Genomic DNA, 144,179 nt, shown 5'->3' with positions numbered 1-144,179 from the left:
AAAGAGAACCTCATATTAAGTGCATCCCCCCAAGGACCATTTTGGCAGATTATTCAGTGCTCCCCGGGTCCCATATGGGTGATGAAGCCAACTGCGGTCTGAACCTAATGCTCTGGCTGTTAAGGACTGCTTTAGATCTCGATTCCTCCTTTCCACGACCAAATTTCCCTCGGGATGGTATGGTGAGGAGTAATGGAGTTCAACACCCTTGTCCCCATGGTGTCCCTGAATGCCTTTGAGGCAAAGACAGGGCCCTGGTCAGAGTGGAATGCTGCAACAGCATATGTACAGATAAAGATCAGCAAGTCTTTTATAACAGTTTGAGCATCAGCCAACTGCTGGGGCCCTACCCACAGGAATTTAGAACCAGAATCTACAGTGACTAAGATGTATTTGTATGCACCGCCTTGTTGGAGGGGACCGTAATGGTCCAGGTACGCACATTGTAGTAGCCTGTTGGACACTAAGAGGGATGTCTGCAGTGGGCGTTTGACATTGGAGCCCTTAATTTGCTGGCAAATGTCACAACAAAGGAAGTATTGCTTTGTCGGTTTGTATAGACTACATGGACACAAGGTAGCTTATCCTTGAGATCAGCCACCTTCCCCCACAGAGTTCTGTGTTTTATGGTGTTCCCTTTGGAATCTCTAAACCCATTCAACCATTGCAACTTCCAATGATTAAGATAATCATTGTAGGACTAAACGCAGTAGTGTGAGTCACAGACAATCAGAGTGAGTAGTCCTGGCTGTGTGTTCTAGCACTAGTATAAGGGCTTTGAGTTCAGCCAGCTGGGCTGTGCAGTCCCCTAGGGTCTGCGTTTAGGTATTATGAGGGTGGAATACACCATCCTTAATCACTCCGCTCACGGCTGCGCAAACAGCTAAGTATTGATGTTTGATACCTACAGCTGGTTGTGTTGAACCATCAGTGTAAATGACGGCATTGTATCCGTCAAGTGGCAAAATATCCAGAGGTGTGGGGTACTCCTGTTCGTATTGGAAAAATTCTTGTGTCTAAAGTTTTAGATCAAAGATGTAATCTACATAGGTGGCAGTCAGGGAGGTTGCCCACTGAATCCAGTGTGGATGTGATGCTTTAGCATTAGGTACACTTGCTTTGGTGACAAGCTCTAAGGCCAGCACCGGGGTAACAACAATAATGCACTTCCCTTGGGCAAGTGACCTCTCCTTGATGACAGCCATCTGTACAGCTGTGAATTTTTTTTCTGTGGGTGCGAAACCTTGTTCTGCATTGGAGTATAAATTAGATTTATATGCTATTGGCACTGTGTCGCCCTCGTTAAAGGTGACATAAGTGAATCCGATGGCACCGGCAATTATTCTGATGACCACATTTGTTTTGTTGCCACGGGTGTGTAACTGTTTTGCCTCTAGCATGTCCTGTTTCGATTCCCTAAGGATGTGTGTGTTCAACTGTCCAGTGTCTGCTAGAAAAATCAGGGTGTACTAAGTCATGAAGTGGCTTGATACGTTGTACATAGTCAGGAATGTATGTTAGGCCAAAGTTAAAGAAACCAAGTAAGGACTGTAGTTTCTTAATTGTATTTGGTGGCTGGAGCTGAGCACACCTCTAAAAAGTGTGGGGCCAGGCTCTTGCCCTCGTTTGATAGCTCATATCCCAGGAATAATACACTGAGAAAGGCTATTTTGGTTTTCCTAAAGTTACATTTGTACCCCAGGGCTGTGTATCCTAAAACAATCCGATCGACCCAGGCAAGATGAATGTTGAGGTCGTCATCTGTGAGATAGATGTCATCCATGTGAGACAACGCCTCAGGTTCAATATCATGCAATATTGATGTTACACAGGCTGAGAACAGCCCTGGGCTGTTCTTATGCCGTTGGGGAAAATGGCAAAAGCATTTTTGTGAACCAAATTAGAATGCACCCAGGTCCCGACTTTTGTGTGCTAAGTTTTGGCAGAAAAAAACATTGGAGATATCCAACGTTGTTTTGGATTTTTTACGCACTATGTTGTTTATTAGTACTGTGCTATGTGAATTTTGTATAGGGAATAGGGTATGTGTGTGTATGTCTGTAATCTAAGACTATTCTGTATGAATGGTTGGGTTTTGCGACAGGGAATAACGGGTTATTCATTGCAGAGATGCAGGGCTCAATTACACCCTGGTACTTGAGCTGACTGAGATTATCCCTCAATTGAGCTTTTGCTTCGTGTTCAACAGGACATTGTGGCTGAGGCTGGGGTGTAGACCTGACAGGTATTACATGACAAGGAGAATCCTTGTCCCAACCTACATGGTTGCAGTATAACACCTGCGCTAAAGCCCAGTTGACAGCGTAGGCTTGTTTTACCGCTTCTGGAACAAGATCAGAGAAAGAAGGCAAAATTACATCTTCCCCATGTGGGAGCTTGGGATTTGCTCAGGTTGCCAGTCCCTTTTTGCCAGTAGGATATCACAACTAAGTTCATCCCAGAATACCACACTAACAGGCCCTCTCTCTTGCTACGTCTATCCGGTGTATCCTGAAAGGAACAAGAGGGACGTAAATCAGTATATCTGTCAGGAGCCTTTATATTTTCTCTATTTCTAAGATTATATCTCCTATCGCAGTTCTCTGGGTGTGGAGAATCTGCTCTCTGACTTTGGCGGTCATTCTGACCGTGGCGGGCGGCGGTCGCCGCCCGCCGCCCGCCATGCGGTCACCGCCAAATGGCCGCTCCGCGGTCAGGAGACCGCGGATGCCATTCTGGCTTTCCCGCTGGGCCGGCGGGCGACCGCCGGCCCAGCGGGAAAGGCCCTGCAACGAGGAAGCCGGCTCCGAATGGAGCCGGCGGAGTTGCAGGGGTGCGACGGGTGCAGTTGCACCCGTCGCGATTTTCACTGTCTACAAAGCAGACAGTGGAAATCTTCATGGGGCCCTGTTAGGGGGCCCCTGCACTGCCCATGCCAGTGGCATGGGCAGTGCAGGGGCCCCCAGGGGCCCCACGACACCCGTTCCTGCCATCCTGTTCCTGGCGGTAAGAACCGCCAGAAACAGGGTGGCAGGAAAGGGGTCGGAATCCCCATGGCGGTGCTGCAAGCAGCGCCGCCATGGAGGATTCCCTGGGCCAGGGGAAAACCGGCGGGAAACCGCCGGTTCCCCTTTTCTGACCGCGGCTTTACCGCCGCGGTCAGAATGGCCCTGGAAGCACCGCCAGCCTGTTGGCGGTGCTTCCGTGGTCCCCGGCCCTGGCGGTCATGGACCGCCAGGGTCGAATGACCCCCTTTGTCTTTAAATTGTTTTTGTTTATCCCAGCACTTTTTAGAACCCTCCTGTGCTTGTTTAGTACCTTCCTAAGGGGTGGTACTTTGTATTTCAGGCTTTTTCGGCTTGGCTCCCAAACTGTCCCGTCCTATACTGGTATAGGTGTTGGAAATAATTTTTGTCAGTAGCTCTTTCCCCTGGTCCAACTGTGGAACTTCCCAGAGCCTCCGGCGTATAGTCAATGCTACTGCTTCTCCTTTAATGTTACTGAGTATTATTGAGGAGACTGCGTCGAAGTTACGTATTAGTTCCATCCCCAAATCTAGGGCTGGTGGGGCCCTGTGCTCATTCTGTATTTGTTTTAACACTTCCGGTAAATTGGCAAGTGCCGGGGTACCATGTATATTGCAGCGAAGACTGTGCTCCATGTGGCACAGTCATCCACTGAGGGAACCATCCAGAAGGGCAAGCACATAGTGAGAGTTCTGTTTTTCCTGTGGTCCAGTATGGGGAAACACAGCTTCCAGCTGATTTGTTTTCAGGACTATCCAGAACAGGATTTTCTCTTGTTCTGTGGGTACTTTACCCATGATAGAATGTACTGTTTGTGGATTAATCCCAGTTGTAGTCAATTGATATCCAGCAGGTGCTGGTAGTGCTGAACGCGCTGGTGTGGTGTTCAGAGTTCACTACAGGTTTGGAGAGTAGTGCGATGAGCATAGCCCCAGAGCCCACTGCCATAGGAGGCTGCAGATATACATTTGGCTCTATAAATTACAACCATTTCCCTAATTGGTTTACAACAAACCTTCAAGGCAAACCTAAAAGTACCCTCACAGGCCTGCACCATCTTTAGCCTGTGGTTTTCAATGTTACTTATCCAGGAACCACTAGCAGTGAAGAGAATACCCAGGTAGGAGAATGATGCAATCCTTATGATCTGTGTATCGTTAATCTGTAATGCCTAGTTTTGATGAAACCTCAATCATATCTCTCACCATGCTTCCTATGCTCTTTATCTTGCTCTTAAAGATTTTTTCCATCTCCCTGTTCTCACAAGTCACTTTTTCCCATCTTTCTCTTCATCATCCCTTTTTCATTCTTTCTCTCTCTCTTAGACGTGGCATCCTTGGCATGGTCTCCCCTGTTTTTTTGCCTCTGCTTACCATGCTTTGACTGTGTGCTGGACTCTGTTTTTGCTGTTTTTGGTACTATGGGCACTTTACCACTGTTGACCAGTGCAAGTTTTCCTGTGTAAATTATATGTGTTATTGGCTTTTCCATGATTGGCATATTTGATTTACTAGTAAGTCCCTAGTAAAGTGCACTAGAGATGCCCAGGGTCTGTAAATCAAATGCTACTAGTGGGCCTGTAGCACTGGTTGTGCCACCCACATTAGTAGCCCTGTGAACATGGCTCAGACCTGCCACTGCAGTGCCTCTGTGTGCAGTTTAAACTGTCAATTTGACTTGGCAAGTGTACCTAATTGCCAAGCCTAAACCTTCCTTTTTTATACATGTAAGGCACCCCTAAGGTAGGCCCTATGTAGACCCATGGGCAGGGTGCAGTGTATGTTAAAGGTGGGACATGTACTGATGTGTTTTACATGTCCTAACACTGAAACACTGCCAAATTCGGTTTTCACTGTTGCAAGGCCTATCTCTCTCATAGGTTAACATAGGTGCTCCATTTAAATATCCTTTAAGTTCAGATTCCCTTTGAGAGCAGATAGAAATGTGGAGTTTGGTGTCTCTGAAGTCACAATTTGAAAATAATCATTTAGTGAAGTTGGTTTTTTAAGATTTTTAGTTTGAAAATGCCACTTTTAGAAAGTAGGCATTTTCTTGCAGTAACCATTCTGTGACTCTGCCTGTTTGTGGATTCCCTGTCTGTGTCAGACTGACAGTTAGGCTGCTTGTGAATCTCTTCTAGACAGTGACACAAATGGAGCTGGGGTGTAGCCTGCATATCTTGATGAGCCATCTAAGCTAGAGTGGAGGGAGGAGTGGTCACTTGCACCTGAATGGGCTGTGTGTGCACTCACACAATGTAGTCTCCAACCCCCTGGTGGGTGTCTGGGGCATGGCCTGGGCAAGGCAGGATCCGGTGAACAACAGAGACTTTCCTTTGAAGTTTACCTACTTCAAATCAATTCAAATCAAATCATTAACATTTATAAAGCGCGCTACTCACCCATGCGGGTTTCAAGGCGCTAGGGGAAAAAGGGGGGGTTATCGCTGTTCGAACAGCCAGGTCTTTAGGAGTCTCCGGAAAGCGGAGTGGTCCTGGGTGGTCCTGAGGCTGGTGGGAAGGTAGTTCCATGTCTTGGCCGCCAGGAAGGAGAAAGATCTCCCACCCGCCGTGGAGCGGCGGATGCGAGGGACAGCAGCGAGTGCGAGGCCAGAGGAGCGGAGGAGGCGGGTGGGGACGTAGAAGCGGAGGCGTCTGTTGAGGTATTCCGGTCCCTTGTCGTAGAGGGCTTTGTGTGCGTGGGTGAGAAGTCGGAAGGTGATCCTTTTGCTGACAGGGAGCCAATGCAGGTGTCTCAGGTGTGCGGAGATGTGGCTGCTGCGGGGTATGTCGAGGATGAGGCGGGCCGAGGCGTTTTGAATGCGTTGCAGGCGATTTTGGAGTTTGGCTGTGGTCCCGGCGTAGAGGGTGTTGTCGTAGTCCAGGCGGCTCGTGACGAGGGCGTGGGTCACGGTTTTTCTGGTGTCGGCGGGGATCCAGCTGAAGATCTTGCGGAGCATGCGGAGGGTGAGGAAGCAGGCGGAGGACACGGCGTTGACTTGCTTTGTCATGGTGAGAAGAGGGTCCAAGATGAAGCCGAGGTTGCGGGCGTGGTCTGTGGGGGTCGGTGCGGTGCCGAGGGCCGTGGGCCACCAGGAGTCGTCCCAGGCGGACGGGGTGTTGCCGAGGATGAGGACTTCCGTTTTTTCAGAGTTCAGCTTTAGGCGGCTGAGCCTCATCCAATCTGCGACGTCCTTCATACCCTCTTGTAGGTTGGTCTTGGCGCTGGCGGGGTCCTTGGTGAGGGAGAGTATAAGTTGGGTGTCGTCGGCGTAGGAGGTGATGATGATGTCGTGCTTGCGTACGATGTTGGCGAGGGGGCTCATGTAGACATTGAAGAGTGTCGGGCTGAGTGATGAGCCTTGGGGTACGCCACAGATGATCTCGGTGGGTTCTGAGCAAAACGGAGGGAGGTAAACTCTTTGGGAACGGTTTGAGAGGAAGGAGGCGATCCAGTCCAGGGCCTGGCCTTGGATCCCGGTGGAGCGGAGGCGGGTGATTAGGGTGCGGTGACAGACGGTGTCAAAGGCAGCCGAGAGGTCAAGCAGAATGAGGGCGACTGTTTCACCATTGTCCATCAGGGTTCTGATGTCGTCAGTGACTGAGATGAGGGCGGTTTCAGTGCTGTGGTTGGTTCGGAATCCGGTTTGTGAGTGGTCGAGCAGGTTGTTGTCTTCCAGGAAGGTGGTCAGCTGTTTGTTGACGGTCTTCTCTATTACTTTGGCTGGGAAAGGCAGAAGAGAGATGGGGCGGAAGTTTTTTAGGTCGCTCCGGTCAGCCGTAGGTTCCTTTAGTAGGGCGTTGACTTCGGCGTGTTTCCAGCATTCGGGGAAGGTAGCAGAAGAAAAAGAAGAGTTGATGACGGTCTGGAGGTGCGGGGCGATGATGTCGTCGGCTTTGTTAAAGATGAAGTGCGGGCAGGGGTCCGAAGGGGCGCCGGAGTGGATAGGGTTCATGATGGATTTGGTTTCTTCCGTGTTGATGTGGGATCAGTTGTTGAGGGTGATGGCCGTGGATGCCGGTTCGGTGGTGTATGGTTGGGTCTGGTGTCCGAAGCTGTCGTGGAGGTCGCTAATCTTGCGATGGAAGAAAGTGGCGAGGGATTCGCACAGATCCTGTGAGGGCGTGACGGCGTTGGCGTTGGCGCTGGGGTTGGAGAACTCCTTGACGATGCTGAAGAGTTCTCTGCTGTTGTGTCTGTTTTTGTCCAGTCTGTCGGTGAAAAAGTTCCTTTTGGCAGCGCGGATCAGGTGGTGGTGTTCGCGGGTAGCGTTCTTGAGGGCGGTCATGTTGTCAGCGGTGCGGTCCTTGCGCCAGGCTTTCTCAAGGGTGCGACAAGTTTTCTTTGATTCTTTGAGGGTGTCAGAGAACCAGAGAGGTTTTTTGGTGTTGGTCTGTCGATGCGTGCGTTTGAGGGGAGCAAGGATGTCTGCGCAGTTGGAGATCCAGTTTGTGAGGTTGAGGGCTGCGTCGTTGGGGTTGGTGGTGAGGGTGGGTTGGTTGGCGGCGAGTGCAGAGAAGAGTTGCTCTTCGGGGATCTTGTTCCACTGTCGACGAGGGATGGGTTGGGTGCGGAGGTGGCGGGTCTCGCATCGGAATGTGAAGTGGACGCAGCTGTGGTCGGTCCAGTGTAGGGCGGAGGCGTGGCTGAAGAAGACGTGTTTGCTGGCGGAGAAGATGGGGTCAAGCGTGTGCCCGGCGATGTGGGTGGCGGTGTTCACCAGTTGTTTGAGGCCGAGGTTGGCGAGGTTGTCGAGCAGGGTGGTGGTGTTGGGGTCGTTGTTTTGTTCCAGATGGAAGTTGAGGTCACCTAGGAGGATGTAGTCCGGCGAGGCAAGGGCGTGCGGGGAGATGAAGTCGGTGATGGCGTCGCTGAAAGGGGCGCGTGGCCCGGGAGGACGGTAGACGAGGGATCCTCTGAGGGTGGTCCTCGGATCGGTGCGAATCTGAAAATGCAGGTGTTCAGCGGCGAGAGGGGTGTCTTCGGTGGAGGTGGTGACGCTGATGGAGTCTTTGAAGACGATGGCGATACCTCCTCCTACCTGGTTGGTGCGGTCTTTTCTGGAGATCTTGTAGCCTTCGGGGATGGCAGTGGCGATGTCAGGGGCCGAGGAGGCGTTCATCCAGGTCTCCGTGATGAAGGCGACGTCCGGTGCTATGGAGTCCAGGAGGTCCCAGAGTTCAATGGTGTGTTTGTGGACGGAGCGAGCGTTGACTAGGATGCACTTGAGGTGGTTGATGGCGCGTGGGCTTGTGGTCGTGGTTGTTGCGTGGTGGAAGTTGCGTTTGCAGGAGTTGCAGGCGAAGGGTCCATGGGTGCGTTTGGGGTGAGCTTGGAAGCAGGTGTTGGAGCGTCCTGGGTTGAGGGCGTGGAGGGTGGTGGGGTCGTAGCGGGTCAGCGGGGCTTGGGAGAGCTGGGGACCAGGGGTCGTGGCGCTGGGCGCGGGCCAGGCGCGGACGGGCGCAGACGGGCTTGCCTCTGGCGCGCCCGCTGCGCACGCCCGGTGTGCAGTCGCGCAGCGGCCGCCATATGAGGTAGGAGGGGGGGAGGGGTCAGGTGGGGGCGAATGGGAGCTGGGGGGCGGGGGCGTGCAGGAGGTCACGGCGGGAAAGCGCGAGGGAGGGTGGGACAGGTAGAGTGAGAAGAGCTGGGGAGGGGGGTTTAAGGGTGGAGGGGGGTTAGTGTTAGGAGGTTTAGGAGATAAGGGAGAAAGATAGGAGTAGGGTTGAGAAGATAGGGGAGGGGGGGTTGTAGAGGTGGGTGAGGAGTGAGAGGATAGGAAGATAGGTAATAGAGGGGGTGGGGGAGGGGGGAGAGATAGAGAAATAGATAGAGAAAATAGATAGGGAAATCGATAGATAGGGAAAAAGATAGAGAGATAGGAAGATAGGAGGAGGTGGAGAGTGAGGGAGTTAGATAGTGGGATAGAGAGATAGGTAGATAGGAGGAGTGAGGGAGGTAGATAGTGAACGGGTTAGATAGGAGAGATAGAGGGGGGGATGCAAGTGGGGGAGGGGGATGAGGCAGGAGCAGGAGGGCAGGCGTGGGGAGAAGAGGACGGAGGAGGCAGAAGAGCCGAAGACAAGAAGAACAGAAGACAAGAAGAACAGAAGACAAGAAGAACAGAAGAACAGAAGAAAGGAAGATCAGAAGACCGGAAGGAGAGAAGAAAGGAAGACCGGAAGAACACAGAAGAACATAGAAGAACACAGAAGAACACAGAAGAACACAGAAGAAGATACAGAAAAACGAAGAACAGAGGGCAGAAGACCACAGAAGAAGATGAGGAAGAAGAGAAGAAGAGTGAAGACGGGGGAAAGAAGAGTACATAAGAAGATTACAGACGAGGAGCGAGGAGGAAGAACAGAAGAACAGAGAAGAAGAAAAGAAGAAAAGAAGCAGGAGCAGGAGAGAGGGAGAGTAGCGCTGGGCAGAGCGAGGGGCTGGGAGGGGGGGGGTACTTACTGTGAGGTGGGTCTCAGGAACTCAGGAACCTGGAGGAGCTGCAGCGGCAGGGGGAGCGACCTACCCTTGGGTCAAGGGTCGCTACCACTGTCGCGCAGCGGCCGCCATATGAGGTAGGAGGGGGGGGAGGGGTCAGATGGGGGCGAATGGGAGCTGGGGGGCGGGGGCGTGCAGGAGGTCGCGGCGGGAAAGCGCGAGGGAGGGGGGTACAGGTAGAGTGAGAAGAGCTGGGGGAAGGGGGTTTAAGGGTGGAGGGGGGTGAGTGTTAGGAGGTTTAGGAGATAAGGGAGAAAGATAGGAGTAGGGTTGAGAAGATAGGGGAGGGGGGGTTGTAGAGGTGGGTGAGGGTGAGAGGTAGAGTGAGAGGATAGGAAGATAGGTAATAGAGGGGGTGAGGGAGGGGGGAGAGATAGAGAAATAGATAGAGAAAATAGATAGGGAAATCGATAGATAGGGAAATAGATAGAGAGATAGGAAGATAGGAGGAGGTGGAGAGTGAGGGAGTTAGATAGTGGGATAGAGAGATAGAGAGATAGGTAGATAGGAGGAGTGAGGGAGGTAGATAGTGAACGGGTTAGATAGGAGAGATAGAGAGGGGGATGCGAGTGGGGGAGGGGGATGAGGCAGGAGGGCAGGCGCGGGGAGAAGAGGACGGAGGAGGCAGAAGAGCCGAAGACAAGAAGAACAGAAGACAAGAAGAACAGAAGAACAGAAGAACAGAAGAACAGAAGACAAGAAGAACAGAAGAACAGAAGAACAGAAGACCGGAAGGAGAGAAGAAAGGAAGATCAGAAGACCGGAAGGAGAGAAGAAAGGAAGACCGGAAGAACACAGAAGAACATAGAAGAACACAGAAGAACACAGAAGAACACAGAAGAAGATACAGAAAAACGAAGAACAGAGGGCAGAAGACCACAGAAGAAGATGAGGAAGAAGAGAAGAAGAGTGAAGACGGGGGAAAGAAGAGTACAGAAGAAGATTACAGACGAGGAGCGAGGAGGAAGAACAGAAGAACAGAGAAGAAGAAAAGAAGAAAAGAAGCAGGAGCAGGAGAGAGGGTGAGTAGCGCAGGGCAGAGCGAGGGGCTGGGAGGGGGGGGGGTACTTACTGTGAGGTGGGTCTCAGGAACTCAGGAACCTGGAGGAGCTGCAGCGGCAGGGGGAGCGACCTACCCAAAGGCAGAAAGGGGTATAAGTAGTGGACCCAGAACCCCAAACTTTTAGATCACCTCTGGAATCAAGAGGAACCTCTGCCAAGGAGAAGAGCTGTAGAGCTGAGAAGTGCGGCCCCTGCTTTTAATTGTACTTTGTTGGGATATCCTGCAGTTGCTGATTCTGCCTGTGAAAGGGGACCAAGACTGGACTTTGTTGTGCACTGCTACTTGAGAGGTATCTCTAAGGGCTTGGAGTAGAGCTTGCCTTTCTGTTTTGAAGCCTCAGGGACAGCAAGCGCTTCACCATCGAGTTCTGAGTGTGCATGATGTGGATTCTAGCTTGCCAGAGGGTGCCATTCCAGTTCCTGGGCCCCTGGAAGAGTATTTCTGGAGAGAACCTGTCTAACAACGCCAGACGACACCGTGTGACTTCGCTAAGGACGTCGCTGCACGGAAACTGCGATGCTGCCTGCCATGGCCATGGACCTCGCAGAAGCGCAACAACCCCAACGATGCCGCAGGCCACCTGTTGCTGCAGTCGCTGATCCCGCACGACCTCGCTGAGGTTAGAGTGTCGTAAGTCCAAGGTCCGTGACATCCGACGCCATTGCAGTGCCTATGGTCCTGTGATGTCATTGCGATCCTGTGAGGTCGTCTGCAGGATTGTGACTTCGCCGGACTTTGTCTCTGCCGGAACCAAGGGACCTACACCTCGCAACCAACACCGCCTCACCTCCACCGTTCTGCAGTAAGGACCAGGTGCTGCTTCGCAGCGCCTCCGCTCTTCTTCCCCACAGCACTAGAACCGACGCAGCATCGGATCCAGCGATGCCTTGCACCCCCGACTCTGTGCACCGGTCTATTTTCTACTTGTTTACAAAGCTATTGTACCTAGGGGTCCATACGACTCTGTAACTGGCACCAGTGGTGTCGCATTGTGGGAAACTACTCCGTCATGAAGCGGCTTAGTACCAACTTGCAGCATTTGTGCCTAAAGTCATATTTTTAATTGTGTATTATGGATTTTTATCGTATTTGGTCTTGTTTATTTAGATAAAATATTTACTATTTTTCTAAACCTGTGTTGTGTCCTCTTGTAGTGGTGCATTGTATTACTGTGTGTCTTGGTACAAATACTTTACACATTGCTTCTGGGTTAAGCCTTTCTGCTCATGCCAAGCTACCAAGGGGGTGAGCAGTGGTTAACCAGGTGTGTTTCTCCTTTGCCCTGACTCAAGTGAGGTTCCTTACTTGGACACGGTGTAACCTGACTGACAACCAGAGACCCCATTTATAACATTGGTGATCAGCGATGAGGATTGGACTTGTATTTGTACTTGACTTACAGTGAATAAGTGCACACTACTATTTCCAGTGCAGACCACATACTACTTGTTTTTGCTTTTTCTCTTTTTGGACTCCATCTGCTTCCATTACTTTTGATTTGTGAACTTCTCATTGGGAACTCTTTGTTGCCTTGGAACTTGGCATTTTTTTTATTTGAATGTCTCAATCAGGAGACGCACCAGTTGGAGCTGTTTATGAGTTGGAGAAGCTGGAGAGTTATACATTTGCTCAACTGAAGCAGTTCAGTAAGGATCCTGCCTGTCCCATTAGGAGCTCCGCCAGGAAGGAGGAGCTGCAAAAGGCACTGAGGGCCTGGGTAACAGCCAAGGAGGCTGGGGGGCACCCAGGGGGGGAGGACGAGGGTAAGTAGGTGCAGAGTGTCCATAATGTGGTAGTGGATGCACCTGTTATGCCTGGGGGGGTCTCCGGGGCAGGTAGCAGTGTGTCATCCAAGGGTCTGACTCCTGAAGAGTTACAGGACAAACAGGCAGAAAGAGATCAGCAGTTGGAGTTAGAGAAGTTGTGGATGAAAATGGAGAGGGAAATGGAGGAGAGGAGGCTGACCATAGAAGAGAATAAGCTGCTCCTGGCTCATGAGCTTAGTTTGAGGGAACTAGATCTGAGGAGCTAGACTAGTAGAGATGGTGGCAGCAGTGCCACAGTGCAGCCTGAGAGGAGGGTGCACATTCCCAAAGACCTAGCTAAGGATTACAAGAGGAAGGATGGCATATACTTGTGGTTCAAAGGGTATGAGCCTGCTCTCCACATGAACTTGGCCCGGGAGCACGTTGGGGGGCGGGTCTGTGGAAGCACTTTGAGGTCGAGGGGAGGGATACTCTGACATCCTTAGGCGATCCTCAGGTGCTCTGTTAGAAATGGGGTATTTGGTTGGCAGTCAGGATACCCCCTGTCCAAGCAAGGACCCTCACTCTAGTCAGAGTATGCCACACACAATCCAAATTATCCTGTGCCCACCCTCTGGTAGCTTGGCACTGAGCAGTCAGGCTTAACTTAGAAGGCAATGTGTAAAATATCTGTGCATTAAATCATACAATAACACAATATAGCACCACAAAAATACACCACACACTGTTTAGAAAAATATATAATATTTCTCTGGATATTTGCAGGTCAAAATGATCAAAGATGCACTAAGTAAATGTAGAGATATCACTGAAAAGTGATATAAAATGTCTTAAGTCTTTTTAAAGCAAAGTCTCTTTTAAGCACAAAGTACCTGGTTTGCGTGAAAAATCTCTGCAATGGGCCACAGAGGAGGAGAAGTGTGGAAACACAGGGGGTGTGTGCCGATTTCTCGGGCCCCACACGGTGATGCGTCGTTTAATTTCCACACAGGGATGGCTGTGCGTCGATTTACGGTGCTCGGTCGTGGATCCTCTTCGGGTTGCGGGGTTTTCAGACACCCCGGGGTCTGTGCGTGGAATCCTGGGCTTGTGGAGCGAAGTCACAAGCGATGTGTCATTCCGGTGGGCGTTGCGTGGAAGTTTCTTCTGCATGGCAGGCGCTGCATCGATTTTCCCTCTGGAAGTCGGGCTGCGTCATCCCAGGTCGGCCGTGTGTCGATCCGGTGGGCCGTGCGTCGAAGTTCCGGCCGCAACGCAGGTGCCGCGTCGATCTTCTCCTTGCAAAATTGGTCTGCGTCGTTCTGGTCCAGCATGCAGTGAATTTCTCACCGCGGGGCAGCCTGTGTGTCGGTTTTAGCAAGTGGTGCATCAAATTTTCACTGCACATGGAGTCCAGTTGCAAGAAAGAAGTCTTTTTGGTCCTGAGACTTCAGGGAACAGGAGGCAAGCTCTATCCAAGCCCTTGGAGAGTACTTCTTCGCCACAGCCAGGGAGCAGCAAGGCAGCAGGGCAACAGCAAGGCAGCACTCCTTCACAGAAAGCAGTCAGGTGAGTCCTTTGGGTAGCCAGGCAGTTTTTCTTGGCAGGATGCAGGTTCTGGTTACAAGTTTCTTCTCCAGGAAGTGTCTGAGTTGGAAGGGGCAGAGGCCCTGTTTATATACCCAAATGTGCCTTTGAAGTGGGGGAGACTTCACAGACTGGCTTAGAAGTGCACCAGGTCCCATTTCAGTTCAATCCTGTCTGCCAGGGTCCCAGTAGGGGGTGTGGCAGTCCTTTGTGTGAGAGCAGGCCCTCCAACCTCCCAGCCCAGGAAGACCCATTCAAAATGCAGATGTATGCAAGTGAGGCTGAGTATCTTGTGTTTGGGGTTTGTCTGAGTGAATGCACAAGGAGCTGTCAACTGAACCCAGCCAGACGTGGATTGTAAGGCACAGAAGGATTTAAGTGCAGAGCAATCCTCACTTTCTAAAAGTGGCATTTCTAAAATAGTAATATTAAATCCAACTTCACCAGTCAGCAGGGTTTTATATCACTATTCAGGCCATACTACATTTGACCTTCCTACTCCTTTCAGATCAGCAGCTACCACTCAAACACTGTATGGGGGCAGCCCCAATGTTAGACTATGAAAGAAGCAGGCCTCACAGCAGTGTAAAAATGAATTTAGGAGTTTTACACTACCAGGACATGTAACTACATGGTACATGTCCTGCCTTTTGTCTACACAGCACCCTGTCCTTTGGGTTACCTAGGGCATACCTTAGGGGTTTCTTATATGTAGAAAAAGGGGAGTTTTAGGCTTGGCAAGTACTTGTAAATGCCAAGTCGAATTGGCAGTGAAACTGCACACACAGGCCTTGCAATGGCAGGCCTGAGACAAGGTTAAGGGGCTACTTAAGTGGGTGGCATAACCAGTGCTGCAGGCCCACTAGTAGCATTTAATCTACAGGCCCTGGGCACATATAGTGCACACTACTAGGGACTTATTAGTAAATTAAATAGTCTAAGTGGGTATGATCCAATTTTACCATGTTTAAAGGGAGAGAGAATATGCACTTTAGCACTGGTTGGCAGTGGTAAAGTGCACAAAGTCTAAAAACCAGCAAAAACTGTGTCCAAAAAGTGGAGGGAGGTAGGCAAAAAGTTAGGGGTGACCATCCTAAGGCTGTCAGGTCTAACAGGCTCACTTACTCTATCATGAAGGATGCCCTACTCACAAGGTATGGTATCATCCCTGAGCAGTATAAGTCAAAAATCCCAAACTTGACTAGAATGTGTCGATTCTTTCTGCAGGTCACTGGATGGTTGGGTGAAGGGCAGTAAGGTAACAACTTATGGGGGGCTTTACAACTTAATTGCTTGGAAGCACTTGTACAGTCTTTGCTATCCAGAGCTTTGCCAGCACCTGATTGACAGCAAACTGACTGACCCCAGGAAGCTTGCACAGGAAGTAGACCGTTGGGAGAGCACCAGGGTCCAGAAGAGGTATGGGGAGACCACGCCAAGGGCGGGCAGGGTCCCTCTCAGAAGAAGTGGGGGGTAAGGGTAAACAGGGGGAGTTCTCTGAAGGGCTCCAACCTAATTACCAGGGTAAGGATTCCCAGCCCCCAGTTGAGAAGAAGCCCTGGTTTTCTAAAGAGAAACCTGCTGAAGGGGGTCCCCGCAAGTGTTATGCTTGGGACCAGGTGGGTCATGTGAGGGGGGGATCCCAAATGTCCCTAGGGGGACACATACACCCGCTGGTGCTCAAGCACAGGGTTTGGCTAGTGTAGCACCTGCGGAGGCGTTGGTTCCAGGTGGGTGGGAGCCAGCTGAGATGACCCTTGTCTCACTGGGGGACAGTGAGGTGGTCCAGAGAACCCTTGTGCCTGAGTACACTAAGAAGTACAAGCAGTAGGTGACCATCAATGGACAGAGGGGGGAGGCTCTGAGAGACACAGTAGCCAGTCTAACTACTGTGAGATGTCACCTGGTGCCTGAAGAGCAGTTAGATCCCCATGTACTTCACCAAGTAGTTGCAGGGGACAACTCGGAGCATCTGTGCAGAGTGGTGCAGGTTACCTTAGAATGGGGGGTCTCAGGTGCCTTGAGAGTAGATGTGAGTCCACCCATGCCTGTATATTGTCTGCTTGCTGGAGGATTCACCTTGGAGGGAGGTGGAGCACAGGTCTCACTTGGATATATTGAGTTTGCCTGGGTGTGTGTGTCCACCTGGTAGATGGCAGCCCATCAGGGTGACCAGGAGAACCTGGAGCCTGAAGGAGTGGCCTAGGTGTCTGCCAGAAGGAGGAATGGTAAGGGGCACAGGAAACCCACTCCAGAAGTTCCCAAGGTCCAGGAGGAGGTTGCATGAGGGGGAAGCCCTGGATCCTACACGGGAATAAGTGGCTGAACTGGGGGAGGTCCCTGAGCTGAGTCAGTGGCAGCAGGAAGGGTGACCCACCAGAGAGGCATTCTGTGAGGCACAGAAGACATGCCCTACTCTGGAGGGTTTGCGGCAGCAGGCTGCAGATCAGACGTCTGGCAAAGAGTCTGGATCACACTTGATCTACTGGGAGGATGGCCTCCTATATAGCGAGCCTAATGTTGCGGAGCCTGGGTCAGCCTGTGTGCTGGTGGTACCCCAGTGCTTCAGAACCTTCCTACTGGGTCTGGCTCATGATGTGCTTTGCCTTTAGCTGGACATTTGAGGTGGGACAAGACGTTTGAACGGCTTGTCACCCATTTCTACTGGCCCCAAATGCACAAGCACTCAGATGCACACTGTTGGTCTTACTAAACTTGTCAGGCAAGTGGAAAGAGTGGGGGAAATGTAAGGCTTCCCTCCAACCTTTTCCCGTGGTCAGCAACCCCCTTTGGGAGGGTAGGTATTGACATTGTGGGGCCTCTGGATCCCAAGACAGCCATGGGCAACAAGTTCATCCTGGTCTTGGTGGCCCATGCCACCCGGTACCCAGAAGCCATTCCTTTGTGGTTAATCACCTCCCCTGTGGTGGGGCGTGCTTTGATGTTTTTTTTTTCCCGTATGGGGTTGCCCAAGGAAGTGGTATCTGATAGGGATACCATCTTCATATCAACTTATATGAAGTCTCTGTGGAAGGAGTGTGGGGTGACATAAGTTCACCACTCCTTACCACCCCCAAAGTAACGGCCTGGTTGAGCGATTCAACTGCACTTTGAAAGGCATGATCATGGGCCTGTCAGAGCCCTAGAGGTGTAAGTGGGACATCCTCTTGCTATGCCTTCTGTTCGCCTACAGGAGGGTGCCTCAAAAGGGTCTTGGATTTAGCCCCTATAAGTTACTGTATGGCCACCTGTCAGGGGTCCTTTGATTCTGGTTAGAGAAGGCTTGGAGAAGGCCTCCAGTAGCCTCCCCCCAGGATGTATTCAGTTACATGCTGACTTTTAGGAACCAGACAGCTCACTTCAGAAAGCTTGCCCAGGAGAACCTAGAGGCAAGCCAAGAAGATATGAAGCTCTGGTACGACCAGAAAGCCACTCTGGTTGAGTTCCAGCCTGGCCAAAAGGTTTGGGTGACGGCCCCAGTGGAGCCTAGGGCTCTCCAAGATAAGTGGACTGGGCCATTTGAAATAGTGGAGTGCAAGAGTGATGTCACATGTCTGGTGAACTTGCGGACTCCCATGAACCCCTTGAGTTACTACATGTCAATCTCCCCAAGCCTCATTTTGAGAGGACAACAATGCTCCTTGCAACAGATGATGGGGCAGAGGAAGAGAGTGAGAGTGAGCCTCTTCCTGACCTCCTGTCTGCTAAGGAGAAGGATTCATCTGTGGAGGGTGTGAACCTCTCCCACTCACTGACCCCAGAGCAATAGAGGGACTGTCGCCAAGTCTTGGGACAGTTTGCCCCTCTATTTTCCTTGATCCCAGGGGTCACTCATCTGTGTACACATAATGTGGACACCGGGGACAGTCCTCCTGTTTTACATAAGGTTTACAGAGTGACTGACAAGGTTAGGGCCAACATAAAGGAGGAGGTATCCAAAATGTTAGCCCTTGGGGTAATTGAGTTCTTCAGTAGCCATTGGGCCAGCCCTGTGATCTTGGTCCCAAAAGCTGCTGCTCCAGGTGCCATCCAGCACTCAGGTTCTGTGTGGATTACCGTGGACTCAATGCGGTCACTCAGACTGACGTGCACCCCATCTCCTGAGCTGATGAGCTCATTGACCGGTTAGGGGCTGCCAAATATCTAAGTACTTTTGACTTAACCTCTGGATAGTGGCAGATTGCTCTAACTGAGAGGGCTAAAGAGAGGTCTGCATTTTCCACCCCTGATGGGCACTGACAATTTAGGGTGATGCCCTTTGGGGTGAAGAATGCCCCTGCCACCTTTCAGAGGTTGGTTAACCAGGTGTTGGCTGGACTGTATGATTTCAGCGCAGCCTACCTGGATGACATTGCTGTGTTCAGCTCCACTTGGGAGGAACACTTGCAGCACCTCTGCAAAGGGTTAGAGGCCCTGCAGAAGGCAGCGCTCACTAATAAGGCAAGCAAGTGCCAAATAGTGCAGGGTTGCGTGGTGTACTTGGGACACAAGGTGGGGAGTGGCCAGGTGGCACCCCTACAGCCAACAATTGACACCATTGTGGCTTGGGAGCCTCCCCCCAAGACTCAGACTGAGGTGACAGCCTTTTTAGGTCTCTCAGGATACTATTGGAGTTTGTTAACGGATATGACACCATTGTTGCTCCCTTATTAAAATAAACTTTGAAGAAGCAGCTCAGAAAAGTGATCCAGACTGATTTTTGCCAGACGTCTTTTGATGCCCTGAAGGCAGCCATGCACCTGAGCTGAAGGCACCTGACTTTTCCAAGGAGTTTGTCGTGCAGACTGATGCTTCAGAGCATGGTGTAGGAGCAGTGCTATCACAGCTAAATGGACAGGGCCACTTGCCTGTAGCCTTCATTAGTAGGAGGTCACTCCCCTGAGCATGTAGGTGGAGTGCAATTGAGCATGAAGCTTTTGCTGTGGTCTGGCCACTGAAGAAGCTAGGAGCCTACTTGCTTGGGGCTCACTTCCGGCTTCAGACAGACCACAGGCCCCTCAGATGGTTAATACAGGTGAGGGGTGAGAATCCAAAACAGTTGAGGTGGTTAATTTCTCTACAGGAGATGGACTTTACAGTGGAACACCGCCCTGGAACAGAACACGCCGATGCTCTGTCCAGATACTTCCACCTTAGTGATTAGAACTCCCATGAGGTAGGGTAGTTCTCCTTACTTTGAGCTGGGGGGACACGTGTTAGACCTGGCATCCTTGGTGTGGTCTTCCCTGTCTTTTTCTCCTATTCTTCCCATATTTTGACTGTGCGCTGAACTGTTTTTGCTGTTTTTGGTACTCTGGCCACTTTACCACTGCTGACCAGTGCTAAAGTGCAAGTGCTCCTGTGTAAATTATATGTGTAATTGACATTTCCATGATTGTCATATTTGATTTACTAGTAAGTCCCTAGTAAAGTGCACTAGAGGTGCCCAGGGCCTGTACATCAAATGCTACTAGTGGGCCTGCAGCACTGGTTGTACCACCCACATTAGTAGCCCCGTAAACATTGCTCAGACCTGCCACACTAGTGTCTGCGTGTGCAGTTTTAAACTGCCAATTCTACTTGGCAAGTGTGCCCACTTGCCAGGACTAAGCCTTCCCTTTTTACACATGTAAGGCACCCCTTAGGCAGGCCCTATGTAGCTCCATGGACAGGGTGCAGTGTATTTAAAAGTTGGGACATGTCCCATGATGTATTTTACATGTCCTAACACTGAAAGACTGCCAAATTCAGTTTTCACTGTTGCAAGGTCTATCTCTCTAATAGGTTAACATGGGGCCTGCCTTTAAATATCATTTAAGTGCAGATTCCCTTTGAGAGCAGATAGAAATGTGGAGTTTGGTGTCTCTGAACTCACAATTTAAAAATAAATATTTTAGTGAAGTTCTTTTTTAAATTGTTAGTTAGAAAATGGCACTTTTAGAAAGTAGGCATTTTCTTGCTGGAGCCATTCTGTGACTCCACCTGTTTTTGGATTCCATGTCTGGGTCAGTTGTGAATCTCCTCTAGACAGTGACACAAAGGGAGCTGGGGTGTAGCATATCCTGATGTGCCATCTGAGCTAGAGTGGAGGGAGGAGTGGTCACTTACACCTGAAGGGGCTGTGCCTGCCCTCACACAATGAGGCCCCCAACCCCTTGGTGTGTGTCTGGGGTCTGGCCTGGGCAAGGCAGGATCTGGTGAACAACAGAGCCTTTCCTTTGAAGTTTGCCTACTTCAAAGGCAGAAAGGGGTATAAGTAGTGGACCCAAAACCCCAAACCTTTAGATCACTTCTGGAATCAAAAGGAACCTCTGCCAAGGAGAAGTACTGTAGAGCTGAGAAGTGCTGCCCCGCTTGTGATTGTGCTTTGTTGGGCTATCCTGTGGTTGCTACTTCTGCCTGTGAAAGGGGACAAAGACTGGCTTGAGTGGTATCTCCAAGGGCTTGGAGTAGGGCTTGCCTCCTGTTTTGAAGATTCAGGGACAGCAAAGGCTTCACCATCCAGTTTCGAGTCTGCATGCTGTGGATTCTAGCTTGCTAGAGGGTGCCATTCCAGTTCCTGAGCCCCTGGAAATGAATTTCTGAAGAAAACCTGTGTAACGACACCTGATGACGCTGTGCAACTTTCGCTAAGGACACCACTGCATGGAAACCGCAACGCCGCCTGCCCCGAAGCCGTGGACCTCGCGGAAGTGCAATGACCACAACAACCCTGCAGGCCTTGCATCGCCACAGACGCTGATCACGCACGACCTCGCTGAGGTTGGAGTGTCGAAAGTCTTATGTCCGTGACATCTGACGCCTTTGCAGTGCCTGCGGTCCTGTGACGTCATCGCAACCCCATGAGGTCGCCCCACAGCATTGTGACTTTGCCAGACTTTGTCTCTGCTGGAACTAAGGGACCGACACCTTGCAACTGCTGCCGCCTCACCTCCACCGATCTGCAGTAAGGACCCGATGCCTCTTCGCGAAACCTCTGCTCTTCTGACCAGTAGCACCAGAACCAATGCCACATCAGATCTAGTGACGCTTCGCTCCCCGTCTCCATGCACGGACGTGTTTTCTACTTGTTTACAAAGGTTCTGTACATGGGGGTGCATACTACGCAACAGCACCAGTGGCATTGCATTGTGAAAAACTACTCCGTCTCGATGCCGCTTAATACCAACTTGCAACATTTGTGCCTCTAGGCACTACTTTTGTATTTTTAAGTGCTAAAATCATATTTTTAATTGTGTATTGTGGATTTTTATAGTATTTGGTCTTGTTTATTTATATAAAATATTGACTATTTTTCTAAACCTGTGCTGTGTCCTTTTGTAGTGGTGCACTGTATTACTGTGTGGCTTGGTACAAATATTTTACACATTGCTTCTAGGTTAAGCCTTTCTGCTCATGCCAAGCTACCAAGGGAGTGAGCGGCGGTTAACCAGGTATGTTTCTTCTTTGCCCTGACTAGAGCGAGGGACCTTGCTTGGACTGCCAACCAAAGGCCTAATTTCTGACACTTTCTCTTTTTCACTTTTTCTCACTCTTACTCTTACTCTTACTCTACTCTGGGTCAAAACATGATGATGAAAAATGTCTCAGTCCACAAAAAAGAGTGTTTGTGCGCCTCTGGCATGTATCGGAGCAAATTAAGCACTGGGTCGAACAGTATTAATGATTTGGATTTCCGCAGACTGGTTACTCCATCACAATGGTGACGGATATGCTATCCACCGAAATATAAATCCCATACGAAATAATGGGATTTATATTTCAGCAGACAGGATATCTTTCACATTTGTGACATAGAAACCTATCTGCGGAAATCTAAATCAGCCCTAAAATGGATATGATATGGGTAAAGAAGGCAAAATTAAGAGTCAGGTGTACCGTGATTCTCATTGCATTGCAAAAAGCATTACAATCTGAAATCAGTCTTTGTGAGGATCACAAAGTAAGGAATCAGAAAGGGTCGCAGTCCAACCTACATAATTTATATTTTTTAAACAAACTGAGACTCACTTCGATTGGCCAATTTCAAAGGGATCGTGGCCTGCAAGGGTCATCAGACCACCATCACTATGATTGCTTTTAAAACAAGCATTTGCAATGCAACAGGCCTTCGATTACGTCGAGTTAGAGCTATTAGCATTGTAAACTCCTAACCAAACTTTTTTGCCACATTAAATGAAAAACAAACAGCGCAATTGTGCTGTGAAATAAAGAGAAAAAGTAGTCCAGAAACCATACAGAAAAGATGGAGCCTTGTATGTTTCTAGTAGTTTACCGGTGCGCTCGAGGAGGGCTAAACACGGGAAAAGGCATGACATATGCGTGCCCTTCACAAATGAAAACAAGCTGATTTCAAAAGGTAAAGCCCACGAACCATTTGAAGTGACTGACGTAACATGGGCGTGGTTAAAATCCCCCTAAAGAGAGATTAGAAGAGGGACGGAGTGCTTTGCACTTGCCCCTAAAAAGAAAAAAAACAAATTGGCAGCCTGATTTCCTTACAGGAAATGGGGCTGGTTAAACAAAACGTTCTCTTTTGATCACTGCCCCCTCCCCTGAAAGGAAACAGTGGATGTTGTACAGGGCCAAACATTGTTTTGCATTTTTGGCCACAAAAACATTTTGTAAATCTGTTCCTCAGATTTACTGGAGAAGTAAGACTTAACTGCTGCTTTAGTTTGCGGGAACAGGCACAGTGAAATATTATTCCCAGAATAAATGCTGCTTTCACACCAACACTCGAAAACACGTGTATAGCAACCTCCCCTATTTTTATTTAAAAAGAGCTTAACGCCATTTGTCTTGTATCTAGGCATGCACATGGTAAAGGCATGCAGTCACCTATGATATGTCATCAGTATCTTATTTATTTATATATTTATTCAGTATATGTATAGCGAGCACAGTTTAGAAAAGAGCCCTGGAGCTAAGCTATGGGTAGGGCAGAATCCAAAGACAGTTGTAGTTTTCAAAACCAGGCTTTTCATTTTCCCCAAAATTCGAAAAAGGTCATCATTGCAAGTCCATAGGGAGAATAAAACATTTTAATTGAAAATTCTTTACGCGTAAGCTAGAATTTTTTTTATTCTATATCAGGACCGGAGGCTCGGATTATGCTAGTTCAAAGCTGACCCATAACAACAGAGGCTACATCTATCACAGGCTTAAAATAAAACTTACGAAAAGTGATCTCAGACGACCAGTCTGCTGTTTTCATAATGTCCACCAGACTTGAACCCAAAGCAAATGATTTTGACGCCATGGCTCCTCTAACTGAATGTGCACCAAAATGACTGGTATCAATACCTGCTTCATTAATTAACCACTTTATCCATCTCGCAAGAGTGGCTGAGGAAACTGGTTTAAATGGTTTTTGTAAGGCAATTAAGACTTGCCCATCCATGTTTTGTCTAAATTCCTCTGTAACAACTTCATAATCCTTAAGACACTGTACCACACATAATTTAGAATTCCCTGGAAACCAAGGGTAGGATACTGACCTGCAATTAGTCTTAGTTCTCCTGGAAACATTAAAGGTAACGCCCTCCGGAGAGTAGATCCTGCCAGATAAATCTAAAGTTCTGACATCTGATACCCTCTTACAAGAGACTAAACAAAGCAACATAGTCAGTTTAGCTGAAAGCTGTTTGCGAGAAAAATATTTATTACTGGGCCAAGAGTCTAAAAATCTTAAAACAATGTTCACATCCCAAAGAGTAGAATACTTGGCCTGAGGAGGGTTCGAAAAACGGATACCTCTCAATAGTTTACACACTAAAGGATGTTCACCTACCTTCAATGTGAACGTGACCTGAGGAAATAGCTGATCTAAAATTATTAATCGTCCTATGGGCTAGGCCTAAAGATGCTAATTCTGCCAAAAAATGTATAATTAAATCAATACTTGATTCCAAGGGATTAATACCCCTTTATTGCACCAACTATCCCATCTACGCCATGCAGAAGCATATCTCTTGTGGGTACTAGTTGCCCAGGCCTGCTTGATATAGTTCTCAGCTTGTTGCGAAAGGCCTGGGGTATTCCATCTTGACCTGACACCTTCCATGCCATCAGTGTTAGAGTCTTTGATACCATCAATGGATGTTGAAGGCCCTCCGGGCTCAGCAACAGGTTCTGACCAGGAGGAATGAGCAATGGCAGTGCACACGCTAATTGAAGTGCAATAGGGAACCAAGGTTGAGACCTCCATAGCGAAGTCACCAGGATCAGATCTGCCTTCTGCCTCCGAACTTGAGACAGTACTCTGGGTATCAAGAGGAAAGGAGGAAAAGCATAATTCAGAGCAGGATACCAATTCTGTAAGAAGGCATCAGTCGCTAAAGCCTGAGGGTCCGGCCTCCAGCTGTAAAATTTCTGAGTCTGAGTGTTGAGGCGAGAAGCAAACAGATCTATCTCGCAACAACCCCATTCCTGGACTATCTGTTGGTAAATCATTGGATCCAATATCCAATCGCTGGGATCCGTCAGATATCTGGAGTTCCAATCTGCTATTGTGTTCTGATCTCCCGCGAGATAATCTGCTAGAACCACTAACCTGTGACTCAGACAATAATGCCAAAATTCTTTGGCTATCTCCACCAGAATTCTGGATTTTGTTCCCCCCAGCTTGTTGACATATCGTACTGCTGAAATATTGTCCATTCTCAGAAGAATGCAGCAGTCTGTCTTGAGCGGGGATAGACTCTTTATCGCAAAGGACCCCGCTAAGAGTTCCAAGCAATTGATGTGAAGTTCTTGTTCGTTCGTTGACCAATGGCCCCCTGTCACAGTTGAGCCGCAACGGGCTCCCCAACCCCACTGGGTGGCGTCTGATTCTATGACAACTTCTGGATGCAAACCGAAAATGCCTCTGCCATTCCATGCTTCCATGTAGTGAAGCCACCACTGAATTTCCTCTTTGACCTCTGGAGTCAGAGGAATTAGAGCCGAGTAACTCAGACCTTGTCTCAAGTATTGGATCTTCAGTCTCTGCAGAGCTCGATAATGCAGGGGGGCAGGAAAAATTGCCTGAATGGAGGAGGCCAACAGGCCCACCAGGCGAGCAATGTTCCTTAGAGAAATTGTCGGGCTGATTAATGCTGATCTCAACTCCCTCTTGATGTTGCGAATTTTCAGCGCAGGAAGAATCAGTTGGGAGTGGATCGAATCTATCTTGAAACCCAAAAATTCTATCACCTGGGATGGATTCAACAATGACTTCTGCGCATTGATAAGGAAACCTAAATCTTGTAATAGACTGATTGTCCAATTCAAATGCGTCAATAAAGTCGGGGAGTCTTGAGCCATCAAGAGGATGTCGTCCAGATATATGATAAGGCGTACACCCTTGGTTCTCAACCATTCCACCACTGGCCTCAACAATTTTGTGAAGCACTATGGGGCCGAGGACAGGCCGAACGGGAGAGCCGTGAACTCCATACAATGACCCTTCCATAGAAACTGAAGGAATCTCCTGTGAGGAGTAAAAATCGGAATGGAGAGGTAGGCATCCTTTAGATCTAGCCGAACCATCCAGTCCCCTTCTAAAAGGATGTCCCTCAACATGTGAATCCCTTCCATTTTGAAATGTCTGTACACTATCCAGGAATTGAAGTCTTTTAAGTTCAACACTAGACGATGACCTCCTCCCTTCTTGTCTACTACGAAGATGGGGTTGCAAAACCCGGAGGGGTGAGGGGTTGAAAAAACGACTGCTCCTTTGTTTAATAAAGCTTGTACCTCTAAATCTATAAAATTCAGATTTTCTTGGGAAAAACTCATAGTTACAGGAAGGGATAACTGGGATGGGGTGCTGATAAATTCCAGGAGAAAGCCTGTTAGAGTCTGAATAACCCAAGGATCCCCCGAAATCTCTTTCCATTTGTTCACAAACAGTCTCACTCTTCCTCCAAGCATAACTTGTGAATGATGAATAATGCTTACCGGTAAAGGAGGAGTCTTGAATCGCTCCCTGTTGGCCTCTGCGGTGTCCCCTGCGAAATCTGGACCTCCCTCCACGAGGACGAGAGGGGTAGAAAGTGGTTTCTGTTTGGTCTCCGGACCAGTTACCCCTACCTCTCGGGTAATAGTTTTGGGGACTGACAAAGCTACCTCGGCCGGGCATTCATCCGCCATAACGCCCAGCCCTGATAAAAAGACCTCTCCTGAAAACCTTTTTGAGGGACAATTGGGCTTTATCAAGGGTGGAGAATGTAGAGCAAAATTTTGCCAGTTCCTTAATGAAGGAAGAACCGAAAAGGAGACTTTCGGCCGCAGGCCCCGCCTCTGAAGATGACAAATCAACTAATTTAGGGTCCATTCGCATAAGTATCGACTTTCTGCGCTCTGTGGAAATAGCACAGTTAGTGTTACCCAGCATACACACCGCTCTCTGAGCCCAGCCTAAGAGGACGTCTGTGTTAACAGGAGTGTCAGACTCCTTAGAAGCAACAGCTAAATCAAGTATTTTTGTTAGTGGACCAGACATATCAAGCAGTTTGTCTTGACAGAGGCGCCAGGATCTGTCCAGACCTTTTTTGGGGTCTTTTGCGTATTTCTTCAAAAAAGTTATCATAGTTGGGTCAATTTCTGGAGTGTCTGCCACATTATTGTCTAGATCTGGTCTAGGGCATTCCGCCCTGAGCCGAGAGCGAACCTCCTTATCAAAACCCCTTCTTAAGTTTGCGTGCACATATTGAGCAACCTCTGTGGAAGGAACCCAGTTCGAGGACCTAGGGTGCATAATATCTGAAGGGTCAAAGTCTAAAAAGTGCAGGTCCGTAGCCTGTCTTCTGGCTTTTTTAGTGGGGGCTGGTTCATTTAAGTCATCTGAATCAGGATTGTCAGAATCTCCGGAAGAGGAGGAATCCTGTTGAGTGCTGTAATTATCCTCTGCACTCCGTTTCTACCGTAATTTATCAAACATCTCTGCGTGTAAATCCCCAGGCGGATCATCTCTCCCCAGGTTTTTGGATTTAGCCTTGGCTTTAGTGGGAACCTTAGGGGATGACTCATCCGAGAGAGAGGTGGTGTTGCCAGTCATCCAGCCCTGAGATTCGGCATATTCTAATAATTGCCCAGAGAAAGGGCCAAGCGCTCTTATCAAGGCGTCATTAGCTGGCTGTTGCACTCTGGAATCTAGTGCCTCTACCAAATTTACCTCCAATTGGTTGTCAGTGTCGTCAGGGTAGTACCCTGCGTCCTGGTCACTCCACTGAGCCATCAGTATTATTAAGACTCACAATCAAAAAACAAAGGGGGAGTGAAAAAAACCCTCACAGGCAAAATTACAAATTATTATATAAATACAAATATCTTCTTAAGAAATTAATATCAGTATAACTATAAATATATATTTGCAAAAGTATGCTAAATGTGGAGGAAGCTGCCTGTACAATTCACTCTAGGCAAAGCCTTGTATTTAATTTTACCACCCAGCAAGGATTTTAGCTGGGCGTCAAGGAAATGCAAAATTTCTCTGTTAACTTATGGCAAAACTCCGATGCCCAGCGCGCAGCTTTCAAACAACGAACCGATCTCCCCGAAGCACGCAGGGAAAGGAGATCGGCTCGTTGAGATCGCGCGCGCACGGCAACTCTAGTTGCCAGTGAAAACAGACTACGCGCTCGACGCGTAGAGCATTCCCGCTTCACTCCACCAGTGCCGGGGTCATAAAACTCGGTCAAATCTCGGCAAAAAGCCGTAAAAACAATCAAACAAAACACCACTTGAAGATAAAAGCGAGCAGAATCGCTTCGCTTACAATATTTAGTTAATCCACTAAAATCAAGTCAAATGCATATAAAATACGGCATAAAGAGAGGAAATGTTACTTATCTGCTGCGAAGCAGCAAAGAAAGAGGATATGACGTTCGAGGTCAAGGCTTATAAGGACTAAGGTCACGTTAAGTGATTGCTACATGTGATGCATGGACTTAAGCATCTTGGGATATGTAGATTTTTGTTTACTGTGTTTTCATTGGCTGCTGTGAATATTCAGTAAAGAAAGAGAAAGCATAATCCGAGCCTCCGGTCCTGATATAGAATTCCAGGCTTTTGCTGCTTGATCAGAAAACATTCTGCCACTGTGATTTCATTTTCTGTTCTTAGACACCTGTAATAGAAGTCAGCAGAAGAACACAGTGTGCATGCAAGTGCGTTCTTAGAGAACTTGGGTGCTGTATATACAGAAGGCCTTCATTGTGTATGGCTTTAAAGCAAATGCAAAGACGTTTGAAGGGTGTGCTCTTGACGACTGGGCCCCAATGTAAGCTTATAAAATGATCCAACATGGAATAGTGACGGGGCAGTGTAAGAATCAAGAATACTGGCGCTTTATGCATAGTTGAAGTTGACAATGCGAAAAGCCACGTCTCCTGGAATGACAGGGTACCATGGGCGTCATTTACTGGTCCCTGACCTGCCTCTAATGATTACTAGACCTCCGCTTGCGACCCCTGGCCTCAAAGGAAGCAGAGGTGCATGCAGAACACATGCACCTCTGCTTCCTGACATGCAGAAGGAAAACAGGGATCGCAGCCTTATTCAGAGCCAGCTCTGGGATGGACCTGTGACGACTGGGATTACCGTGAAGTGAACGCTGCCCCCCACCTTTGCTACAAATGGACATTGGAGTTTGCAGTTTGTTTCCTGTTCGAAAGGGATGAAAGTTTGCAACTGAACTTAAAATAGTAAAGCGTCAGTTCTGGCCCCATTCAGTATTTAATTTGGAATGCCTTGCACGCAGAAACCACATCCCTTTTCCCTCTCCAGGTGCATTTGTTACAAAACTGTAACAATTAGGAAGGCTCTCTGAAGGCATGTGAGGGCTCGTATAATCCAGTTTAATGAGTGAAGACCCACCCAGGTTAAAGGCTCTGTACAATGTCTCTGTACAGCCCAGTAAGAGATTTATGGACAAGAGAATCAATGAAAGTCTGAAAGCAATCATTCTCCATTATGTCAAGTGCCTTCCCAGTATACCTGCAGCTGCTGCCCAGTGAGAGTGATCACCATTTTGTACTAGAACTTCATGGTAAATAAAGGGGGGTATCAGAAGGGTAAAGTCTCCGACCTAGCACCATTGTGTGGTTTAGAAGCATTGTGTTTTAAAGTGTATGCTCTGAATATGCAACACACCTGGTGCAAGACTGAGAGAGTGACTGAACTAGTATTTTTCTCCGGCTTTTAAGGCTCTACAACTAAGTTTACCCACACCAGACACTAGGATTGGTGTTTTTATTATTATTATTGTATTTAATGGAATTCCATCCTATTAAGCCAGTGGGAAACACCAGGATGAGACAAATAAAAATACAGGAAGTGCTTTGGACGAAAACATGCTTTACAAGAAGAGATGCATTACTGTAGAGGGGTATTTTTTACATGAAGGGGGTACATCATAGAAAAATTTGCTTTACGGTGGGTAGTGAATTACAGGAGAGAGGTATATTGCAGGAGACATGCTTTACGGGAAGACAGATGTAGGCTCTTTCAAAAACATGAACTCAGCAGGGAGAAGTACATTACGAGAAATCTGATATACTTGGCAGAGGTTCTTTGTAGGAGATAGGTGGTTTGTAGGTGAGGGGTGTTTTAGATAACAGATGCTTTACAGGATAGAAGTATTTTGCACAGCATATGTTTTTACCAGCCAGATGTCCAATACAGGAGGGGGTGCTCAACAAGAAAGTGTTCTTTTCTGGAAAAGATTGCTGTATAAAAGACAAGTGCTTTACCATATAGATTTTTGTTTTTACAATATCGGTGTGCTTTACACAAGCGCAGTGTACTTTACAGGTGTGAGAAGCCATACAGGAGAGTGAGGCATCAGAGGCGAGGAAGCTGTATTGGACATGGTGCCTCAAGGGAGAGGTGCTTTAAAGAGAGGGGTACTTCACAGAAGAGGAGTGCTCCAAGCAGAGGGAGGAACTTTAGGGGAGAGGGGTACTTTAGAGAACATAGATTATTTACCAGAAAGAGATAGTTTAGTTGACAGAGGTGCTTGAATGCTCTACAGAAGAGAGATTCTTTACAGGAGGGTGATTGGGTGCTTGACTTCTCCAAGTGCTGTAGTGCTTACCATGCGCTTGAGGACAAGGACACCTTTGGTGGGCGATGCCTCTGTACCCTTTCCTGACCGCAAACTATTATGCAGGGTTCCACCACAACATGTGTAAGGGTACTGTAGATGCCTGGATACTCCTGATGGAATTTCTGGTGGTTGGGGGGATGCTGGCCACAGAGGTGTGGGTCGGTGCACTATTTTGTTTCCTTGATGCGACTTGTGAGGCGGATGCTTAGTTTTGCTACTGATATTGCTTTTATATTTTCTTTTCTGTTCTTTAGTTCATTTCTGTTTTGTGACTCCAACTGTACAATAGGTACCACAAGCACTGATAGTTGGGAGCTTGTTGTAGAAGACTGGGCGACAGTCAGTTTGGATTGTATGATTGCTATTATTTTCTACTTCTGTGATACATTTTTGTCTTGTTCTCATCTGCTGTGGATAAGTACTGTGGGGTGATCCTCTACGGTATCATATGTGTGCTTGATAAAAACCAATAAAGAATGTTTACCGAAGAAGGGTTCCATGTTGTACCTGTTTTGTGAGAGAGAGGCAGGCACTGATGCTTTCTAGGCTATACCAGTGTTATGAAAAAATATTTTCAATAAATGTTGCCAACACTGCATCTTTCTGCACAAAAGGAGCTGTCACTAGTGCTTCCTGAGTTGCGCATTTTCATTTTTTGAAAGAAACATGCTCACGTGCTGCTTGTATAGCACCTTCTTGGGTTTGGATATCTTACAATGCTGGTTTGTGTTTGGTGTCGAGGAAAGCTGCAATGCTGCTGCTGAATCTGCTCTGTATAGTGAACATTTGCACTTCCACAGCCAGTACAGTACCTGCACTGAGTTTAAGAGGACATCTTACATTACTGTTGCACGCGGGTGACCTGAATTTTGCCAAGGACAATCCTGCACACCTCCCTATGGTGTGCCAATTTGTGTATGTATGAAAATTGGATCACTAATTGTGCAGTAACTGTTGTAAAGTTCTTACTGCTGTTGCATATATCATATTTATTTTGTAAGTGGGAAACCTCCTGTGTTTAAAAGTTATATCTGCTCTCACGTTTAGGATCACACATAATGTGGAAGAGAGACTGAGCCTTCAAGGCTGAGGTTCCAGATACTGAATGTCAGCAAAAGACTCACCAAGATGGCAGCGAATGTGGGAAATGAGGAATGATGAGGCAAAGGAAGAAAGGGGAGTATAGAATAAAGAACAGTAGAGAAGAGGGAACACATGAAGGGGAGGGGAAAAGGTGAGAGTGAAAAGAAAATGTGAGTGAAAGGGGAAGAAAAAATAGAGTAAGAAAATGAAAAGTAAGGGAAGATCTAGGAGAAAAGGCAGGAGATTAAACAAACAGATGGTGTAAAAGCAAGTTAGAAAGAGAGTTGGGGAGGGCAAGAATTTAAAAATAGATATTTTTGTATGGATGTATTAGTGTATAATGCAAATCAATATCGACTTGTTCTGCGTGTTTTGGTACTGTAATTCCAGGGTGCAATGCAAGGTCCACTCTGAGAACTCTAATGAAATCGAATTACTTTACTACATATGTATATTGTGGCCATGGCAGAGCTGTGAGAAAATTTGGAGTCCAAGGCAAAAAGCTAACCTGGAAATTGCAATAGTTTTGTAGATGTATTTGCACTGGTGAACTAATCCTGTATGTCAGGATTGAGGTGCCTTGTGATAAATCTCAATGGCTGTATCCTAAAATAACTGTGCAACACTTTCTGAATGTTTCAATAATGTGAATGCAATGCATGATGTAAGCCCAAGTGAGATGATTTTGTCTCCGCATACAATAGTTGTGCCAGGGAATTTGATGTTTTTCTGGATATTATTGTGACTGGCTGGCATTTGGAGATATAAATTGAACATGCTTGCGGGTCTTAGGCTGTAGTTGGGTACTTGATGGTTAATCGCAGACTTTTGAGATTCCACTTGGACATGCCAGATTCAAATAGGCACTTATATTTTTATGTGGACATATGATCTCTTTCTAGAATTTTATATCTGGACCTAGCTTGGTTATTAATGTACTCCTACTGTATCTACGAGGCTCTGTAATGTTTGAGCAGCAACTAAACAACTCTTGTCTGATTTCGGTATTTTTTTATTTAATATTTAAATGATCTTGCAGTATTGTAGGTTTTCATCAGGGACGTCGTTTCTGTTATATTATCAGGGACAAAAGTCATGTGATGTCATCACCTGAAAGGATGTGTGATGTCACTTACTGTGATGTCATTGGTTCAAAGGCATGTAATGTCACTTCTGCTTACCCTGGCATTTTGCTGAATTGAAGTGTATGCAGGGTACTGCATCTCTTTATTCACTTTATATAGGAAAGGCAAAATTTCCTTAACACTTTAAGATTGAAGACACAGTTTTGAAAGAGAGACAATCATCAAACAGAACACCAAGACTATTCACAGGTCTTGAGGGAAAAGGGCATTGGCATGGGCCACCAGCTAGAAGTCTGCATGGAAGGTGATCCAAGTAGCACCATAACCTCTGTTTTATCTGAGCTACGTTTGAGCAACCAGGCTGCCACTGCCTTGAGACCAGAATGGACGTCTAAGCAATACTCTTCAATATTATCATCAAGCATGATTCTCAATTAAGTGTCAATGGCATCACACATGCACGTCACGTGGTACCTACTCATGAGGCTGGCCAAAATCAATTTCAATGTGAGATATGTTCCTGTCAGCACAGTTGCTTTGATTCCTTGCAAAGAACTTTCAGATACACGGAACAATAGAAATGATCTTTTTGTGGCCGGAAACGTGCATGCACATGGGATATCTTATGCACCTGATGATATTTATATCATTCAAACCTAGAGGAGAAGCAATGCACATTGTAGTGCTGCAAATCCCAAATCATTGCAAGTAAAGTGTGTGGTAATTGTAATCCTGCAAATATAATGGGCATGATATAGGACAAAGTGGGTTACTCTGATGAGACATTGTCTCAGCGTGACGTCTTCAGGTGGATAGGACAGCCAGATGCAGCAATGTGAAGCTGTCTCGAATCCGACATCATTTGTGGAAATGTTAACTGTCTCTGGGCATGAAACAACTTGTGATGTCTTTATAAGTCTAGTGTCTGGTGTGAGTAGATCAACATTGCCTTCAAGTATTTGTGTTTTAACTTTTCTCAACATAAATGGCACAGTTAAGATGGAAACCCAGCAAACTCTGTACTGGCCTCTCTATTTCAGATGCTCGTGCCCCACAACTTCATGTTTCGTATCCATCCCCAAACTGCAGTCACTACCATAGGCTATTTAAAAATGTCCATGGACACCTTTGTGTAAAGTGTGGGTAGATTTGTGCAGTGGCAGTGCAGTTTACTGCACGGATTGACTAACTGTGCTGCATGTTCATATCCATTTTGGGGTTAATTCATCACCGCCTTCTTGGAGTGAGATTATGTTTATGGTTTAATTGACTCGTGTAGAGAACACACCAGGTAGCAATAATTTGTAAAAGAAAAGGCCAGGACTTGAAGTGATATAACAGTCCTAAATTAAATATTTGATGATAGTTAATGACCACCGAAACAGCCCTCCTTTCGAAAGAAGCCAACAGTGTGTGGAACAGGCGTGCGGTGGTTCCTTGCCCTGAAATCCAGTGTGCAGCCATAATCATGGTCAGTGTTTCTGAAGGGAATGTTGAAATTGTGGCACCCTCACCTCCTCCTCTCCGCTTCCTCCTGTCCTGACCCCCCTTTCCTCGTCACCCCTCTCCTCCCTCCCTTCAGAGAAATGCACACAGCCCCAGCCTGAGAGAGGGCAACCTGCTGCAGCCGGAGGGAGAGAGAGGTAAAATCAATGGGTGCGTGGAGGGGGAGGCCGGCTGCGGGGGGTGCAGTCTGTGCATGCACGCAGGGGAGGGATGCTGCAGGCAGCTCGGGCTCCGTTGCAGCTGCTGACAGATGCCCGGAGAAGGGGCCGCAGCCGGCTGCAAGCTCGTAAAGGGTTTAGGGGAAAATTAGGCAGATCGCAGCCTCCGTTTATGTCGCGTTCGAGATCAAGCTATTTTTTGTCGCGGTTTAAAGCATGTCGGCATAGCAGAGATTATTTTCAAGACCCGAAAAATCGCAAGAGAAAGAGAGCATTTATCTATCTAGCTTGCCATTTATCTCTCCCCTCTCTCGTTCTATTCACACACATGTAACAGATTAAATACACCGATATATAACATGTATGTAGAGCTATATATGTGTAGAAAATATACAAATACATTATCTATCTATCTATCTATCTATCTATCTATCTATCTATCTATCTATCTATCTATCTATCTATCTATCTATCTATCGATCCGCCTATCTAAATGTGTGCTGGTCTTTCTACCGCTACATAATACGAGTAAACTATTTATCTACCTTCATACGTGTTTCCATCTGTGCAGTATCTGCTTGCCTTTCTGTGAGTCTATCTAGCTGTCTGACACCCGCACACAGAATTCCACACCTTCGCATTTCCATTTACCTCCTTCAGGGTTGCGATATGTAAAGCTGGTGCACGGCTTGCCTATACATAAAATCACAATACTGGGTAAAGTCCAGTGCCCTGCGATGAATTATGAAAGTGATACCCCGGCTTCTTGCACACGACTGGGAGTCGGTGCACGTGAAGGCACAGTGGCAAGGATGGCATGGGCCCTACTACAAGCAAGGAAATGGGGTCACTTGCCGAAATAATGGGTAGTGAGCGATAGCCAAAATTATAATGCAGTGTCTCCCTTGCATTTCCAGGTCCCAGTGCCACTGCACCTGCTGCACTTATGATAGCTACGCCTTGCATATGCACGACTAAGTGCAGTACAATGTGACAAGTTATATATTTGCCTGCAAATCTTATACAGTATGTCGCCAGCCTCCTCTGGCTTTGATGGTGGGTGGATGCTCACGCAAGGGTAGGCCGTGACTACATTCATGCAAGAGAAGAGAAACCACCCCTAAGGAGTCAAGGGGATTAACAGTCAGTAACGTCACCCCTAGAGTGGGTAGTGGCAGGTGCCTCGGGGGGAACATCCATGCAAACATACCAATGCAGGGCATTCAGCGGGTTCTTCAGAGGCTTGTTGGCTCATAATGGATGCATGTGGATGAAGGAAGGGATTCCATCATTTACAAATGGCTATGACACTTATAAAATATGTTCTGCATGACACAAGTGGCCTTGGGTGACCTTCCTTAATAGAATCCTGCAACCCCTACAGGACAGTCAACACTACAGGAAAACAGCTGCTGCACATTCTAGGTATGGAGGGTTGTTGCTTAAATAATTCAGCTTATGAAAGCCTAACACTTGCTCTTGGCTTGTGTATAAAATCTCTGGTAAAATCCCATAATGTGACTCCGTCAGCCTAAAGATTGATGTTGGTTTCTGTAAGGCGACTTCTGTAGGCTTGAAGATTGCTAATGGTTTGTGTGTGAAATCTCCGGGAGAACATGCCTAAATATTGATGTTGGTTTGTGTAATGTGTCTTCTTTAGGTTTAAAGACTGGTGTTGGTTTGTTAAATGCAGCTCCCATAGGTTTGGTGTTGGTGTTGGCTGTATAATTTCTTATTGAAGAATTGTATCAGGGTTTTCCTCATCATGCTGTGAGTGCCAAAACGCCTGTGTGAGGCACGCATAAGAAAGCTACAGTCAAATATGGGTTGGGAGATATAACCCACATCATTCAGTTGCCAATCCTTCACTGTCGTTGACTTCAGAAAACTTTAAGTGTGGATGACTCGGGTTTAGGGAGTTTCCTGAACCATGTGTTCTTACCTAATTACAGGGTCAGCACGTTCGTAGGCTTTAGGCGATGGATTCTAGGGGATCTACTGCCATGTTTCAGGTGCCTGTAAGTCAATTGATTGATCCTGTGTGCAGTTGTAAAACATTGATTCCATACAGTTTCAGTTGCAATCTACAACATTTAGCCTAGTAGGCTTTGTGCACAAAAGTGTTTAAACGTAATGCTTGAGACAACTGGTAGACAGGAAAGTGAGTTCAGGGAAGGGATTGTGTTTTGCTGTACTTGAAAGTTGATGCACAATCTTAGTGGCTTGGTTTTGCAGTTTTTCTTGTGGGTTAATGAGTTTCTTTGGTGGCCTTCTATAGATGATACTACATTAGTCAAGTGGTCCGAGGTTTGATGTCCAATGGTCTCTCCATGAAGAAGTGGGATGGCTATTTGAACTATGCAGAGCTGCATTTTGACACACACAACCATTGTGATGAATTTGGAGGGAAACTACTGAACTGAGTAGAGTAGATGGGGCAATCTCAGGTCCTGGGTACTGTCAAAAAGCCATGAGCATGGCTCTATTCCTAGCACATGGATCTCAGTCTTGGCTGTATTCGTACAGAGAAAAACTCTTTTATTTAGTGGAACACATAGACTAGACATGGGGTGTTGTTAGCTTGGGTCCTATGTTTGTTGAAAAGCTGGGAATGGATTTGGGTGTCTTTGGCATGGAAATTGACCTGATATTATTGTAAAAGTTATGCAGAGGAGCGCACACACTTGTTTAACAGTAGTTAGGAGGAAGAGTTATGACCCGTGAGGTACACTAGCTCAAACGTGCTAGCAAAACGATAATGCATTGATACCTATTTGAACTGTTAACTGAAGACTGATCACAAATTCAGTTGTGGGGGTAGTAAGACACTACTTCAACAAGTTATTCGTTCACATGTGCTGCTGTAGGGAGATTAGAAGGAGTTCTTAAACTAGTAATGCTCTGACATCTACATTCATGGAAAATGAACAATACTTTGTACTTTACAGCTTTATTTCGGTAAAACAATACCATAAAAGCATACTGACAAGATTCTTACATTTCTAGAAGAAACAAAGACACTTTTTTAAAAGAAAAAAGACAAAGAAACACTAAAAACTGATCGAGACCAAAGCTCCCTCAGGGCCATACAATACAAATAGGCGAGTTATGGGTATAAATGTTATTAAAAAATCAACAATTAATCACTAAAACACTATAAAATATACAGTACACATCATCATGCAGATCGCCATATAAATATTATAAAATTTTATAAAATACCCCTAAAGTATAAGCCTTAATACAAAAACAGTTAAAATTGCTATCTTGCTAGTAGTATCATTAGCTATAGACTAGCTTTTTTAACCATTATGAAAGTAGGATATATGCTTTTGAATGATTATTTGCCTCCAGTAGGTTCAAGTTGCCTCTACAATCTTAGCAATATAGATACCATCATCACGTGAGGGGTTATTTGACTAATTTTTAGAAAGTGATTAACAATCCCTAGGGCCCAACGATTCCTTTCTTTCTTACGTGCCTATATTGCTTAGAGGTCATATACGATCGAATGATGCAAAAAGGCACATTGTTCTAGCAGCAGCAAATATTCACTTATCTACTAGAAACAAGTTATCTGATATTGGTCTTAAAAACAGTAGGTAAAATCGATTACAGTATTTCATTTGTAAAACCCATAAAATATACCTCCCGTGCCATCAGGCACTTGTTTGCCTAACTAGGAGGAGATTTTTTGGGATAAAAAATAAATAAATATCAGAATCCAGGAACAAGTTTCATAGGTGACAATGACCATTCTAGGTAACTTAATCAACCTCCCAGTAGCTACGGTACTCCCGGGCATAGACAGTGTCCCCTGAGCTAGATATATCCTTGGCCGATTATAGGTCCCAAGGCCATTGAATTGCAGAGGGTGACTCCCAGTTATCGATTTCAGGACCCATAGGTTGACTTTGGGAGTTTTGCCTGAATTAAAGCGCCTACAACCTCAGGCCCGCCTTGTCTCTGATGAATGAAATTGCTATTAAGAACCGGCTTAGACCAAAAACAACATATGGTATCGAGCTGGATCTCAAAAATCTGGCAGCTTCATTGTAGTTCCTGATTCCAACGTTCCTGCAGATGGGTCGGATCCATTTCTTCCTTAGTTTATCGTAGGCAATGCAATTTAAAAGGACATGATCCGTCGTTTCTGGAGTCTCCATATTACATAGCTCGCAGGTCGCCTCATGATTACTCCCATTCAGGAGACCCCATTTGAAGGTAAAAGCCTTGACCTGGAGAATCCCATATCGATACTTCATAAATAAAGCTTTTGCTCGTCTAGGTTGAATGGTATCAATCCATTCCTCAGCGCTCGGTAGTGGTTTAAAATCCAGAAAACTTAAGGTTAGTCTACCTGAATCCTTGCTATGAAGAGGGCTATTAAAGATGAAGTCCCAGAATACTTGCTTTAGTCGGATCTTTGATTGGGTTGTGATTATATGCGGTTCATCCCAGTAGATTTTCAGCCCTAAATTGTAAAAGCTTTGCCTGATATAATAAAGCCACGGGAGGGAAATAGTCTTGTCCAAGCCCATGATCTCAATTAAGGCTTGCCTGTATTGGATCAGTTCAGGGGTTGTCCAAAGTCTACACCAGTAGAGCAGGGGCCTCAGGGCTGCCAATTTGCCTATTTGTTTCATATTAGTGTCATGGGCTAAGGGAATCAGCGGAGTCGATGGAGGGAGGTCCAATATCCCCCTCATAAAATTATTTTCCTGAGTGGCCAATGGAGTTAGTTTTGTGAATCCCCAGAGTTCTGCGCCATACAGAGCAGCGGCCTGTGCTTTGCACCTGTAGATCTCGAATACTGGTGACACAGTACTCGACCTTGAACATTTGTAATTTTTACTGATTGCCATAGAGCTATGAGTTAAGGAGATAGCAGCTTTGTTGATGTGCGGCGCCCATGACAATTTGGCATCAAGCAGTATCCCTAGGTAGTTGAAATTTTTAACTCGTTCCAGTGCCTGCCCTCTAATACAAATGTTTCTCTTGAGTGCTTTGTGAGGGTTAACAGGTAAGTATTTAGTCTTGTTTGCATTTATTTCTAACCCCTTCAAGCTGCAATACTCACTGAATTTATCTAGTAGAGTTTGCAGGCCCATTGGAGTTTGAGACAATAGGATGGTGTCATCTGCAAAAAGGAGGGCGGGGACTGGATCATCATTCAATCTTGGTGAGTCGTGGTTACTTTGCTTCAGATGATGAACCAGATCATTGATGTAGAAAGAGAAAAGAGTTGGGGCGAGCACACAGCCCTGTCTCACCCCCCTCTTGATAGGTATTGGGTCTGTCAACTCTCCTTTGGCCCCCACCGTACCTTTGCAAATGTATTTTCATGTAGCCTCTCCAGCTGGCCCAGGAGGTTCCCCGGCATGCCCTGTTTTCCTAATGCTGCCCATAAGGAGTCTCTCGGCACCAGATCAAAGGCTGCGCGCAGGTCCACAAACGCGATATACAGGTGGCCTTTCTTTAGTCTAGTGTATTTCCACATTATTGTCAATAGCCTAAAGGCCTGGTCAACTGTACTGGTCTGTTGTCTAAAGCCTGCTTGGTATATAGACATTATGCTGTTCTCTTCTAACCAGATATTGATTCTATTCAGGATCTGTCTAGCATACATTTTTTGTGTGACGTCTATGAGGCTAATTGGTCTATAGTTCCCTGGGTCTTCCCTGGATCCTTTTTTGTGGATTGGGATTATTTCTGCCCCTGTCCATGTCTCGGGCATTGGGCCTCCCCTTGCTATAGCATTACTTAAAAGGTTTAGATAAGGTGCCCAGATTTCTATGCTATGTTTGAATAGATCCCCCGGGATCTTATCCAAACCGGGGGCTTTTCCTGGCTTGATTGCTTCAATGGCAATCACCGTCTCCTCCAGACTAAACTGTAACTCGGGTAAAATACCCCAAGCCACTGGGGTTTTGTGTCTTGAGGGATAGAGATCGAAGGTGGGAGGGTCAGAGTAAAGATATGTAAAATAGTTAACCCATGTTTCGGGGTCTATGTGATGGTCTGTAGTAAATATCCCATCTTTGCTACCATGGGTAACTATTTTCCAAAAGGTTCTTGCATCATTGCTTTTCGCTGCTACCAGCAGGTCTTGCCATTTTTGGTCCTCCCAGTTGCGTTGGGCAATAGCCAGCGTTTTCTTATAACTGGCCCTTGCCTGCTGTATGGCTAATTGATGTTTTTGCTTTAGTGCCTCTACCAGTACTCTTTTCCTCTCTCTACATTTGATAGTATACCATGGACTGTTAGGGGTGGTTTGGGCCTTCTCCTTTATGTGCTTATTCTGTAACTGTTTAGTCAGGACAGGTCTTAACATAGTGCTCAATGACTGGTGGATGGCCGTAATAGGAATGTCACTAGGTTTATTTTCTGCATAAGGCTCCAAGAGATCAGAAAATATGTTGTAAATGTTTATCAAAGTGACCTGATTGCCAAGTATTACTGGCCATTTTACAACCCTTCTGTTGTTACTGAGGGTGGGTTGTAACTTCACTTTATCATGTTCTATATATTTCGAGTCCAAATCTAAGAAGTGTGCCTTGAATTCAATTATTAGCGGGAAGTGATCGCTATCCCTTCTTTTATCAATTTTAAAGGTCGCTAGTCTTTCCCATGTGCTTATACTATGCAGAATGTAATCTATTTTTGAAGTTGAGTTGCCTCTCTGGAAAGTAACCAGATTAAGGCCGACTTCACCCACTCTGCCATTGCATGCCCTCAGTCCATGGTTTAATGTAAGGCTCATGATTTGCAGTGCGGCCACTGTGCCTGGGACAGTTTTTCCTATTGTTAGGTAAGGAATTGTTCTCATTCGGTCTTCCTCTTCTGCTAAATGTTCGAATCCAGTTATAGGTTCATAGTTACAATTAAGGTCACCCCCTATCATAATTGTCTCACCTATTGGAATTTTTTTGAGCAGCTCGTCTAGTAGAGTTATTTCAGGAGACTCCACGGTTGACTTTCTAGGTCTTATATATACATTAAACAAGTGGGTTATTATCTTATTTTTTTTTCCCATTGTCAACCATAGAATGTCCTCCGACTCAGTGGCTTGCATGCGTATCTCAACATTTAATGAGATCTTCGCCCATACAACCAACCCCCCAGACGGTCTCCCTCTGGCAGCTGAGGTTGCACTGATAAAGTAGGTTTTATATCCTACTTTATACGGTGGATCTTTAAGCCACGTCTCCTGGAAGAGACAGACATGGTGTCGATCAATATAGTCCTGCCATTCGGGGTCTATAAGCTTGTTTTTTAAGCCAGCTACATTCCATGAAATCATGGTGATAGGACCCCTTCCGTTTAGGCTTGTGGCATTGAGAGTATGGCTCGGGTGGGTTGTTAAATTTCTCCTACCATACAAAGGCTCCACTGCGCACCCTGCCCCTATAGCATGGAGATCAATCCCTTCATGGGGCTCCCCTACTATTTGGTCCCCATTGGGTTCCACTTGTGCCTGATCTATCTGGATTAGTCAATCTACTCTCTCAAGGTTTGAATCATAGTTTCTCTTTTGCAGTCCCTCATTGTGGTTAGGTTTATGCCTTTGTGCTCGAAGTTTGGTAGTTAATGGATCCAAGCTAAACCTCATGGCATTGGAATTAGGGGCGGGGTTCTCTGTTCCATGTCAATCAAACCTCTGATTAATCTTCCATCCTTGAGTGTTAATGCAATAACGTCAGGTTTCCCCCTCTCTCCAGGGATTCTTTCTGCCCCCCTAATATCTGATCGAATTATGGATAAACAGTGTCTTTTAGCCCTGATCCAATGTATAAGCTTATTTTTTAAGGAGTCCTCATCTTCTCTGCTATTTAAGGGTAATTTTGGAACATTTAACAGATGAACAACATTGAACCTAGTAGGAGACCTATCCTCCTCAGAGTATGGGTTCCATATGGTGTTTTTGTTATAATCATTAGATGCTTGGGGATAGGAGTTCAAAGTAAGTTCCAAAATTCCTTTTTGGGGTCCTTTTACCAAGCGGGGATCTCTTTGTGGTTTCCCTGTTCCTTGGCATAAGTTGCTATAATTTCTTCTCTGGGAATTGTGTGAACCAATATGTTCCACATTGACCCCTATCGTGCATCCCTGTGGTTGTTGTACAATTTTGGCTGTAGCTGGGGTAAGGTTAGGGTTAGTAATCGAATTTTGAGGATATGTGGATCTACCTTGTAGATGGGGTGATATGGGGGGGGACTCCCTTTCGCATTGGCCTCTATTGGTGCCCCTACCCCCCTCCTTTTCCACAATATCTGTTAAGGTTCTGACTTCAAGTTTCAAATCCCTAACTTCCTGGATTAATCCGGTGATTAGATCATAAAGATCTGCTATAGATCTTGTTTTATTTTTTAGAGGGTTCCCTGGTTCTGAATTGAAAGGAGTGATCCTTTCACTATCTAGCTGTACAGTTGGGATATATGGGTGTAATTCATCCACGGGTTCCCCCTCTTGTGCATTCTGTATGTTACTACTATCAAGTTCTGCCAAGACTGTATATTTATTGGAGCACCTAACTTCGCACTCCTGGATATGGCTCTTCTTCCTACCATTATCAATGGTGCATAGGTGCAAGGGTCTAGTTGCAGCAACCCTAGGGCTAACAGTCCTGACATCAGATGGTGCCTCCCCCTCTTGCTGGGAAACGATCTCTATCGCTTTATCTTCCACTGGTTTGATTTTCTTCGCGTAATAGGAGGTAATCTTTTTGTCGGGGCCCTCCCGAATAGTGGTCCTACTGCATAGTAGTGACTCTACCTCCTCAATAAGATCGTCTATTTCAGCTATCGTGCAGTTCTCACCCGCATTCCTAAGTTTTTTTACAGAATTCATCTTTCCCCTTGGGGGTTCTGATGCCTTGCGTTTTCCCATGGATTAAGCTGCCACTATAGATCTGAGCAGACCTATTGCCAGTTAGAGAAAGAGAAAAAGAAAAAAAAAAGGCAGAGGCCCAGCCTGTCCCCACTCCAGTATTTATCGGGTAATGGAAAGAGCGTCGCAACAATAGGTGGAGAATACGGTCCAAAGGCCCTCTATAAAAGGACCTATTTAGGAGTAAGTATCAACACAGTACCTTCAGGCAGCCATACGTGTAGATTGGCATGTCCATGCAACTTTGGATGAATGTCAGGGGGGTGGCCCTGCCCTGCCTCTTCCTGGCACGGACGGGCAAGGACGGGCCCGCCCTTGGCCCGGGCTTTGCCCGGGCGCGTCCCGCGCGGCGGGAGCGCGATTAGAAATTTAAAGGGCTCCTGCCCTCGACACGCCTCCAGTGACCTCCTTGCGCTTCCCGCGACGGCGGGAGCGCGATTAGAAATTTAAAGGGCTCCTGCCCTCGACACGCCTCCAGTGACCTCCTTGCGCTTCCCGCGACGGCGGGAGCGCGATTAGAAATTTAAAGGGCTCCTGCCCTCGACACGCCTCCAGTGACCTCCTTGCGCTTGAACAATACAGTATCCAACACAGACTAACATGACTACTGTGTTTAGGGCCACGGAGAAGAGAAGTTTTCGTTAGTAGGTTTGTACTTATTTTTGTGATTTCATACTAGCTAAACACTTTGCCCGGGTCTACACTAAACATCTACGATATCTTCAGCAGTTCATTACACAACAAAATTTAGAACACCTAACCACTGGTACTTCTGACTCCTTTACTTACAATAACAATCAGATTCTTGATTGTTTTAAATTGGTTTATGTGAACATTACATTTGATATAATGCTTGGTTGATATGATAATCCATCAGACATGGCAGATATCCTGTCCACTGTATTACAAGTGCAATAGGCTTTACTGCACTTGTAAGAAATTTAAATGATCATAAAGTAAATATTGACCAATTACATTTTGTAAAATGTTGGTTTTCCTGCCATGTGCAGTATGTTTGATAACTTTGAATTGGTTTAAGCTGGAAACAATTTTGTTTTGTTGAAATCTGAAAATTATTCAGTAAATGAATGCAGACTGTTTGGCAAAATCGTTGAAGAAAATGCCTCAACCACAGAATAGCGTGATTTCCCTAACCTAACCATACCATACCATACCATACCATACCATACCATACCATATCTACCCTAACCTATGTTAACCTAACCTAACCTAGCCTAGCCTAGCCTTGCCTAACCAAACCTGACCTGACCTGACCTAACCTAACCTAGTCCAACCCAACCTGACCTAACCAGGCATTGGATAATATGGGGATGTATCCACATATTGCATGATTCAGTAAATGGCACATCACAACTTAAAAGTCATATTTTAATCATTACTTCTTAAAGTTTAATTCGCAAACCTTTTTTGCACTTGTCAATCAGGCTGACTTGTGCTAGTGGTGCAGGAGTATGGAATAAGAAGATTCTCATTCAAAGAATGAGGAGCTTGCACTATAATGTGCTGAGATTACATTTTCAATTGTGATCAGTCTTCCATGATTTATCAATATTCATATGTGTAGAATGGGGTGAAAAAATTGGATTGTCATGAGAGAGGCCAATGCAAATGGGAGAATTTCCCACAGGGCCATAACTTTGTCATTATTCACAAACACATGCAAACTTTTTCCCACTCTCATTACACTTTTTAATTTGCACCATTACAAATAGTGTTTGTGGTATAGTAAATGAGGGAAAGGCTCTCAACAGTCCCGTTATCAATTAATGTAGTGTGTAACACAATATTTTTCATGCCAAGAAAATAAAAGATGTGCAGATTACATTTCCCCAACCATGTGCATTGCCCCACTCTGCCAACTATCTGGAAGAACTTTGAAAGAGTCAATTTAGTTGGCTACTGTGCATAAGCCATCTGCATTAAATGGGGGTCTGGCACAGTGAATAAAAGAAATGCGACAAACAAGGCAGAAAATAGGTGTATGCGGAAGCCTGCGCATCCTTATTTTTGTGAATCAGGCAAATTGTTTAAAATGCGCCTCTGTTTATATTACAAGAATTATTGGCATCCTCTTTATTCTTTCCCATGACTCTTCATCTCTAGTTCAAGGATATTCTTAGGGTTTCCTCACATTTTCCACCTCTCTGAGATGTATCCACATACAGATTTATAAAGTAAGCCACTATTCTGAGATTGCTATTGTTCTGATTCTCATAGTTAGTTCCATGGCAGAGTTTCCAATTATTTCTTGTTGGTTTGATGTGTTAGGCTATTGTCACTTTTAGTTTATGGATGTCTCTCTCTATATATCTCAGGTAACAGGTTCATTATGATTTACACACCACAAAATGGTTTAAGTATATAAATCTATTAATTACATGTTCATTTTGGATTTTTTGCAGCAAATTGATTGACAACTTTTCCTTAATTTGAATCCATATGTACAACCTTAGGGTTTAGACAGAAGCCATTGGTTCTCTCATTTTCACACAGCGCCTCCAAAAAAATGTCATTCAGCTTCCTTGATCTTCTATATTGTCTTATAGGAGACATGCCAAGAGGCTCCACTAAACCTTTATCGATTCTCAGAATGTCCTGGTATTTATGGATGGCAGATCCTATTTGTGTCACCTGGGTTTGTACTTATATAGCTGAGTTTGCTGCAGTCTTGTGTGTTTCCTTGAGGCAGTAAATAGGTATTCTCTCTCAATTAGATCCTTTTAAGTTGTCTTATCCTATGAGTTTGAGAGAACTTTTATGTATAAACCTCTCTAATAAAATCTATTTATCATTCTGATACTCCTCCATCCATTTGCAATTCCTCAATTGTTTTTTTTTTGGGGGGGGGATTGCTACCATTAAAATGTGAATGGAAAAAATGTTTGTTGAAGAATGAGCATTGGCCTAACGTACAACAGTCAACTCTTAAACAAACGTTGAAAAAATATTTTTTTTAAACACAGCCCTGTTTCCTTTAAGAAAATCGTGCTGTGTTTTAAAAAGTTTGCTTAATTTAAAAACAATCACAGACACAGCGGTCTGCTATGCTATGCTATTGCAACCAGTATTTTGGGAGCAGTAAATAGTACATCTGTCCATAATTCTGTATTCCTAGTAGTTGGCTTATTGTACCCTGCTGAAACTAGTACATTATCTGTTTCAACCAGCTATATATAATGAATTGTATTGTTTGTTTAAATGTTAATTTCAAATAATCAATTCGGCAATCATTTAGGTTAATGTAATTGTATCCATTTATATACTAAGTATCATGTATCACTGACAGAGAAACAGTTTTGTAAAGTTATTCAATCTTTTTGTCCACCATTACTGTGGTTTTGCACCATCCCAGTTTTTGCCAGGGACAATCCTACTGCCCTTTCTGTGAGAGTTTATTGTATAAATCCATGGAAAAATGCCTTTGTGTACATAAAGGGAAATGTGTTGATTCCAGCCATGTAGATTAATTAATGATTGTTTAAATTGGGATTGAAATACAGTTTGATGTATTTGGACATCACACTGTTTGTTATGGACACTGTTCACGTCCTTTATTTATTTAGTAGTTTTATATAATGCTGTGCTTTATAGGATATTAGCATGTTCTAGAATAGGAAAGGAAAAGACAACAGTAAACCAGCAGAATAATGGCTGTATGGATCAGAATCAGGGATAAGCATGGTCATTCAGGTTGAATACAGAGGAGGTACGTGTTTAGTCATTTCCTCAAATAAAAGATTGTTGGTTTATTGGTCTTATGTCCCAACAGATCTTGAATTTTTTTTAAACGTGCATCATTAGGGACCCAGTGCAGTTTCCTAAGAATGGGCGAGATGTGGTTGCACTTTCTAGTGGATGATAGAAGTTTGTGCATTGACTGGATCGACTACCTGGAATGTGGGGAGTGAAGAATGAGGGATCTAAGCAAAGACAGCATTGACAAAATCCAGTTAAATGATAACAAAAGCATGCAGAGTATTTTACAGGGGTGAGGGAAAGAGAAAGTGTTTGATCTTTTTGACGTTGTGTACTTGAAAGTTGGTGCATTGGTGATTCGGTCAATGTGAGGGATAAGAAACAGTGAGGAACTGACTGTTACTCTTCCAGATGTTGCAGATGTTGAGAACAAGAGAGCAAAGCAATCCACTTTGAGTTTATCCATTAGTGGTGGGGCAAATTTATGTTTCTGTTTATGAGATAACAGAAGGAATTCATGCGACATTTAGGTAAAGAGACAAGCTATTTAAGAAATAGTTCTGGAAACAACATTGCCACTTTACCATCAATGATCTAGTGTTTCCATATTACAACTTCAGTGATTGGATTAAATTATTTTTATAGCTGTGCATACAGCATTACTCAAAGAGCAGCTTTAGGGATCTTTAATCTTTAAAGACAGCAAGAATAAACATAGCTGCACAGATCTATGTATGAGAAAACTTGTTAGTGGCCTTTTTAGAGCTTGGGATAATTGCAGTTGAATTGTAACATTAGGTAATGGATTTAAACTGTTGTATGAATAACACTCACAGGGCCTTCTAAGAGTTTGACAGAATGTATTGTCTAGCAGACCATGGCAGATGTAACTTCAACCATATTTAGAATACCAGTGACACCAATGCACTCCTAATACGGTACACAGGACAACCAATACTTTTTGACAGATGCCTAACTCTACATAAGGTCCCTAGTCTCTTGATTTTGACGAGGATGGTAATGCAGAAGATTCCTTGCAGCAACCCTGCTGTCTTGCTGTGTGGAGGGTAGAACCTGCTGATTGTACAGCGTGCCCTAGTTCGGTCAATCTGTCCAACAAGGGGTGGAGCAAATGCATTCAGAAATGACAAGGGTTCATGGGTAGTGACCCTAGTACATTTTATTTAATTAGTGTGTAAAGTGAGTCCTTTAGCACAATCAAAGAAATCAGTGCATTGGCCATTCAGAAGCCAGTGCAGCAACTTCAGAGTTAGTGACACACTATTGTGTTTACTTCAGGTCACAAGACAGACACACCAGATAACTGTATACCTTTGGGGTTCAAATAAGCCATATTGCCTTGATCTTCTTAGCAGAATAAGTAACCACACAATAAGTAACCACCACCAGTGAAGGAGATCACCGGCGAGAGGCTGGGCCGGACCCTTCTATACTTTTAGCGAGTAGTGAAGCCACCGAGAGGGGGGCCCTCTGGGGCATTGAATGGCCGGGTGTGTCGGAGTGCTGAAGTGTGGGGGAGACAGAGATGGTGACCGTAAGTTAAACGTGGCCCCTGCACAGGTCCCCCAGGGTAATATGGGACCCACCTGGGGGGCATGCTGATCCAGACCCTACAAAAAACCACAATGCCATTGAGACCCGATGAGGGCCATGACGCTGTTCCCCCGGGGAATTAGGTGGAGCGGCCAACATTGGTGGTATGAGGCTGTGTCTGCCTTCCGCTCTCCTGGGCGACGTCCTGAAGGGGAGTGAGTGGAACAATGGGGAAGAGAGCCGGCGGTGACTGTGCGCCCCATGATGCCAGACTCCCCCGTTGAAAAGCCCCGTATGATGGGGAGGAGAGTGACTTTAACAAAGCTGCAGGGACTCCTACCAGACCCCCTTTGACATTGCCACTTGCCACACCGAATGACTTCTAAAAGCCAGAATAGAGCTAAGTCACAGGAGCAGTGCCAAGTAAGTGACATGGCTCAAGAGGACATGGCAAACCTTGTCCCAAGCTCCTTGCAGGCTACACCCGACAATATTTTGGGAGCCATAGAGGAATCCAAAACAACGCTTCAGTGAGAACTAGGCCAGGTGTCTGTGGAACTGGGCCTGCTGAGAGCTGACCACCAGAAGTTAGCAGACAGAGTCCAGTGCACTGAAACCACACTCACGGACCTAGCTCCAGCCCACCGGGAGATAAAAGCTACCGTCTTACAGCGGACCGAACGTATCTACCAGTTGGAACGACGGGTGGAGGATGCAGAAGATTGGAATCGGAGGAATAGTGTTCGGGTCATTGGCCTCCCAGAGGGCGTTGAGGGAGTTGATATGGTGGCCTTTCTGGAGAGATGGTTGAGGACAGAGGTAGCCACAGAGCAACTCACCCCCTTTTTCACATTGGAGAGGGCGCATCAGGTGCAGTCGAGACCACTTGCCCCTGGCCGGCCCCCACTTGAAGTAGTGGCTAAGTTATTGCATTACAGGGACAGAGACATACTGCTGCAACGGGCCAGAGAAGTTGGGCCCTTCAAGGTGGAAAATGGGGCAGTAACCCTCTTCCCAAACTTCACGGCGGAGGTGCAGGCCAGGCGGGCCTCCTATGCTGCGGTGAAGCGGGCGCTGCGTGAGAAGGGCATCCAGTACTCGCTCCTGTTCCCGGCCTGGCTGCGGGTGATAACGGAGGGGCACACCACCTTCTTACAAACACCGGAGGAAGCATGGACGTGGCTGGAGTTGCACAAACTGGATGGAAATGCTCACACCAAAATGGGAAGGACAACACAGTGTGGATGCAGGAAAATGAGGAAACAGCGAAATAGGTCCCGATCGAGACCCGGATTGACTCCTGCGCAGAATGCAATAGACAGAAAGACAGCCCTAAAAGCAGTGATGTCACTACAGCACGCGGACTTGGCTGGCAACACTAGCAGAGGAGAATCGGACCGGCGTACACATACAATGGACTCAGACTTGCACCACACTGATGCGACCCCAAGAGTGACCACCCAAACCGCAGATGACCTGGGATGATCTTGGCCACATGTCACCGACCTCACAATGAGGGTTTCCGATAGAACATGGGGCCACGGTGGCCATGGACACCCCCAGCTTCTTGATCGTTACTTCATGTATGGCGAGAACACTATACAACTTGATGCTATTGTTATGTTTACTTCACATTTATTGGGCAACCAATGGTTGCGGTATTGCCCTGGGGACTGGGGGTTGGGGATTGTTGATGAATGTTTTTGCTGCACGTAGGAGGTTAGATATTGCTGACTTGAAGCAGATACTGGTGGTTTGGGACCGAGAGGAGGAGAAGATGGGTTGCTGTTTTTGGGGAGAATGGGTGTCCCTCCCTGATTCTGACTCCCCCGATGGCGGACTACAAGCTTGTAACTTGGAATATCTGAGGGATGGGGACTATTACTAAGTGCCACAAGATCCTGGCATATTTAAAAAGAAGGGGGTGCACATAGCATTACTTCAAGAAACACACATTACTACACAAGAGGTGGACAGGCTGCGACGCAGATGGAGAGGGCAGATATTTGCTACCACATACTCAGTGTTTGCACGGGGTGCACTGATATGGATGAGGGCTAGGGTCTCGTTTGAGGTCATGGCCATAGATACAGATCAGGAAGGTTGATACGTACTAGTGGAGGGCAGGTTGTACGGTCGACATGTCACACTGGGCTAAGTGCATGCCCCCCACCAGGAGCGGATCCCTTTTTTGCGGACCCTCGCGGAACGCCTGGCTAGATTTTCGGGGGTACAGCTATTAAATGGAGGGGATTTCAACTGTGTACTGGTTACTGCAATGGACCACTCCCTCCCCTCATTGCCTGGGGCGGCAGCACATAAGACGACAAAGGGACTGAACAAGTGGGTAACACACTGAGGGCTGGAGGACGTCTAGCGGGCTCAGCATCTCATGATAAAGACTACTCATACTACTCAGGCCTCCACCAACTGCACACCAAAATTGACCATATGTTATGCACTGGGACCATTAGCCCTGAGATCGTCCATTCCGAATACTTACTCCGTATATCTAACCTCCATCGTCCATTCCGAATACTTACTCCGTCAGACCACAGTCCGTTATTGCTTACCTGACGCTGCACCAGAGTTAGGACCCCCATTCTGACACAGAGACTCCAGCCGATGGCACTACAGGACTTGGCTTATAGAGACGTTCGTAGGTCCCACTTACTAGAACACATTAGCATTAACAAGGGATCTACTGCAGCACGATACACAGAGTGGGAGACCTAAAAAGTAGAGACACGGGGACACTGTATGGGGCAATCGGTAGGGATCAGACCAACCCTTGAGCTTTAACTAAACCAGCTAGAGAAGGAAATACATGATGGAGACAATGAACAAGGCGTGGATCAGGAGGCACGACAACGACTCCTTAAAGCAAAAGAGTCATATAATCAGACTCAGGAAAGGCTGAGCTGTCATAATTATCAGAAGTACCTGACGTCATTGCATGCAGAAGAGGGTAAATCTGGCAGAATGCTAGCATGGCTGCTATTCCCCGGAGGGGAGAGCACCCTGATCACACGCATCCAGGGGGCAGATGGGGGGATATGCATGAACCGTCAGATATAAACAAGGCATTTAAAACATACTATATGACCCTTTATAGACAGCCCAAGGATGACTTGCCACAGTCACTGAGGCACCACTTACAGTCACTCCTACTGAGGACTCTTTCACAGACAGACAGGGTCCCCCTGGGTGAGCCAATAACTCTGGAAGAGGTAAAGACTCCTATTACACAATTGGCAGCGGGCAAAAAGGCGGTCCTGGACGGACTCCCTATGGAATTTTATAAAACAGATGCAGATATCCTTGCACTCCTATTGGTAGAGCTCTACACGGAAGCATACAACAGGGGCATACTCCATGAGACATTGAGGGAGGCACTAGTGGTCCCCTTGCCCAAAATCAAATCGCACAAGGCCTCAGTGACTGACTTTCGACCCCTGTCTATGTTGAATTGCGATTTCAAGATCCTGAGTAAGGCTATGGCTAACCGACTGCTTCCGCATGTCCTCCTCCTCATACATGAGGACCAGAATGGTTTTATACCTGTGCGCAATACATCTCTAAACCTTAGATGGCTATTTTCACTCTTGCACATACCTCACGACGAGCAACACCCCGGTGCCGTGCTCCTGTCAGTGGACCTCGAGAAGGCATTTGATTAATTGAGATAGGATTACCTGCGCGCGGTAATGATACGGATGGGCTTGGAGGAGAGGTGGGTGCGATGGGTAGAACTATTGTACTGCCTCCCAATGGCGAGGGTGTGGACTGGCAGGACAGTATCGGACGCCTATCCCATATTTCAGGGCACCAGACATGGATGCCCTCTCTCTCCCTTATTGTTCGCACTCGCCATCGAGCCTCCAGCGGCTCGTTCTGTTTGGAAGGGTGCGGTGGGGGGGTGCAATGGGACTCTGTGGCTCATGTAATCTCACTGCATGCGGATGACCTACTAATTTATCTGCGGATTGGAGCACCTGGGATCCCTTGGGTGCTAAGTTTACTTAAGGAATTCAGGGGCCCATCGGGCCCCAGGGTGAACAGGAAAAAGACATGTGTCTTCCCACCAGTCGTGGGTGCGGACCGCCCTTTCTCCTGCACTCCCGATATCCCATGGTCCCCCCATACGTTGAAATACTTGGTAATACAAGTATTCCATGACATGCAAGACCTCCAAAATGGCAACCTGGGTAAAACGCTTTAGTCCTTATGATCATGCGTGGCGTTCTGGCCCTCTCTTAGGCTTTCCATGGTGGCTCGAGTACCATTATCCAAAATGATTATGCTGCCCCATCTTCTGTACTACTTCACTCATCTCCCAGTGAATATACCAGTCAGCTGGTTTAAAGAATTAGATGCGCTCCTCAGGGAGCTCCTCTGGGCCGGGGACCGACAGTGAACATCGCTTTGAACTCTCCGCTGCCCCACGGATGGAGGTGGATTGGGGGTACCGGACTTTGAATTATACTACCTGTCGAGTCAGCTTCAGTGGGTAGCTAGATGGCTTGCGGGCGGGAATCAGTTGGACTTGACTACATCCTGGGGCGATGTCGGAAGAGATCTGTTGCTAGTGCGGATGCTCAGACCACCTTGCTGGCATGAAATGTCATGCTGGCGGTGGTCCTGTCTTGCTGTAGACGGTGCCTGAGACGTACGGGCGTGACTGTTGTCTATTCCCCCGAAATTCAACTGACGGGGATACCCTTGGGGACACCGACTCACACATTCTCGAGGAACCAAATGAGCACTTGGACCAGGGCAGGGGGGACAACAGTGGGGGATTGTTTTCGGGAAGGGGTCCTACTGCCATTTATGGAAGTGGTTGAGGAGAGTGGAGCATCGGGTGGGTGATTTCTTCTATACCAGACGCTGACCCACGCCATAAGGGGACTATAGCTCATGGTGAACGCAGAACCAGAGGTGCACAAAGTACTCCAACTCTTAATGACAATGGGGGAGGGTCCCCACTTGGTTACCAGGCTCAATAGAGCCCATAGCGATTTGACTCTGAGGTCTTTGCAAGCGTTAAGAGTGAAAGAGGAAGGGATGTTGGGTAACGAGATGATGGACACAGAGTGGCGGAAGGTGCTCACACAACCCCGTAGGGTATCGCCTAACACACTTCACCATTATATCCAATATAATTATATACATAGAACATATCTCACCCCACATAGACTAAGGATAATATATGGCGGCAAACCTAAGGAATGCCCCAGGTGCAATGCTTTGGATTCAGATTACGACCACATGACATGGGGGTGCCCCAAGATACAGCGGTACTGGCAGGGGGCATTGAGAGCTTTGGGGAGAGTCCTGGATGGGCAGCTGGAGCTGGATCCTTACCTCTGCCCACTGGGGCACACTCCAGACCTGCCTCTAAGGCGTTGGCAGCAGGTTCTTGGACCTAGCCCTGGTACTGCTCAGGCATCGGATCACCATGGCCTGGAAATCACCTACGGGCCCGGCCATGGTGGACTGGAGATGAGATGTATCGATATGGACACAGGCTGAACTACATGCACTGTGGAGAGAAGAGACTCCTGGAGTGTGTGCATTTCCTATTGCTCCCTTGTGGACCGAGGTGCTGGAGACATAGGAGACACAGAGACGGGGTGTAGGTGGGGAACTGGAAGGAGGATATGCCCCGCTAGGAGTGGGCCCCATCCCTGAATTGATGGAATATTGGGGAAGTGGTGTGACTCATGTCATGCAGCAGAGACCACTCGGAGTGTTCATTACCGGAGGTAGATGGGCAGGGGCCACTGCCATGATGCCACTACACCTATAATGCCTCAACCGGCAAACCCTAGACAACACCTATAGCCAGCCGGGGGGGAACCCTGCTCAACTACAGGAGAGGAAGAGCGGCCACGGTAATGCTAATGATCTCCCAACTCAGATAACCCGGCTAGTCTTGAATACCTCTTTTATTCCACAGTATGGAACTGTTCCTCCAGCGCATTGTTTACTGTTCCCTTTAGTTATGTTAATGGTTTGAATGGTAATATTACGGATGATAGAGAATGTTTATTGGCCGATGTGGGGTAGTTGTTGAAGGACTATGCGAATGCAGACTTATTTATTGAATATATTGGATGCTATCAGTAAACCCAGAAGGGTTGTGATACAACCGTAACATCGATCAGGAGCCCACTGAAATGTCAGACCTTCCGTATGTACCATGCAGCAGGGCATATCACTCCTGTCTAAGAACTGTACTTCATTTGAAAAATACCAAAAAACAAAGTAAAAATAAAATACAGTCTAGATCTAACATTTTAAGGATTCAGCAGTCATGTAGATGTAGACGTACTTTCCAGATTCCATAACAAGTTTCCATTTGGTCTCTTAGTCTATTCATCACTTGTTCAATTTGGGTTAGGTCTACCAAACCTAAGTCTATTCTAAAATGTCAGGTTAATGTCTTGATTCCAAATAACTGAAAACAGTTCTGTTCACTGTTATTACACCTCGGAAAACCCATATATTTTGACACTTTGATAACAACGCAAGACCTCTATCATCACAGAGTAGGATAAGTTTATCTATCATCTGGCGTTGTAGTGTTGCTTAGAAAATCTGCCACTTCTTTCTAACAATCCAGTATACCAAGCTAGTCTTCGAACATTAGTTTGAAACATGACCTGCAGTAGTAGCTCATCCAGCACTCATCATTCAAAATTTGTCAATTGTATATAGAATCCAATAAACTCTAAAATCATTTTCTTTTTTGCCACAACATTATGGAGATTTTCACGGAGTTTCTTATTGACTGAAATAATTTGACTAAACATTTTCATTCTGGTGAAGTTAGTATCAGGTTACCAGTATAGTTAATTTTTGTCTCTAAGTAAGCATTACCACTGATAAGATGTTTAAAGTTTTGGAAGCTACTATACAAAAGACATGTCTGATTGAGGTTAATTCAGTTGCTTTTAGGAACGCAAAATATTTGGTTCAACAGTTCTGTGCAAAATCGGCCTGAAACAGTTGGTTAATCAATGGTAGTTCTAGGGTACACAATTTGCTCTCTCAATCCTCTAATCTATATTTCGCCATCTTTCACTATCATTTGTTGAATAGAATTTCTTTGTGGCCAATCCAAACTTACCATATTATAGAATTCTCCTTTGTACCATAAAGTTATATTAGATTGGTGCTTTAGAAAGAGGTGTTAAATTTAAATAATTTCATAACGCTGTTAAACAAGGTTTATATAAATTTCATACTGTTGAAAAAAAGTTTTGGATTTTGTTCAGCTATGTGAAAAGCTAATATGAAAAATGCTTGTTCCTAATGGCCCACAATTTAGTTATAAATGTATCAGCATATATATATATATATATATATATATATATATGTGTATATATATATATATATATATATATATATATATATATATATATATATATATATATATATATATATACATCAAACGTTTCCTTATCCAAATAGAAGAAAACAGTCGAGACACCTTCGGCAAGTTGCAAATATATTGGAAATGACACAAAGTTGTTCCTCCCGATGTGTTTCAGCCGTAGCCTTGATCACGGATAGGGGAGTCAAAGTACAAGCCCAATAAATATCAAAATACACCAACATAGAAAATGGACTAAAAATACAATACAAACAAACTACTCAAAAAGGTGGTCGCCATCTTGGAATGTTGAATATTTTCAGTTATCTCAAGGTAAATTTGAAACCCTTTGAATTACCCAAAGAGGGTTACATGGTGGAAACTAAAATTATCCTAAATATATATAATTAATTAAGCCTAGTAATAATAAAATAATGTCTTATATATTCATTATTTATACAAATATAGTATTACTACATATGCTAATCAGAGTATAGTTAGTCTCACACAAATCCAATGTACATAATTCTACAAATTTCTAATTTCCCTATACTGTTACATTATGGCACTTCCTCCCTTAGTCTATGTTTAAAAATTATTATTACCTAACACCCAACATAAACAAACCATATACCTATTTACATCCATATCATGTAGAAGCTTGACTAACATTATTTCTTTCATTCCTATTATACACAAGTCTACCTCCCAAGATGTATGCTAATTTCTTCACTTGAATTCAACCCAAGAGGGGAAAGAGTCATAAAGTTAATAATATACTTTGATTCCAAAATTCGTAAAAGTTTTTGTCTATCACCCCAACGTGAATTCAATCTTATCTGTTCACATACCAAATAGCTGAGCAATTTTTCATCTCCCTGATGCACTTGAAGTATCGTGCCACAGGATAATTACGATCACAGTTACGGATGGCTCTTATATGCACCAACACTCTCTTTTTTGCTTTGTGTATAATGCTTCCCACATAGATTTTGTCACATGGGCATCTCAAACAGTATACGCAAAAATCAGTGTTGCACGTAAAATGTCCCTTGATCTCATAATCATTTTGTCCATTGCCCAATCTGACATTCGTACAGTTGATACTATATTTACATGCCCTACATTGTTTGCAGCAGTAAAATCCCATCAATTTTGATCTATCATTATCGCAGTTACTAGAACTGACCACCATGTTATGACTAAGATTGTCCCGTAGTGACCTTCCCTTACGGAAGGTAACCAAGGGTGCATTACAAACATATGTCGCTAAGTGTGGATCTGTCTGTAAAATGTGCAAACTTTTAGTGAGTATGCGTCTTATATTGAAAGCCTGGTTTGAGTAAGTTGTAATAAATCTTATTTTTTCTTCATACGTATTTCGTTTCTGTACCTGATATAATAAATCTGATCTGGAACAGTTCTCTACTTTTTTTATACTGTCATTGGTCAAATGTACATGACAGCATTGCACTCTTTCACAAGGAGCACATCCACACCAACAGTAGTTTCCTTCAGTGCCAGGGACTAGTATGGCAATGTGTGCTTTTTGAGTCCAAAAATATTTTCTATTATAAGCAATGTTTTATATTGTGAGGACTTGTCAGCTCCTATAACTGTAAGGTTTTACAAAAACCATGATGAAACAAAACTAGCATTGACAATACCAATAGTCAATTGGCTTTGCCACCGTTACTCATGATGACAGTGGTCTAATTTCAGTGACCTTTTCTTGCTATACGATTTTTTTAAACAATCCAAATTTTGAGTGAAGGTAGCCGTGAACCTGTCTAAATGAAAAATGCTTTTGTTTTGGGTCTTCCTTTGTATACGTGTAAGTAACTCATATGAATTTCGAGACTAACAGCCTTTGTGATTTCTCGTACCATGTTTCCCACCGGGAAAAAATACATTTTTCAGAAAATGACGTCTTATTTTGACAAATTGAAAATTCACAAATACCTATTAGGTGTCTGGCCACTTCTTGGATTACCATGGAGGCGATTCACAAAGCTTTTTCCTGGATGTAAAGATTTATATGTTAGGAATACATAATGAAGCGTTTTAGACTTGTTCCTCTCTGACTGGTAATCCCCAAACATTGTTGCCTTCACTTTCCTGTTTTCTCAGTCTGTTTTTGTTGGGTTTTAGGACTCTGTGCACTTTACCACTGCATGCCCGTACCAACATGCTTGTGCTTTCCCCCTTAAACATGGTGAAATTGGCTTACACCCAATTGACACATTTAATTTACTATAAGTCCCCAGTAAGGTGGCACTACAGGTACCCAAGGTCTGTACATTAAATGCTACTAGTTGGCCTGCAGCACTGATTGTGCCTCCCACTTAAGTAACCCTTTAAACATGTCACAGGCCTGTCAGTGCAGCCTGTGTGTGCAGTTTAAACTGCCATTTTGACCTGACAAAATAAACCTCTTGGTAGACCTAAATTTTCTTTTTTGATACATATATGTCACCCCAAGGGTAGGCCCCAAACAGTCCATAGGGCAGGGTGCCGTGTGTTTAAAAATTTGGGCATGTAAGTTTCATTTTTACATGTCTTGGTAGCCAAAAAATCTTACATCCATTTTACTACTGCAAGGTCTACCTCTCCTACCTGACTGGGCTACCTTATACCATTTAATAAGTGACAACTTTCAATTAGGAGCAAGTAAGGAACTTGAGTTTGGTGTCTCAAAAATTGTAATTTGAAGGTAAAATTGGATTTTAAGTCACAGTTCTGAAAGTGCCACTTTCAGAATGTTGGCATTTTCTTGTTCTAACCATTTGGTTCCTGCATCCTGTATCCTGGGTCACATGACTAGGTGTAGCTGCCAGTTGCTCTTTATGTAATACTCACAGACAATGAGACCAAGGGGGAATAGATGAGGATAGGCCATCTCTGTCAGGATGAGGGGGAGGAGCTGTCTCCTACCACACTTGCACATCACAAACAATCTCACAATAGGTTTCACACTGGTCCTTTGTGCCAGAACAGGGAGGAAGGAAACTTCAGACACTTCTGTAGGGGGAGGACTCTTATAAGTTTCTCCCAATTCCAGGTCGGCACCAGGTATAAGTAGTGGACCCTCAGGCATAACTCCTCAGTACACGTCTGGCCCTGTGGAAGACTCTGAAGAAGGACTGCTGTGCTACTCTGCTTCAAGAGGGACTGCCTACTGCCCTGCAACTCTGCTGCCCTGTTGGATGAGTGAGAAGTACTCACCTGTATCGTGAACCCACGGCCACCAGAGTGACTCCAAGGGCTAGTTTGCTTGCCTCCTGATCAGTTCCTCAGGGACAGAAATGGCTCCAACCATCCTGACCTCTGCACCTGGAATCTGCCTGCTGTGAGTCCCAACCCCTCATGGTGCCCTTGCAGTCCTGCACCCTTGGGATTGGGGCTAAAGGTGCTCTGCCAGTCCAGCCGTGGTTTCTACCAGAAGTGACGCAACAAAATGCAAAACGCAGTTCTTTGCAGCACCTCACTGGAGGCCACGCAGCATGACGCACCCATGATGCACACCTCTATCATTGCCATCGCTGCTCATTTGATCCACTGATCAAATGATCCTTGACGTCGACCTTGCAGCTCCTCATCAGAATCAATGCAGTACAACACAGTCTCAATGCAAGCATGCATCGCAACCGTCACAACTGTTTGGAACCACTGGTGTGTGATGCATCCTTGATTCTGATCTTGCATCACTCCTCGGGACCGCAGTTGCATGGTGCTACGCTCCGCAACCAAGATTTAAGGTACATTTTTTAGATGGACTAACTTGGTCCCTGTATTTGGCCAGCGCTCCTTCACTGTTTGAATTTTTGACTTTATACTGGTCTGGCGCAACCAGATAACCATAGCTGGAGTTGTGCTTTTAAGTGCTATTTTTACATAAACCTTTAAAACTGCATATCTCCATTTCCACTCTTTTTTGTTGTTTTGGTGTCAAATAATTTATTACATTTTACTCTGTTTTTTCTAAATTGGTATGGGATTTTTCTTGTGTTGTGTTTTTACTTTATTGCTGTTCGTGTGCTGTATAAATTCTTTACGTATTATCTCAGAGTTAAGTCTGACTGCTTTTGTGCCAAGCTACCAGATGGTTAAGAACATGTACATTTGGGGTTTGCTTGTGTTTCACCCTGACAAGAATTGTAGTTGCTGCTTGAGCAGGGTTACAACCCTCTCAACCAGTGAGACAATTTCCTACAAAGCAGTTATATGTAAATTACACATTTACAAAGACAGTTTTCAATTTAGGTAAATAAATGTGCGCTACATGTGATGAATGCATGCAATGTTTGCATACATTAAGCATGGCTGAATGACAAATGGATTCGATAAGGCGTAGATCTCACAGATAGTCTGGTGTTTTACACAATCAAGGGGGATATGGTCTAGTGGCTAAATTGCAGACTTTGGAACATAGGAAACTTGATTTGGGTCTTGTTTGTAAGCCTGCCACTTGAGATGATTGAACATGCTATGATGCAGGCCAAATCAATGTATCTCCCTGTGCCTAAAAAATCAAATATATTATATGCGACTGTAAATATGTGTAATGTAATTCAAAGATGTAAATCCCAAACACTCCATAAAATATTCTGCCCCTTTGTACTCAGCTAGGTTTGCGTTACATAAATAGCAATGTATGCCTACAAAAGGAACGGATCACACACGTCTAAAGGCTAGTGTAAGGTACAGAGTTGCACAATTAATTAACATACAGCAAACGATGCACTTTTGCTGCTTCCATGGTAGCCTGACAAAGGAAGAGTAAAATGATTGAGAAAGTATTTAAGGCAAGAGGCTCTCTTCCTGACGTGAGGGGAGAAGAAGTGGTTGAAAGATAGCACCCCTCCCCAATTATTTTCCTTGAAATAAGGTATAAGAGGGTGAGTTTACCCACTATGTGTCTGCTGCTGTGCCATTCTTTCTCATGTTAAAGTACTTACTTGGAAGCTTTTCGTGGCCTCTAGCTCGTTTCAGAGAAATAGTAGGATCACAGCTGGTATTTTGTAGGCTAGCCAGCTCCATGCCTGCACCAGGTGCTGTGGTACATGCATACTATATTAAGTGTTCTCTTAGGTAGACTTCGAATTTTGTCATTGCTTATTAAGCAGGGCACCACATTCCTTTGCAGGTTGAATTTATTTACAGCAGACTGCAGTCCACCACCAAGCCACAGTCAGTCATGGACAGAGAACCATTAGCCCACCAATTCTATGCAGTCACCCATTTCTCATTGTGTGTTTGCACACTGAAATGCACACGTTGGGGAACGGCCAAAGTGTAGTACGAAGTACTATAGAAAAATAAATTTGATTAACTTTACAACCTCCATTAACCATCTGCAGTGTCTAGACAGAATATCAGAAACATAATTATAGTGGACAAAATATGGTGCCTAGAATGTTGAGGACAAAAATATTGTGAACGTAAGTTTCTATAGGCAGACACAGTTTTACTATATATAACTCCACATACATGTACCATGACGAGATATATATATATATATATATATATATATAAACACTTCGTTTGGCGCTTCTCTCTCTGCACCTAATCGCCGATGGTGCTTGGACTTAGACGCACGCCACCTCGTCTTTTACTTGAAATACACTTCCTTAAGTAAACATTAAGGCTCCAGCACTCCACGAAGGTTTGAAAGGTTTATTGTAACAAAGCAGGAACGCGTTTCGGCGTGACCGCCTTCTTCAACCTGCGGGCCGCCATTTTGGCCCCCTTTAAATATCCTTTGTAGTAACATTGATTTAAAGCAATACACTCCCTTTAAAAATGAAATAACCACTACATTATACTCCATTTGAGAAAAAAAATTATGAATTATATGCAAAATAAAACTAGTGCCCAAATGTGATAATAAACATGACAAAATGAACAAGTACACACATAAAAATATTAAAGAAACAATGATGAATCTTTACACATCTTAGTAAATCTTAATGAATGAAATAAGATATTTGTCTCTGGGAAACTGCTGTGTGTGTTCATCTGGAGAAAATATGTATGAGAAATCCACCAGGTCCAATCACATTGATATAAATATTAAGTAGGGCATTGTTTGTAGGGACAATTATTAAAATGAAAAAGATTCCCATATAATCATTCACCATCTCAAAGAATAGTTAACACGTTATAATAAACTTATTCATATCATTAATAAAGAGTAATCCATAATTAAATTAACAATGTTAACCTAAATGTATATATAACTCTTCACTCGAGTTAAGCCCCACTGGTTCTCTTGAATCGAATGCCAATATATATCTAGACTCTAATCTCCTCAGCTGTTTTTCCCTATCTCCTCCACGGATATCCTTCCTGATTCCATCTATTACACTGTATTTAACTTCTTCCATGCGACCTCCATGAAATTCATGGATGTGTCGGGCAACCGGGTAAGACTCATCTCTATTAGCTATGGCCCTTAAATGTTGTAAAATTCTTTTGTGCACTTGAAGTTTTGTGCTACCTACATATAGCTTGGGGCAACTACATTTTAAAATATAAACTACATGGTCACTTTTGTAGTCATATCTGCCTTTGATGGTATGTGTAGTTCTGTGGGTTAATTGAATGGTTTTGATGTTTTCCCCATTTTTACATGCCTTACACTTGGTGCATTTGAAAAATCCATCTGGTGCCTTTAACCAACTCTTAATCAAAGGTTTCTCTTGTCTCACATCATTTTTGACCAACAAATCTTTCATCGATTTTCCCTTTCTATAAGTTATGGTGGGCCTATTGCTTATTAGTGTGCCTATAACTGGATCACTTTGGAGCATATGCCAATGTTGTTGCAGTAACTTTCTTACGGAGTCATGTGCAGTATTAAATGTAGTAATAAATCTCACGATCCCCGTATCTTTATGTTTTTTGTCATATATATTCAAGGTACGTAGATGTGGAGGTGTGGAGTAAGAATAGTAAATCAATACTTATCTATTTAAACTTACCTTCTTGATATATTGGTCCTCAATATTTTTGACACAGTATTATGTCCTCATGATATTTCTTTTTCCGATATTGTGTCAGTGATTTCCATCTGCTTTGCAGGAAGTATGCCAGCTGTTACGCGATTCATGCATATACATCCCTATGTTTGCCCATTTTCCTTGTGCTTGAATGGTGGTTAGTTTGTGTTCCTGAGTGACAGGCTAGTGGTTAGGATACCAACATAATTGCTAACTGTGCATTATCTAACATAATTGCCTTGATCACCTCTACATGTAGCATGTATAAAAATATGTTTCCTCTTACACTGTAATTATTGAAATATGTGTGCTGAGATGCCTAGAGGTAGATGAAAAACACTGCATGAAAGTTAAACCCATCCATTAACATAAAGTTGATGGTGCGTAACCGGTATAACCATGTCCACAGATGGACATCTGCATACTACCACTACTATCAGCAAAGACAGAATGTCACACACGTATCTAAGAAGGGGTTAATTTAATCCACTTTTGGAATTTGAATGAGCCTGTACCCCTGCCCTGAGTCACCCAACGTCAAGTGGATCTATTATTCTGACTTTCCTTTGGCACAGCACATGTGAAGTCCTGCATGCCCGCTGGAGGCTAGGCCTGAAACTGGCCTTGAGCCTCACAGCCTGGTATGAGGTGTAGGAGGGACGCCAAGAGGATACTGTCTTGTTGACACAAGACATCATATGTGTCTCTGAGGAATGTAAAGTGAGTGATGGCGACAGCATGCTTGCTTGCCAGTTTTTTTACTTGTTCTTTTTAAGACAGCAAAGCTTGCAGGATGGCTTCTGTAAGGTTCCCCTTGCATGTCATGTTTAGACTCTATGCAGACACCCTGTGTGTATGTAGGGTGCATGTTGTGTGTATTGTGCCAGCTAGCAGGAATCTAACTTGGTTGTGAGCAGGAGCATACAGTAGCCAGTGAGATCCATTACAGATTGCCCCTGGACCCTTTGTGAGCATCCCAGTAGAGCTATCTAGTAGTGTATGCCATTTTGGTGTGATTAAAGTTCTACTGTGGTCCCCAGACCAGGTTCTGAAGGTTTCACAATGGTTTTATGTGAGTAATCTTATATACTAACCTCAATCCTGGGCAACATCCATGCCCACTTGTATAACCACTATCACTGGCATGCTAGAGAGACTGTGTGATCACTCGTTCCACAGGTTTGTTTGTTGCCATTGCATACTTGGGTAAATGATGGAAAATAATTGTGTCTTAAAGGTCAGATCATGACACCTAAGATACATTCAACAATACCTTCAGCGAGTTATGATTGCTCTCACAAACATTTTGACATGACTACATGTGTCTCAAATGACATGCGTATCATCCCTACTCATGTATGTTGGAATGTACATCTGATGTGTATAGAAGTGTCTTTTGTAAAGTACAATGTTGTTGTCTTTCGTATGAATGCTACCAGGTCTTTGTGTTGTGTGCCATGCAATTGATGATGATTAACCATCTTAAGTGTCATGTGCGAAGGTTAATTTAAATATTGCAGTGCATGCATGTCCTCTGCACTGTGTACCCATTTTTGCATTTGAAAGTGTTACGATGTGAACAGATCGATGTGTACAGTGAAGGCAACAATTTTGATACTGCCAGTCATTTTTGCATAGAGCCATCACTGCACCCTTTCATACTGCAGAGAGGGCACATGCAGCTATCACCAGGAGAGAGACTACAGGACACCGATGGCCTTGAATTAGGTCAGCAGTCAAGAAGAGCATCACCTACAAGTAACACACAGTAGACATTATGACATGTGAAGTGTAGCTGGTAAATTGCTGAAGTGGGAATACAGTAAGTAGTGTGACATCACTGTGGGATTACTTTGTCTCTGTGGTAAACCCACCCCATTTCTCAAATGGTAAGCTTGGTGCTGTCACACTATAATGTAAACAGGAGAAGGCTTCCCATTTCCCATTAAAGTGCTGATCATTGACCTGAAATCTTAACATGCTGCACATGGCAATAGAGTGTAATGGGTAACTGAATACAGTGCACACATTTAAAGGTGTATAACTTTGACCCATCCTGGCTATCCATGTTTACCTTAAACTAATGTCTTTTATATGAGCCTCCACGTCGCCTCTAATTACACCTGAACAGGAACTGGCCAAGTTGCTTTGTAAATTCCCCATTATACCCCTCCCACAGAGCCCTTCAAACTTTGTGTATTTCGGTCTGAAATGTTCTTCAGAACCCGATGTAGGACTTTAGTTACTTGCGCATATTTTGTTAGGCAGGCCCCAATGGGCACTTCACTGAGATCCAGAAAGGTACTCCATTCATGGCCCTTATCATTTTAAATACATTAACAATAACTTAAGAGCCTGGTGGAAAGTGCATTTACACCTTCCGGCAACTTGTAGGGTCATTGTATTATCCCCAGACAGTCTTTGCCATGATCAGGGTCCAGATAGCAATGGGAATGGTTACACTGGTTCATTATATGGTTCCTACATGAGGGTCTCCTCCAGGGACATCTTACCTAACTGGGGCCATTGAACATGTAATATCATCATGAGAATGTTTATCATCAAGCCCTCTCATTTAGTCCAGCCTGAATTAGAATGTATTCCCTCCACCTGGAATGGACCAGAAATCCATTAAACACCAGCAAAATACCTCACTGTGTTTCAATGAGTAGATCCTTTTCACCTTTCACAGACCCTTTGAGGGTCTATTCGCATACAACCTCTTAAACCCCACTAAGACCTCTGCCCTCGGATCTGGCACTCCACTTTCTGAATTTGGCCTGCAGCCCCTATGCAGCTAACCATCACCATGTGCGTCTGGAGGGGCAAAATCAGCTGACGTGGCAGACAGGACCACAACGTTTCTGGCAGGGTTGGGGAGGGCTCTCATCACAAGGTGTGCTGACTGGAGGTAAGACTGTATACGATATTTGGGCTATGGGCTGAAGGTTCAAAGAGGCACATCTGCTTTCTTGACTAAGTCAGCTACGTCCATAGCACTACAACTGTGAGTTCTACCTGATGTGATCCTTTTTAGTAGTGTTACCTGTTTGATGGTGAGGTCTAAATGAACCATTATCAAATCAGACAAATATCTTCTCAGTGCCGGGCAGAGTCGCACAGTTCCACTTTTGAACAACTTGATTGTTAGACTTGCCAATTGCTGTAGCATAGCTAGCTTTCTTTGAATACTGTCCTAGCCCGCATGTGTGGATTTTGAACCCTCTTGTTATTCAGCTTTTCCAAGGATTTTCCTTTTTTCACTCAATCCATATTTACCATGTCTTCATAGATTTTGTTATTGGCTGGCTGTGTTCAATGGTTTGGGTATTTTTTTATGAGCGATTTAGGTCTTGAGATAGAGTTTGGGAGACGGATTACTCCGTCACAAACATGACGAATAGCCTGTCTGCTTATTACAAGTACATTGTATCCTACGACAATTTCTTGTGCTCTTCCAAAATAAGCAGTATGAACAATTTGTGTGTTTGCTTGTCTCTAGGACTACAGTCATTTGAAACTACATTCATGAACATTGCAGTTACCACTCCTGCTGTTGTAGCCAGGCAGAAAACGGTAGTGGATGTACCATTCTCTTCCTTATCAGTTACACAGCGATCTGTATCATCCTGTATTATCCTACGGAGAAGGGTTAGGAAAGCAGGCAGGTCTCACAGTTGAAGGAGGACAGTCGTAAGTCAGTGGTTGCAGCCTCCTCATAAAAGACCTAGGAAGAGCTAGTGGTGGTTTGGTTTAGTGAGGATGTATGCAGATTACCATTGCTATTACAACACCTTTGCTAACTGCCACCAGCTTCCTTGCAGTGGCCAGGCACATGTGGTAATTGTTGGAGCTGGCCTAACTCTGGACCAGGTCCCTATTCCTGAAAACTAGGTCAGCTGCAACTTTGGTGTTCTTTGTGCTGATCAGCAAGGTCAATTGTGCAGTGTTCTCAACACAGATGCAATATTCTAGGTCACATACACAATACTCAGGATCTTCTTGACTCCATCGATTTAAACCTACCACCTCTCCCAGAACAATATGTCTGTAAATTGTCACAGTATTTCTCCACCCCCGGCATTACAGAAACTGAGGCCATTAGTAACTCCAGGGAGAGACGTGGGAGAGAGCTGTTGAAAAAACCTACAGGATCACAAGTTGATCCCTGGTGGGTGGGTGTACCATGAGAAATGAGGAATTATAACATGGATTGGGAGTATCTGATTCCTCAAGTAATTTCTCAGTTTGCTCTGCAGTATCACCCTCAAATATTTGCAGTCTTTAGCAGTAGAAATCTCCCAGTAAAACACAATGGATCATTGGTGTTCACATGGGTCATTCAATTCCAAAGGGGGTGATAAATGCAGTTACAGAATTATATGGGCACTTTAAATGAAGGCCAGAATAATGTACTCATTCTGAAACAAGAGATATGGGTGGTCCTTACAACCCTGGCGGACGGTGTTAAAGCGGCGGTAAGACCGCCAACAGGCCGGCGGTAAAAAAATAGCAATTACGACCGTGGCGGAAACCGCCAACAAAGACAGCCACTTTAACACTCCGACCGCCACGGCGGTACAAACAAACAGCGCGGCGGTCACCGCCAACAGACAGGCGATCTGAGGGAGACAATGTACCGGCCACACTATTATGACAGGCCAATTCGCCACCTTTTCCGGGGCAGATTCACCGCGGATAAAAACACGGCGGAAACAGGAATCCCGAAGGAAAAACTCTCACCTCTACATACCCCACGAGGAACGAGGACACCATGGAACCGGAACTCCAAACTCTACCTGCGATAGTCTTCCTGCTCCTCTACCAGGAGCACGAACGCCGGTGGCGAAGACCACGGTGAGTACTGCACCTACGACACAGGGGAGGCAAAAAACAGGGACACACACACGCAACACCACCACCCACTACAACACACACTAATACATGTTGATACATTACAGTTACACCCCCCAAGCCCCCTGGAAGAATGCAAAGACAAAAGGAAATGATTGTAACGATTGTAATCTATTAAAATCCAGTACTCCAAAATATATATACACCATAAACCAATATATACACCAATAATACAAGTCCAGGTATTGCACCATCTATAGTCCGTGGACCACTGGGCCCAAAATGCATGGGCGAGGCCCACACTCTATACCCAATCAAAACAGAGAGAACAGTGCAGGGGCATCAGATAGAAATACAACAGGCACCTCAGGGGGAAGGGAAGGGGGGGCACCTCAGCCGGATGAGTGTACGACGCCAAATCCACGAGGGGGCTCAATGCCCACTGTTCAATCCTGGGGAGTGCAAAGCCACAGTCTCTCAAGTCTCTACAGTGGGTGGGTTGCCCACTGTTCAATCCTGGGGAGTGCAAAGCCACAGTCTCTCAAGTCTCTACAGTGGGTGGGTTGCCCACTGCCATATCCTGGGGAGTGCAAAGCCACAGTCTCTCAAGTGGATAACAGTCTCCACTGGTTCTGGAGGGGGACTGGTGCCCAGAGTGCTTCATCCTGCCAAGGACTGAGGTAGTGGATGGATGTCTCCACTGGTTCTGGAGGGGGACTGGTGCCCAGAGTGCTTCATCCTGTGAAGGACAGAGGTAGTGGATGGATCTCTCTACTGGTTCTGGAGGGGGACTGGTGCCCAGAGTGCTTCATCCTGTGAAGGAAGGAGGTAGTGAATGGATCTCTCCACTGGTTCTGGAGGGGGACTGGTGCCCAGAGTGCTTCATCCTGTGAAGGACAGAGGTAGTGGATGGATCTCTCCACTGGTTCTGGAGGGGGACTGGTGCCCAGAGTGCTTCATCCTGTGAAGGACAGAGGTAGTGGATGGATCTCTCCACTGGTTCTGGAGGGGGACTGGTGCCCAGAGTGCTTAATACTGTGAAGGACAGAGGTAGTGGATGGATGTCTCCACTGGTTCTGGAGGGGGACTGGTGCCCAGAGTGCATCACTCACCCCGTGACAGACCCAGTTGCGTCAGTGCCCCTGCGCTCATAGGCTAGCGGTGCTTGAGTTGGCGGTCCTTCATGGCCCAGCGGTGCTTGTGCTGGAGGTCCTTCATGGCCCAGTTGGGCTTGTGCTGGCGGTGCCCTGTTCAGCGGTGCTTGTGCTGGCGGTGCCCTGTTCAGCGGTGCTTGAGTTGGCGGTCCTTCATGGCCCAGCGGTGCATGTTCTGGCGGTCCTTCATGGCCCAGCGGTGCTTGAGTTGGCGGTCCTTCATGGCCCAGCGGTGCTTGTGCTGGCAGTCCTTCATGGCCCAGCGGGGCTTGTGCTGGCGGTGCCCTGTTCAGCGGTGCTTGTGCTGGTGGTGCTCTGTTCAGCGGTGCTTGTGCTGGCGGTGCCCTGTTTAGCGGTGCTTGAGTTGGCAGTCCTTCATGGCCCAACGGTGCATGTGCTGGCGGTCCTTCATGGCCCAGCGGTGCTTGAGTTGGCGGTCCTTCATGGCCCAGCGGTGCTTGTGATGGCGGTCCTTCATGGCCCAGCGGGGCTTGTGCTGGCGGTGCCCTGTTCAGCGGTGCTTGTGCTGGCAGTGCCCTGTTCAGCGGTGCTTGAGTTGGCGGTCCTTCATGGCCCAGCGGTGCATGTGCTGGCGGTCCTTCATGGCCCAGCGGTGCTTGAGTTAGCGATCATTCATGGCCCAGCGGTGCTTGTGCTGGCGGTCCTTCATGGCCCACCGGGGCTTGTGCTGGCGGTGCCCTGTTCAGCGGGGCTTGTGCTGGCGGTGCCCTGTTCAGCGGTGCTTGTGCTGGCGGTGCCCTGTTCAGCGGTGCTTGAGTTGGCGGTCGTTCATGGCCCAGCGGTGCATGTGCTGGCGGTCCTTCATGGCCCAGCGGTGCTTGAGTTGGCGGTCCTTCATGGCCCAGCGGTGCTTGTGCTGGCAGTCCTTCATGGCCCAGCGGGGCTTGTGCTGGCGGTGCCCTGTTCAGCGGTGCTTGTGCTGGCGATGCTCTGTTCAGCGGTGCTTGTACTGGCGGTGCCCTGTTCAGCGGTGCTTGAGTTGGCGGTCGTTCATGGCCCAGCGGTGCATGTGCTGGCGGTCCTTCATGGCCCAGCGGTGCTTGAGTTGGCGGTCCTTCATGGCCCAGCGGTGCTTGTGCTGGCAGTCCTTCATGGCCCAGCGGGGCTTGTGCTGGCGGTGCCCTGTTCAGCGGTGCTTGTGCTGGCGATGCTCTGTTCAGCGGTGCTTGTACTGGCGGTGCCCTGTTCAGCGGTGCTTGAGTTGGCGGTCGTTCATGGCCCAGCGGTGCATGTGCTGGCGGTCCTTCATGGCCCAGCGGTGCTTGAGTTGGCGGTCCTTCATGGCCCAGCGGTGCTTGTGCTGGCGGTCCTTCATGGCCCAGCGGGGCTTGTGCTGGCGGTGCCCTGTTCAGCGGTGCTTGTGCTGGCGATGCTCTGTTCAGCGGTGCTTGTACTGGCGGTGCCCTGTTCAGCGGTGCTTGAGTTGGCGGTCGTTCATGGCCCAGCGGTGCATGTGCTGGCGGTCCTTCATGGCCCAGCGGTGCTTGAGTTGGCGGTCCTTCATGGCCCAGCGGTGCTTGTGCTGGCGGTCCTTCATGGCCCAGCGGGGCTTGTGCTGGCGGTGCCCTGTTCAGCGGTGCTTGTGCTGGCGGTGCCCTGTTCAGCGGTGCTTGAGTTGGCGGTCCTTCATGGCCCAGCGGTGCATGTGCTGGCGGTCCTTCATGGCCCAGCGGTGCTTGAGTTAGCGATCATTCATGGCCCAACGGTGCTTGTGCTGGCGGTCCTTCATGGCCCAGCGGGGCTTGTGCTGGCGGTGCCCTGTTCAGCGGGGCTTGTGCTGGCGGTGCCCTGTTCAGCGGTGCTTGTGCTGGCGGTGCCCTGTTCAGCGGTGCTTGAGTTGGCGGTCCTTCATGGCCAGCGGGGCTTGTGCTGGCGGTCCTTCACGGATCAGCTGGGCTGGGGCTGGCGGTGCCCTCCTGGGCAGGTGGGCTGGGGCTGGCGGTGGCCTCCTGGGCAGCTGGGCTGGGGCTGGCGATGCCCTCCTGGGCAGCTGGGCTGGGGCTGGCGGTGCCCTCCTGGGCAGCTGGGCTGGGGCTGGCGGTGCCCTCCTGGGCAGCTGGGCTGGGGCTGGCTGTGGCCTCCTGGGCAGCGGGCTGGGGCTGGCAGTGGCCTCCTGGGCAACTGGGCTGGGGCTGGCGGTGGCCTCCTGGGCAGCTGGGCTGGGGTTGGCAGTGGCCTCCTGGGCAGCTGGGCTGGACTGGCCAACTTCTGATGCTTCACAGGTGGGGGACTGGCTGTGCTGTGGCTCCGTGCCACACTGGCTGTCCTGGTGGCCGGTGCACTCCACATACCGGTGACTACAGGCACCACTGGTCCCAGAGATGTTGTGGCTGAGGTGCTACTTCGGGACCTATGAGATGGACGGGGTGGGGGAGGTGTGGGAAAGAGGTCAAGGGTGGACAGGAAGAGTTTCTTGGACACACTGGGACGGGTAGCTGGAGGGGGTTTGGGAGTGGAGGAAGAGGTGGTGGTAGTAGGAGGTGTCCATTTGGTGACTTTGGGTGCAGGTGCATGCGCTGGAGGCTGTCGTGAGCTGGATGGCTGTTGGGTGGCTCTGTGGCTGCATTTGTGTACCTTGGGAGGGGGCGTCACAGACACACTGGGAGAGGACACAGGGGATGTGTGAATGGTAGTGGGGGTGGTGACTGCACGTGAGCAGGGTGTGCTGGTGGGTGTGCTGGTGAGGGACGTAGTGGCTGTAGAGGTAGTGCATGCAGGTGTGAGTGTAGACGAGACTGGGAGGGAGGAGGGAGACGACGAGGAGGGGGACACAGTGGAGGCAGCGGATGTTGGTGTGTCTGCATGTGTGTGTTGCTTGCATGAGTGCCTGTGGGATGTGTGGTGCTTATGTTTGCCTGAGCTTCCCTTGTGTGGTGAGGTGTGTGCAGGCTGGTCTGATGGTGTGCTTGGGATAGGCAGAGGTACAGGGGATTGGGTCTGGGTGGAGGAAGATGGAAGGGGGAGGCTAGAGACGGGGACAATGGCTGCCATCAGTGCTGAGGCCAGAGTTTGAAAAACTTGGTTAAGGGCTACCTGACCAGAATGAATGCCCTCCAGGAATGCATTAGTTTGTTGCAACTGCCTTTCTACAGCCTGATGGCATTCAAAATGGTAGACTGCCCAACAGTGAGGGACCTGAGGAGGTCAATGGCCTCCTCACTGAGGGCAGCAGGGGTGACAGGGGCTGAGGTGCCTGGGGCGAAGGTGATGCCCACCCTCCTGGGTGAGCGGGCACGGGGCGAAGGCAGAGGGGCTGCTGGGAGGGCAGAGCTGGTAGGGAGGGTGGCGGCTGTACCTGTAGATGCGGGGGGCACAGATGTTGCAGCCACCACAAGGGAGCTCCCATCAGAGGACGTGTCCGTGTCGCTGGTGTCAGCTCCTGTCCCCGCTGTGAAGCTCCCCTCGCCCTCCGTCCCACTGGTGAATTCCAAGTCCGTAGTCTCGCCCTCCAGGGCCATGTGGGATGCAGCTCCCTTGTGCTCCGGTGCCACTGCTCCTCCGCCTGATGATGCTAATGCACACAAGAACAGGGAGAACACAAAAAGGGGGGGGATGACAGAAGAAAGACATGTTGAGTGCATGGATTACCGCTACCGTTGGCGGACAAGACAGACACAGAAGCCCCCTGCACTACGCCGCCCTCTTGGGCTCCACTGTTCAATTACTGGGAAATGGCCTACAAGCCTATGGACGACATCTGCACACATAGATGACACAGGGGCATGAATAGCTGTACTTGGCACTCTACAGAGGTTTGTTGGGGTGCCACATGGCCTGCCTTACGGAGGGGCCATGCCTACGGAACTCGCCCTGGCCTAGGGAAACCCACAGCCCTCCTCCCCCACCCAGACAACTCCACTGCGCGCTATTCAGCAGAATGAGAGTGTACTCACCCCCTTGTGTCTGCTGTGATGCCCTCAAGCGCCCATCCAACTTCGAGTAGGCCACCGCCAGGATCCTGAACATCAGGGGGGGTCATGGTGCGACGGGCACCCCTCCCACGTTGGGAGGCCATCCCCAGCTGAGCCTCCGCCGTCTTCTTGCTCCAGCGGCGAATGTCCTCCCATCTTTTCCGGCAGTGGGTGCTCCGTCTGTGGTAGACCCCCAGGGTCCAGACGTCCTTGGCGATGGCATGCCATATATCTTTCTTCTTCATTACCAACTGCACCGTCAAAGTGATTGGCCCCATCCCTACCCTTGCCATGTGGCACATGCATTCACCGTCTTTCATGCACGCAGCACTCTGCCCCATTCCTTCTTACATCCAGCCCTCTCCACACAGGCATAGCCCATACAACATGCTCCCTGTGTACTTACCTGTTTGTCTGTAGGACCATAGAGTAGCGTGTACTGGGGGAGGACCCCATCCACGAGCTTCTCCAACTCCTCCGATGTGAAGGCAGGGGCCCTTTCCCCAGAAGCACAAGCCATAGTCTCTTCCAGACCGAGGTCACAGCAGCACTTGCAGTGTAGGTCCTCTCCTGTCGAAGATCAGGTATCGAGTGAGTGAACAGAGAGAAAATGGCAGTCACATCCGCAGCGGTCACGTCCGCGGGGGTGCGTACCATCACCGCCGGCGTACATCGTCATTGGCTCCTGGGACCCATAGGGTCCAATGTTAGCCAATGCAGCATTGCGCCGCAGTCTCCGACCGCCTACTGCAACGGTGTAAACGCCAGCGCAGTTACCTCACATCCCATTGTCCCACTTTAGAGGTCAGACAGCCGCCATTTCAGGGGCCCACATGGCCTCATTTTCAACTGCATCACACATACCTAGGCCTAGTCTCAACACACATACAGGCCACCTTTTGTGTATGATTGGTGGTCTGTGTAAACTGTGGGTACGTACCTCTGAGTTGTTTGACTCTGTGCTCGCTGTTGTCCTTCATAGGCACCGTCCGCTGGGACATGTGAGGAGATGGCGGCATCCTCCGGTGTACCGACCGTTGGTGGACCTGTCGACAATGGAGGAGCGACATTTGATAATCACCTACAGGTTTGACCAGGCCACAATCCAGGAACTGTGTACCCAGTTGGAGCCAGACCTGATGTCAGCAATCCGCCATCCCACAGGAATCCCCCCTTAAGTGCAGGTGCTGTCAGTGCTCCATTTCCTTGCAAGTGGGTCTTTTCAAACAACTGTGGCCATGGCATCAGGGATGTCCCAGCCTATGTTTTCCAACGTATTGTCCAGAGTGTTGTCTGCCCTTCTGAAACACATGCGGAGCTACATTGTTTTCCCTCAGGTGGAGGATTTGCCTACAGTGAAAGGTGATTTCTATGCCCTCTCACATATCCCCAACATCATAGGTGCCATTGATGGGATCCATGTGGCTTTGGTCCCCCCCCACAGGAGTGAACAGGTGTACAGAAACCGGAAGAGTTATCATTCTATGTATGTACAGATGGTATGTTTGGCAGACCAGTACATCTCCCATGTGAATGCCATGTTCCCTGGCTCAGTGCATGACGCCTACATCCTGCGGAATAGCAGCATCCCTTATGTGATGGGTCAACTCCAGAGGCACTGTGTGTGGCTATCAGGTGAGCACCTGGAAGCAAGACAGTGGGAATGGTTGTCTGGGTATATCCCTACAGGTCAGTGTGTGTCTAACAGTTGTCCCTCTCCATTTGCAGGTGACTCTGGTTACCCCAACCTGTCATGGCTACTGACCCCAGTGAGGAATCCCAGGACCAGGGCAGAGGAATGCTACAATGAAGCCCATGGGTGAACTAGGAGGGTGATCGAGCGGACCTTCGGCCTCCTGAAGGCCAGGTTCAGGTGCCTCCACATGACAGGTGGATCCCTATTCTACTCACCAAAAAAGGTGTGCCAGATCATAGTGGCCTGCTGTATGTTTCACAACTTGGCTTTGCGACAACAGGTGCCTTTTCTGCAGGAGGATGGTCCAGATGGCGTTGTTGTGGCAGCTGTGGAGCCTGTGGACAGTGATGAGGATGAAGCAGAGGAAGAAGACATGCAGAACAGGGACTCAGTGATCCAGAAATATTTCCAGTGAAACACAGGTAAGAATACAATCCTCCCTACTACATGTACTTTTACACTACTACCTCTCTCCTGTCTGTCGTTTTCACCCAGTGTATGGTCACTGAGTTGTCACTTTCCCTTACGGTTTCACAGATGTGGGTCCCACTGTGTGACATCTGCTTAAATTCCTCATGGACTAGAGTTGTGTGACATAGGTATGTTGACATTACTATTTCAAAAACATTTTGTCACTGTAATTGCAAATACACTATTTCGAAATCACAGACAGACTCCAGATCATTTTGTGCTTTAGGTGTGTTTATTTAAATTCAAAATATTGGAGGGGAAGTTAAATGGTGAGGGGTGATGGCGGAGGAGTGTCCATGGCAGAGTCCAGTCTATTAGTCTCACAGGTGCATTGCCCATATGGGCATAGGAAGTGGAGCTGGGGCCGTTTAATTATGGACAGGGTGACAATGTGGGACAGTAGGATGACAATCAGGGTGGTCTCATTTCTCGGCAGGGGTCTTGGCATCGTTCTCTGTCTTGTTCCTGGATCTCAGGGACCGTTTGAGGGGTGGTTCTCCGTCTGCAGGGGGTGGGGTGCTGGTGTGGTGGTCTTGTGGCGGGGCGTCCTGTCCACTAGCGCCAGCGGAGGTGGTGGGCAGTTCATAGTCCATGCTAGTGTCAGGGGCCCCTTGTAGTGCCACAGTGTCTCTCCTGGTGTTGAGTACTTCCTTCAGCACCCCTACGATGGTGCCCAGGGTGGAGCTGATGGTTCTGAGTTCCTCCCTGAAGCCCATATACTGTTCCTCCTGCATGCGCTGGGTCTCCTGAAACTTGGCCAGTACCGTTGCCATCGTCTCCTGGGAGTGGTGGTATGCTCCCATGATGGAGGAGAGGGCCTCGTGGAGAGTGGGTTCCCTTGTCCTGTCCGCCCCCTGTCGCACGGCAGTTCCTGGGCCTCCGTCCCCTGGACCGTGTGTGCACTGCCACTGCCCCCAGGTCCCTGTTGTTGTTGGGGTGGTGGGTTATCCTGGGTTCCCTGTAGTGGTGGACACACAGCTGATTGACGTGTCCTGGGGACGGAGGTATGGGCCCGCTGGGTGGGTGCTGTGCTGGTGTTTCCAGAGGGGGGAAGGTTTGTGGTGGCCTGTGCCTGTGTGAGGGGAACCAACTGTCCAGAGGTCCCCGATGGTCCGGGCTGATCATCTAGATCCAGTTGGACAGAGCTGCTGTCATCACTGTGGGCCTCTTCTGTGGGTGGAGTGGACATGTCTGGATCCTGCTGTCTGGTGACGTTGGGTAGGGGTCCTGCAGGGGTGGAAAGGCATGATTATTGCATCTGTGTGTGCCATGGTGTGCAATGGGTGGGTCACCCTGTACCTCAGTGCTTCCATTCTTGTGTGGGACCTTCTGTGATAATGGTTTAGGGGGGTGTATGGGTATGTGCAGTGGGCATGCTTTGGTGATGGGTGTCCATGCTTTGGTGTTGCATGCAGGGCTTGGTGTTGGGATGGGTGGTTTGTGATATTGGGACATTTGTGAGGAGTTGGAGTGATGGGGGTGAGGGCGAGGATGGGGGTATGTGATAGCATGCAGGTAGGGTGGGGGATGTAATAGTAAAGCTTTGACTTACCAGAGTCCAGTCCTCCAACTACTCCTCCGAGGCCCTCAGGATGCAGAATCGCCAAGACTTGCTCCTCCAATGTTGTTAGTTGTGGGGGTGGAGGTGGGGGTCCGCCGCCAGTCCGCTGAACCGACAGGTGGTGTCTTGAGACCACGGAACGCACCTTCCCCCCTAGGTTGTTCCACCTTTTCCTGATGTCCTCCCGATTTCTTGGGTGTTGTCCCACTGCGTTGACCCTGTCCACTATTCTTCGCCATAGCTCCATCTTCCTTGCAATTGAGGTGTGCTGCACCTGTGCTCCGAATAGCTATGGCTCTACCCATACGATTTCCTCCACCATGACCCTGAGCTCCTCCTCCGAGAACCTGGGGTGTCTTTGCCGTGCCATGGGGTGGTGTAGGTGATGTGTGGGGTGGAGTGTGTAGTGTTAAGTGTGGTGATATGTAGTGGTGTGTTGTGTGAGGTGCGTGGAAGTTGTGTGGGTGATGGTGTTATGTGCCTGTGGATGCTGTTGTACTTGCTGGTGGTGTCTCTCTCTGGCTTTCTTTCTGAATTTTTTGTCGTGGGGGTTTGTGGGTGATGTGGGTGTGTGTTTTATATTGTAATGGGTGTGTGGGAGTGGTGTGTGTATGTGTCTCAGGTGTTTGTATTTTGAATCGTCCAATGTGGGGATGTTTTGTAGAAGTGTGTGTATTTTGAGCGCTGCGGTATGTACCGCCAATGGAATACCGCGGTTGAATAACTGCCGCGTGGATTCGTGTGTCGTGATAGTGTGGGCGTATTTCTGTTGGCGTGACGGTGGAGGTTTTGTTATTGCCAGTTTATCACTGACCTTTGGTGTGGCGGACTTGTGTGGGTGTCTGAATTTTGGCGGGTTCCGAGATGTGGGTCATAATAGCTGTGGCGGAATTCCGCGGCCGTGGCGGTGTGTTGGCGGTCTTCTGCATGGAGGTAAGCGGCTTTTACCGCCAATGTTGTAATGACCGCCATGATCCCTACAGAAATTATAATAAGTTCCTTAGAATAAAATAATTATCTTTTAAAATGTATTTTCAATTCTATCTAGTTATTACAGTAAGGCTTTAAAGTTGAGCAATTATTTTAGAACATAAATTCTTCCAAATTTCACAGTATGTGATTATATTCTTTTCAGAACTTGTAGTCACAATGTTGACAAAACACAAAAAGTAGTTTGTGGTACTACATACTGATCTCTTGGAGCTGTAAATTAAAATATGGTATATGGCCACTGCTTAATTTGAGCCGCTGGGGGCTACCACAACTCATTTTTGGGGAACAACACTTGTTTCCCTCATCAGACATTTGCCTAGAGCAAGAGAGGGAAAATGCAGAAAAGAAAGGAGGCAGAAGAGAAAAGACGTAAAAACCATTACCAAGACAGAAATAGGGAATCTACCAGAGTGAGATAAAGGGTGAGGGAATGTCTGGCAGTGGATTAAAGAAGGTGCAGATGGATTCAGGACTATGCAGCCATGGTATTTGGTGCACTGACATTTAATAGCACCAGGCGGGCGATCAGCAGTCTTTATTTTACAAATTAAACACTGTATATTGCAACCATCAAAAACACCTACAATTGAAAACAAGCATTAGCAATGCAGCAGGTCTTGCATTTGCTTGAGTTACAGCAATTGGCACTGTAAATTCATAACTGGACTTTCCTTGCCACATAAATTGGTCAACCCTGCCTCATAATTTCATTGTTTCCTACCATATAATTCCAGTGGCCCTGCATATAACTACAGCACTTCCATTTACCTTCATCCTCTATCTGCAGCCAAAAATGAAAATGTTGCCATTTAACAATCTAATTTAAATCTGCCATGCTAATTCCAATAGATTACCCCTTTCACCACCCCACCATCAGAGTTGCTGCCTGGCTAACACAGTTAGCAAGACAGCCACAGAGGAGACATAAATTAGAAGGGTCTCCCAAACATATCAAGAGTGTTCAAACAGTCATAGTGTAATATGGATGTTAGGTTGGCCTCAATTATGGTCATATTTGTAATAAGGAGAGATTATGAAAACATATACAATTATCATTTAAACCTTTATCAGAAATAAACTTTTGGTATTAGACTGTAATGCTCAAAACAGCCCCTAGAGAGCACCATAACAAAAATATCATCTGTAAGAAACATGTCATGTAACCATTTTGTGAGTCACTAGCGGGCATAACCGCATGAACAAATACAGGAGAAAGTAATGCAGTGTAACCCTATACTTAGCCCCTAGAGGGTGTTTTTAAGAATAACAGGCCTACTGCAATGATGCAATAATATCACAATCAAGGGCTTTTAAAACAAAACTTCTCCTTATCATAAAACAAAAGCTCTAGCCATAAGAAACCTTAAAAGACATTGAATGGTGGGAGGGGGTATTATTTTGGAGTTCCCACTAACTTAGTGTGGGGACCCAGAGATGAGGTAGACAGAAAGAGCACATTGTGGTCAATGTTTTGAAGGTGATCCCATTGTTCTAGGACTACCACAGGCGGAGTTATGAGCAACAATGGTTTGTAAACGTAATGCCCTGCAAAGCATTTTGGGGCAAGTTTCTGTGCCACGAATATTTTAATTTGTTGATATGACTGTAATGCTTCGAACAGGCCCTAGAAGACACCACAATGAAAATAGCATCTATAAGAAACATGGTCATGGAACTATACAGTTAGCCCCTAGAGAGCATAACTGCGCAAAATGAAAATGGCAATAAATAATACAAAATGAAAATGTCACTAAATAATGCAGAGTAACCATATATGCAACCCCTGGAGAGCGTAGTGCATTATATTTTCAGGTGTAGCAAGCCTATAGCAATGATATTACAAACAAGGCCCTTAAAACACAAGCTGTTCTCAGCTGGAAAACAAACGTTCAAACTACAAAAATGCTTAAAAAGATGTTGAATGGTCGGAGGGGATTATTATTTTTAGGGTCCCCTCTAACATTGTGCGGGGACCCAGAGATGACCCAGCAGAAAGAGCATGTCATGCTGAACGTTTTGGTGGTTGTCCCATTGTCCTAGGACCACCACAGGTGTTTCTAGCAGCTTAGGCTGATAGAAGGTAGCTATGGCAAAGCAGCTTAGGCTGAACTAGGAGACTTGCAAAGCTCCTACTATAACACTTATATCATATAGCACAATATCATAAGAAAACACAATACTCAAAGTTACTAAAAATAAAGGTACTTTATTTTTATGACAATATGCCAAAAGTATCTCAGAGAATACCCTCACTTAGGAGGTAAGTAATATACACAAGTTATATGTACACAAACCCAAAACAGGTAAGTAACAGTAAGAAAAGTAGTGCAAACAATGTAGAATCACAATAGGATGCAATAGGTGAACATAGGTCTAGGGGCAACACAAACCATATACTCCAAAAGTGGAATGTGAATCACGAATGGACCCCAGACCTATGGGAGCTTGTAGAGGGTCGCTGGGACTGTAGAAAAACAGTGAAGGTGTCCAAAATACCCCACCTCAAGACCCTAGATAGTAGGAGTAAAGTTACCCTACTACCCCAGAAAAACACAATAGTCGTTATAAGGGGATTCTGCAAGAACCACAAGCACCAGCAAAACACTGAAGATGGATTCCTGGACGTGAGGACCTGTAAGTCAAAGGGACTAAGTCCAAGAGTCGTTATAGTGTTCAGGAGGGGCAGGAGCCCAGGAAACCCCGGATGAAGGTGCAAAAGGGCTGCCTCAGGGTGGAAGATGCCTAAGATTCTGCAACAACGAAAAGGGCTAGGAACTTCTCCTTTGGATGGAAGATGTCCCATGGTGTGCTGGGTGTTACAGAAGTGTTTCCACGCAGAAATACCACAAACAAGCCTTGCTAGCTGCAAGGGTCACGGTAGAGGTTTTTGGGTGCTGCTGGGGACCAGGAAGGACCAGGATGTCGCCCCTTGAAGGAGGAGACAGAGAGGGCGCTTAGCAACTCAGAGAGCCCCAGCAGAAGCAGGCAGCACCCGCAGAAGTACCAGAGCAGGCCCTTAGAAGATTTGTGAACCGGAGTCCCACAATGTCGGAGTCCAACTCAGAGGGATGAGCACTGCAGCACGGAGTCCTGGGGACCCAGGTTAGGCTGTGCACAAAGGAATCCTTGGAGAAGTGCACAGAAGCGGGAGAAGCTGCAAATCACACAGTACACAGGTTTGCTGTCTGGTGTGGGGAGGCAAGGACTTACCTCCACCAAACTTGGACTGAAGGATCACTGGACTGTGGGGGTCACTTGGATCTAGCTCCTTTGTTCCAGGGACCACGCTCGTCAGGATGAGAGGGGACCCAGAGGACCTGTGATGCAGCCTTTTGGTGCCAGCGCTAGCAGGGGGAATATTCCGTCGACCCACAGGAGATTTCTTCTTGGCTTCCAGTGCAGGGTGAAGGCAGACAGCCCTCAGAGCATGCACCACCAGGAAACAGTCGAGAAAGCCGGCAGGATGAGGTGCTACAATGTTGCTGGTAGTCGTCTTGCTACTTTGTTGCTGTTTTGCAGGCGTCCTGGAGCAGTCAGCGGTCGATCCTTGGCAGAAGTCGACGAGGGAAGAGCAGAGGAACTCTGGTGAGCTCTTGCATTCGTTATCTGAAGAATACCCCAGAGGAGAGACCCTAAATAGCCAGAAAAGGAGTTTTGGCTACCAAGAAAGGAGGCTTGGCTACCAAGAAAGGTAAGAGCCTTTCAGAGGGGGTCTCTGACGTCACCTGCTGGCACTGGCCACTCAGAGCAGTCCAGTGTGCCCCCAACACCTCTGAATCCAAGATGGCAGAGGTCTGGGGCACACTGGAGGAGCTCTGGGCACCTCCCCTGAGAGGTACTGGTCAGGGGAGTGGTCACTCCCCTTTCCTTTGTCCAGTTTCGTGCCAGAGCAGGGCTGGGGGATCCCTGAACCGGTGTAGACTGGCTTATGCAGAGATGGGCACCATCTGTTCCCATCAAAGCATTTCCAAAGGCTGGGGAAGGCTACTCCTCCCCAGCCCTTCACACCTATTTCCAAAGGGAGAGGGTGTAACACCCTGTCTCAGAGGAAATCCTTTGTTCTGCCTTCCTGGGCCGGGGCTGTCCAGACCCCAGGAGGGCAGAATCCTGTCTGAGGGGTTGGCAGCAGCAGCTGCAGTGGAAACCCCGGAAAGGCAGTTTGGCAGTACCCGGGTTCTGTGCTAGAGACCCGAGGGATCATGGAATTGTCCCCCCAATACCAGAATGGTATTGGGGTGACAATTCCGTGATCTTAGACATGTTCCATGGCCATGTTCGGTAGTGACCTATGTGCAGTGCAAGTGTGTAATGGTGTCCCCACACTCACAAAGTTCGGGGAATTTGCCCTGAACGATGTGGGGGCACCTTGGCTAGTGCCAGGGTGCCCCCACACTAAGTAACCTGGCACCCAGCCTTCACCAAGTGAGGGTTAGACATATAGATGACTTATAAGTTACTTATGTGTAGTGAAAAATGGCTGTGAAATAACATGGACGTTATTTCACCCAGGCTGCAGTGGCACGCCTGTGCAAGAATTGCCTGAGCTCCCTATGGGTGGCAAAAGAAATGCTGCAGCCCATAGGGATCTCCTGGAACCCCAATACCCTGGGTACCTAAGTACCATATACAATGGAATTATATGGGTGTACCAGTGTGCCAATGAGAATTGGTAAAATTAGTCACTAGCCTGCAGTGACAATTTTAGAAAGCCGAGAGAGCATAAGCACTGAGGTTGTGGTTAGCAGAGCCTCAGTGATAAAGTTAGGCACCACACAGGGAACACATACAGGGCATACACTATGAGCACGGGGGTCCTGCCTAGCAGGATCCCAGTGACATAAGGGCAAAAACAAACATACATACAGTGAAAATGGGGGTACCATGCCAGGCAAGATGGTACTTTCCTACAGTTATGGGCAAAGATGTTGTAAAAAAGAATGCATGCAAAGCATTATGGGTCGAGTTTTTCCGAGTGCAGTGAATATTGTATTATCGACTCTCCCACTGTGCTGGGAGAGTCACTTTGGGTTGGAGGATTTCTGTTTTATGTAAAACAATTACCAATTTCTAGTGTTTTAAGGGGAGAGCTACAAGAAACAACTCTGATTAGGTAACTGTGAACAATATGACCAGTGCTTCAATACAGCTGATCGAGTTCACACTGTTGTGCCTGTTCATGCTGTGAGCGCCATGGCCGCAAAGCAGCACAAAGGGGAGAGACAAAAAAATAGTTCATCCACGCTGAAGTATATTGGCAATTGTGCAATAATCCATGTCCCATTTAGGGCTCACAATTCATAGAAAATATAAAAAAATGTAATGGCAAAGTGAACACATTAAACCAAGTGGGTACACCCAGAATTCTCAATTTGGCTATAACTATTTAGAGTAAGCCCTGACTACCAGTATAACTCCAGTTTCAGTGCACAATTTAGTTTACTGCTTTGAGTGGTCAGGATTAATCCACCATCTTGAAAATTATTTTATCTTTTTTGCGTCTGATACCTGTGGTAATTAATGAGAGTAGTGTAGCAAAAATGTAATCACAGGTCTGTGACCCAGAATTTCCTTCCTCCATAATCATAGTTCTAAGTTATAATTACAATATGCTATCACTTACAAGTGTGTCTTTGCCATGTGTAGTTTTATTGAATTTATATTTATGTGCAGTTATGTCATGTTATGTTTAAATGAACTTCTAAAGCGCTCATTCACCAAAAGCCAGTGCAGTTTCTTTAGCAAAGGTTTAATGTGGCAATGTCTTGGTTGTTGATAGACTAGTTTAGCTGCTTGATTTTGACTAAGCTGGAGTCTGGATTGGCCTCAATAGAGGACAATTTCCTATGATTTTTTTTTTTTTTTGTGGACCTGGAAGAAGCAGGAAGAACTCAATGCTACAATCTGGGGATTCATTGACAGGTCTTCATCAACAAGTATGCCAAGGCTCTTAACTGCTTTTTTGAGGAAAGGAGGGGTGCCGAGCTCCTCTGGCCAAAAGGAAGGGCTCCAACAATGCAGTGAGTTTTTGACCATCACTACCTCAGTTTTGTCTGAGTTCAGTTTAAGTTGATGGCAGTTTATCTAATCCTACCTCAACGAAAGAGTGAACTTCCACACTCCCAATCACCACCTCAGCTCTGCCGACCTCGCACTCGCCACAGTCCCCCGTAACCACCGCGCCACCACCGGAGGCAGATCCTTCTCCTACCTCGCCCCCAAAACCTGGAATTCCCTCCCCACCAACCTCTGCAAGACTCAGAACCTCCTGCTCTTCAGAAAACACCTCAAGACATGGCTTTTCGAACAGTAATCGGCTCCCCCCGCCTTACCCTCTCAACAACGTCTTGAGACCCTTACGTGTGAGTAGCGCGCTCTATAAATTTCTTTTGATTGATTGATTGAATCCTGGATAAAGATCATGGTTTTCTAAAAGTATGCTATTGAATCTGCATGTCATCAGCATAGTTGTGTATTTTTACTTTTAGTCTTTGTAGGGAGTTTACCAACAAGATTTTACCAACGGGCAGATACAGATATTGAATAACATGGGGGATAAGGAGGAACCTTGAGGTACTCCACAACAGAGGTTAACCTTGGAGGAACAAAAAGAGGGGGGGTGATTTGATTGTGTTCGGTCCGATAGGAAGGACTTAATCAAATCTAGAGCATGTCCCTGCAGTCCGGTGGCCTCAACGCAGTTGAAAAGGATGTTATGATCCACTGTGTCAAATAGATCCAAAAGGATCGGCCTTTATTCGCCTCTCGCATATCATCTATTACGGAGAGATTGATGGATTACGTTTAGTGAAAGGGGTGGAAGCCCGCCCGATGAGGGTCTGAGAAGGAGGAGGTTTCAGTAAAGGAGCAGAGATAGTGGGCAATATGGACTTCCAGAATCTTGGCTAAATAGGGGAGAATGGAAATTGGATGGTAGTTCTTTGGACTAGAGGGACCATCCCATCCATTTTTAGAAGGGGAAGAACAACTGGTTCTTTGAAAGTACAAGGGACCACACCCAAGCTCCAAATCAGGAAACCCTGAGAAAATGACTTTTTGGACGATGATAGGCAAATATTGTTAAGCGAGCCAGACTTGACCTTTGTTAACAACTTCAACAAAGCATCTCCAGTAATTAGAGGAAATACATCAAAGTGGGACAGGTTCCTATCTTCTAAAGGGGTGGGGCTGAAACAGGAGCTAGAAGAAATACTGTCTTTGATTAACCTAATCTTTTTGATAAAAAAGGAATTTAGTTCATCACACAAGCCTTGTGTGGGGGCCACTGGAGCAGTTAAGTGGTCCGGGTTAGATGATTCTGAGACTGTTTCAAAAATTACTTTGGATTTATTTTCAGTGTTTATGATTTTATTTGAGAAATAAGTGGATTTGGCTTCCCAGATTACTTTCTTGTTGGATTTCAACTGTAAGAGAAATTTGTCTTTTTCTTCAGGATCATATGCTTTGCACCATTTGCGCTCAGATTGGCCTAGGGCACATGTGGCTTCTTTAAGGTCATCTGAGAACCATTTAGATGCCTCATGTCGGCAAATTGAATTTGCCTGAATAGAGGGGCATTTATGTCACTAGCTTCTCTGAGCCAGGTCGACATTGCCCCATCAAACTCCTCACGGCATTCGCTCTGAGTAGGGAGGGACTGTGCCAGAGAGTTACATAAAGCATCGAGATTGACCAGTTGCTTACAATTATTGAAATTTTTGTATGTAATTCTCAAGAGACAAAAACTAAATAACATTTCATTTGTATTACAAGTACGAAATTGTGTGGACTACATGGTCTTATTTATACTAAACTCATAAAGTCAAAAATCCATATGTAGTAACCATTTTTACCATCACCTCCAAAACGCACTCTATTCATGTCACTCTTTACCATGTTAACATAAAATATGATTGTAATTATAGAGGTATAAAAAATCCCTAACACAGAGATGCCGCAAAAGGAATTCAGACTCCCAATATCAAAGCTTCGTGCTGTTGTTGAACTCCTTTGAGTCACCATGGAAACTGATTATAGTTGTCATATTTCACAATCTACAACTGCTTTATTTATTATATCTAGTCATCGAAATCCCAGCTTGAGAAAAACATTTTATATTGAAAGGCTGTTGGCTATTACATTTTTATTTATTTACCAGTACCATACTTATTGATTGGGCTCTGCCTTATTAGATATGCACCATAATGGTTCTTCAATTGGGAGTCATACCTTGAATAATGATGATAGGATTCTTAAGTCTTTGTTTTTAAGGCATCATCTATCTTATCATCTACTGTTGTGTATTTTATCTCTAATTAACTATCCTATATAATTGTTAGATATCATGTTTAGATGTGTCATTAATAACAAATCGTACCTCATATAAATCTGTAGTTAATTTGAAAGCTTCTAACATTTTATGTAATTCCTTACCAGACTTATCAGAGTTTAACCTCATTTCAACTACCTGTAACATTTCATGACAATATTTCAGCATTTTTATGGATTTCGGAAGATGTCGGGGAAATCCTGGCAGAGACATCTGCAAATACACTCTTCTAGCTGCTGCATTAACTGTGATCTGAGCACGATCGACCAGGTCCTGCTTTCGTGCACCTATTTTATTGATCTCCGATGAAATTAAAATTGGCTCAATCACCCGGCACTCAAAACCATGACTTATATTCTGCTATAAAACACAGCAGCAGCACAGGCAGTGAAAGCACTGAGCTATCATCCCTTTTCATTCCTTACTTTCGATATTCTTTTTACGTTGTTACTCGTAATTGTATTTTTTGTTTTGGGAGTTTGCTAACCTTTAATTCTGTACAAAATACGTTTTATGCGCTTGACAATAAATGTCACATGTATTTCCTCTTTTCTACTTTGTTTTGGACTTTTAAGCTTGTCTTAAAATATTATGCTCACATCTGCAGGACATTTTAAACATTATTTTGCATTGCACTAGTGATATACTTATTTGTCATATTGGATCGACAAATCTCCCTTCCAATTTGGTAAATTCACATTCTATTTTTAGATTAAATTTTCTAAAAGTGATTGTAATAATAATTCAATTGAGGGGTATACCACTATAGTCAATTTGCATCACATGATGATGATGATGATTATAATAATAATAATAATAATAATAATAATAATAATAATAATAATAATTATTATTATTATTATTATTATTATTATTATTATTATTATTATTATTAATGTTGTTATCATTATCAGTCCCTGATCAAAAAAGACTCATAGGCTCTTAACATGAGGGTGTTAAGGGGAGTAGAATATCTTTTTACTGGATGAGTATGGAGACTGAACTACCCTTACACTGGTGGGGTATAGATGATGGTTATTGCTCCAAAAGAATAATATTTTCCCTTTGAGGAGAATACAAAAAACTTTAGCATTTGAAAATGCACGTCTGATAAGCATTTATTGAAGCACAATTGTACGATATACAGTTGTGCATGTTTAACTGCTTACGTCCGTGAGTCACAACTGTTGCAGCGTACTAAGAATGCACTTAAACTTCTTCAAGAATTTCAAAAACCTTGTGCATCTACACCCACATGTACATGTACAACTACAGATTTCCAATTTGTTGGGAATCGAGTTTCCTGTGCTATTTTCCCTACTGGAAAGTTATGACATCCGGTTATAGAATGAATTAGGGAAAAAAGCAGCCCTTCGAATCGTGCAATTCTGTCACAAAACCTACTTTGTACCTTGGAATTTAAAATGCCCCAGAGAGAAAATATGTGGGAATTACTTTCTAGAACGGAGGGAAGGATGTGGACTGGGATGAGGAGGACTCTTAATTGGGATAATGAAGATTACAGCTAAGCAATTGGTTCATTACCCTCTCATGGTGTCCTTCCCACCAAGTCCTAACTATGTGAGGATAAATCACATTTATAGCACCTTATGCAACTTAAAAACCTCTAAAGAAGATTTAAATGCAAATATAGCCTTAGATTGCTCTTGTTGAGTTCTATAACTTCCAACTGTCTCTTTCACAATTTTGATAGTGGTTGAGATCATCTCTTAGATAGAGTGCAGTTTATATGTTATCTTTTTTAAGTTAGTTTATGTAATAAAAGTTCCCTTACTATTTTCAGTATGTACATCTTACATGTTGTATTTATGTAAATCATCATCCATGAAGTATTCAACATAAGAGACCGCACTGACATCATGTTGGAGTAATTCAAATATATGTGGCTAAAAATACTCAGCTGTCAATCTTGTGAAGCCACGTTTATATAAATAGGTTGTGCCTATTGTGGGTTTGTATTTTTTGTCTATCAGTTGCATTCTTTATCCAGTATAGTATTTTTGTACAGCATATGTTTTACAATATTGGTTCAAATTGTGACAGTCACACTTCTCTCTGAGACATATTTTGTTACAAACCTAGGTGAATCCAGTATGCATTGTTCATGGGCATGGGATGATGATTCCCTGATACTGCAATTTATTTACGATTTGTAGGAGGTTTCTATGAGCCTTCAGTTTCATTGGATATTTCTTTTTTAACCTTCACCCTAACCTGTTTGATGTTTGTACAATACTGGAAGCATTTGGAACACCCATTTAGTGGTGCACTGGTCCTTAAGTGACTGGGGCACCAAGAAAAAAAAAGTTCTATTATAAATTCCTACCCAAATGAGGCTGAACATGAATAACATGTGTGAGCAATACTTAATTGGCAAGTATTACTTCCTAGGAATCAGTCAAATAATTTCAGAAAATCATTCATATTATCTACTTAAAATATCCTTCAGTTTGGATCCAAACTCTATAAATTAGATACTGTTCATTCAAAAACCCATTTGGTATTTCTTCTTGGACATAGTGATTGGTTTCCTTCGCGGTGAGGCGGGGCTTGAGCTTCACGTGGGAAGTTGTTATTTCTGCCACGCTGTCTAGCACAGGTTTTGCCCACGGCCTGCTCCTCACAAGAACCCTTTTTCTGTGAGGCATCCTTCTTGTTGCAGCTTTCCTTTTCTTCTTAAAAAAGGTTGTCTTAGTGGTCCCAATTCCTAATTGTTCCCTCTTCCTTTTTGATGCCTTTGTATTTTGTCAGTTCTTGGGGTAGAATGGGGACCTCTACACTCTTCTGATCTCCGTGATCCATGATCCTGTGAAGAATGGGACTAATGCATAGCAGAGGATGGACATCTCTCTGGAGCTCTTATTTCCCTCTTACCTCTCAGATTATGCTCTCCTTGTTTTTGTCTCTTCTCTAGGTTTCAATGGCGGTCTTTGTGGTCTTGAACCTGAGAAGACATTTTTGGTGATCCCATTTTTAATGATATTGTGAATTTGCATTGTACCTCAGGGGTTTGACGAATAATGCTTCAACGCTTTTAATGGTACCATGAACAATCTCCCCTACTGTGCCTATATAAATTTCAAGAATCATTCCTTACTCTACTGCAAGTAAGTCTCCATGTTCTTGTGTTTGTTTTGAAACATCAATCAACACTGATATAAAGGGTATGCTGTGTGTAGTTGTCCACAGGGTATGAAATATACTTCCCCATGCATGAGACTATTGATGAATTGGTATCATCCTCATCTGTTGGTATATTTTTATGTTTGAATATTTTATTGAGGAAGGTACATATTTAAAGTCCAGTGTTTATCCTGAGGGGTTGGATGATGAATGCCATTATCGATTGATAATTCTTCTTAGTTAATCAAAATGGTATATCCTTTTGGTTAGTTGATTACAACTCCATTATAGTGTTTTATTGGCAGTAGTCTGTGCTTGTGCAGGTATATGAGCACCTTCTGGTGCATCATTGCTTTAGTGTTATGGTATATTCTGTCTCAATAGTCTGTGTGTTTATGGCTTCTGCTAGTATCCCTCTAGCACATGCTATGGGAAGCTGTTCCAAATCAGGATGTGCATATTCAGCTTATGCTGATGACATCTTTCCTGGCATTGTGAGTGGCCGAAAATATATGATTATAATATATATAAGGTATGTATCACCAGGAAAGCTGTACCGTACATTTCAGGATGATGGTGCTTAAAGTATCTGGCCAAAAACAGGATTTTGGCAGACATGAAATTTGAATTTTTCAGCTCAGACTTTTTCATGCCAAAACCAACAGTTTCAAGGATGCCTCATTTACTGCATATCCAACTTCAAAAGTACTTCATCAGGTACAATCTTCGACCTTGCCCCACTAGTGAATTTGGAATTTCTACTTCTAGAAAAAAAGACTATGGGGGTCATTATGACCCCGGCAGTGAGTGTTAATGTAGCGGTAGTACAGCCAACAGGCTGGCGGTACATACCACCACATTATGAGAATGGCTCGTTAGCTGCAGCCAACCCACCACTTCTCCACTCATACTGCCATGGCGGTATCAGCCGCCGGGCCGAAGATATCAATCTCCAGCCCAGCGGCCGGCACAGTAACGCCGGCAGCATAATGAGCCTGCCTACCACCATGATTTTCGTTACATTAGCAATGCCAGGAAAACCATGACGGTAGGCCCTACCGGTGACAGGAAATTCCTTCCCTGTCACTGGTAGGTGGCTCCCCCACCCACCAACACACACCTGACACCCCCACTCCCATACACACACTAACCTCTCCACCCCTGACAATCACATACACCCCCTCTACCCCTGATCCAAACACACACACCCTCACCCCGATCCAAACACACACACCCCACCTCCTCTGATCATCACCCCCCCATTACACGCACACACCGTAGACACGCACCACGCATACACCCAATCACTCACACTGGCATAAACGCATTAATACACGCATACTTCCAGACATGCTCGCACACATTCTTGCAATCCATCACACTGACATGCAGACATGCACTCACTTCACCATTCTTACAACGGTTCGTTCACACGTATACAGCCACGCAAACAACACAACACACACAGACGCATTCACACACTCACTCACACATTCATGCACACACTCAGACACACACACACAACACCAGCCCACCCTCCCACCCCGTCCCCTGTTGGAAGCCTGACTTTCCTTGAGCGAGGAGGTCTTTGGGCAGGGAACAGGAAGGGGCACTGCTACCGTCCGCAGCGCCCTGCTAGCAGAACACCACCAGGCCGTATGAATTGTCATAATACAGTTGGCGGCGTTCTACTGACGTGGTGGTGCTAGTGGTAGCAGTGGCACCTTACCACCATCCGCCACCAGAACACTGATGGATTTCCACCCTTCTTGTGGCAGACGTCCGGCAGTGCTCATAATATGGCGGATGGAAGGTAGCCACGGTGGCGGTATTTTGGCGGCTGTCATGGCGGAGTTAAGTGGTTTTTAACGCCAATGTCAAAATTACCACCTATGTGTTAAGGTAAGATCTTAGACCTGCTGGGCTTTGCTAGTCTCTAGTGCATCAAGGTGGGCCTAAAGTTGCATCTAGTTTCCATTCAACTTCACCCATATATGGTATGTTGTTTCTTGACACTTTTCAACCTGCAAACTTTACAAACTACCCTGATTGGATTTTAATCATGTCACTTGATTTTTCTTATTAAATTCTTCTTGAATTTCAGACGTTGGTGGTAGAATTTTACACCTCCAGGGGTAGAGGAGGAACAGGGTGGCACAATGCTCCCTGCGTGCCAACTGGGCAAGTATGTGAAGGGTTGGGACATAGAAGGAGCTGCCCAGGCCTGGAGAAACTGCCCCACCAGCGTCACAGCTCCTGCATCGCACAGTGGGACTGGTCATGCCCCCTCGTAGGCATAAGTGGATTTGTATGTGCAGGCCTGAGATGTGAGGCAGGTCCTAGAGGCAGGAACAGCGCTACATCCAAAACCAGAAGAGTAGAATCCTCCAACCGCGATAAGGTCACCAACTCCTCTCTGCTTTGAAAGACACCAATCATCGGGCGAGCCACAGAAGCCTGTGGTGACCAGGTTGATAAATTTCAGTAAAGAACCTATCCTGCAAGCATCTACCACCACCAGACCCCTCACTTATGACAACGCCTGTATATGCTTGTTTCCAGATTACACACTAACTGTCCAGCGTCACAGAGCTTTGTTCTGAGTGAAGAAGAAACTACGATTGGCCGGTCTCACTTATTTCCTGCTGCTTCTGCCTAAATTGAAGTGTACAATGCTCCCCTCCAGCTATTTCTTTACAGAACCTGTGAATACCTTAGACTTAGTGGAGCAGCGCCGATATGAGACCTCAAAGCTAAGCACTCCAAAACCACACAGGTATCCAGTCTCAGATTGCTGAGGGCACCACCGATTTGGGGTGGTGGAACAGTGATGGCCAGGGCACCCACCCTTGCCCAGGCATGCAAGTAGAAGATGCAGTTGTTTTTTACGGCCGCCAACATGTGGGTGGAGAAACTATTCCAACCACTGGATGACCCAGAAGAGTCACCATCTGAGACAGGGTTCAGTGCCTCAGAGAGGAGTGCTGCCTTATCTAATCTCCCTATCCTTACACCACAAACCACAGATTACATTGCCTGAATCTGAACGTGAGTGGGGTGCCACCGAATGCAGGGGGGGGGCCTTTCTGGATTGGTGAAGCACGAGATAGTCAACACTGCTTGAAGATACCTGATCTTTTTTCCCCTCTGAATGTTCTGCTGTGCCCTCACAAGGGTGGGGGGGTTGATGAGGGTGGTTTAGATATCATACCACACTCAGACTCAGCTGGGTGCAAAAAGGGTCATATTTCCCTCCTCTGGCCTGACTCATACTGTCTAAATGCATACTGGTCATTACGGGCTGGCCAGCCCCCTTACTCTCCAGGTGACCTGATGCATATCGAGGTGGACAGACTGGAGGTCCCCGTGGGTTGAGATGTGAGTTACTGGTTTGAGCAGTTAGATGTTACTCTGCCACCTGTTATTAGTTGTTATTTAGCCATGCACCAAGATTAGAGACAGTTATACGTGCAGACTGCCCCCACACTCATGCGCCTGTCAGCCATGTCACCCACCACCTTGCATGCCCTGCCCCCCACCAGACTGTGACTAAAACATGGCTAGGTTACAGTTCCTAACATGGAATGTCTGAGGAAAAGGGACAGCATGTAAGAGACGTGCAGTGCAACAGTATATCAAGCAGAAGGGCGCCCAGATAGCACTTCCCCATGAAACGGACATAGCGAAGGGTGGGGATCTGCATCTACAAAAACAATAGAGAGGCCAGTGTTACAGCACAATATACTTCAAGGGTACAACTGTTGATATAGATCCAGAAGGGCGCTATGTCTTTGCAGAGGGGAAGCTAGATGACAGGCATGTCTTGCTGGGGATTATTTATGCTTCAAGTGTAGCACAGCAGCAGTTTCCAGCTCGCCTCTCCAGACTGTTGACGAGATGTCCCACATGCCCTGGCTCAATGGGGGAGATTTTAATTGTGTGCTAGACCCGCATCTAGACCATTCACACCCCACTGCCTGCCTCTCCTGTGGTATGTGCTACGTCTCAATGGCGTTCAAACTGGTCCCTGGTGGATAGCTGGCACATACTACATCCAAACACGAGGAAATACTCCTAATACTCATTTGCTCACGAACAGCATGTACGCCTTAACTGTATCCTGTGTCATTGCACCATACAAATGAATGTTATAGGTTCAGAATATCTGGGGAAAACCCTCTCGGGCCACAACCTGCTACCTCTCTATCTGACATGGGAAGCACCACTTTCTCCAGTGCCGACTAGGAACTTACAACCCATAACCTTAAAGGTATTTTGTGAATCAACTGGCACCACCCTGTAAAACTACATGCCGTACAGCTGGAGCACTGCCAGTACTAGATTGGTGGCATGAGATGCATTGAAGGTGGTTATCCAAGGACACTGCATGGGTGCTTGAGCTACCCTCCATCAAGAACTGTCGCATGTGGAATAGACGCTGGGTACACTCAAGAATACTGGGTGGGATGATTCCACTGCAAGAGACACTTTGTCTGCGCAAAAAGAACTGCATGCCCACCTCATAGAGTCATTATGGTGTCTGGACTATACAGCATACCAGGGCCGGATGCATGGCGAGGATGATAAGCCAGGCCACCTACTGGCACAGCTACTGTCCCAGTGACTGCAATCAATGTTTCCCCGACATTGCTTACCTCTAGCCAAGACAACATACACACAGCATTCACTTATATTATAGCTCACTTTACGAACCCCACCTGAGGACTTCCAGGTCCTGATCCATTAATTCCTAAGCTCAGTTACGCTACCTACATTTGAGCTGGTTTGACAGGAAGATCTTAATGCACCCTTAATAGAACTGGAAATCCGAGTGACGACTCAGGACTCCCCTACGTGAAAAACGCCAAGATTGGATGGTCTGCCTACTGAATTTTACAAATGTATGAGGCACACTTAGCCCCCAAACTGTTAGAACTGTATGCCACCACCGTCACCTTGGGGCAGCTGCCCCATCCCTGCGTGAGGCACTGCTGGTCTGACTCCCAAAGCCAGGGCAAAACCCACTGGAGATAACTTTGTACAGACTGTTGTTAAAGTTAGGTAGTAAATATCAAATAGTGAGTAACACCATTTCGATCTCGCTCCTTAAGCATCTCATGGACCTAGTCCATTCAGATCAATACAGCATCATACCGTGTAGGTCCACAGTGCACAACATCTGCAGGCATTTGATACGGTGTACTGGGGATACATGTTTGCAACACTTGATGCAGTGGGCATTAGAGGTAGGTTGCAATGCCTCATAAGACTCCTACACACAGTGCCCATGGCATGGTTGAAAGTAGAGCAGCATATTTCAGCCCATTTACGATTAGTGGGTTATGCAGCAAGGATGGCCCCTCTCTCCCTGCTGTTCGCTCTAGCGGTGGGGCCACTATCACAGAAGCTCAGAAGGCAAGTTGGGCCTGGGGCATACCATTGGAGGAGATGATGCATCTAGTCTCACTATATGCTGATGACATCCTAATCCATGTAAGGGACATCAGGATGGGCATCGCCGAGATAGCAGATATTCTAGCTGAATTCCGATCTGCTCTGGGGCTCGGGATATATGGATTGAAAACTTGTTTGTTTCCAGTTAACCTAGATTGTCCCCAGCGGAGAGTTGTGTTCGGCACACATTTCCGTTGCTGGGATCCATGCACCTTCCGCTATCTAGGCATCAACGTTTACCATATGACTTGAGATATCATTGATGGATACCTCACTAAGGCGATCACTGCCCTATGCCAGAGAACATATTTTGGTGCTCGCTCACACTTTCGGGGCAGGATAGGGTGTCTCTATCAAAGATGCTGATACTCCTGCATCTCATGTATTACTTTCATAATCTACTGGTGAACATCCCCCATAGCACATTCTGCACACTGCATGCAAAGCTTGGGAGGCTTTCTTTAGAACAAGGGTAGACTAAGGGTAGCCCTGGCCAAGCTACAGTTCCAAATGGAGAAAGGTGGGCTTGGCCCCCAAGAAGTGAACTTTACTACCTGGTGGCGCAACTGCATCCTCTTTGATCAACTGAGGGTCGATATGGGTCACCGGGCAGGCCATTTTTGAGCCTCTGGATGGCTATTCGACGTATTAGGAAGATTATGGGATATAGCCGACATGGAGCTTGACCCACATCCACTCCTACGAACAATGCATTTTTGGGAGGATGGTCGTCAACTGATAACCTACTGACTAGGGCACTCTACCACACATAACAAAACCCTTTACACTCACTTAGGAGGACTTGGGAGGGTGACATAGGCTGTGGGTTAACGAATAAGGAGTGGGACAGACTTATATGATACCCACAGAAGGTGTCTTGAAATAACTGCTTCCAGTACATACAGCACAACATCCTGCACAAGGCATACCTCCCCAGGCCAGTCAAAATCTTCTCTGGGTCAACATCTGACAGCCTGTGCTGCAATAGGATTGGAGCAGACATGTGGAACATGTTCTTTAGCTGCCCACTGGTTGCAGCCTCTGGTTGGGGGTTACCAACACTCTTGCCAGAATAAGCAACCAAACCGACCTCAACTGTGTGACTAGCGGTGTGCTTGAGCTTCATAGGCGCTGAAGGGCCAGGGGGGGTCACAAACCATTTAATTGATCTGCCACTGCTAATGGTACATAGATTGATCACTATGCAGCGGAAGGCTAGCATGCTCCCTGGGGTGAGCTTTGGCAAGCAGCAACACGTAAGTGAGCTAGGGCTGAAACTATAGCGATCCAGCGGGAGGAAGCACGTGGATGGCAGAAGTGACCCATAGTGACAGATTGGGAAAGTCTGTTAGATACCGTTCAGAGACCACATGACAGTTTCACCACATCAGACTGAGCACTAATGCCCTGTAATAGCTCATTTGAACCAGTCCGGATGTATGGAACCCCTTTAACTCTATGTTCTCTCCATCCCCGTTACCCTCATTCCTCGCATGGTGAGAGCGTGGTGAGCATAGTGATAATGCATTTCAGTCCAAAAATTGAGAATTGACACAGGGCCCTCAAACCTGGGCTGATACCAGGATTGATCTGCACGCAGTGACTGCACAATGACTGTCTTTTCCCACCTTCTCTTTACTTGTCATGTCTGCAATTGAACTGGCTCAAAGTTTGAAATGTTGTTTGACTAGTGAAACATTTATTTTCTGATTATTGCTAATGTGCGTACAAGGATCTAGGGCTCTTGTTACTAAGTAGTTGTAAAGATGTTACCGCACAGATTGTATGCACCAAAATACCCGTTATACTGTTGAAAAAAGGGAAATTCCAATGAAGATGGCTCAAAAAAATAAAATAATCAGAGACAAAGGTCAAACTCTTCTATGGCCCTCAACTCTGTGACTGATCCAGGTTATTTGACCCATCATGCTATTTATAAGGAAAGCAATAATCACATTTTCTGATGTTCTATGTGAATATGTGCCATCACAAACACAAGCCGCATAACTATATGTCTGCATCCACTATGCCTGTAAGCATGACAAAAACAGTTGTTCTTGCTTCCTACAGTTACAGTAAACCATGCAGTTTTCCTTCCACCTCCCTGAGATAATGTAAACTTCAGGCACAATGGCTTTACTGAAAGCTGAATCTTCTCACAATTGGTTTGTTATCTTGTGTTCACTGATATCACAAAAAAGATAGTTTTTTGCTGAATCGCTTATCCTTCCACATGTGGAACAATTATGAGGAAAGCAAGAAAAGCAGGATGGCGCCAGAAGAACCAGAAAGTAGATTTTTGTATGGATGGATTAATTAAACAGTGCTGAACTAAAGGGGGGCCACATTAATCAAAGGTTCTTTGAAATCAGGGCAGAAAGAACAGCAAGCAAAGTTGCTCAGCTTTGTTGTATAAATGAGAGAGCACCGACAGGCAGCAGCATACCGGCTAAGGTAGTGCGCTCTTCAGCTCTCTCCGTGTGCTGGGGTACTAGAGGCTGCCTAGCACCAATGCAGGCACCCGTGCAGCATATTATAAAGTGCCATCACTATTGGCAGGATTGTTTTTGTGCAGAAGGGAATACCTTCCTGAACAAAACTATCCAATGAGGCATTTTCCTCTTTCCAAGTGCTACATCTTTCTATGGTAGGTGTACTGATTCAATACAATTTTAGCTTTTCCTACCTAATTAAATCTGGAATTGTTTGAAGTTCCTAGGTGGATGCACGGGAACGCATATGCTCCACCCATGGTACACCTTCCACTAAGAAATGTAACGCAATGCAGCACAAGTCGCTGTGTTGCATGACATTTCTTTACAAAGCCACACAAGGTCACGCATGGCCTTGCATGACTTTGTAAATCCCAAATAAGCCTTTGTGTTGCCCTGCGTCACCTTTCGTGATGCAAGGGTTACTTAAAGGCTTAGTAAATGCGGGCCAGCATCATTTTGTGGTGTAGCTGTCTGAAGTGTCATAACCTTGTTCCGACGTGTGATATTTTGTAAGTGTGATTCATTTGGAGACCAAGACCCCTGAGTCATCTTTAAAGTGTTTTCTTTATCAAAGCCTCCATCTTTTTATGGCTGTTATAGAAACCAAAGAAACAGGCAAATTATTGTGTTTATTTTGACAATTGTATTTCCTATCAAATCTTTGCTGCTTTCACTGTTTAGGAGCAGGGTAGGGTACTTTGTCGCACTTTAAAAGCCCTGATCAGGGCATGCTCACTGCCACCAACCTCATCTGTCACCTTACTGCACAGCGATAAGCTGTCCAAAATAAGAGGCGGGAGTGTCTTGATGAGAAGGCTTGCTTGGCAGAGGCAGCCTATGCCCAGTGGTGCTGAAGGGGCAGGCTTATGCAGTAGTATCTACACTTCTGGATGCTCTGCCTTTCTTTCATACCTCCATTGCTGGGCACCTGTGAGCGTGTTGTATCCTGGGCTTGAGCAGGCAAAGGCGTGCAGAGCAGGTGACTAGTACACGCCTCAGGGAGGCTGAAAGAAGCAATCTATGCAGTCAGTTTAGTCAACACTTTTGCCGGAAATGAAACATCCATGTGACTGGCTCTGTTAAATGTCTGGTTGAATAGGGAAAGTCAAGAACCACAGGTCCAGGTGAAATGAATCTTTTGCAAACTACGCCTTTGTAGTTTTAACAAAACAGTCCCCATACTTTTTGTTAAAAAACATCCCTGAAGCGTTAATGCTGAACATGAATAACCTCTTCTGCTGTTAAGCAAAAGAGCGAACAGGCAGCTAAGGTAGAAGCAAGCTTTCTCTTCAGAGTGTCTGCTGCATGGAAACATGTAAATGTGTGCCATTGGTTAATCAGCAAACCTGGAGGCTGTTTCTTAGCCACTCTAGGTGTTTATTGATGGTGTAATTTGAAACTTCATGGAGCCAAATAGGCATTCAGTCTGAAAAGTACTGTAAGTGTGTCATCAGTTCTAGAATGTTCCCTTTTAATGGAAACCTATAAAAAAAGTTTTTCACCAGGTACAATCTAATTGCTATTGCTAAAACTATAACTTTTGAAAGCACTGTAAGCACATAAACACTCAGGGGAAATGTACTAACACTTTGCATCACAAAAGGGTTGCAATCCTCACTCAGAATAGTGCACTGTGATTTACATTTCAACTGCTTTGAATAGGAAAGTAGCCTTAAGTAAGGCAAAGTAGTGCTATGCACTATTTGGCATCAAGGGGCACCTCCATACATGGTACATGGGCGTTCCTAAGCAATTACTGTTAGAAATGGGGTCTTTGGTTGACAGTCAGGTTACCCCCTGTCCAAGCAAGGACCCTCACACTAGTCAGGGTAAGTCACACACAATCCAAATTATCCTGTGCCCACCCTCTGATAGCCTGGCACTGAGCAGTCAGGCTTAACTTAGAAGGCAATGTGTAAAGTATTTGTGCAATGAATCATACAATACCACAATATAACACCACAAAAATACACCACACAGTGTTTAGAAAAATATATAATATTTATCTGGATAAATGCAAGTCAAAACGATTAAAGATGAAATAAGCAAATGTAGGGATATCACTGAAAGTGATATCAAGTGTCTTTAGAGTTAAAATATTACTGTAAAAGCAATAAAAAGTGTCTTAAGTTCTCCTAGAAACAACAAGTGTCTCTTGCAGGGCAAAGTACCTGGTTTGCGTCAAAATCCTCGCAAGGGACCGCAGAGGAGGAGATGCGTGGAAAACGGTGAGTGGGCGTCGGTTTGCCCCTTCGCACACAAAATTGCGTAGTTATTTTCCACACGGGGAAGACGTTGCATCGATTTCTGATGAGCGGACTTGGATCCTCTTTGGGTTGCGGGGTTTTCAGATGCCCCGGGGACAATGCGTGGAATCCTGGGCTTGCGAAGCGAAATCACAGTGGCTGCGTCGATTTCGGTAGGCGATGCGTGGAATTTTCTGCCGCACTTCAGGCGCTGTGTCGATTCCTCTCAGGAAGTCGGGCGTCGTCGTTCTGAGTCAACTTGCATCAGTCACGTTGCTGGCGCTGTGTCGATCTTTTGTCGCGAAGTCGGGCTGTGTCTTTCCGGACTCGGCGTGCAGTGAATTTTTCACCGCAAGCGGGCTGTGCGTTGTTCTTGGCAGGCGGTGCATCAAATTTTCACTGCACGGGGATTTCAGCTGCAGGAGAGAAGTCTTTTTGGTCCTGAGACTTCAAGGAACAGGAGGCAAGCTCTATCCATGCCCTTGGAGAGCACTTCTGCAGCAAAGCAAAAGAGCAGCAAGACAGCAGGGCAACAGCAAGGCAGCAGTCCTCTTCAGAAAGCAGTCAGGTGAGTCCTTTAGGCAGCCATGCAGTTCCTCTTGTCAGGGTGCAGGTTCTGGTTCAGGTTTCTTCTCCAGGAAGTGTCTGAGGTGGTAGGGCAGAGGCCCTGTTTTTATACCCAAATGTGCCTTTGAAGTAGGGGAGACTTCAAAGAGTGGCTTATAAGTGCACTAGGTCCCCTTTCAGTTCAATGCTGTCTGCCAGGGTCCCAGTAGGGGGTGTGGCAGTCCTTTGTGTGAGAGCAGGCCCTCCACTCTCCCAGCCCAGGAAGACCCATTCAAAATGCAGATGTATGCAAGTGTTTGGGGTGTGTCTGAGTGAATGCGCAAGGAGCTGTCAACTAAACTCAGCCAGACGTGGATTGTAAGGCACTAAAAGATTTAAGTGCAGAGAAATGCACACTTTGTAAAAGTGGCATTTCTAAAATAGCAATGTTAAATCAAATTTCACCAGTCAGCAAGATTTTTTATTACCATTCTGGCCATACTAAATATGACCTTCCTACTCCTTTCAGATCAGCAGCTACCACTCAAACAATGTATGAGGGCAGCCCCAATGTCAGCCTATGAAGGGACCAGGCCTCACAGTAGTGTAAATATTAATTTAGGAGTTTTGCACCACGATATGTAAACTACACAGGTACATGTCCTGCCTTTTACCTACAAAGCACCCTGCCCTAGGGGTTACCTAGGGCACACCTTAGGGGTGACTTATATGTAGAAAAAGGGGAGTTTTAGGCTTGGCAAGTACTTTTAAATGCCAAGGCGAATTGGCAGTGAAACTGCACACACAGGCCTTGCAATGGCAGGCCTGAGACAAGGTTAAGGGCCTACTGAAATGGGTGGCACAATCAGTGCTGAAGGCCCACTAGTAGCTTTTAATCTACAGGCCTTGGGCACATATAGTGCACTCTACTAGGGACTTATAAGTAAATTAAATAGCCCAATTGGGTGTGATCCAATGTTACCATGTTTAAAGGGAGCGCATATGCACTTTAGCACTGGTTAGCAGTGGTAAAGTGCCCAGAGTCTAAAAACCAGCAAAACCAGTATCTCAAAAGTTGAGGGAGGGAGGCAGGCAAAAAGTTAGGGGTGACCACCCTAATGCCGTCATGTCTAACAATTACCAAAAGTTATGACACACATTCCTAACACCTAATCTTGGTGGAAAGAGATTTGCTATAAAAAAATGTACACCTCCTCAAAGCAGGCGTAAATTTGAAGAAAATGTGTCTTTTCTCTATACCTTTTCAAGTTTACATGTGTGCTGCACTGTACAGGAAGCAGGAAAACTGTTAAACTAAGCTACACTAAGTCAAAGCATATTATTTTGTACTAAAAGGACTGGAATGTCAACTGTGGTGTGAGGGTATGTGCATTAGCACGAGGCAGCCTTAAGCACACCAGTGCAGGGGTTGAAAGAAACAACACCATATCTTAGTAGATACGCCGCTATTCTGCTCTCTCCCTTTCACACTGCAACATTTGTTGCTGTGCTGCTTGAAAACATAGTAAATTGAGCCATGCCTTTTTTTGCACACTTGGCACCAAACTATCTGATACTATCCCATACTGTGTGTAAAGCATGTTTATATACGGAAGCAATGTGTATTACACTGTGTAATTATTTTTTAGGCTAAATGCGTACATCTGTGCTTTCTGTCAGAGGCAGAGACATCATAGCAGTGTAAATATACAGGTCAATATTCCCCAGTGCACCAACCAAGATTCATATTAGTCATCCTCCTGTTTGACACACGGACATCAGAAGTGATCACAAAAACAATTCCAGGTGCTCAGTGAAGTATTCCTGAACAGGAATTCTTTAGGAAGGGGCAACATTGGGAAAAGTGACTCACCCCTTTCCCATAGGCAGATGACAATTTTAGGAGAGGAGCAAACAGGACACACACTCACAGATACACACTCACTTACACCCATTCATTCACACACATGTGCACACACACATCAATTCACAACACTCATTACCAAATATTCAAACATGCATGCACACACGCACCAAAACATTAATAAAAATAAAGTACACTTACCTGTAGCTCTGCTTCAGAGGTCCTAGAAGGGTTGGGACTGCTGCCTTCCCTCATTGTCTGACCTGGGTTAGCCAATGAGAGAAGGCAGCAGTCCGAACCTCGTCACAGAGTGGGATGGGGTTAGTGAGACTGCTGACCCCACCCCACTCTGTGATGATGTGTCACTGATTGACCCTGGGCACTTCAGGGCTTAAAGCTGAAGCAAGCAGGTCCAAGGCAATGAGTGATGCTACTCCTTGTCACCTAGGAGAAGGGCTTTAAGGACTGTCTCTGAGCCGGGGAGATCACGCCCACAGAAACTGTGACTTCCTCAGCCCAGCAAAGTTCAGCTTAGGCAGCCCTGTGCATTTAGTGCATGTCCAGCTCCTGGCTGCCTGACCTGAAAATAATACCATTCCTCAGCCTGACAGACACTCTTCTTGAGGGGAAAAGGATGGGGGGGGTGGACCCTCAGCCCCTAGGGCCAGGCCACGGTTGCCCTTTTCGATCATGCCTCTCCTATCAATCAGTCAATCTGCTCAGGGTGCAGCATTAGCCCCACAGGAGCAGGCAGCTCCCATTGTCCCTGTCATCTTGAGGAGTTTTCCTTTCCCTGGTGGAATGGTCTGGAGAAACTAGGTACTGATCGGCCCCCTCGGGAAGGGAAATGGTTCCTAAATTATTTAGCCATTAATGGGTTGGCTAGTTCCTGTAATAAGGACAGCACCTGCCCCTACAAAATACAATTCAGTTGTACCAACCGGAAGATCCTTCCTTGGGGATGCCATGGTCTGACTGCAGTCTCAAAGCAAGAAGGGGAAGGCTCTCTCTTTTCTGTCGGTGTCTCTCCCGTGCTGGGACCTGAGTGGTGCAGATGTCAATTCAGACACAGATAGTGAGACTTACTGGTCTCTAGCAGCTGTGTCTTCCTCTTAGAAGATTATGTTGGTGTGCCCCAGGAACGCTTACATCATCAGTCACTGCGGGAGGGACAGTGAGCTGATGTGGAACTGCTTCTACATCAGACCCTGGGAAAACCCTCCAGGACGAGCACCACAGGCTTCTGTGTACCCAAGTCATGTGGTGATGTTCCAGTTCGCCGCAACTCTGAGATTGTGTGGAGAACATGAACATCACATCCTCTGCACTAAATGTGTTAAAGGTCCCAACCCTAAACTTTTTTGTATTAAGGAAATAAACTCCTAAAACAAGAGTTATAAACAGCCTAATGGGGAGGGATTATTCTTCTGTACGTGATGGCCATCCTACATTTTTCATGCCCTTATCTGCCATACAGATACAAGCAACAAATATGAGTGATGGTCGCCTCGCCTTCCGAAGGACACCCAACCATCATCATGACCTGACCCTCCTTTGGCAGAAGGGCTGTCAGGTCAAAGGTTTACGCTAGAGGAGCCAGTGAAGGTTCCACTAGTGTAAACAAAGAGCATTGGCCAATTCAAGCAACAGACAAATGGTGGCTGGACCAGAAAGCACAGCCCATGTTTATCCAAAGTATGACTCATATTTAATACCAGCTCAGGGAGGGACGTGGCAGCCACCAAACACTACACAGAAAGGGTAAACACCCCTATAATATAGGTTCAAATCCCCCCGAGCTCTTTCCTTATACCATACAATTAGTCGCAATCTCAAAATAAGTTAGTTATCAACAAATATATAAATATATATCTTCAGAGTAGATCCAGACACACATCTATGTTATTCTCCTGAACTTCATACAAGTCATACAGGCAGTTATCTTGAATTCCACAAGATCGTGCAGCCAACACGTGTTTCGTTGTAAAGGCAGTAGCTGACAACTTTGTCAGGGCAAACTGTATAATCCACGAATCTCACTCCAGAACCATAGGTTCGTAAAAGCCTAAGATATGTCGACTAAACCACTATTCCAAATCCAAATTCGATATGGAGTTTGAAGTCCTGGCCGGGACCATATATCCCAAAGTGTACATACAGTGCTATACTGTATTCCTTAAAGTTCCTACAAGGAGAGTACTCCTTCCTTAAAATAGTCTGGCGGTGTGTTTGGCCAATTCAGAGCAGGGGAATAAGGGATTTGGCATAGTGAGAGCACTGCTCACTCACTAACGACCTCTGAAAGGGGCCCATAATATGTGGATGAAGGCAAAGATTAATCTGAGCTGGTGGTTGCACCTGGGGCTGTCGGCTCTCATTGGTGGGGATCATTCCCTATCTTTCCTCCTAAGACTTTTGACCTAGAGCAAGAGAGTGGAAAGATGGACAAAGACAAAGACAGAATGTGACAAATGTAGAAAGAAAGAACCTGCAAGAGGTAAACAAAGGAGCAGAGAATGTTTAGTGGTTTATAGTGGTTTATTAAAGAGGTATGAGATAAATTGAGACTAAGCAGCCTTGGTATTCGGTATGCCAACATGTGATAGGACTAGCTGTGTGCTTCTGAGAAAACCCAGCGCTTTTTTTTTTTTACAATTTAAGCACTGGATGTAGGTGTCTATGCTGGTGCTTTTGGGTGTGGTGTTACTATGTGTTTTGTCTCCCTTATTCTGTTTTCTTTTGTGATTTATAAAGATGTTTAAAGGACTTTTTAGAAGGTTACAGCATCTTGAAATCTATTATTATTTAAATTGTACTTTTCTGGTTGTGTTTTTGTTCTCATCAGATGGCCTCTGTATATTTCTAGTTTATCACTGTTTACACTAGTAAACATGTTTAAATAAGTCTATTTTTAGTGGCCGAAAATTGTGAGTTTAAAAGATTATTTTGTGTCTTTTGGGCTTTGGTTTTGTATTTCCATCAAGGAGGTGCCTTTTACTTCTGGCATATTAACGGCTACACCTGTCTTTTCAGCCACATATAGGGGGTCATTACAACCCTGGCGGACGGTGTTAAAGCTGCGGTATTACCGTAAACAGGCCGGCGGACAAAAAAAGGGAATTATGACACTGGCGGAAACCGCCAACAAAGACAGCCACTTTAACACACGGCCCGCCACGGCGGTACAGACAAGCAGCGCGGCGGTCACCGCCAACAGACAGGCGGAAGACAATGGGGGTTATTCTAACTTTGGAGGAGGTGTTAATCCGTCCCAAAAGTGACGGAAAAGTGACGGATTTACCACCAGCCGTATTACGAGTCCATTATATCCTATGGAACTCGTAATACGGCTGGTGGTATATCCGTCACTTTACCGTCACTTTTGGGACGGATTAACACTCCTCCAAAGTTAGAATAACCCCCAATGTACCGCCCATAGTATCACAACCCGCCAATCCGCCACCTTTTCCGGGGCGGATTCACCGTGGATAAAAACACGGCGGAAACAGCTTTTGCAATGGGAAAATGCTCACCTGAACACATCCCACGAGGAACGAGGACTCCATGGACCCGGAACTCCAAATACTCCCTGCCCTTGTGTTTCTGCTCCTCTACGACCATCATCTACGTAGGTGCCAAAGACAATGGTGAGTACTGCACCTACGACATGGGGGAGGGGGGAGGCAAAAGTTAGGGGGACACCCACCAAACACACCCACCCCCAACCTCGCATAATACAACATACACACCAATGCATTCACAAAAATCACAGTAACAACCCACAATCCCCCCGGAAGAATGAAAAGACAAAGCGAAAATCGGTCAAACATTGTAATGTGGCAATATACATGTCATACAAAAATATACAGAAATATATGAAAATCAGTCATAATTATATACATTACGAGAAGTAGTGCAGATATGTACATAACAATGTCCGTGCACCAACAGTCCAAAAATGCATGGGCGAGGCCCACAAAGGATACCTGACCACAATCGGAGAGAACACTGCCGGGGCATCAGATAGAAATACTACAGGCACCTCAGGGGGAAGGGAAGGGGGGCACCTCAGCCGGATGAACGCAAAGCCAGATCCACGACGGGGCTCCATGCCCATTGATGTATCCTGGGGAGTGCAAAGCCACAGTCTCTCAAGTCTCTACAGTGGGTGGCTTGCCCACTGTGCCATCCTGGGGAGTGCAAAGCCACAGTGTTTCAAGTCTCTACAGTGGGTGGGGTGCCCACCGTGCCATCCTGGGGAGTGCAAAGCCACAGTCTCTCAAGTCTCTACAATGGGTGGGGTGCCCACCGTGCCATCCTGGGGAGTGCAAAGCCACAGTCTCTCAAGTAGATGCAGGTCTCCACTGGTACTGGGGGGGACTGGTGCCCAGAGTGCTTCATCCTGTGCAGGACAGACAGAGTGGATGCAGGTCTCCACTGGTTCTGGAGGGGGACTGGTGCCCAGACTGGATGAGTCTCCCCGTGAAAGTTCCTGTCCTGTCACTCTCCCAGCTGCACATGGGATAAGGATGCCTGATGTGGCGGTCTATTCATTCCTACCCGGTGCTTGCCCTGTTCAGCGGTGTTTTGCCATGGCGGTCTTTGCCCTGTTCAGCGGTGCTTTGCAATGGCGGTCTTTGCCCTGTTCAGCGGTGCTTTGCCATGGCGGTCTTTGCCCTGTTCAGCGGTGTTTTGCCATGGCGGTCTTTGCCCTGTTCAGTGGTGCTTTGCCATGGCAGTCTTTGCCCTGTTCAGCGGTGCTTTGCCATGGCGGTCTTTGCCCTGTTCAGCGGTGCTTTGCCATGGCGGTCTTTGCCCTGTTCAGCGGTGCTTTGCCATGGCGGTTCAGGACTGTTCAGCGGTGCTTTGCCATGGCGGTTCAGGACTGTTCAGCGGTGCTTTGCCATGGCGGTCTTTGCCCTGTTCAGCGGTGCTTTGCCATGGCGGTTCAGGACTGTTCAGCGGTGCATTGACATGGCGGTTCTGATACGGACATTGGTGTGTGGCATGACGTTCCCTACACTGGGCATTGGTGTGTGGCATGACGTTCCATCATAGCCCACCTGGGCTGTGGCAGCCGGGGCCCTCCTGGGCACTGACTCCGGCGGTGGCGGTGGTCTCTAGACCAGTGACGATACTTGTGCCCTCCTGGGCACTGACTCCGGCAGTGGCGGTGGTCTCTGGACCAGTGACGATACTTGGGCCCTCCTGGGCACTGACTCCGGCGATGGTCTCTGGACCAGGGACGATACTTGGGCCCTCCTGGGCAATGACTCTGGCGGTGGTCTCCTGACCAGTGACGATACTTGGGCCCTCCTGGGCAGTGACTCTGGCGGTGGTCTCCTGACCATTGACGATACTTGTGCCCTCCTGGGCTGTGACTCCGGCGGTGGTCTCCTGACCAGTGAGGCCCTCCTGGGCTGTGACTTCGGCGGTGCTCTCCTGACCAGTGACGATACTTGTGCCCTCCTGGGCACTGACTCCGGCGGTGGTCTCTGGACCAGTGACGATACTTGTGCCCTCCTGGGCACTTGACTCCGGCGGTGGCGGTGGTCTCTGGACCAGTGACGATACTTGGGCCCTCCTGGGCACTGACTCCGGCGGTGGCGGTGGTCTCCTGACCAGTGACGATACTTGGGCCCTCCTGGGCTGTGACTCCGGCGGTGGTCTCCTGACGAGTGACGATACTTGGGCCCTCCTGGGCAATGACTCTGGCGGTGGTCTCCTGACCAGTGACGATAGTTGGGCCCTCCTGGGCAATGACTCTGGCAGTGGTCTCCTGAGCAGTGACGACGGTGCTGGCGGTTGTGTCTCATCCGCCGGAAATGATGGCGCACTTCTCCGCCGTGACACTCACAACCGGCTGGGCAGACTTCCTCTGGCCCTTCCCCACCTTTGGTGGAGTCACAGCTGACGCTCCAATCCCCTTGGATCCCATGTGAGTTGTTTTCCCACCAGGAGTCTTCACACGGTCCCGTCGTCCACTCTCCAATTTTAGAGCCTTTACAGGGGGTGGGCTGCCAGTGCCTTGGCTCCGGGTCACACTGCCTGCCCTGGTGGCCGGTGCACTCCACAAACCTTGAACAGGCACCACTGGTATTGGAGGCTTTTTGGCTGAGGCGCTACGACGGGACTGATAAATGGGAGGGGGGTGGGGGCAAAAAGGTCAACTTTACAGAGGGACAGTTTCTGACGAACACTGGGATGGGTAGTTGGAGGGGGCCTGGGAGTGGAGGAAGAGGAGGTGGTTGTCGGAGGTGTCACTTTAGGTGTTTTGGGTGCAGGTGCAGGTACTGGAGGCTGTCGTGAGGTGGATGGATGTTGGGTGAGTGACTGCTGGCGTTTGTGTACTTTGGGAGGGGGCGTCACAGACACACTGGGAGAGGACACAGGGGATGTGTAAATGGGAGTGGAGGTGGTGAGTGCAGGTGAGCGACTTGTGGTGCTGGGTCTCCTTGTGCGATTCATGGTGCCTGTAGATGTGGTGCATGCAGGTGTGTGTGTAGACGAGACTGGGAGGGAGGAGGGAGAAGAGGAGGAGGGGGACACAGTGGAGGCAGTGGATGTTGCTGTGTCTGTACGTGGGTGAGGCTTGCGTGAGTGCCTGTGGGTTGTGTGGTGCCTATGTTTGCTTGAGCTACCTGTGAGTGCTGACTTGTTTGCATGCTGGTCTGTGGGTGTGCTTGGGATGGGCTGGGGTACAGGAGATTGGGTCTGGGTGGAGGAGGTTGGAGGGGGGAGGCTAGACACAGGGACAATGGCTGCCATCAGTGCTGAGGCCAGAGATTGCAGGGTTCGCTGAAGGACAGCCTGACCAGAATGAATGCCCTCCAGGAATGCATTACCGTGTTGCAACTCTCGTTCTACACCCTGGATGGCATTCACAATGGTAGACTGCCCAACAGTGAGTGACCTGAGGAGGTCAATGGCCTCCTCACTGAGGGCAGCAGGGGTGACTGGGGCAGGGCCTGAGGTGCCTGGGGTGAAGGTGATGCCCACCCTCCTGGGTGAGCGGGCACGGCGAGAACGCTGAGGGGCTGCTGGGAGGGCGGTGCTGGTAGGGAAGGGGGTGGCTGTACCTGTAGAAGTGGGGAGCACAGATGGTGCCGCCACCACAAGGGAGCCCCCATCGGCGAACGAGTCCGTGTCGCTGCTTGGTGATCCAGTGGCCGACGTGAAGCTCCTCTCGCCCTCCGTCCCACTGGTGCATTCAGAGTCCGTGGTGTGGCCCTCCATGGCCATGTGGGATGCAGCTCCCTCGTGCTCTGGTGCCACTGTACCTCCGCCTGATGATGCTGATGTACAAAAGGACAGGGAGAGCAGAAAAAGGGGGGGAGACAGAAGAAAGAGAGTTTTAGTGCATGGCATACCGCTACCGTTGGCAGACAAGACAGACACAGCAGCCCCCTGCATTACGCCGTGCTCCTGCCCTCTGCACATGCAATTTCTGGGATATGGCCTACATAGCAATGGTGGACATCTGCGCACATGGATGCCACAGGGGCAACTATACCTCGACTTGGCACTCTGCTGAGGTGGGGTAGAGTGCCACATGGCCTACATTACGGAGGGGCCTTGCCTACCGAACTCGCCCTGGCCTAGGGACACCCACAGCCCACCTCCCCTACCCAGACACCTCCACTGCACGCAAAGTCCGCAGAATGAGAGTGTACTCACCCCCTTGTGTCTGCTGTGATGCCCTCAAGCGCCCATCCAACTCCGGGTAGGCCACCGCCAGGATCCGGAACATCAGGGGGGTCATGGTGCGACAGGCACCCCTCCCACGTTGGGAGGCCATCCCCAGCTGAGCCTCCGCCGTCTTCTTGCTGCAGCGACGAATGTCCTCCCATCTCTTACGGCAGTGGGTGCCCCGTCTCTGGTGGGCCCCCAGGGTCCGGACCTCCTTGGCGATGGCACGCCAAATGTCCCTCTTCTGGTGGGCGCTGACCTACATGACATGCACAAGGAAAGAGGAACAGTCATTACCAACTGCACCGTCGTTGTGAGTGGCCCCCTCCCTACTCTGGCCATGTGGCCCATTCATTCCCATGCATTAATGTTCTATGAACTCTGCCCCCTTCCCTCTTCCAACCAGCCCTCTCTACCCAAGCCTAGACCATACAACGTGCTCCCTGTGTACTAACCTGTTGGTCTGGAGGACCGTAGAGTAGCGTGTACTGGGGGAGGACCCCGTCTACCAGTTTCTCCAACTCCTGTGCAGTGAAGGCAGGGGCCCTTTCCCCAGACGCAGCAGCCATCGTCGCTTCCAGACCGAGGTCACAGCAGCACTTGCAGCGTAGGTCCTCTCCTGTCGAAGGTCCGGTATCCAGTGATTGAACAGATAGAAAATGACGGTTACGTCCGCGGCGGTGATGTCCGCGGCGGTGCGCATCATCACCGCCGGCGCACCTGTTCATTGGCTCCTGGGACCCATAGGGTCCAATGTTAACCAATGTAGCATTGCACCGCGGTCTACGACCGCCTACCGCGACGGTGTGCAATGCCAGCGCAGTTACCCCACAATCCCATTGTCCCAGTTTAGAGGTCAGGCAGCCGCCATTTCAGGGGCCCACATGGCTTAATTTACCTCTGCATCACACATAGCTAGGCCTACACTCAACACACATACAGGAAGGGTTTTGTGAGTGGTGTAGTCTTGTGTTAAACTGTGGGTACATACCTGGAGGAATAATGACTGATTCTTCGCTTTTGTCCTTCGTAGGCACCGTCAGCTGGGACAGTTGAGAAGATGGCGGAATCCTCCGGTGTACCGACCGCTGGTGGACCTGTTGACAATGGAAGAACGACATGTCATCGTCACCTAACGGTTTGACCGTGCCACAATCCAGGAACTATGTACCCAGTTGGAGCCAGACCTGATGTCACCAATCCGCCATCCGACTGGAATCCCCACTGACGTGCAGGTGCTGTCAGTGCTCCATTTCCTTGCAAGTGGGTCTTTTCAGACAACAGTGGCCATGGCATCAGGGATGTCCCAGTCTATGTTTTCCAACGTGTTGTCCAGAGTGCTGTCTGCCCTGCTGAAACACATAAGGAGATACATAATTTTCCCTGAGGTGGCAGATTTGCCTACAGTGAAAGGTGACTTCTATGCCCTTGGACATATCCCCAACGTCATAGGTGCCATTGATGGGACCCATGTAGCTCTGGTCCCCCCCCACAGGAGTGAACAGGTGTACAGGAACAGGAAGAGTTATCATTCAATGAATGTCCATATGGTATGTTTGGCAGACCAGTACATCTCGCAGGTAAATGCTATGTTCCCTGGCTCAGTGCATGACGCCTACATCCTGCGGAATAGCAGCATCCCTGATATGACGGGTCAACTCCAGAGGCACCGTGTATGGCTATTGGGGGACTCTGGTTACCCCAACCTTTCCTGGCTATTGACCCCAGTGAGGAATCCCAGGACCAGGGCAGAGGAACGCTACAATGAGGCCCATGGGCGGACTAGGAGGGTGATCGAACGCACCTTCGGCCTCCTGAAGGCCAGGTTCAGGTGCCTCCATATGACAGGTGGATCCCTATTCTACTCACCGAAGAAGGTGTGCAAGATCATCATTGCCTGCTCCATGCTCCATAATTTGGCTTTGCGACGCCAGGTGCCTTTTCTGCAGGAGGATGATCCAGATGACGGTGTTGTAGCAGCTGTGGAGCCTGTGGAGCCTGTGGACGGTGATGAGGAGGAAGCTGAGGAAGAAGACAGCGACAACAGGGAGTCAGTCATACAGCAATATTTCCAGTGACACACAGGTGAGAACATTTTCATGTTTAACATTACATTAACTTTCACACGTCTACCTCTATCCTGTTTGTCGATTTCAATCACTATTTGGTAACTGAGTTGTACCTTTCCATTACGGTTTCACAGGTGTGGTTACCAACGTGTCATCTGCTTGCATCCTTCAAGGACTTGTGATGTGTGACATAGGTATGTTAGCCTTACAATGGCAAACGCATTATGACACTGTCATTGATAATACATATTTAGTAAATCACAGACGGACTCCAGATTGTTTTGTGTTTCAAGGGTGTTTATTGAAGTGCTCAGAAATGTGAGGGGGTTGTAAAAAGAGGATGGGTGATGGCGGAGGAATGTCCATGGCAGAGTCCAGTTTATTAGTCTCACAGGTGCACTGCCCATATGGTCATAGGAAGTGGAGCTGGGGCAGTTTAAGTATGGACAGGGTAACAAGGTGGTACAGTGGGAGGACAAACAGGGTGGTCTCATTTCCTGGCTGGGGTCTTGCCATCTTGCTCTGTCTCCTGCAACTTGTCCAGGACCGTGGCCATCGTCTCCTGGGAGTGGTGGTATGCTCCCATGATGGAGGATAGGGCCTCGTGGAGAGTGGGTTCCCTTGGCCTGTCCGCCCCCTGTCGCACAGCAGCCCTCCCAGTTCCATTGTGTTCCTGTGCCTCCGTCCACTGGACCGTGTGCCCACCACCACTGCCCCCAGGTCCCTGTTGTTGTTGGGGTGGTGGGTTATCCTGGGTTCCCTGTAGTGGTGGACACACCGCTGATTGACCTGTCCTGGGTAGGGAGGTTTGGGCCCGCTGGGTGGGTGCTGTGCTGGTGTTACCAGAGGGTGGAAGGTCAGTGTTGGGCTGTGCCTGTGCAAGGGGAACCGACTGTCCCGAGGCCCACGATGGTCCGGGTTGGTCATCAGGATCCAGTAGGGCAGAGCTGCTATCGTCACTGTGGGCCTCTTCTGGGGGTGGCGTGGTGTTGTCTGGACCCTCTGGTGTGGTGACGGTCCTTCAGGTTCCTGCAGGGGCATTAGAGCATGATTATTGCATGTGTGTGTGTAATGGTGTGCAATGGGTGGGTGTTTGTGTATCCCAGTGCAAGCATTCCTGTGTGTGGGTTTGTGTGATGATGGTTAGGGGGTTGCTCTGGGTATGTGCAGTGAGCATGCTTTAGTGAAGGGTGACCATGCTTAGTTGTGTCATGCAGGGCTTGGTGTTGGGATGAGTGGTTTGTATTAATAGTACATTAGTGAGGAGTTGGAGTGATAGGGGAGGGGGTGAGGGTGAGGGTGTGTGAGAGCATGCAGGTAGGGTGGGGGATATGATAGTTAAGATTTGACTTACCAGTGTGCCATCCTCCACCGACTTCTCCGAGGCTCTCTGGATGCATGATGGTCAAGACTTGCTCCTCCCATGTTGTTAGTTGTGGGGGACGAGGTGGGGGCCCGCCGCCAGTCCGCTGCACCGCGATGTTGTGCCTGGGGACCGTTGAACGCACCTTCCCCCGTAGGTCGTTCCACCTCTTCCTGATGTCCTCCCTATTTCTTGGGTGCTGTCCCACGGCGTTGACCCTGTCCACTATTCTGCGCCATAGCTCCATCTTCCTGGCTATTGATGTGTGCTGTACCTGTGAGCCAAATAGCTGTGGCTCTACCCAGATGATTTCCTCCACCATGACCCTGAGCTCCTCCTCAGAGAAGCGGGGCGTCTTTGGCGTGACATGGGGTGGTGTGTGTGATGTGTGGGGTGGTGTATGTGGTGATGAGTGTGGTGATGTGTAGTGGTGTGTGATGTTTGCTGCGTGGATGTTGTGTGGTGATGGTGTTGTGTGCCTCTGTGTGATGGGGTTGTCTATTCTGTGCTCTCTCTCTGGCCTTCGTTCGTGATTTTTTGGTCGTAGGGGTTTGTGGGTGATGTGGGTGTGTGTTTTATATAGTATTGGGTGTGTGGGAGTGGTGTGTGTACGTGTATCAGGTGTGTGTATTTCGAAATGTCCAATGTGGCGGTGTTTTGTAGAAGTGTGTGTATTTTGAGCGCAGCGGTGTGTACCGCCAATGGAATACCGCGGTTGAAAGACCGCCACGTGGATTCGTGGGTCGTAATAGCATGGGCTTGTTTCTGTTGGCGTGGAGGTGGAGGTTTTGTTATTGCCAGTTTATCAATGACCTTTGGTGTGGCGGAGTTGTGTGGGTGTCTGGATTTCGGCAGATTCCGAGCTGTGTGTCATAATAGCTGTGGTGGAATTCCACGGCCGCGGCGGTGTATTGGCGGTCTTCTGCACGGTGGTAAGCGCCTTTTTCCGCCAATGTTGTAATGACCCCCATAATCTAACACATTCATAAACAAAAATAAAATGCATATGTTACATTATGAGGTTTAATGTATTTCTAAAACTCAGTGTAACACAACTAGACTGAAAATTATTGTGCCACAGGAAGCCTTTGGGGAGAAAATAAAACTTGGCCTAGCAACTTGAAGCAATCATTATTCTTTAACAACAATACAGGTTTTGCAGTTCGATGAAACTTAGGAAACCACTTTTCATCACTCAGATGGAATGGGAGGAAGTATAAGTGAATGGGGAAGGCAATAGAGAAAGCACAATACATAAAAGTTGCAGTATGCAACCTGGTAAATGCCAGCCTCTATTGGAGTGAAGATCAGAGTGCACAGCTTCTATTGGAGTAATTATTGGAGGGCATGTGATGGTTTATTTAGCTTGAATTTATGGAGAATTATGCTGAACAGCTTTGTGCTTACTGACCATGAAAATGAAAACTTTGGGGTCTAGTCAACAAACTGCATTTTGTAGTATGTTTAGTAGTTCTACAATAGCAATACCAAATTACTACAAAATGCTATTCACAAACCTACAACTGTAAATCTCCACCTCAACATCTCCTATCTTTTCTTCGGGGAGATCCTAAAACATGGAAGTGTACTACTTAGTTAAATTGTGGGAGGGACCAGGAGAGTGGCTGGAAAAAAGGGCACATTTACTACTAGGAAGAGGCTTGGTTGGGTGGCATATCCCCACCCACAAAAGAGTAAAACCATTGCTTTTCACAAAATGTACTTCTAAAGCTATCCCAGCCAAAGACAGGAGTAAATTACTCTAGCTCAGATCAGGAGAAGTTCCAACACTACACAAGGCCAACCACTGGTACTAAAACAACCTCCCACAGAAAATAATGCAGGCAGGGCCTTAAAATAAAAACCTAAGGAAATAATGTTAAAATTAGTTAAATGATTAAAAATAGTAAAAAATGTAGGGCCTCATTACGAGGCTGGTGGTCCAAGGAACACCAGCCTCGTGGTGACGGTCAGACTGCCGCGACTGTGGCAATCCGACTGCCACATTACAACCCTGGAGGGTGGACCCTCCAAGGGACCACCAACTGCACCAGAAACATGGTTCCTGATGGGTCGACGGTGGGCAGAGTTATACTTAGCCAGGGCTGCACTGAACTTAGCGCCACCCTGCTGACTACAACCCCACTTTCCGTCAGCCTTTCCATGGTGGTCACCCCGCCATGGAAAGGCTGGTGGAAAGCCAGTGCCGGGTGCCACAGGGGTCCCCTGCAGTGCCCATGCCATGCCATTGGCCCTTGGCGTGGCATGCGCACTGTAGGGGCCCCCTGCCCAGCACCATTGGAATTTGCAGACAGTGCGCATTCTGATGGTGCTACGTTATTGGCCTTGGCTCCCTTAAGGGAGCCGAGGCCAAAACCATAGCACTGTTCCCGCCAGGCTGCCTGGCGGGAACCTTGTAATAGAATGTTCCTGCCAGTCATCCTGGCGGGGACATTGTAATACGGTCAGGGAGGACGCCACTGCCATGGCGGAGGCGTCCTCCCCGTGGGTTTGGCGGTCGGCTTGTCCGACCCCCAAACCAATATTGAGGCCCATAAATAAATAGAATTTAGTGTTAGAAATATCTAAAAACAAAACATATATTACTTAACTATAAAATTATGTGCAAATGAATGTAACAATAGTTTTATTAAGATATAATTTACTTACTTTTAACTTATTCTGTATATCACTTTTAACAAGAATGCATTATATTTTCATTAAAATGAGTTGAAGATTTATTTCAAACTTAAGTTAATAGTGCTGTAGCATGTTTGTATTTATATTTTGTTCTACATTAAAAATAAATATATACATTAATATACATTAATATTTGATGTAAAATAGTTTTACTTATTTGTTCTGAGTTAAATAAATGTTTGTACTTTTCCATCTATTATAGGTGGACTCCTCAGTCAGGATACAAAGTTCCATATGGTAAAGAATTTGAAAGATTTAAACAGTTCACTAAAGTTTTCAATATGACTTATAGTAGTAAAAATAGGTTTATGTTGAATATTATGACACAATAGTTTTATATATTGATTATAAATGTAGACCAAAACTGAAAATGCCTTAGCATTATTGATATAATTTAAGTGACATATTTGAAATTAAATTTTAAATATTTTTCTGAAGTCTAAATTACTAATAGTTCATAATCTAAAAATGTAGGTAATATATTTTAAAATGACATAATATATAAGTTTTGTTTTTGGTTTTTTAACATTAACTTACATTTACTTATTTTTTAAACTGTTATAAATACTTTAATTTAATTTAACAATATTTGCTATGAGGTTTTTTTTTCAAGTCCCTAGCTACATTATTTTCTATGGTATGGTGTTGCACTATCAGTGGTTGGCTGCGTGTGGTGCTGTACTTACTATTGTTTCTTTTTTTGCAGTAGTAACTTACACTCATAAATTTGGCTCCACTCCCTTTTTCAGGGTATGGAGACATGTAAGTCACCACTTTTGTGTAACTGTACTTTCTGATTTTCTGGATAGCCAAAAGTAGTAAAGTTACTCAAAAGTGTAAGAATAAGTTACACGTGTAAATTACTCTTAAGTGTAAGTTACCTTTGTGAATAACCCCTTCTGAGTTTAACTGGCAACCAATGCAACCCTGGTTAATGGGGCTGAAATGATAGCCTACTGAAAGATCTGAGATAAGTAATTCTGTGGATCTTTGCACCAGCTGCAGCCAAAACAGGCGTTTGATGGATACCTCAAGGCTTGTTGCTTTCCTCATACTGAGGCCTAGCTTGGATATGTACTTTGACAAAGGGGATATGATGCTAACGTGCATGGCAGTGGAGTGCGCTTCTGAGGAGGTTTATTTGAAAGTAACAACTACTTGACATTTTGCGACCCCGGTGTTCCAATGAAAATTTGCCATCTAGGCAGATCTCCATGTTGTGGGTCTACCTGGAAGTGGGAGGACTCATACTCATATTTGTTGCCGTCCAAAGGAACTGCTTGTATGTAGGTCATACGTAATATCAAGGATCCCAGTTCTGGATGGTGCTAACTTAAAGTTGATTGACATTCACCAGTGATCAGCGATAGTGAGTGCATGAGTTCTGAGTTCAATTTGTAATAATTTCACTTGCACTCTGTTGAGGTTTTAAAAGTTTTGTATTGTCCTCATCCATATACAAGTACATGGGCTTAAGTTCCGCCCTATTCATAGGTTTGATTGCCATTCACACTTTGCTTCTACCAATAAAAGCATATGGCATTTGGCAATAGGTCAACCCCCTTCAGGCATTGCCTCTACTGCATTGTGAGTGGGAGCATTCTTTTTAATTTGCATAGAACTTAGTGCAGTTTGGTTCCATGACTTTTGTCATTGTCTTGTTTGCCAGGTTTTCTCTGATTCCTTTATTCAAAATGTATTTCTTTTGTCTTTTTTTTAAAGAGGCCCTGACAGTTTCCCAGACAGCGTTAGCAAGCTGCTCCCTTGCTGTGCTGCCACTCATTTCATATCCAGTTCAATGCATCACTCGTGGCCACATATATAAAATGAGGCAGCTATCTTTGAATGATATTGTGTGTACTTTATCTTAGTTTTCCATTCCAAGATGACCAGCAGTTTTAGAAGAAACGCAACAGCTATCATGGAAACGGTACAACACATAGCATGGGCAAACCATTCTACAATAGCTATCCAGTGCTGTTTACTGAGCAGCTGTGATGGAATGGTATTGTGCTAATTTTAGTCATCTACCACAATGACATGCAAGGGTTGAATACCTTGCAGGGTGAACCACAAAAGGTCACTAAATTAATGTTTGCTTAACCCTGGGTAGCTTGCCACAGAAAGCAGTCAGGCTTAACCTAGAGGTAATGTGTACAGTAGTTATGCTGCAAACAAACAGTAATAAAGTGAAAATGCAACATAAGAAACATGTCACAATAATTTAGGAAAATAGAGTTAATTGTAATAATTTATTTGACACTGAAATGACAAAAATCCAAACAGTAGAACCAGAGGCATGAATTTTAAAGTTTTAAGTAAAATCTAGTACCTTAAAGATTAAAGCGTCAACCATGGACTTCTATTCACATGAAACTAGGTCAAAGTAAAAAAATATGGCGGACCGCGATGGAGCGTGGTTCGAATACATGAAGTCGATTGAGCCCAGTCAGGCCTTACCTTTAGACTTACCAGAAATTTTGAGAAAAATGTTCAGAGAAGGTAAAGTTCAGCACAGCAAGGCTGCAGGTGGTGTCCAAGGAGGGAGCATTGTTGTCAGGGAGTCAAGGAGCCTTGGGTTGAAGTCGATTTCTACTTCTAGACTCTCTTTTTTGGAAGTTGAAAATCTCCAGCAGGATGAAGCAGATGGCTGTAGCCGGACACAGTTCCAGGGTCCTGGATATGCCTTTGACAAAGGACAGCTGAAGAGGATTTGCTGTTGCGGAGAACATAGTGGGAGAAGCCGCAAAGTCAGTCTGGCCAGCGATGCACCTCAGGCGGATAGGCGAACAGGTTAATACCGGTCTCCTTCTGGTCCTCATAGCACTTCCTGGCCACTTTTTGTCCAAGTCCTCAGTTTTGGAGTTTGGCCCTCTGGGCACTTTTAGCACCACAACCAAGGGTCCAGGGTGGATGGGACACAACCTGGGGGTTCAGGTCTCTCTCGGGCTGGGAAAGGTGCAGGTTCAAGATGGTGGTAACCTTTTGTGTTCCTGTGGCTCTGAGCAGGAGGTCAGTAAACTAGCCCTTGGAGTCACTTTGGTAGTCCTGGGCTCAGGTGAAGATGCAGGGCTCAACAGCAGGGCTGGCCTCTGAAGGTTCAAGGCAGGCACCAGACAGCAAGGCAGCACTTCCATGTACAGAGTGCACTGAAGGGAAGGGTACAGCAGCAGGCAGTCATCTAAGAGTCCTTTTGCAAGTCAAGAAAGTAAACTGAAAAGTGGGTCTGTGTTTCCATTTTTTAATACCTGGTGCTCTCCCTCCAGAAGGGGGGGAGCTTCTAGAAAACCCCTTTGAAGTGCATGGAATTTCCTCACTCCCTGCCCTGGCTCCTGGCTCCAAGCTGGCTGCAGTGACAATATAGTGATAAGTCCTTTGGGAGAAGGCATGGGCTGTGCTCCGCTCTGCCCCCTCCACCGTGCCAGCAGATGGCTCTCAGTGACTGTCTGGGAGGAATTCACAAAGTCTAAATGTCAGTTACACCCAGTCATGTCGCCCAAGACAGATTGCAGGCACCAAAGGGCAGGAAAATTCCAACTTTCTAAAAGTGCCATTTTTTAGAATTGTAATTAAAAATTCGACTTAACCATTAAAGAGGATTATCCATTATAATTTTATAGGTATCAAACATGACCAGGTTACCTTGTCCCAGTCAAAGGTTGGCACTTGTTAAATGTAATAAGGCAACTCAATGCTATCCTATGGGACAAGTAGGCATCAGAGTAGTGAAAAACAAATTTAGAAGTCTGTCACTACCAGGACATGTAAAACTTAAAAGTACATGTCCAACCTTTTAATTACAATGCACCCTGCACTATGGGCTACCTAAAGCCTACCTTAGGGGTGACCTTCATGCAATAAAAGGGAAGTTTAAGGCTTGGCAAGAGGGCTATATTGCCATGTGAACTTGGCAGTTTCAAACTGCATTCAGGCTACAATGGCTTTCCTGGCACATGTTTGAAGGTGCTACTTATGTGGGTAGTACAATAAGTGCTGCAGATTCATTAGTAGCATTTATTTTACAGGTTGTGGATATAAGGTATACCACTCTATAAGGGACTTATAAGTAAATTAAATATGCCAATCAGGTGTAAGACAATTAAACCATGTTTGCAGGAGCACAAGCACTTTAGCACTGGTTAGCAGTGGTAAAGAGTACAGAGTGCTAAGGCCAACAAAAAAGGATTTTAGCAATACAAATGTAGGTAAGCAGGCAAAATGTTTGGGCGAAGACTCCCCTATGGCTGACAGGTTTAACAAAAGGAGAGTTAGGAACTTAAACCTTTCTGATTAAAGGAGAGAACATCAATCAAATTAATGGCTTTTAAAATTCAGTAAAGGGTAGACAGTCATAGCAATCTCCTTTTTTTCTGCCTTATACAGTAATCTTTTTCAAATATTCAATAATGGGCAACATAAATTAAGTATCCTTATTCTATAACTAAAATATTGCATTAAAAAGAACCAGAGTAATCATCTTCTTTGATCTAATGACAGTTAGAACAAAAATGATAATCTCCTTCTGTAGTCTGGTGAAGAATACAGTAATCACTGCTAGTAATCTAAAGCACCTTAAAGCAAAAAGTAATCACTTTCTGCAATTCATTAAAGGCCTATGTAACAAGAGTAATCTCATTCAGTAATCTCATTTGGCGTAATATAAGTAGTCTACTGTTTTGTAGCCTAATGAAGGGTAAAGTATTCAAAGTATTCGCAATTACTCTAATGTATGGTAAAAGTAATTTGTGTAATCTCTTTAAGAAAATTCCTGATGGCATAATTTGAACACTCATTACCTTTAATCTAACAAGATAGATTCATAATAATAATCACATATAATCTAAACAGGGGTAAATTGGAGTACTCAACTGTAATGTAATTCAGGAAAAAGTATTCCTACAAAATGGTTTCTGTAATCACAAGTACGGGGCAGTAAACAAAACAATTTCTTCGTGAAATCTAATGCACTGTAACAGAAGTTATATAATCAGAGCAATGTTCTTCAATGCAAGGTAATGTAACCTAAATACCCTTATTCTGTAATGTAATAATGTTTGAGTGATCAGAATAATCACCTTCTGCAGTTTACTGTAGGATAAAAAGTTTACATTTTCCGTCTGTAAAACTATGAAGGCTAATCTGCTTCTCAAATCACATAGATGATAATGTAATCATAGTAATCTCATTTTGTAGTTAAATCTGCTGTAAAATAATCAGAGTTGTGTTTTTTCTGAATCCTGATACAGGATAGAATAGCACATGTTGTCTCCATCTACAGTGCAATCCCTGGTAAAGTAGTAAGAGCACTCATCCTATATTTGGTGCAGTGGAAAGTATCAGTGGAATGCACAACTTCTGCCCACACACTACCTATTCGGTTGCACAACATCTTCAAATCCTGTACCTGTTTTCTGAGTGAATGGATGTCTTCTGCTGTACTACAGCTTTTTGTATGAGAGAGGCATGTAATGCTTTTGCTATACTTCCCTGTTCTATATGTGAGGGACACTTGCAAAGCTTAAGACATTGGTAAACAAATGCCCAGCCTGTTGGCTTTGTTGATGTTTATTTGTTGTTTAATATCCCCTATGCTCGCATTTTGATTGGTCTCTTTAATGGACAAAAAATATTTTCATTGATTTCTTCTTTCTTTCTTCTGGTAGTTAGATAACTTTAGTAATGTTTTACAATTGTGTTCACCTATGTCTGTGTTATGTTCTCTGCCCAAGACACTTTTTTCATGTGTCCAAAAGGTGGCAGTATGTCCAAAGCAATTTTTTATTATCATTAGTCACACAAGCGTTTCAAGCCTTATTATTTAAAGTTTCATGCTTGACAATGCAGCTGTCGCCAGACATTATGTGATTAACCTAAAAAAGAGCTTTAAGAAGCACTAGTAGGAGAGAAGTGTTGGCTCCACTACCCACATGTTGGTAGCCAGGACTGCATGATTGGGCATAAGTTCAATGCTTCCACAAAAAGGTACTATCCCTCCACACTACCCTGCCTGATCCACCAGCAGAATGTTTAAGCTTGAACTTTCAGAGATACACACATCACATTGTAATTCTATTAAAGTGTCTTAGATAAATAGATAATTTACTGTATTTGTTTTTCTCTCACAGCAACAAAGCTGGGAGGAGGTAAGTCATTAACTTTAGAATTCAGAGTGCAGTTATGTTTTTGAGAGCCCAGGACTCAACTATTCACCTTATGTGACCTTATGTGATCAACAAAACAGAGCTTTCAGAGTCCTACTAAGAGGGGAACTTAGACAATAGGCTTTTAAGGCTGTGCCTAAGTTATTTTGTTAAATGGAATTTCACAGATTACCGTAGTACTTGAGAGATTGTAATCCTTGCCAACTACCATAGGCTAACCCTTGTTAGGCTAGAGATAGTATTTTGCTTTGCCAGCTGTAATTTTGTATACATTTGTACTTTTATAACTATGGGCCTCATTACGACTTTGGTAGTCGGACGAGCCAACCACCAAAGCCACGGGGAGGAGGTTGCCATCATGCTGGCAGCCTCCCCCTCAGTCATACTACGATGTTTCCACCGGGCTGACATGTGGAAGCATCATATTACAGGGTTTCCGCTGGTCAGCTGGGCAGAAACAGTGCCACAGCATTCACCTCAGCTGCCTCAGGGGAGCCGAGGCCAATGCCCTCAAACAATAGCACCCTCAGAGTGCGCACTGTCTGCAGAGCGGGGACCCTGCCATGAAAATCCTGGCAGAAAGAGGACTTGTGATCATCATGGCGGCGCTCAACTCAGCGCTGCCATGGCTGACTGCGATTCCGACTGCCACCACCCCTACGGGACTATGATCCTGGTTGTGGCGTCAGCCCCCTGATGGTCTGACTGCCAGAATTGTAATCTGGCAGTCAGACCACCTGGAGTGTGGTGGTCCAACCGCCACTGCGGGTTTGGTGGTCCGAGAACCGCTAAACTTACAACTAGACCCAGTATGCCAAATGGTTGCCTGGTGGAAAGCTTATGCTCAGTAAAATGGGTTTGAATTGGATATGTTGAAAAGGGAATTATAAGGGCTATATGCCTGATTGCTTATTATGGAATGTATGATAAAGGCAGTAGGCCTGAAACAATGATTGTGAAAACCATATTGCAAATTTAATAGGCATTTAAGGCTGGACTGTTATTACTCTGAATTAAAGTCAATGGATAGGTTTTTTATTACATGGAATAGGCAAGGGGTTTGATGTTGATTACTGTCTCTGATAAACAATTACTAAAGAAGACTTGTACTGTGAGAATCCTTGCTAAGCCCTGTTTGGAGGGAGCATTTTACTTTGACAACTGTAAGTGTGTAATGACATGACTGCATGCATGATGGTTGCCTTGTGGGGCAATTTATGCTCAATACAGTAGGCCTGGGTTGATTATGGTGACAAGTCAATTGCAACACCTATAGTCTAGATTGGTGTGCAGGGAAATTGTATGCCTGATGCCATAGGTCTATCCTGCTTATTATGAAATGTTATAACAAAGACAGTAGGCCTGGATTATTCATTGTAAAAAGCATGTAGTAAAGCCAAAATGCCTCTAACAGTGGTTTGTTATAACATTTTATATTACTGGTCATAGAAGGGTATTTGGGAACATGTAATCTCACAGATTACCATAATAGTCAAGTGTTTTGGTATTGGTCACCCACACTTTCAAACTCTGGGAGCAGAATTTTGCTGTGATGATTCTTGTTAGGCCCTATTAAAAAGGGCTGTATATTGTTTTTCCTGCTGTAAATTTGTACATATTTTTAATTTTTATAAATGCAAGCCTAATGGTTACCAGTTAATGCACACTTCAATAGGCCTGGGCTGTATGTATTGTCAAGACATTGGTGTAGGCTAGAGGCCTTATTGGGTCATTGGGAAAAGTGCCATTAGATTCCCTAGGCGTGATCTGCTTGTAATGAAAAGTTACGATCGTCCTTACTCATTGTGAAAAGCATGTGGTAAAGTCAATAGCCTTTTAAGGTTTGGGTTGTTTTACACTGTGCTAAAGCCTGTTGGCAGGTATTTTGTTTCACTGAATAGTGCAGATAACTGTAGCAGGCACGGGTTTTGGTGTTGGTGACTCACCTTAACAAACCATGGAGATAGACTATTTGCACTATTTTAATCCTCATCAGACTCTGTTATCAGGAATTTCAAATTGTTTTGACAACTGTATTTGTAGATATTTGTAATTTTACTACAGTATACCTGATGGTTGCCTTGTGGGAAGGCTTATGAACCATCACCGTAGGTCTCAGTTGGTTACGGTGGTGAGCCAATGGTAAAGGTTATAGGCCTGATTGTTTATAATGAACATTTATGATAAAAGCAGCAGGCCTGAGACATTGTGAAAAGCTTAGGTTAGAATTGATAGACATTTTAGGGCAGATTGTTATTACTCTGTATTGAAGCCTACGGATGGGTATTTTGCTGCATGGAATATCACAGATTACTGTAGTAGGCAAGTGCTTTGGTGCTTGTCCCCCTTCTGATAAACTGCCGGCATGGAAGCTCTGTACTGTCAGAATCCTTGTTAGGTAGCCCTCTTAGAAGAGAGCATTTTCTTTGCCAATTGTGATTATGTATACTGTGTAATTGTATAATTGTATACTTGATGGCTGCCTTGTGGGAATTCTTGAGCTCAGTAAAGAAGACATGAGTTGACTATGGTTATAAGGCAGTGATAACAGCTACATGGCTGATTGGTTCACTATGAAGACATATTTCTATTGTCATAGGGCTGATCTGTTTGTTATGAAAAGTTATTATAAACGTTTTAGGCTGATATTGATTCTGAAAACCATGTATTCAAATCAATAGGAATTTCAGGACGGATTATTATTTCTCTATATTAAAGCCTACGGATAGGAATTTGTTACAGGAAATATCAGGGATTATCTTTCTAAGGAATGTTTTTGGTGTTGGTTACTTCCTCTGACAAATCCTAGGGGGACAAGATTTGCACTGTAATAAGTTTTGCTAAAATCTCTTCTCAGCTGTCTGCCAAGATCGTAGAATAGAAAAATCATTAAATAATACCTAAATTCATATATGTAAATATATATTCATCCAGATACAAAGTTGGCCATTGGCTCAGCTGTTTTCTGCCACTGGTCTTTCTGAGTGTCATTTACATTCTACTCCCACCCACGACACTGTATTGCATGGGGGAATGGTTCTCTCTGCATCTCGTCATTGGCTCTGTTGCCCTCTGAATGATGACATTTTCTGATCACGTGTACACCACCCTGAAAATAAGTGTACTTCAGTGTCATGACTGGTTGCTAGACCTGTATTTCCTATTTTTCTCCTTTTGTAGACCCTCTTTCTGTTTGTTGCTCCTCCTGTTTTTATTTTATTGTGTCTTAAGAGCATACTACAAGTAACCAAGCAGTGCTAATTGGTCACTTGCTTGCCGCTAATTTCATCTGCATGGCGCCGCCTCCCCCCTGGCCAATTCCTCTAAATCAGGAGGCCATTATGGAAGGCTGTTGTCGATAGTGTATCTTTGTTTTAACATTCCAAGATGGCCAACACGTTGGTTCTAAATGTGTTGGCCATGCTTGAACTTTAAATCAGTAGATTATTTACAATACATTTGCAGGACGGACACTCACTGCTTTGTTAGGTTCATTATTGCAGGCATATGCCCTCAGTGTTTACATGGCAACATCTTTTATTTTTTCTACTTGTTGCCATTTAATTTATCTTGAAAAATTTTATTTGAGTTTTGGTGTGTTTGTGCGTGTTTTATTGTGGTTGTGCAGGTGCAGGTTTATGTTCTTACTTGGAAGAAAATGTGCACATTTCACTAACCATTCCAAGAGCACTCCTATGAGCAGAGTGTCAGGTTTCCATTACTTCTCCTGGAAACGTATTTTGAATTGCCAATTACATCTGTGGTTCACAATTGCTTCAAATGCTTAGGAGATAATATCTTTTCACATGTGCAGTTGTGTTTTTTAGTTTTTTTTTTTGGTTTTCCCCATCGAAGAAACCTTTTCTACTGCATTGCAAACAAGTTTGGAGTTGTTCTCATCCCAGGGTCCTGTCTCATGAAAAGGGATTTATTCTTGCCCTTCGCCGGAGTGGGAATATATCATAAAAAAGAGTGTGAATACACACATTTTACATGTATTATTTGTTGCAAAAAGATATTAATACTGATCTAGTGTAAAATGTATTTAAAACATTGCTAGAGATAAGAACATGCATTAACATGAAGAGAAATTCTATTTTCCCTGTAATGACTTTGTGTGAAAAAAGTAAACATGTTGCAATATATAGCTCTTTTCTGCTGATCACTGTTGACTTTAGGAAAATACATCAGCATAACGAAAAAAGCCAGTTCTTTTTTTGTTAATAGTGCAACTGAAATTGTTCTCTATGACATGCTTTTCCCTTGGCTGGTGTCAGCAGTCATTATGATGTGACAACTCAACTGTAATAACATCATAATGGGTAGGAACTTGCAATCTCTATATAAATGTCTGTCACTAATTTATTTTTTACAGACGACTTGTGACATCCATAGTCGCCTGTAATAAAGAAAAGACACAACTATTCAGCTGTAATAACTTATTACAGTTGAGTTCTGGTGTCCCAATGCCTGCTGCCAGAGCCGGACAAGGGGAAGGCAGATCATAGAGCACAGTTAAAGCTGCAGTGTTTGATGAACATTGATAAGCAGAAAGGAGATATTTATAGCAACATTTATATTTTCCCCACACTTTATGTAGAATATCTTTACATGTTTCTATGCATTCTGAGCTACAATGTTTTTTTTCAATTGTCTTGTGCTAAACTGATTCTATATCTTTTTGCAACAAGTACCTAACTGCTTTTCAGTATGTTTAATTTTGCACTAGATATTCTAATTGTATTCTTATGGTTACAACCATCCTATCACTATCATATGTCAGTGCCCCACACCAAGGATATACGTGAGAAGGGTTGTTGTTTGACCATGTATTATAAGGAATAATGTACACTCTGCTGTACATTATAAGGATATTGCAGGACAACTCGAAGGTCCATGTCCCTATAAAGGAAACCTGCAGTTAGCCTCGTTCTGCTATATGTTCACTAAACTCCTCAGTGGCTTGCAATTTCCTTACAATGTGCGGCAGAGGCTCCTTTATCCCATATATTTATTATGTTATATGTTATCATTAATAGAGCATGCAATATCATCATAAGGCTTTGAGCCTGTGGGCGAATGAACACCTAACAATGGATTCTTACTAATATTTCTCTTCAGTTCACTTCTGGACCTGTGGAGACTCTGAGATTTGCCCTGTTGCTCCTAGAGGTCTGCCCTGCTGCCTGAAGCCAGCCCTATACCCTCAGAGGACTGTCATGCTATGCTGCTTGGGACCTGCTTTTCTGCTTGAACCCATGACTTCCAGAGTGACTCCAGGGGCTAGTTGGCTGGCCTCCTGATAAGAGCCTCAGGGACGGAAACAGCTACAATTATCTTGAACCCACGTCTTGACCCAAACAGAGTGAGTCCTGACTCTCCAAGTGGTGCCCCTGCAGCCCCGGATCATTGGAAGCTGTGCTTAATATGCCCAGCGAGCCCCAATCCAAAACTTGGGACTTAGAAAACCTTTAGCAAAAAAGTGCCCTGACCACCTAGAGAAGCCCTGGACCTACTGGTCGGCTTGATTTTGTGGTTACTCTCACTACACTCTTCTCCGAAGCAGCAAAACCTGTTTGCAGCTCCTTGCAGGAGGGATTTCCGGCCTCATGGAGCCCTCATTATCTACAGCCAGCAGCTTCGTACCGTTGGAGATTTCTCACTTCCCAACACGTCCGACAGTAGAAATATTCACTGCAAGTTTATCCCGCAGCTCCCCAATGACAACACCTCCTCCTCGGACACCACCAGCTGCCTTACCCTGCTGAACTTTACCTTTTCAAGCATTTTGTCTAAAAAAATCCTCAGAGTCCAAGGTAAGTGGAGACTGGGCAATTCTCTTTGTGTATCCGAAATGCGCTCCATTGTGGTCAGCCATAACATTTGACTTTGCCCCAGTCTTGTGCAACTAGACAACGGATGACGCTTTGATCTTTTTTGTGTTAATTTTCAATGTAAACTTTAAAAATGTATAACTCCAGTTCTACTGATTGGACTTTTGTCGTTATGATGTCAAATAGTTTATAAAATTTTCTTGTCTTGTGTTTTGAGTATTACTGTTTGAGTGCTGCATTAATAATTTACACTTTCCCTCTAAGTTAAGCCTGAGTGTTTTCCTGCCAAGCTACCAGAGGGTTAAACACAGGTTAATTTATTGACTTTTTGTGTATCACCCTGACAAGGATTGTGGCTTTTGCTTGAGTAGGATTTTACCCCCTCAACCAACAACCCAATTTATCACACTAGAGATATCCTGCTCATTCAAGAGGCAAAAGTATTCCTTTTTAGCCAAGAAACAAAACATAGTGCTGTACAGCTGTACAACTTGGTAGCTAGAGACCTAACTCTGGTCTTGTGTGGAGTGAAGATGGATTGTAGGGAACATTGTGTTTTGGATTTAGGTCAATAATGGCATTGTGATTCCTGGCCTGTACCTATCTGTGCATAATGGACAAGCATGTAGGTGCACTTCTCCAAACGTCAATGGTGCTAGAGTCTTCTGCTGCAGAGGAAGTCAGAGGTCCATCGAGATAGTAGACATTGGGAATGCCATGCCTGCACTATGCAAAATATGCAAGTGGAACCAAGATAAACTACTTTATCCAGAGTATCACAGGACTCTTGCAAGACTCGCAACAGTGACGGCCATCTTTGAGCCATCAAGAATAAGTTTGTCATGGTTCAGATCATCATTCTTTGCTAGGCAATCATGATACTTAGTTGTTGCAGCCAGAATCTTGTTGCCAGAGGATTGGAGTTCATTGCACCTTTCATCAAGGGTTGTCAAGCACCTTATTTTAATAGAGGTATCCTGGATAAACATTTAAGAATAACAATTTATACTTTAGTTTGCACTTTAGTACTGGAGGAAGGATTACAAACTTTATTACACCAGTTCACATTACTAAAATAATTATTTCTTGTTGTGGATATCAATGTCTCTGCAGATTTAATCCAGCAATAGGAACAGGTGAGGTGATGATATCCAATGCTTTTTTCACTCTTGTCCTATTCCCTTTTCTGTGATCTACTGCTGACTGGCATAGACATTCTGTGCATGACCATAAGTGGCTTCAGGGATTCGTGGATGCTAGCATCACTGCTGCTGGATTATCATTTAAGGCACTGTAACAGACAGGTGCTACAAGACTGTTTATCTGTGACCATTGAGGTGCATTTGTAGAGATGCATCTTGATTTTTTTCAGAACTGGAAGTCCAATGGGTAAGACTTGTAGCTTAGTATTCTCTGAGATGCTGTTCCAGATTATGAGGTTGTCATCTTCCACAGCATAAAATAGAGGCCATTTGTTTACATTTTTTTGTATTGGAAGGGGGAGTGCTGGTGGGTGAAAAAGAATTTGCCTAAAATCCTCAGCATTGTTTTTAAACAAGGCAATTATCCAGCTATTTGTTTTAATAATGACTTAAACATTATTTAAGCAGCCCTCAAACACTGTTTAAGTGATTTCTTTATTTGTTACCTATTTTAGGTTTAGATTTGAAAATGTTAAAAATATCAGAATTGACTGTTTTACCCACATTTTATTTACTGAGAGTGTCATAAAAATACAGGCCAGGCCAGTAAAAAACAGACATGTGGCAACTCTGTGCTTAGTTGTGTAAGTTTTCTTGATGACCAGTCTGACAGCATCCCATGGAGATGCTAACATTCTTGCTCAGGTATGTTTGTACACATTTCTTGCTACTGCTTTGCATGTGATGCAGCAAGTCTTGATGATGATGTGTATTTGTTGAGACATACATACTGAACAACCCTATTTCCCTTTTCTATTAAGATACATGGAGGTTATTCATTGAGTTCCCTGTGGTGCCAGGGATGCTACCAAGTAGGGCACACTGACCATCCAGGTGGGAAAGAGCCAGGGCGTTGACCATGGTACCAAAGGCTTGTGAAGGTGTGGTTTCAGCCTAGGAATGATAACTTGTGCAATGTTGTGTATGCTTTTTGGTGATTTTACTTTTAAAGAAGATGTCAGAGTCAATAGTGAGTTTGAGTGCGTTTGCATGTGTGATGATGTGACATGCTGCAATTTCATCTTTATATCTGGGATTGTTTAATACAGTTTTGATGAAATGGCTTGTGAAATCCATGTATGGGTGATGGAGAGACAGTCTTTGAGGCTGACAAGATCCTTGGCTGTTGAGACTTTTAGGTAAGGTTGTGTACGATTTGTGTACTGGTGAATATTGAATTTTATGTTTGAGAAGTAGGAAAGGTTTTATGTACATATTGAAGATCATATAGAAGAGCATGGAACCCAATGGGACACCACCATTCCCTGAAAGCCGCTGCAATCAGAATGGGATGATCTGGAGGTGCCAACCTGAATTGGAGGATTTAGTGGCAAGAGAGAGTGACAACCAGAAAATTGTGGTGTCATTATTATATATCATACATGTGAGGTGATGCTGAGTGGTGAATTAAGTTTATGAGTTTGCACAGATTTACAACCTGTTTCAGCAGTTAGAATGCATCTCAAACCACCAAACTGTCAGGTTGTGAGTAAGCACAGCTGAACTGCTCTTGTTCCAGGTTTGTGCATGAAGACTGGGGGAATGGAGTGGGCTCAGATAGGCCCAAACACTGGAAAGAGGTGTGCTCCAGAGTTGGCAATGGGAGTTTAATGCTGGTAGTCCCACTGGTACGCTGGTGAAGGGAGAGTGGGGATGATGAGCCTGTTGAAGTTCTTGCAAGTGTCTAGCAGGTTCCAGGGCCCCCAGAGGAAGTAGAGACGAAAGTTCTGTGAAACACTAGCTGGATCAGGGTGGGCAATGGTGTCCCAGATCACCCAGTAAGGGTCAAGGAACAAGACCCCTGAAGCAGATGGGGGCACCAGAGAACATAGAGGTTCTTTGATTTTCCCCCTTTTGGGGGGCACCTCCTCATTTGGGTGGCCTGTCTGTGCTTTTAGGCCCTGGTCAAGGAGAGGGCACAGTCAACCCCTGCAGTTGTGACAATGGAGAGCAGGATCCTCTGTGTGTTTTATTTCCCAGGCCATGCTACTTGACTCCTCAGGTCCATTGCAGGTGGAAAAAGCCCTCTGGCTGTTCTGTATTTAGCCTGTGGGGAGCATCTCCACATGAGAAGACTTTATATCAATAAAGAACAGCTGAATAATCATGTATGCTGCTTCTGCTGGGTACAGCCATCTGCAGAACTGAAAGAAGTAAAGCAGACCTGCCAACTCACACGGTGTCAGAGGGTGACACGCAATATCGGCTCCTTTCACACAGAAACCTATACCACACAGTGGTAGGCAAAATAAGCTCAAAACCACTGTAAACAGTGGATAAGCAGCTCATGTTCTGAACTTTGGACTGTTGACGTCCATTAAGGGGTCTGAAAACACCCCAGGGCATCAGCATCAGCCTCAGAAGGCTTTTTTTGGAGATGAAGGGGGGCTTAGGGGCAGGGTATGGGCTAACGTGAATCTTAGGTACTTTTTGTTTCGAAGCCCCGCTCCCTCCTCGGCCCCGCCCCTCCTCACATCGGCAGCTTTTTGTTCAAAGTGGCAGGTCTGGGTAAAGCAGTCTGCTTATTTCAGTGACTGTGTGGGTCTAGCAGTTTATCTAATAGGCACTGGCTCAAGTTATACACATTTGACTTCATGTGACCTGCACTACAAGAAAAAAAGGGGCTTAATTGATCAGCACATAGTTGATACCTAAAATGAGTGATACAGTCGATTGAGAAAAAGCACAATAAGGTAGAAGTGTCTAGAGGGCTTATCTTGTTTCTGACCCAACTGACTCTGATTATTAGAAACCATGATTTTACTTTGATCTCTGAGGAGTGGTCATTCCGATGTTGGACCGAGGAAAGATGTGTGAAAATTGCAGACTTCTTAGGACCAACTGGACTAAAAACATTTGATGAACCTAACAAATATTTCGGACTTTCCAAATCTGAGAGATTTTGGTATTACTAAATTCAATACCAAGCACTCGATGAAGGTAATTTCCTGGTGAGTAGTAGCCTTTCTTTAGCAGCTTGCCAAGAAAGATGCATTGTGTGGGGTAGCTTTAACAATGTTAGGGGTGGTATAACTGTTTATTCAGTAAGGCATTTTAGCATGGTCAGTGGAAGTCTTGTTTGTAGGTGGGTGAGAGTGGAGAAGATGTCTGAGGTTTGCTATTGAAATCAGTATGAAAGGGCACCAATTCAGTATGTTATCTAATGGGATTAGTTGCTTGGTGTTAGCTTGCTTGGTGCTCTTGATGTGTCAACTCATCTTGTTGATTTTATCTCTGAAGAAGTTGAAGATGGCATTGCATAAATCATTTCAGTAGTGTACAAGTATGTTTTGCATGGGGCTAGAATGGTTTTGAAAAAGTACTTTAATTCTGAATGAGGCATCTCTGATGGTGTTTGTTTAACTGGAATGGTAAAGGTTGTGCATGTGGAACTGAAACTTCACTACTATCAGAAAGGCCTGAAATAGTGTTTGGTACCATTTATTTTCTTGTTTATGGATAGATTGTTAGCCATTGTTGAGTTCTTCCATGTACTATGGAGTGCAGGGCTTCGGTTTTGGGTATTATAGTTTCATGCAGACCTGGAGGTCAACCTTAACTCTGGGGTGTTGTTCAGAGGTTACTGGAGGGAGTTGATGTTGACTGTGCGGTCAATGATAAGAAGATCTTGGTTTTCTATGCCAATTTTGAAGTCCCTGATGGAGCAATACTATTGCACGGCTGAATTTGGTTGACCATGTTGGGTAGTTGGTGCATGTTGCTTGACGGAAGGATGGCAAATTATTCTGCCTATTCCTATTGTGCTGAACAGTGGCATTTGAGGGATGTCATGGAGGTGATAATCCGATCCCAAGATAAGTGTTAGTTCCTTGATGTGTGGTTTGATGCTGATTGGATCTATGAGGCCAAGCAATGTAACTTGAATCTGTCTTGTTGATGGGTGTCCTCTGGCAAATAAACTCCATCTTGTTATAAACTAAATAACTCAACTTCTTAAGATGGCTTTGAATTTCAAGAACTCAGAAGTTACTGCAGGTGGTTTATATTGTTCAGTTCCAGACTTGTGATTACACCACTTGGCTCTGAACCCCCTAACTGTTTGTTATTTGGGTTTTCATAGAGAAGAAGGTATCATCAAACAGACCCCCTCCCCCCCTTGGATTGTACGACTTGGGATGGCAAATGATGTTGCAAAAAAAGCTAAATTTGCAATATTGAACTCCAAATTCTATGGTGTTTTTGTAGCTGGCAAACCATGTAATTGTCACAAAAATACAGCTCAGACTTTGGTCTGTTACTACTGGAGACCCTGACATGTCACTTTCTGTGACCTGGCAGAGTGTCCATCAGCACCACACCTCAGACAGGAGGGTGTCTGATGCTAGAGAGTTCATGTCTAAATTTGAAAACTTTGCTCTATTTGGCATTAGGAAGCCACTATTTCAAAGGTGCACAGGGCTACAGGGGTGGATGGAGTGGTGGGTACACTCGAGACTCAGAATGGAAGGGAAAAGGGGGTGAGGAGAGGGGCTTGATGAATGCCCTAGGGTTGTTGGGAAAGGGGTGTTTACCTTGGGAGAGAAGAAGCACAGGAGGGGCACTGGTGTAATGAAGAAGATATGGCGCTGTGCCAGAGCTGCAGACTTTGGAGCTGGGGAACGAGGTTTAAGTCCCAGCATCAGCTCCACATCCTGTAATTATGGGGAAATCATTTAATCTCCCCATACCTAAAAAAAAAGTAACCTTGTATAATGTAACTCATGTAAGGCAAACCAATACTGTTGAGTTTTCACTACATAAAGTTATAAAAAATAAATAAAGAGCCATGGGGCAGTAGGTTATTCTAAACAAAAGGGAGGGTGGGGGCCTGTCAGCATAGGAGAAGGGCACTTAACAATTCTGACGTTATGTAACCTGTTGCTCACCGTCCTTTTATTGGTTCAGCGCAGAGCCAATATAAGGAGGAGCAGACTCATTTTTTTTAGAATGCCAATTTTTACAGGCACTTTAGTAAAAATCATGGGATTTTTACAAAAGTGCTGATTTCATGATTTTTTTTGCTAATCACGCCCTGCATGAGATGAACTCCTATCAAGAGGGCCTTTTATAGGAGGGACGCACCAGATCCCTGGAAACAGAAATGTAAAGAATAAACTCTTTTTATTTAGAAGAGACTTTATAAGAGATGATTCTAATTGAGAATACCTGAGAATATATGTAATATTTAAGCTCCACATGGTATGAAGAAATATCCAAAATGGAGATTCTGTAGAAAGCCATATCATGTATGTCACAAGCCATGTGCTCAAGAGAGGTGAGTTATCACCTCCTCTGCCATGATGGCCACTTGGGAGTTTAGCCCAGAGACGAGCTTCAAAGGGGAGGCCACCTTTGATGGGCCACCTTGCCTAACACCCTGGAGCAGGATGTCTTTTGTTCCTGGAGACAGCATGGAGACAGGACAAGAGAGAGGAAACTTGTCCCTAAATGAGTTTTACCGTGGGTGTGTTTCCTGATGACCGAGGAAGGGTCGTGCCACCTTGACGAGGGCAGAAGTGTGGCATTATGGAACAGCCAGATGCCACACATCACAGGAACTTCATCACTAAGTACGAGGGGACCCAGTAGGCCATTAGCTAGTGACTGTGTGGTCCCCTCAGGCTACTTTCCTTGGCTAAATATGGCACCTCTGGCGCCTTGACCCTCAGTACTTACTGAACTTAAATGAAGGATAAGAAGATGACCACTTTGCTCCTGTTGGAAGCGCACAAAGAAAACCTGTGATGCTTCAGTGGCTGCTGCAGTTTGGGCCAGTGGAGTTTGGACCCTATTCTGTGTGCCTGTCTCAGGGAAAAGATGATTTATAGCCCCAGTCCAAAGCGGAGACTTCAAGGGTTAGTTGGCTGACCTCCCAGAATTGCACTGGGGCCAGTAAAGCTGAAAGAGCCCAAATTGCATTGCTATTAGCCACCACAGAAATGTTGGCGCTACCGATGCTGGGCATTGTAAAGGACAATTTGAGAATAGCCAAAAGGTGCACCCATGCCTGCTGGACCTGTGGGTGTTGGTTGTGACCAGATTCGTCAGCCAAGAGGGACACTAGCCCCCACCAAAGCATTGCACCATGACCCCTGTTGTGCAAAAGTGCAAGGTCTGCATCAGCAGCCCTTGGACCCCTGCATAGAGGACTTTGTGGGACCCAAAGATCCATGGACAGAGTCACTCCCACTCACCTGCTGACCAAAACATCAGCCAGACTTCATTCCCATTGACCACACAGTATCAGGAGCATCCTTGCACATCTTTAGTCTGCATTCCTCAGCATCCAGACCACTCCAATGTTGTTGATGGTGGTCATCCTGTAAACTTTGGATCTTGCCCTAAAAATGCTCCGGTGGCCAGATAACTATCCAAAGTATCGTTTCTGGCCTCCTAGATCTCTGTCCTGATGGACCTGCTCACCCAACTTGGGGCAGAGTTTTTGAGCTAACTTTTCAAAAGTTTCCAAACATTTGTTGGCAAATGTTACTTTGCAGATGATATCAAAGTTATTTATTCTTTCTAAAATCTGTATCCGCGGAGCCCTCTGGTGTATGTTGAGGATTAAGGTCTCTAAAAGTTTATTAAAATCGGCTCTATTTTTATAAATTAGTGTCTTGTTTCTTTTGTGCTGTGTGACTTTCTTATTCTGTTGTTTGTTGCTGTTAATCGCTTTACACATTGTTCCTTTCTGAGCCTTACTGCTCGCAGCCACAGCTACCAAGGATTGAGTTTAGGATCAAGGAAATGTACCTGACTGGACCCAAGACGGCATTTGCGAGTGTACTGCACACTAGAGCTTCCCAGCCATATCATATAGTACCCCCAAATACGCACACTTTAATATTGACTCCTAATAATTCAATGCATAAATGCATTGTATTATTAGAAGTTAAATTAGCATGTATTCATTTTTCTTTCTGCACCACACTTTCGTCTTAAATTAAGCATTTCATTTTGCATTCTCTCCGTAGAATGTTTTTTATGCTTCCTGATGGTAGTTCCAATGTGCTTTATGTTTTATCTTTTTTAATAATTTGCTTCATTGTAAATTTGATCATTTGGTTTATTTGCCACTGAATTATTTTATGTGTCGATGAAAGTTTATAATTAAAAAAAGATGTGTTGGTGAAGAGGAGGTTCATTTTCTCAATGATCACGGTGACTTAATTTTCTAATTGTCTGCAGGTCAGGATAAAAGTGGTGGTCTGATGGGTGGTATTACTAAGGAGGTCCAGTGATGTACGGTTGTGGGTTCCTGGACACCCAAGGGGTATTAAAACCCAATTATGCATTGAAGGATCAAGTCTTGAATCTTGGAGGCCGTACTGAAAAAACGAGGCGATGCCCAGAAATAAAGTAGAAGCTCTAAATTTTTGTTGTTAGATGATATGCAGGAAAGACAGATGACTAAACCCCAGCACTTTTTAGGCGGGTGCTGGAGTCTGGTTAGTGATCTTTTCCTCTTAAAATCCTTTGTGGCAGAGACAAATGCTTGCTGGTGGGTGGAAAAGTCACATGACAGTGAATGTTGGTAGGATGGCTGGAGACTTTTATTACATATTTTTTTCTTGGGGCATAAAAGCAGGTAGAGACTTGAATGGTTCGTAGACAGTGGCTGAACCCATGTGGACTCACACAGCTGCTCTTTCTGTGGATGTCTTTCCATTGTGGGAAACCAGGTACAGGTTCTGATTAGTTGATGCTGAATGGTGGGTTGGAAACCTCATTGATAATAAGGGCTGACAGGGGTGGGAAAGTCATGCAGTCTCATGCCAGTGATTTGCCTACCGATGTTGGAGGGCTGGTGATGGTCTCCTTTTTTAAAAACTGCTTTTCCAGGGTAACAAATTACATTGAGAGTCTTGTTGGCTAGTACATGATAGTTGGCAAGTTGTCCAAGGGAATTTACCCAACATCTCTTCCACAGGATATGTATCGGCTGCGGGGTGCCCCCTTCTTTTTATCAACTTTTTTCCAGACAGCGGACAGTGTGTTTGGTGCTGGCTGAGAAGTCATATGACTTCATCCTCTGCTTTTTTATAGATGTCAGGGACCTTGCAGATTGTCCCTTTTTTTCTTAAACTCCTTTCCCAGTGCAGGAAGCCAGGTGGTAGCTCAACCCCCAACTTGGTAGTAACTGATTTGCAAATAGTGACACCTTTCTCTTTGTAAATCGTTTCAAAGGCCTTGGGGAGCAGGGATTGCTCCATATAGCCATTCTCTTATCCCCTGATGTCTTCCCAAATGGGAAACATTTTTTTTTTAAAGCAACACCTGTGCCCTTACTCACACAGGATGATTAAAAAAAACGTTTCAGAAAGCAAATTCAGTAACAGAGGTCTGCTGTCCCCGTCAAGCCTCCACCCGTGCAGTAGCAAGGATTCAGAGCGCTTGCAAATGTGTGACTAACCTAATCAATATTCATTTGGCACGTCGTTTGGCTATCCTCTGAATATACAATTTGCGCTGCGACATATTAGTGTATATGTGACATCAGGAATTGCATTCTCATTTGCAAACAAGTTTGTATTCACATTGTACATCCTTAGTTATTAACTGAAAATGATACCTCAGATCATCCTTCCTTTACACAGCATAAAAGTATAGATGGTGCAGGTGTCATTGATCATAAGTTTTCCTTTTTGCTGATTCTAAATGATGTACTCAGCAACTGAGCATTTGCTTTTGTTGTCTATCAATTTGGAACACCATGGTAAAAAACAACCCTGTTATTGACACCCACTCATGTATAATTCTATGCAGTCCTGTAGGGTACCTGCCCTTCTTTGACCTGCATGTATCAGAAATGTAGTGCATGTCACTTGTATAATACATCGAAAAATAAATTTTAAAAGAATGGTGACTCAAGATATATCATGTATCCAAGCACAGGAGGGATTTGTGAGGGGCTCTAGGTGGTGGGTTATCAGTGAAGTCATAGTCACACCACATAATAATCAATACCCCCATCTTAGGCCAGCAATTGGAGAATCAAACATGTCACTTTGTCAGGAGATAACCTGCTATCCATCTACTGTCCACCTCTAGTCATCTAAACATGCACAAACATAATTGTAAAATGGATTGTGTACATTGGCATGCAAAGGATATAACCCATTGCTCACATCATTCATTGGACTGGATATAAGCATGAATAATAGGCGCCCTTGGAGAATTTAGGTCCACTTATACACACCAGATGAAACAGAAGGTGCTGGAAGAGTTTGCTAATGCTAATTAAATTGTAAAAAACTGGGAGCCCAGGTATCACTACGCTGTCTGATCACCAACTCTCTTCCTGAAATTGCTTGTTGATAAATCCTGGCACATCACCTTGAGAAATGCAATTTCTTTGACACAACTCACTTGAGACTATCATAGTTGCAATTTAATGTTGTTTTTCTTGTAACCATAGACTCATACCTTCTGTTCTGTCTTGCAGCAGAGGTTCGCCAATGGAACCAGAAGTGGCTGAAGTTTTTCTCAATGGCGTCCTCAGTGAAGACGTCCCATCAAGCAGTTATGAGCCAGCAGCCTACTGGACACTGTCTACAAAAGAGCCTGGACTGCTGGTACGGGCAGAACCAGAACCTCCCCTGGAGATAATTGAAAAAGTAATAGGCAAACCAGATAATCCTGAACTAGAGCCCATATGGGTAATTAGTGATGATTCAGACACAGGAGAATGTGAAGAACCTAATTGTCACATAGTGGGACCTGGTCAATACCCAGGAATGCTGATTGTTGTAGATCCAGATCCTCTGTGGAACCCAGTCAAGGATGGGGTAAACATGGCAATGTGTGTACAAGAAAGACCTGAGTTGAATGGAGTCAATGAAATGCAAGTACAAGAAAGACCTCAGTTGAATGTAGTCAATGAAATGAAAGGCCCACCTACACAAGGTGTAGACTCTCATCTGGAGTTGCTCATGGTAGAGTCAAGTACCCTAAAGCAGAAAGAAAAAGATCTTCAGTCAAACATTTGCATGGATGGGTCACATACAGCCAAAAATAAAGGTAGTCAATTCAAGGTGACTGGGGAAGGCCAACCTACGCCTAATGAGGTAGAAGAAGTACATCAGTGGCAAAAAATACAGGAAAACTCTGAAACTGAACAAATAGCAGAATCTCAATCCATTTTACTGGAAAAAGAGCCAAATGTACCCTCACAAATGGAACAAAACCATTCAAAGGTATTACCTGAGAAAGAGTTATGCTCTATGAAACAGTTAGAAGATCTCCAGCTGAACTTGGAAAATCTATGTACTGAAATGCTGAATTTGGATGATCATCAAGGACTAATGCCTATGTTAGCACCAAGAGCAGCCAAAATGAATGTTGACGAGCCTCGATGGAACATATTCAGAGAAGCGACAAAAATGCCTAAGACAGTAGAAGAGCACAAAAGCAAGGCTTACAAAGATGGGCTAGGCACTCACACACCATCAGAAGATCTTCAAAGGAAGTTATTCAAGAAACAACCGAGCATACCCAAACAGATAGCACAGAGCCATTGGATGTTAACAGGCAAAGAGCCAGATGAGCTCAAGCAGAGAGGAGGGGCTCCATGGAGTCTAACAAATCACCAGTCAGACACACCCAAATCAATAGGAGACAACCAGTGGAATATAGTTACGGAAATGCCCAGTATTCCAGTGTGGATTGAAGAGCCATGGAATATGCTTTTCAGGAAAGATCAATGCTCATCTGACTCAACTGATGTACCTCAGTTGAGAGTGTCCAGTAAAGTGCCAGGCAAACTAGGACTGGAAGACAAACTTCTGAATACATTTCACTGGAAAGAGCAAGACATACCTAAACAGACAGAATCATTATATTGCAAGTTGTTAAACAAAGAGATAGGTAGTCATCAGCAGACACTAGTAGAGCCACAGAACATGCTCAAAGACATTTCAAGTTCACCCAAAAAGATTAAACACCTTCAATGTAATTCAGGCAAGCAAGAATTAAGACAGTTAGATAATTTTGAAGAGTCTTGGCCAAATGTTCTGGAAAAAGGGCAAAGCACCCTCAAACCAATGGAAGTAGCTCATGAGAAAGTTCTCCCAAATGGACCAAACATACTCAAAATGGAAGAAAAATACCTTAATATGTCTCACAGTAAAGAAACTATGTCTAAACAGACAAACAAATCCCAGTTTAAAGTTCTAAATGAAGAAAGGGATAAACAAACGCAGGCAGAGGAACTACCCCAGTGGAAGAAATCCACAGGAGAGACAGGCAGAGTCAAACACACAGATAATCCTCTATGGCAGTTGGGCAAGGAAGCATTGTGTGCACCAGAAAAGGTTGAAGAGCCTTGGAGGATGGATCTCAAGAAAGAGCGAGGTTCGCCAACACCAATAGAGAAGCCTCAAGCAAAGGTGCCTTTAAAAGTTCCAAGTAAAATCAAACTTGGAGGGGAACCTATAAATAAACAGCCTGTGAAAGAACAGGGTATGCCTAAACAGATAGAAAAATCACAGTGGAACTTGTTTAATGGTGAGGCCAGTCCCCTAAGACAGATTGAAAAGGAACACCAATGGAAGAAGCTGAGGGACGAAGCAGACACACACCAGCAAATTGAAAATACTCAATGGAATTTAGAGAAGGAGAGTTTAATTGCCCCAAATCAGATTGAAGAACCTTGGAAGAAGGCTCTTAAGAGAGAGCGAGGATCGCCCAAACCAATAGAAGTTACACAAGAAAGAGTTCTCCAGAAAGTACCAGAAACGGTCAAACTTCATGAAGAAGATTTCAAGAAGCTATTCAAGAGAGAGCCTGGCATTCCTAATCCATCAGACAAATCTGAGCAGATGATGGTACATGACAACATGGTTGCCTTAAGGAATACAGATGAATCAGCTCAATGGAAGGTGCTCAATGAAGATACAGGCCTGCCCAAACAAAAAAAAGAGCATCTAAGGAATCAGGGCAAAGAAGAGTCATGTTCAGCAGAGCAGATGGTAGAGCCATGGAAGAAAGCTCTCAAGAAAGAGCGAGGATCGCCAAAACCAATAGAAGTACCTCAGTGTAAGGAGACCCTGAAAACACCAGATAAACTGAAACTGGAAGATGTACCTCAGAGGAAGACTATCAAGGAAGAGCCAGACACATCCAAACAGACACAAGAAATGCTCAACTTGAAGATTCCTAAGGAAGAGACAGGTGTGCACAAGCATTCAGAAGAACCCCAGTGGAAAATACCTAAAGAAGAACCAGGCATCCACAATATGTCTGAAGAAGAACCTCCACAGAACTTGTTGAGGGCAGCAATTGGCTTGCAAGGACTGGATGAAGAAGACATGTTTAAAAATAGTTTGAACAAGTGTCTTGACCAATCCATGGAGTATGCAAAACGGCCAGAATGCCCATCAGGACAGCATATGTACAAATGTCTTGCCTGTGCCAAATTGTTTACAAGCCCATCCTTTCTGCACAGCCATTACTCCATGCACTTAGAGCAGAAGCCTGGAGAGTGTCCTGTTTGTGGTAAAGTGTTCAGCTGGCCACCACAATTGCAGCAGCACCTGCTGGAACACACTGGCCCATGGCCCTACAAGTGTTGTGTTTGCCAATATCATCCATCTGATCCCAGAGCACTTCTTCAGGGCAGTTATTCCAACACAGGTGACAGGCTTTACAGGTGTATTTCCTGCAGGCTCTGCTTTGTCAATGCATATGACCTCCAGAGACACAAACAGAAGCACCACAACCCCTTTAATGGTAGAGCCTTCTCAGAAAAAGCAACAGCACGAGAGTCTGGAAGGTTCCAATGTCCTGGCTGCAGCAGATTTTTTGACTCAGACCTTTCGTTAAGGGTACACAGGTGCCGAGGAACTAGGAAAAAACTCCACAAGTGCTCTATTTGTGGTATGCAATTCAAATATCCTTATTATCTAGCTAGGCACTATGCCACTCATACAAAGGTCAAGCCCTTTCAGTGCAACATCTGTCTCAAGTCATTCCGCCGCCTGACTCACCTGACACGGCACTACCTTATTCACAGCAACAGTCAGGTGAACCCAGGCACTGTTTGTTCCAAAGGCGCATTGGAACCCAACAACCTGTCTCAGCAGCAGCCACAAAATCACAAAGAGGAAAAAGACAGGGAGTCTGAAGTGGTTTCATTAGAAATGAAGAGAGAAAAATTACAGGAAAAAACCTTAGTAAAAACAGAGCCTGAAGAGGCAAAGGAGACCTCTCAAAGCCAAAGGGATGGATTCACAGAGACAAGACCAAAGGAAAAACAGTTCTTGCTACTGGATGACTGGACATTTCTTTGTCTGGCATGCAATCGGGCTTTTGAGAGGAAATGGGATGTAAAAGTCCACAAGTGCCCAGGAAGGGAGGGGAGTATAGAGGGCTCAAGGGGCTATCAGTGTACTGTGTGTAGAAAATATTTTGCCCGGCCTTGGTCACTTAATCGACATTATCGAGTGCACACAGCTGAAAAACCTTTCACGTGCCAGGACTGTGGCATGTCTTTTCGCCTTTTGTCCTCCCTGAAGCAGCACAGCCGCACCCACGTAGGTGAACTACCATTCTCCTGCACACTTTGTCACCAAAGCTTCCAGAAATCTAGTGACTTGTCTCATCACCTTCAGGGACATGCAGAGGAAGAGCCCTACCGCTGCATCTACTGTGACCGCAGATTCTCTCAGGCCTGCAGTATGCAGCAGCACCAGCAGACCCATGCCCACATTCACGCCGCTTTGCGTGCTACCAAAGAGGAAATATCGCCAATTGACAATGGCGACTACCAGTGCCATGAATGCAATACCATATACCCAGATGCCAAAGGTCTACAAGAGCATGACTGTCCCAAAGATCTTAGTAGTCCTGTGGATATAATGCGTCGGAAGGCCTACATGTGCAATGTGTGTGAAAAAGGCTTCAAGAGTAAGTATGACTTGGCCTCCCATTACCTAATTCACACTGGTGAGCTGCCCTTCCAGTGCCCACAGTGTGGGAAGCGCTTCCGCCGGCTATCTCACCTCAAGCAGCACGACGTCTCTCACACTGTGGCACGGCCTTTCCAGTGCCTGGTATGTAAGAAGGAGTTCAAGAGGCTGGCAGATCTCTCCAGGCATCGGGAGGTGCACAATAACCAGAAGGCTCACCAGTGTGGTGTCTGCTACAAATACTTTTCACGTTCGTACAGCCTTCTGCGCCACCAGCGTAGCCATAACCCCTGTTTTGTACCCAACGCTATGCAGGACACCTTCCTCAGCAACTCCTGCTTCGACAGCCAGGATCATTCTGCCTTTACACAGATGGAAGAAGAGCAGGCAGTGGCATAAGTCAGAAACAATTAGAAACTCTGCCAGATTCAGGTGAGATACTGCCAGCTATGCTCCAGTTGCTGTTAAATGTTCTGGATTATCCAGAAGAATACATAGTAACCATACTTTAAAAAGCACAGTAACCAGCAGACATCCATACAAACCCATGACGGCTCAGGCACCTGAAAGCTCGTAAGAGGCAAAATCTAGCTTACTTACCTTGAGAAAACCACTCAAAACATATTTACTCCACCAACACTACAACATCGAAAGTGAGGCTGTCACTCCGCTCACAAAGTGCTTCGTTGCTCCAACTGGGTTTTTAGCAGATAAATAACAATACGGAATTCCCAGGTTCTCATTGACAGCGTGTGTGCATTATGCTCGATTGACTTCTCAAATGAACGGAGAAGCAGTGGCCCAGGCAACGTGGGCCAGGTAATGTGGTGGCAGCCATTTTGTATTGGTGTACACCGGTGATTTAAATACATCATTTTTCTTTTTGACAGTGCATTGACTCGAGTCTGACACCTGTTTGTGACCAATAGATATTAGCCGCATAGCTTGTCCAGAAGAACTTCAAAAACTGAATTCTTGGGCAATAGTGACCGAAATCATCATTACTAGATAACAACTGCTTTGTGGACCTTGTGAAATAGGACTTGCTTGAAATAAGTTGGTGGCCTCAGTCTAGTTGCTAAGTAAAGGTTTCTGCATACCGGAATAACATAGCTCACTGACAAAATGACATACAATCTGAAAACTGTGCATAGAAGGGACGGGAACATCTTACATCCCCTTAAACTCCAACAGTGAGGGATGCAAGGTAGAAGAAATGGCCTCCTGATCACACTGTGATCACTAAACGTGTGGAGTAAGGCGAGTGTACGCCCCTGCAGGCGTGCTATATCTGTTTTAAATTGAGATTCTGTACAAAATAAAATGTGGTAGATTGCAATACTGTAACAGTACAAACACCTTGCTCTTTTCTTTCGTTAACTCTGATATCATCGGACGCTCTTGATGGAAAAGATAGATTGATTGTTTACCATCAATTACATTTCTAAACATCGCAAATAGCATTTGTAGCCGATCCCAGTCACCTCATTAATGTCTAGCGCTAAAGTTGCAATGTACCATAACGTAACAGTATTTTTTATTATTTACATAACCCAAATTGTGTTTTATAAATTAAAAAAAAGGCGTTGTCAGACTAACAAAGTTACAAACTATACCTTTTTAATGTAAGTAGTTGTTGTTATGTGGCAACATTGTCTGTGGCGGAAACCCTGGTTACACAACATCCCATCTGCTGCAATGTATCTCCTACTCTGCTATTGAGCTGCACCTCACTGAGCCCACAGGTAAGGGTTGCACCTATTATTGCCTAGCTTTGTTACCATCACACGCTCCTTTTATTTGCAGCAAGTACAGTTTCTCTTTTCAAACCTCTCTCTATTTACCCTTCTCGCATTTACACCCTGCACCTTCAGTTCAAAAGACCCGCATGTACAACTTTATTTCTGAATCTGCATTGGCTAACTGCTATGTGATCAATGTTAGGTCCCTCCCAAAAAATCAACTTAAAATTCTCTAGTTGATCGAGTGACACAAACCAGACGTATTGTTCGTAACTGATAACTGACTTTGTGATTCTTCGGGGCCAGATCTTGCAGATCTCTCCTGCTACTTGATCGTCTGGTGGGACACCAAATCTAGAGTTGGAGGGGGCCTTGTCACTATTTTTCACTTATGCACCTTTCTTGACAATAA

At 45.7% G+C, this 144,179-nt stretch overlaps 1 protein-coding gene across 1 annotated transcript; it reads left to right on the top strand.

Annotated features, from left to right (window-relative positions):
- The first annotated feature begins 33,757 nt into the window (after positions 1-33,757).
- Positions 33,758-143,621, top strand: LOC138246196 (uncharacterized). Its single transcript, XM_069200532.1, has 2 exons — positions 33,758-33,804; positions 137,564-143,621. The coding sequence occupies exon 2, from the start codon at positions 137,577-137,579 to the stop codon at positions 142,422-142,424; it is 4,848 nt and encodes a 1,615-aa protein (XP_069056633.1). The 5' UTR covers positions 33,758-33,804; positions 137,564-137,576; the 3' UTR covers positions 142,425-143,621.
- Positions 143,622-144,179: the final 558 nt, after the last annotated feature.

Source organism: Pleurodeles waltl, chromosome 7, assembly GCF_031143425.1.
Source record: "Pleurodeles waltl isolate 20211129_DDA chromosome 7, aPleWal1.hap1.20221129, whole genome shotgun sequence".
Classification (NCBI taxonomy): domain Eukaryota; kingdom Metazoa; phylum Chordata; class Amphibia; order Caudata; family Salamandridae; genus Pleurodeles; species Pleurodeles waltl.
This window is presented reverse-complemented; position numbering and strand designations above follow the sequence as displayed.

Bases quoted from the DNA above. Each gene is read 5' to 3' on its own strand.
- LOC138246196 (XM_069200532.1), top strand. From the start codon at position 137,577: ATGGAACCAGAAGTGGCTGAAGTTTTTCTCAATGGCGTCCTCAGTGAA.